Source organism: Leptonychotes weddellii, chromosome 14 (genome assembly GCF_054177405.1).
Source record: "Leptonychotes weddellii isolate Sample4059 chromosome 14, ASM5417740v2, whole genome shotgun sequence".
NCBI lineage: Eukaryota > Metazoa > Chordata > Mammalia > Carnivora > Phocidae > Leptonychotes > Leptonychotes weddellii.
The window spans coordinates 10753070-10864967 of NC_138382.1; the positions used below are offsets into that span (position 1 = coordinate 10753070).

The 111898-nt window shown below is 43.3% G+C and overlaps 1 protein-coding gene and 1 pseudogene across 4 annotated transcripts; both read right to left on the reverse strand.

Moving 5' to 3' along the window:
* Positions 1 to 16637: 16637 nt before the first annotated feature.
* LOC145716983 (Golgi apparatus membrane protein TVP23 homolog B pseudogene) lies at positions 16638 to 41586 on the reverse strand (annotated as a pseudogene). The gene is made up of 2 exons (XR_014139935.1): positions 41564 to 41586; positions 16638 to 41373 (listed from the first exon to the last, which is right to left on the reverse strand). The product of XR_014139935.1 is annotated as a Golgi apparatus membrane protein TVP23 homolog B pseudogene (transcript).
* Positions 41587 to 52488: 10902 nt separating this feature from the next.
* Positions 52489 to 78267, reverse strand: KLF9 (KLF transcription factor 9). 3 transcript variants are annotated; one of them, XM_006729499.3, is made up of 2 exons: positions 76795 to 78263; positions 52489 to 55996 (listed from the first exon to the last, which is right to left on the reverse strand). In XM_006729499.3, the coding sequence occupies exons 1-2, from the start codon at positions 77297 to 77299 to the stop codon at positions 55767 to 55769; spliced, it is 735 nt and encodes a 244-aa protein (XP_006729562.1). In that variant the 5' UTR covers positions 77300 to 78263; the 3' UTR covers positions 52489 to 55766. The 3 variants fall into 3 exon arrangements, 2 of the variants coding, with proteins under 2 accessions (XP_006729562.1, XP_030879805.1); XR_014139934.1 differs by lacking the exon at positions 52489 to 55996 and adding an exon at positions 57043 to 62575 and having other exon boundaries at positions 76795 to 76914; XM_031023945.2 differs by lacking the exon at positions 52489 to 55996 and adding an exon at positions 73769 to 74307 and having other exon boundaries at positions 76795 to 78267.
* Between the last annotated feature and the right edge of the window lie 33631 nt (positions 78268 to 111898).

The window sequence follows — 111898 nt, forward strand, 5'->3', positions numbered from 1 at the left end:
CCTCAAAAAATTAAGAACAGATCTACCCTATGATCCAGCAATTGCACTCCTGGGTATTTACCCCAAAGACACAGATGTAGTGAAAAGAAGGGCCATATGCACCCCAGTGTTCATAGCAGCAATGTCCGCAATAGCCAAACTGAGGAAGGAGCAAAGATGCCCTTCAACAGATGAATGGATAAAGAAGATGTGGTCCATATATACAATGGAATATTACTCAGAAAAGATGAATACCCAACTTTTACATCAACATGGATGGGACTGGAGGAGATTATGCTAAGTGAAATAAGTCAAGCAGAGAAAGTCAATTATCATATGGTTTCATTTATTTGTGGAACATAAGGAATAGCATGGAGGACATTAGGAGGAGGAAGGGAAAAATGAAGGGGGGAGAAATCAGAGGGGGAGACAAACCATGAGAGACCATGGACTCCGAGAAACAAGCTGAGGGTTTTAGAGGGGAGGGGGGTGAGGCGATGGGTTGGCCCAGTGATGGGTATTAAGGAGGGCACGTACTGCATGGAGCACTGGGTGTTATATGAAAACAATGAATCATGGAACACTACATCAACAACTAATGATGTACTGTATGGTGACTAACATAACATAATAAATTAAATTTAAAATAAAGAGACAAAGAAGGACATTACATAATGATGAATCAATCCAAGAGGATGTAAGAATTGTAAGTATCTACATGCCCAACACTATAGTACCTAAATACATAGAGCAAATATTAAATGGACATGAAGACAGAAATTAATGGTAATACAATAATAATAGAGGACTTTAACATCCCCTTTACATCAATGGATAGATCATCCAGGCAGAAAATCAATAAAAAAAACAGTGTCTGAATGACACATTGGACCAGATGGATGTAACAGATATATACAGAACATTCCATCCCAAAACAGAATATACATTCTTTTCAAGTGCACAATGAATATTCTCCAGACAGATCACATGTTAGGCCTCTAAACAAACCTCAATCAATTTAAGAAGAACGAAATCATACCATGCATCTTTTCTGACCACAACCATATGATACTAGAAATCAATCACAAAAAAAAACTGAAAAAAGCCAAATATGTGGAAGTTAACACATTACTAAGTAATCAATGGGCCAATGGATCAATCAAAAAAATAAAAAATAAAAAAATACATGGAGACAAATGAAAATGAAAACACAGGGGTCCCAGATTTTTGGAACATAGCAAAATCAGTTCTAAGAGGGAAAAATATAGCAATATAGGTCTGCAACAAGAAATAAGAAAAAGCTCAAACAATCTAGCCCTACACTTAAAGGAACTAGAAAAAGAATAAGCAAAGCCCAAGGTGAGTAGAAGAAAGGAAATAACAAAGATCAGAGTAGAAATAAATGACAGAGACAAAAAAATCAAAAATCAAAAATCAATTAAAACCAAGAGCTGGTTCTTTGAAAAGATAAATGAAATTGATAAACCCTTAGCCAGACTCATAAAAAAAACTCAAATAAAATCTGAAACAATTGACATAACAGAAATACATAGGATTATAAAAGAATACTATGAAAAATTATAGGCCAACAAACTGGACAACCTAGACAAAATGGATAAAGCCCATAATTTTCCAAAACTAAATCAGGAAGAAATAGAAAGTCCAAACAAACCAATTACTAGTAATGGAATTGAATCAGTAATAAAAAGAAGGACCAGATGGATTCACAGGTGAATTCTACCAAACATCCTATAAACTGTAGTCATCAAAACAGTACTGTCCCGACACAAAAATGACAGATTGATCAATAGAATGGAATAGAGAACCTGGAAGTAAACCCACAATTATATGGTTAATTAATCTACAACAAGGGAGGCAAGAATATACAATGGGGGAAAAGACAGTCTCTTCAATAAATGGTGCTGGGAAAACTGAACAGCCACATCCAAAAGAATGAAACTAGACCACTTACTAACACTCTACACAAAAATATACTAAAAATGCATTTAAGGCCTAAATATGAGACCTGAAACCGTAAAACTCCTTCAAGGTAACACAAGTAGTAATTTCTCTGACTTCAGCTGAGTAGCAACATTTTTCTAGATAAATCTCTTAAGGCAAGGGAAACAAAAGCAAAAATAAACTATTTGGACTACATCAAGATAAAAAGCTTTTGTTAATGGTGAAGAAAACCATTAACAAAACAAAACAAAAACTGAATGGGAAAAAATATTTGCAAGGGCTATATCCAATAAAAGGTTAACATCCAAAATATAGAAAGATCTTATACAACAGCAAACCAACAAACAATCCAATTAAAAAATGGGCAGAAAACCTAGACATTTTTTGGCAAAGAATACATACAGGTGGCCAATACATGAAAAGATGCTCAACCTCACTAATCATCAGAGAAATGCAAATCAAAACCACAATGAGATGTTGCCTTAAACCTGTCAGAATGGTTAACATAAAAAACACAAGAAGTAACAAGTGCTGACGAAGGGAGAAAAAGAAATTGTCATATACTGTTGGTGGGGTTGTACATTGGTACAGCCACTGTGGAAAACAGTATGAAAGTTTCTCAACAAATTAAAAATAGAAATACCATATGATCCAATAATTCCACCATTGGCCACTTACCCAAAGAAAATGAAAACACTAACTCAAAAAGACATCTGCACCCCTATATTTATTGCAGCATTATTTATAAGAGCCAAAATATGGAAGCAACCTAAGTGTCCACTGATAAATGGATAAAAAAGAGATATGATCTATATATACATGTGCACACACACACACACAATGGAATATTGCACAGCTGTAAAAAAGGATGAGATCATGCTATTTGCAACAACATGGATGGATCTAGCAGAGAAATAAGTGAAATAAGTCAGAGATAGATACCATATGGCTTCACTCATCTGTGGAATCTAAAAAACAAAACCAAATGAATAAACAAAGAAAAAGCAAAATCAGGTCTATAAAGACAGAAAACTAATGGTTGCCAGAGGGAAGGGGGTGGGGGGAATGAGCAAAATGGGTGAAGGGGAGTGGGAGGTACAGGCTTCCAGTTATGGAATGAGTAAGTCACGGGAATAAAAGGCACAGAGTCAGGGATCCCGTGATAGCGCCGTATGGGGACAGATGGTAGCTACGCTTGTGGTGACCATAGCACAATGTATAAACTTGTCAAGTCACTATGTTGTACACTTAAAACTAATGTTATGGGCGCCTGGGTGGCTCAGATGGTTAAGCGTCTGCCGTCGGCTCAGGTCATGATCCCAGGGTCCTGGGATCGAGCCCCGCATCGGGCTCCCTGCTCCTTGGGAGCCTACTTCTCTCTCTGCCTCTCTCTCTCTCTCATGAATAAATAAAATCTTAAAAAAAAAACAAATAACACTAATGTTATACTGTATGTCAACTATACTTAAATAAAAAACAGGAAATCAAATAAATAACATCAGAAATGAAAGTGATGTTACAAATGGTACCACAGAAGCACAAAGGACTATAAGGGACTAGTACGAGCAAATGTATGAGAAAACACTGGACAACATAGAAGAAATGTCTAAGTTCCTAGAAAGATATAACCTACTAAGACTGTATTATGAACAAATAGAAAATCTGAACACACCGATTACTAGTAAGGAGATTGAATCAGGAATCAAAAACCTAACACAGGATGAGACAGCTCCCCCAGTGAATTCTATCAAACATTAAAAGAAAAAGTAATACCAATCCTTCTCAAACTCTCCCAAAAACTAGAAGAGGAGGGAATGCTTCCAAACTCATTTTAGGAGGCCAACATTACATGGATACCAATATCAGACAAGGACACCACAAGAAAACTATAAGCCAATATCCCTGTGAACATAGATGCAAAAATCCTCAACAAAATATTATCAAATTCGACAGCAGCATTATTTACAAGCGCCAAGACCAAGTAGGGCTTATTCCAGGGATTAAAGGGTGGTTCAACATCTACAATTACTTGACGTGATAGACTACATTAATAAAATGAAAGATAAAAATCATATGATCATCTGAATAGATTCCGAGAAAGCATTTAACAAAATTCAACATTCATTTATGATTAAAAACCCTCAACCAGGTGGGTATAGAGGGAACGCACCTCAACATAACCCAGGCCGTATATGACCAGCCTATAGCTAATATCATACTCAATGGTGGAAATCTGGAAGTTTTTCCTGTAAAATCAGGAATAAGACTGGGATTGCCTGCTCTAGCCACTTTTATTCAATACGGTACTGGGAGTCCTAACTAGATCAAGTAGGCAAGAAAAATGAAACAGGCATACAAATTGGAAAGGAAGAAGTTAAGCCATTTGCATATGACATGATATTATATACAGAAAACCCTAAAGACTGCATCAGAAGCTGTGAGAATAAACAAATTCAGTAAAGTTGCAGGATATAAAATCAATACACAAAAATCTGTTGCATTTTATACATTAATAATGAACTATCAGAAAGAGAAAGTACGAAAACAATCCCATTCATAATTGCCCCCAAAAGAATAAATTTAGCCCAGGAGGTAAGAGACTGAAAACTATGAGACATTAATGAAAGAAATTGAAGCGCGCACGTGCACACACACACACACACACACGGAAAGATATTCCATGTTCATGTGTTAGAATAATTAACATTGGGCGCCTGGGTGGCTCAGTTGGTTAAGCAACTGCCTTCGGCTCAGGTCATGATCCTGGAGTCCCAGGATTGAGTCCCGCATCGGGCTCCCTGCTCGGCAGGGGGTCTGCTTCTCCCTCTGACCCTCCCCCCACCTCATGCTTTATCTCATTCTCTCTCTCTCAAATAAATAAATAAAATCTTTAAAAAACAAAAAAGAATAATTAACATTGTTAAAATGTCCCTATTACTCAAAACAATGCAATCCCTATCAAAATTCCAATGGCATTTTCTACAAAATTAGAACAAACAATCCTAAAATTTTATGGAACCACAAAAGATGCTCAGTAGCCAGAGCAATCTTGAGAAAGAACAAAGCTGAAGGCATCATGATCCCTAATTTCAAACCATATCACGAAGCTATAGTAATCAAAAACAGTATGATGTTGACATAAAAACACATCAGTGGAACAGAAAAGAGACCTCAGAAATAAACCCACTCATATACGGTCAATTCATTTAAGACAGAGTCAAGAATATACAATGGAGAAAGGAAAGTCTCTTCAATAAATGGTGCCGGGAAGACCAGACCACTTTCTTATACCATACACAAAAACTAACTCAACATGGACTAAAGACTTGAATGAAAGATCTGAAACCATTAAACCCTACCCCTCAAAAGCAACAACAACAACAACAGCAACAGCAGCAGCATACGTGTTGGTGGGTAGATTTTGAATTTGACACCCAAAGTAAAAGCAACAAAAGCAAAACTAATCAAGTAGGGCTAGGTCAAACTAAAAATCTACATAGCAAACCATCAATAAAATGAAAAGGCAGCCTGTCGAATGGGAAGAGATATTCACAAAGCATGTACCTGATTAGGGGTTAATATCCGAAATACGTATAAGAGCTCATACAATTCAACACCAAAAAGAAACAATTGGATTAAAACATGGGCTGAGGGGCGCCTGGGCGGCTCAGTCGTTAAGCGTCTGCCTTCGGCTCAGGTCATGGTCCCAGGGTCCTGGGATCGAGCCCCGCGTCCTGGGATCGAGCCGCGCATCGGGCTCCCTGCTCCATAGGAAGCCTGCTTCTCCCTCTCCCACTCCCCCTGCTTGTGTTCCCTCTCTCACTGTGTCTCTCTCTGTCAAATAAATAAATAAATAAAATCTTAAAAAAAAAAAAAAACTTATCAAACAACACCCAAAGAACAACTAATCCAATCAAGAAACGGGCAGAAGACATGAACAGACATTTCTGCAAAGAAGACATCCAAATGGCCAACAGACACATGAAAAAGTGCTCAACATCACTCGGCATCAGGGAAATACAAATCAAAACCTCAGTGAGGTCGCCTGGGTGGCTCAGTCATTAAGTGTCTGCCTTCAGCTCAGGTCATGGTCCCAGGGTCCTGGGATTGTGCCCCACATCTGGCTCCCCGCTCAGCGGGAAGCCTGCTTCTCCCTCTCCCACTCCTCCTGCTTGTGTTCCCTCTTTCAGTATGTCTCTGTCAAATAAATAAAATCTTTAAAAAAAAAAAAAAAACCATGGGCTGAAGCTGTAAACAGGTATTAGAGACGATATGCAGATGGCCAACAGACACATGAAAATATGCCCAACATCATTAATCATCGGGGAAATGCAAATCAAAACTCCAACGAGAAATCACCTCACACCTGTTAAAATAGCTAGTATCAAAAAGACAAGAAATAAAGTGTTGGAAAGGATAGGGAGGAAACGGAACCCTTTTGCACTGTTGGTGGGAATGTAAAATGGTTCCTCAAAAAAATAAAAATAGAACTACCATATTATCTAGCAATTCCACTTTTGTCTGTAGCCCTATGTTCATTGCAGCATTATTTGCAATAGCCAAGATATTAAAACAACCTAAGTGTCCATCAATAGATGAATGGACAATTATATATATACACAAATGAATATTATTCAGCCTTTAAAAAGAATGAGATCTTGCATTTACGACAACAGGAATGGAACTTGAGGGCACTATGCTAAGTGAAATAAGACCGAGAAAGACAAATACACATGTGGAATCTAAACAAACCAAAAACCAGCCTCATGGATACAGAGAATGGATTGGTAGTAGCTAGAGGTGGGGGGCGGGGGATAGGAGAAACGGGTGAAGGAGGGCTAAAGGTAAAAAATATTAAATAAAAATAAAATAAATATAAATAAATAAAAGTAAAAGAAACTTAGTCTATAAAGATGCTTTAAATTGTACCCCAGGTGCGCCTGGGTGGCTCAGTTGGTTGAGCGTCTGACTCGTGATTTCAGCTCAGGTTGTGGTCTCAGGGACCTGAGATCAAGCCCTGTATCTGATCTGCGCTCCCTGGGGAGTCCTCTTCTCTCCCTCGGCTCCTCCTTCCACTCACACCTGCTCTCGAAAATAAATGGATACATCTTTAAAAATAAAAAAAATAAAATGTACAACAAAGATATTTTGAAGCTCAGTAAATGGCAAGCAGATTGAACACTACTGGAATTGAGAGGGTATGGGATCTGAGAAATGGGAAGGCTTTGTGAAGATAGAGAATTTGGGTATTCATGGGGGGGCCTTCCACAGAGGCAAACAGAACGGGCAGGCAAGCTATCCTAGGCTGTTAGAGACGTGGCAAGATATTCATGTCATTAAAAATATACGTTATTTCCAGCTGATCCAAGACAATTCTGTCACATATAACTCTTAGGAATTTTGATTGGAAAACCCTTAGTTTATCATGGATGAGAGTTAGCTATTCTAGTCCCCCACAACCTTGTTTACAGGATACATGAAAGTAAATCTTAAGTAAGTCTGCCAATCATAGACATTGGTATGATTTTATTATTATTTTGTGATTTCATAGATATTTGTTAAGCATTTGTTACAAGTAAGCATCCAACTGTTCTTGTTTTTTTTTTTTTTTTAAGATTTTATTTTTTTTTGACAGAGAGAGACACAGCGAGAGCAGGAACACAAGCAGGGGGAGTGGGAGAGGGAGAAGCAGGCTTCCCGTAGAGCAGGGAGCCCGATGTGGGACTCGATCCCAGGACCCTGGGATCATGACCTGAGCCGAAGGCAGACGCTTAACGACTGAGCCACCCAGGCGCCCTGTACTGTGTTTTCTAAGTATAGTGAAGTTCTATCTAGCTTTTACCATTTTGGGTGATTTGATCATTCTTTGCATGAAAGGTTCACTTATACCATATGTGATAATATTCCTTTAATGGACAAACAATAAGAAATCCTTACACCAATTTCCAATCAATAGTTTGTTAGGGACTCAAGCTTTGGGAACCATCTCTAAGAGCAAAGCATCTACAACTTGCTGGATTCTTAAACCCAGTTCATGAAATAATAGGGAGTATCTGAGCATTTTAGCTAAGCTATTAATATGTATCTCGAATACCTTTCATTTCTCAGTGAGAGCCCATTTCTAACATTCATCATGTTAATTACAAGCTATCAATTTAATAAAAACCCAATTCTGACACTCTGTGCTAATTAACAAAGCATCTGTCTGGTTTTAATCAATATACAGATAGTAGATGCACTTTTGATAGCCTCTCTGGGGTGGGCTTTCTGTTAGAACGCTCAAGTACACCCTGATTAGGCCAATTGACTGCACTGATAATTAATACACATGGTATCACTGTACCCAGGCAGGAACGTTTGAAAGGAATTTTACATTTACTAGTGGCCCACGGAAGTGGTGGAAAATCGCTTATAAAGGTAGGGTGGGGCTAGATAACACAGAATAAGGCACAGAATTTTCTTAGTTACGTTCTTTTTGTTGTTGTTGTTGTTGTTACAGCAGGAGAATAACACAACCAGAACTTAAATCCAGGATGATTCATTTGACCATCAGTTTCGGGGAAAGGAAACAAGGGCACGCCAGAAAGATACAGGAAGCAGGCAGATGCATAATAAAACCTGAACAGTTGCTGTGCTAAGAATAGAAGTAGAGAAGTAGAGGGAAAGCACAAGAGCTATTTATACAGAGAACCCATGAAAATATTGATTCTGCTTCCCATTTGTGTCATGTTTGGTCTTTCACGTATCTCCTTGAATCTGGATAGAAACTGTAGAAAATGGATATTATCTCCATTGAAGTAGGTGATCCAGAGCCATTAGATGGACTTGTCCACACTCACGAGTCTCATGCAACACTGGAGCTGGGACTCGGAGGCAGGGGTGCGCTGAGGGGTACAGGGAAGGGCGAAACTCGGGAAGCAGGCAAGCCGAGGGGGTAAGAATGCGCATGCGCTGTTGGTGACGGGGCCCAATGGTACTAGCCTCAGTGGTGAGCAATTTAGCAAAATCTATTCAAAGTAAGATCCCTTCCGACGTAGCGAGTCCACCCACTGGAACGCAGCCTACCTATTCTCCCCTCGTATTTCTAAGCATGTGTGACGGTATGAAGCTCAGTATTGTTTGAAATAGCAATCGACGGAGAACAGGTTAATAAATTAGGATGTAAATAACCATTTAAAAGAATATTGTAGGGACTCGTGGGTGGCTCAGTCGGTTAAGTTTCTGCCTTCGCTCAGGTCATGATCCCAGGGTCCTGGGGTCGAGCCCCACATCGGGCTCCTTGCTCGGCAGGGAGTCTGCTTCTCCCTCTGCCTGCAGCTCCCCCTGCTTGTGTTCTATGTCAGATAAATAAATAAAATCTTTAAAAATAAATAAAAGAAACTGGATAGCTTGTTTAAAAAAAAAAAAAAGAATATTGTACAGTTGTTAAAAAGAAAGAGGCTACTCTTTGTGTACCTGATAGGATCAGATCTCCTGGCTGCAGTAAGGGAAACAGTGAGGTCCTGGGGAGAGGGAGGGGGAGAGAACTTACCACGTGCATTTAAAAAGACACACACACACACACAGCTTCATTTTCCAGCTCTTGAAGGGTACAAAGAAACAGTGGTTACCTCTGGGGAAAGCAACAGGGTTGGAAAGAAGATTTATTTTTCACCATATGCCTGTTTGTATCTCTTGAATTATATAACTTACACTGCTTATTTTTTTAAAGCTTTTATCTCAACAACAACAGCAACAAATCAGTATGGGCTTTGGACTCAAAAGAATTTGTTTCCACTACTTTTTTTTTTTTAAAGATTATTTATTTATTTATTTATTTGAGAGAGAGAATGAGATAGAGAGCATGAGAGGAGGGAGGTTCAGAGAGAGAAGCAGACTCCCTGCCAAGCAGGGAGCCCTATGCGGGACTCGATCCTGGCACTCCAGGATCATGACCTGAGCCGAAGGCAGTCGCTTAACCAACTGAGCCACCCAGGCGCCCTTGTTTCCACTACTTAACTAGCTATGAGAGCATGGTCAAGTTTGTTTTGTTTTTTTTTTTTCAACTTAGTGTGACATCATAGAACATATGATAAACAAAGACACAATCATTGTCAAACTTTGATGTTATTCTTCTTAGTCTTTAAAAAGAGAAAACACCACTTTACTTCTTCCTGATTACAGATGCAGTTAAATTTTAAAATGTATATTACAAAATTCATCAACCCATGTAAGGTAGAGCGACTTATGATGAAGATTTAGAATAATGAGAAGTATTTAAATGCTTGTTTATTGTTCAATACGTGCACCCTATTTTCCTGTTGAAGTCCAAAAATCATCTTTATTGTCAAATGCACCCTTCCTGGCTAATAGCATATCCCACCTGGAAAAAGAAGTAGCAACAGTGTTACTACTCTCAATAGGGTAGCTCTTGGGAATTAGTTTGTACCGAAACAATACAGATTATCTTGCCTATGCAGTCCCCTGGTACCGTGTATTTAATGCTGGCCCACTATTACTCCTGAGAGTACATCACTCAGTGACTACCAGTGACTTTAATATTGTTACTGTGTTTTATGGGTGATGAGGACAAATGCACGTCTTAGCCGGAGTACGCAGGAAAATATGAACTATAATTCATTTTCCAGTCATGTGACCGTTACCATTCAGAATTGTATAGCATAAATTAGAACAACAGGCTTTCCCCACGGGGCGTTTGCTTGAGCTCTTTAGGCCGCCGTGCCCCCAAGGGCAGACCGCGGGCTCTTTCTCTGCTGAGCACGCCCTGCCTGCTTCATCCCTGCCAGAGAGAGAAGCCTAAGCGAGGGGCCCATGTGCCAAGTGTGAAGAGCTGCCCTGTCCGCACAAGGAACGTCTGTCCCTGTTAGGTAGGACTTAAGACCAGCCTGGGAGAGCACACTGTGGCCAGCTGACCAGAGGCAAGACAGGACATGACCTGGAAGGGCCCGTTGACACTGAACAAGTCTCAAAAGCCCTCAGAGGAGGGAGGCCATTCCCAGACTACCTGACACAGAGCTCAGAGCCTACGAAGGAGGCCAAGTCCCCGAGCCCGGGGCCAGTGACCCCACTGGCAAAGCCTTCCCAATCGATCTGGACCATTCACAGAGGGAGTGTTAAGTAGAAGAGAAATGAGCATCTTTCTTAAGCCACTTTACTGTTTGATCTCTGGTACAGTAGTCTAGCCTTAGCGTAGTTAATATGCAACCACGTATTAGATACTGCAAACCTGTCACTTCCATAAATCTGAAAAAGTCAAAATAAAATATCTTTTTTTCTTGCCTAATTTGAACTTTTTACTAGTGAGGTTGAGCCTTGCTGCTTCTCAATCATTTGTATCTCTTCTTTGAATTGTCTCTTTTCCGTCTGTGCCCATTACTTTCTATTATGGACTTTTTCATATTGATTTTTATAAATATATTTCATATCTATAAAATATATGAACATATAAATATATTTCATAAAATGAAATAATGAAACTAGCCATTTGCCCATGATATAAGTTGCAAATATTTTCCCTAATCTATTTTTTGACTGTTTATAGTGTGGTTTTGTTGTTGTTGTTGTTGTTATTGTTGTTCTAGGTAAGAATTGCTGTTCCTGTGTTTATTTTTTATTATTTTTTTTAATTTTACTTTAGTCAGATTTTTCATTCTGTGCTTTATGGCATTTTCAGGAAGGCTTTTCCCACTCTTAGATGATAAGAGTAATTTACTCATGTTTTCTTCAGTCTTTTTATAGTTTTTTTTTTTTACATTAAATCTTTGCCTGTAATTGATTTTGACCTAAGAATGAAGCAAGAAACAAGCTCCCACATGTAACAAGTCTATTTCCACATGGTCTTAATTACTCTTTATTCATGGTACATATTTTTACCTTGTGGAAGTAACTAGTCCACTTTTCTTATTGCTCAGAATTACTCTGTTTCCCTATGCTTTATATTTCCAGGTGAACTTTAAAATAATTTTGGCATTCTGAAAAACAAGTCTATTGTGATTTTTTTGTTATTGTATTAGTTTACAAATTAAATAACTGACATTTACATAAGATCGGATCTTCTCATCCAAGAGTAAGATAGGTCTCTATTTAATCACACTTCCTACATTCCACAGAGATTTACAATTTTCTTCACAAAAGTACTGCATAGGTCTTTTTTTTTTTTTAATGTTTTATTTATTTATTCATGAGAGTGAGAGAGAGAGAGAGAGAGGCAGAGGCAGAGGGAGAAGCAGGCTCCCCGCCTAGCAGGGAGCCCGATGCGGGACTCGATCCCAGGACCCTGGGGTCATGACCTGAGCCGAAGGCAGACGCTCAACCATCTGAGCCACCCAGGCACCCAGTACTGCATAGGTCTTATGAAGTGTATTTCTAGGTATCAATTTTGGTGTTACTGCTATTATAAAATAGAAAATATAATGATCTTGATATTTTGCAACTATTAAATAAAATCTATAGGAAAACTTTTGCTTCCTACCCCAAATTATCAGTTGTACATGGGCTTATTTTATTAAACTAATATTGTACACTGGAGCATGCAATTAAAAAATCTCATATGAGCCAGTCTATTCATAAAATTGGCTATGAAGCCATATACTCTAGATTGAAATTATTCACAGCTTTGAAGATACTAAAATATGCATGAGTTAAAAATGTTAAGTAACATATAAAACATTATCTGAATTGCTGGTATATTTTCAGGTTATTGATACTTATTGCCATAAAATACAGAACTCTATTTCAAGGAGGAGTGTGGAAATATTTCTCACTACTAAATATTTGTTACTATTTAAAAACTAAGGATTTCCTCATTTTATGAAGAGTATATATTAAACCCATAGAACCAAGAAGTCTAATGAAACCCAAACACAAGAAACATGACAAAACTATACCAAAGTGTATCATAAGGAAATTGCTAAAAACCAGTAAGAAGGAGAAAAACTTAAAAGCAGCCACAGGATAAGATATTATATGAAATAAGAACAAAGGTAAGGTTGGGACACCTGGGTGGCTCAGGCAGTTAAGAGTTTGCCTTCGGCTCAGGTCATGATCCCAGGGGCCTGGGATCAAGTCCCGCATCGGGATCCTTGCTCAGCAGGGAGCTCCCCCCTCTGCTTGTGCTCTCTCGCTCTCTGACAAAAAAAAAAGAACAAAGGTAAGATTAATAGCAGATTCCTCAATGGATAGACTATAAATGAGAGGTCTGTGGAACAGCACGTACACAGCACTGAAAGAAAAAACTCAACCTAGGATTCTATACACAACAAAAATCTCTTTCTAAAACAAAGTAAAGACACCTTTAATTTTTTAAATAAAATTTATTTATTTATTTTAGCAATCTCTACACTCAATGTGGGGCTTGAACTCACAACCCCAAGATCAAGAGTCTCATGCCCTTCTGACTGAACCAGCCAGGCAGCCCAATAAAGACCAGTGTTAACGGAAGTCCTTCTAGCAGAAAAAAAACTTCAGACAGAAATCTAGATCTAGATCTATGAAAGGAATAAAAAACATGAATGAAAAAAAGAATGAAGTAGTAACTACCTGGGAAGATATATAGATTATATAAATTACATGAATTTTAAATATATAAAATGTATAAATTTTAACATTATCTAAATATCTTTAAAAGATTATTACCATTTAAACAATAATAGTAATAATGTAGTGTTGGGTTTACAACATATGTAAAAAAGTAAATGTAGGACAATAGCATGAAGATCGGAAAGTGAGAAATGGAAGCGTATTATTTTAAGGTTCTAATAATATTATATATACAGAAGTGGTATAATATTATTTGAAGACAGGATACAACAATAACTCATCATAGTCTAAAAGCCCTAAGGCAATTGCTAGAATAACATAGAATTACAGCTAATAAGCCAGGGCTGGGGTATGGACAAAATGGGTGAAGGGGGCCAGAAGGTACAAACTTCCAGTTATAGAATACATAAGTACTGGGAATGTAATGTATAGCATGGTGACTATAGTTAATAACAGTGCTGTGTATTTGAAAGCTGCTAAAAGAGTAGATCTTTTTTGTTTTAAAGATTTTTTAAAATTTATTTTAGAGAGGGAGGGGCGAGAGGGTGGGGGAGAGGGAGGGGCGAGAGGGAGGGGCAGGGACGAGCGGAGGGGGACAAGCGGACTCCACTCCATGCTGAATGTGGAGTCCAAGGTGGGACTAAAAAAACATTTTTACAAATGGAACCCAATATACGTGAAAAGGATACTTAATACATTTTAACCAAGTAAAGTTTATCCCAAGAATGCAAGATTGTTTTGACATTTGAAAATCCATCAGTGTAGGCCAGTGGCACATGGATAATTCATCTGAATATAAAAATCCATCAGTGTAACTTATCATATTAACTAATTTAAAAAATGCATCTATAAATATATAAATTGTATGTGACTATCTCCATAAATGCAGACAATCATAGGAGAACATCTAATATCCATTCTTGACAAAAACTCTCTGGTAATAGAGAACAGAAGGAAAAATTCCCCAACCTGATAGAGGGTATTTACTTAAAATCCTCTAACTAGCATCATACTTAATGGTGTGCAACTAAATGATTTTCCCCTAAGACCAGGAACAAGGCATGGATGCCCACTCTCAATACTGAAGATTCTAGCCAATGTGATAAGGCAAGAGAGAATAAATAAAAAGCATCCATATTGAAAAAGGAAAAAGTAAAACGGTCTTTTTTCAAAAGTTACATGATCCCTTATGTAGAAAATCTCATGAGATCTATAAAAACCCTGAGAGCCAATAAATGAGTTCAGTGAGTTTTCAGGATACAAGATCAATATACAAGAATTGTTTCTCTGTACTAGCAATGAAGATTCGAAAATTAAAAATACCAAATAGTATTGTTTACAATACCAAAAAACATGAAAACTCAGGGAATAAGACTAACAAAAGATATGAAAGGCTCACACACAAAACTATGAACAATGGTGAGAGAAATTAAAGAGGACTTAAAGAAATGGAGATACATCTTGTCCCTAAGTTGGAAACTCAGTCTTGTTTTCGGTTCTCCTGAACTGATCTCTGGCTTCAACACAAACTCTACCAAAATCCTAGCAGGTATTTTTACAGAGATTGTAACAAACTGATTCTAAAATTCACATGAAAATTCAAAAGATTGAGAATAATCAGAACAAGTATGAAGAAGAAAACAAAATTTAAGGTCTAACACTAACATTTCAAGAATTATTATAAACGGAAAGCAATCAAGTCAGTATGCTATTAGCATACATAAATAGATTAAAGGAATAGATTAATGGAATTAAAGGGTCCAGAAACATTTTTCTCAGCAACTACTTTTCAGCGGGAATTTAGTGGAGAAATGATAGCCTTTTCCTCTGGAAGAACTAGAGATCCACACGTTAAAAAAAAAAAAGTAAACAAAACTTTGATCCATATTTTCCAACATATAAAAAAATTAACTTAAAATGGACCATAGGCCTAAATGTAAAACTTAAAACTGTAAAACTCCCATAAGGAAACGGGAAAACTTTTGTGACCTTGGGTTAGGCAAAGATTTCTTATGACACCAAAAGCACAATTTATAAAATAACAAGATTGTTCAAGTTGAGTTCATTAGAATAAAAAAACTTCGGAACATAGGAAGTATACAAGTAAAAAAAAAAAGAATACAAACCACACACTGGTAGAAAATCGTTTCAGAGCATATGTCTGATCAAATGACTTGTATTCAGAATATATAAATACTCTCAAAACTCAGTAATTAGAAAACCAACCAATTTTTTAAAAGCCAAAGTTTCAGCAGTAAATTCACCAAAGAAGATAGGACCAGCACATTAAGTATTCAATATCATTAATAATTAGGGAAATGCCAATTAAAACCATATGCCATACCACTACACACTAAAATGCCTAAAATTAAAAGATACTGAATGAGAAGTGTGACAACCACTTGGAGGAGCAGGAATGCTCCTACAAGGCTCATGGGAATACAGAATGGAACCACCACTTGGAAAAACAGTTGGCCAGTTTCTTAAAAAGTTAAATACACATATAGCAGATGATACAGCTCTTCAACTCCTAAGTATTTAGTCAAGAGGATTGTAAGCATGCGTCCTTGCAAAGATTTTTCTATCAAGGTTTATAAAAGTTCTCCTTAGGATAGCCTCAAACTAGCAACCACCCAAATGTCCAAAAGAGAAATGGGTAAGGAAGCTATAGTATATTCATGCAATGGAATTCTACATGGATAGATCTCCAAATTATACTCAGCAACAGAAGCCGGACACCCCTCCCCCCAAAATAGAACTGTATTATTATTATTATTCTGTATTATTCTACTCATATAAATTCTAGGAAATGCAATTTAATTTATAGTGACAAAACAGATCAGTGGTTGCCTGGAGATGGTAGAAGGGGGTGGAAAGGAATGGGAGAAGCTTGTAAAGGGTCATGGGCAACTTTGGGGTCTGACGGAATGTGCACAATCTTGATTAGAATGCTTTTGTTTTTTTTTTTTACAGGTGTACACATGTTAACATTTACATTCTGCACTTTAAATAGGCATCATTTCTTGTATGTCAATTATAACTCACCAAAGTTGTTAAAATTTTATCAATCTAATGATCCCTGTGAACAGATGGGGGAAAAGGAAGACTTTCATAATAAAGGGACTCTCATTCCAGAACAAATCAGAGCACAAGGACTGTTTCTTTTTTTTTTTTTTCTTTTTAAAGATTTTATTTATTTATTTGACAGAGACAGAGAGAGCAGGAACACAAGCAGGGGGAGTGGGAGAGGGAGAAGCAGGCTTCCTGCTGAGCCGGGAGCCCGATGTGGGACTCGATCCCAGGACCCTGGGATCATGACCTGAGCCAAAGGCAGTTGCTTAACCAGCTGAGCCACCCAGGCGCCCAACAAGGACTGTTTCTTGCAAAGGTTTGCTTGTTTATTATTGTTGGTTGGTTGTCTTGCCTTTCCTCGATACTAGTTCCTGGGAGTCCCCATAAGACTGTTTTGATACAGAGTAAGCAAAATCCCGTACCCAAAAACCCTCTAGAAAATATCCTCTTCTTTAATATTCAAAATGACCCATCTGTCATTAGGGGGAGAACAGTTTCTCAGCTGATTATAACCCAAACTTGTTATGTAGGTATAGCCAATATTCAGTCCTACAAACCATTCCTGAGTATATAAACCAGGGAAGTAGAATGCCCAGCTTAATGAATTGATCACCATGGTGTGCCTGAGGCCTGTGACTTCTTGTCTTTTTTATTCTAATGTGCAAATATAAATTCATTCTGTATAAGGTCGGATTCAGGTTACAAAGCTTAGCAGAAACTCTTCAGAACTCCCAGAGCCCAGGTGGAGAGATTCTATTCCTTATCTGTCCTCCTGACTCAGCTATAGCTTCCAAATGGAAGAAAAGTCTTTGTAGGGAGGCTGGATCCTCCCCTGAGCTCTGCACCTGTTGGATCTTGGTAGAAGGCAAACATAGCAGTGGATCATAGGGAGAGGACAGAGTTATGGGTCAGTGCACATCACAAAAGGCAGATGAAACAGAGGACACGGTGGCGCCTGGGTGGCTCAGTCATTAAGCGTCTGCCTTCGGCTCAGGTCATGATCCCAGGGTCCTGGGATCGAGCCCCGCATCGGGCTCCCTGCTCAGTGGGAAGCCTGCTTCTCCCTCTCCCACTCATCCTGCTTGTGTTCTCGCTCTCGTTGTGTCTCTGTCAAATAAATAAATAAAATCTTAAAAAAAAAAAAAAACCAGAGGACAGGACCCCAAAGGCTTGCTCTCTTGACTTCGCCATCCAACAGTTCTTTACATTATTTTGAAATTATAATACACAACTGCTGTTTTCATTTTGAGAGATTCCCTTCACATTTCCTCTCTGCTCCTCGGTTCCAAACCTTGTGGCTCTTCAGAAACTCAGTGTGGAGAAATTTCAAGTGGGGAAACTCTAGCCACAGGTGAGATGCACAGAATATTATCAACTGCTGGAGAAGTGGCACTGAGATTGGTTTCTCCACCTACATTTTGTACGCTCACCCAAAGAACAATGCCGTCTTTTGAGACTGTCTCGGGACAGTCATTTGAAATGACTGTGAAGGCAAAACGAACAAGAAATCAACAAAACAACAAGACAGTGGCAATGAAGTGACTTTCACGAGGAGTTTTGGGGATTTGGGGCATTTTCCCATTCACTGTGCACCTCCCTCTCCTTCAAACAATAGTTAAAAGATTTTGACCATAAAAACTGCCTTGGTTAGAACATTGTCAAAAACCTTTTCAAGAATACCCCATTTCTATACTATCTTATTGGTGAAGTACTTTTTATTTTGCCCAATTTCCTATCTCTTGCTCACAGGTTTTAATTATAATAGCTATCTTAACCATTTACACATTTACATACACTTTTCCCCATCGCTTAGCCAAGAAATTTCCCACAAACACTGCATATTTTTTTTTAACACAATATACATATGGCCATTATTTTTCCTTTTCGTTTTTTTTTTTTCCTTTTTATCCTCCAATGCTCAAACGTATTTTCTCATTCTGCTTCCATGCTTCTGACGCCTACATGTTTGCAGACTTCTGCATTTCTGTTCTTTCTAGGCCCATTGTTTCCCCACTTAAAAGATATCCGTTCATGAGTAGCAAAAAAAATCATTAGGTACAGGACCATCCAGCATCATAAAGTGCTTCGTAGGGTTGTTGTGGGGATTAAATGAGATGATGTAAGCTCCTAAACACAGCTGCCCCCACTCCTCCCTTTTTCTCCCTGGTTTTGTTTTGTGACCAAATGGTCTCAAAATCTTCTTGTATTAATAAGTAAATACCAACATTAGTTGAACTTCTAGCCCTGTGTACAGTATATACTATCTCATTTAATCGTTAGGCTCACTGGGTCATTCCTGGTCTTACCCCAGCTTGCAGAGGAGGGGACTTAGGCTCACAGAAGTTGTCACTTAGTTACCCAGAGTTACACACAGAGTAAGCCTCAGGACTGAGTTTTGAGCCTCCGCTACCTTGTTTCAGAGCCTGAGCCCTGGCAACCTAACCCCCTTCTTGTTCTGTTCCCTATCAGACCTCCATAACTTTCTTTCGGAGAGACCCTATTTCCCTTCTTGTTCTTTTCTAGATATATCTTCTAACTTTGATATTATATTGGTCCTATCACCCAAACTATTTTGCCAAGCAAAATCGATGTGAAGAAAAAATTTGACACTGCTATTTTTAACGCTGGTATTTTATTTATTTTTGCCTTTCTTATGTAAAACCTCTCCCATGAGTTCCTGTCTTTGTCTTCAACTTCAAATTCTGCCGTTGCTTTCGGACACTGAGCGACCCTGCCTGCAAATCCATGGACTCCTTAGGTCCCCCTTGAGGTTGCTTGGCATTTATAATTCATTCTGTCCTCTTTTTCAGGCCTGGTGCACCCTTCACTTGTATCTGCTGGCTATCTCTTTCTCTCCAGAGCAATAGTCTGGAGACCTACCAGTCTTCAAACTTAGGGCAGTGGGTTTTAGAATTCGCTCTCCAATTCTGTCTTCTTTACATGGAAATGCAAGAATGGAAGAGGGTTGTGCATCCATCAGGCCTTCTGTAACAGTGTGACTCTGTTGATCATATTTGACTTCTGAGGCTTATAAGCCTCCTCCTGTGTCCCACATGTGGGTGGGCTGATCAAGAGCGTGAGGCTCCCTCCTTTGATGGCAGTTCCCTCCTTGTGAGGTTCAAACCTCACAAGCCACTGCCCACCTACAGGAGCCCTCACCCTGGCCTGACCCCCCTGTCCACCTGAGTCTGCTCTCCCTGTCCTCCCAAGCCATTCTGGATCCACCTAGGAGGCCTGCCCTGATCACCCCAAAAAGACTTCTTATGGGAGTAATAAGCCTCTTCATACCTCTGGATGTATGTGTGCGGGATCATTGGTTTTGACGTCTGGACCAAATTTGGGGTGGAGGGTCCATCCTGCTCCTGCAGAGTTCCTGCCCTTGCCATTGAAGGAAGCTTAGCCTCTTTCCTCTCGAGAGGCCTCCTGAGTTGGCTACCTTGTTATATATGGTGCCCAGACATGGCTTGACCCACCTCACCACTGTTCTAATCCTGACTTCTAAATTTCCCCTGAGCTTAGTACCTGTCCCGATTTATTATTTTCCTTGTTTCCTTGGTATAAACCAAGAATTCTCACCAGCCCATTCTGTATTGGTGTTTATTTAATATTATTATACAGTGTCCTGTTTCTCTTGTGTTTAAACTTTCCCATTTTGGGTTGCCTCTTGCTTCCATTTCTATAGCATATTCTTTATTCAATTTAACAAGCATTACTGATCAGTCATGTGTCAGACAAAGGATGGGTTTGTTGGACAAGGAGTATTTCCAGTCATGGTTTTGCAACTTTTCGGCCAGCAAGAACTCCTTGACCTTAACAAACAATGCTTATATATTTACAGTGAAGACTATAAATATTGCCTGTAATTATCAGAATGTTCATTTAAAAAGTAATATATTTTATTTTATTTTTTTTTAAGGTTTTCTTTTTTTTTTTTAAGATTTTATTTATTTATTTGACAGAGACAGAGACAGCGAGAGCAGGAACACAAGCAGGGGGAGTGGGAGAGGGAGAAGCAGGCTTCCTGCTGAGCCGGGAGCCCGATGCGGGACTCGATCCCAGGACCCTGGGATCATGACCTGAGCCGAAGGCAGTCGCTTAACCAACTGAGCCACCCAGGCGCCCTAAAAGTAATATATTTTAAATAGAAAAGGTAATACATGTGTGTGGATACACAAAAGACAGACAAAGCAGTCTCCCTCTTACCTCAGACCCTCCCACCCCCTTTCCAGGGGCAATCACTTTAACATTTTATTAGTTATATACCAGGAACGTGCAAACACACACACATATATGCATACACAAACATACATATATACATATATACACAAATTTTTAAAATTATACCTTCATACATATATGTACACACACAAACACACACACAGTTATTTTAAAAATCCTCACACATAGGGGTGCCTGGCCAGCTCTGTCAGAAGAATGAGTGACTCTTGAGCTCAGGGTTGTGAAATTTAAGCCCCATGTTGGGTGTAGAAATTCCAAAATAAATAAATAAACAAACTAAAAAAGGCCTCACAAATAGAAATACAGTTTATTAAAGTAGGCAGGTGAATCAGAGGCCTTGTCTGCCTTAAGTTCTGCGTCCCCAGTGCTCAGATAGTTCCTGGACTTTAGAAGGCACTCACTCCATAGTTGTTGAATGAATTAATGAATGAATGAATGCTGTTCACAGAATTTATCTTGAGAAGTGTCCCTGGTTGCACAGAGGCTCTACCTCATTCTTTTTAAGAGCAAATGTTAGTCCATGTTCTAGGTTTGTTATTAATTTAGTGAACTGAGACCCTATGATGGACATTGAGTTTGTTTCTGACCTTTTCTGCCTCAAAGATTAACGGGAAATGACCTCACCGAGTTCTCTCACATCCTGCTTTCCCACTCTGCTGTGTATAGAAAGTTCTTTGCTCTTTTCAGGAATAGATCATAACAATGGATCATCCCATTAGAGGTTTCAGGCTTTTCTTTTTGGGAAAAAAAACAAAAAACAAAAACAAAAATACCCTAAACTATGAAAGCTGCCTAAATGTAAGAGAAATATTCGACTGAAAATGTAGAAAGTGTTGACAAACAGACCAAGGGGCATCTCTGCCTGGAAAAAGTATTTAAATAACTTAGAGGAAAAAAAGTGGCTGCTTAAAAAAAAAAAAATACATTTAGAAAATTTGTAAGAGTTCCTGGGGTAAACAGATGTTATCTATCTTCAAATTAATTGTAGCCAACATTGTTTTTACCAGTTTGCTCTTGGGCAATTTACTAGGAATTGGAGATCAAAATTTTTAAACAATGGAAGTATTGCTTAAGTACAGGAGTGTAAACAACTTAAGACAACTCAAATATTTGATTGAGTTGGGACAAGAAATTCTGGGGTGGGGGGAGTCCCTGGTTCATTACAAGTACCCCCTTAAGTTTTCTACCCTCTCTCATTCTGGAAAAAATTGTCCCAGAAGGACAATTGGCCAATGAAACATTGCAATGCTGTTTGACTTCTAGCAGATCAACTAAATGCAGGCATATCTCATTGTATTGCACATTGCTTTATTGTACTTCGCAGACTGTTTTTTTTGTTTTTGTAAGTTGAGAGTTTGTGACAGCAAGTCCATTGGCACCATTTTTCCAACAGTATTTGCTCATTTTGTGTCTCTGTGTATCATTTTGGTGTAATTCTTGGAATATTTCAAACTTTTTCATTATTAGTGTATTTTGGTACGGTGATCTGTGATCAGTGACATTTAATGTCACTACTGTAATTGTTGTGGGGTGCCATGAACCATGCTCATGTAAGATGGAGAACTTAATTGATAATTATGTGTATTTTGACTGCTCTACAGCTGGCCATTCCTGGTCTCTCCCTGTCCTCCCGCACCTCTGGTCCCTGAGAGGCAATGATATTGTAATTAGACCAATTAATAATCCTTCAATGGTCTCTAAGTGTTCCAGTGAAAGGAAGAGTCTTACATCTCTCACTTTAAATCAAAAGCTAGCAATGATTAAGCTTAGAGAGGGGGGCTTGTTGAAGCCTGAGATGGACACAAGAGGCCACACTTTTGGGCTAACAGCCAAGTTGTGAATGCAAAGGAAAAGCTCTTCAAGGAAATTAAAAGTACTACTCCAGTGAACACATGAATGATAAGAAAGCCAAACAGCCTTATTGCTGATATGAAGAAAGTTCTAGTGGTCTGGATAGAAGACCAAACCAGCCACAACATTCCCTTCAGCCCAAGCCTGATCCAGGGCAAGGCCCTAATGCCCTTCAACTCTATGAAGATAGAGAGGGGAGGAAGCTGCAGAAGAAAAGTTTGAAGCTAGCAGGGGTTGGCTCATGAGGTGTAAGACGCCATCACCATGAGGCACCTGGGTGGCTTGGTTGGTTAAGCATGCTCATTTACCACTCCAAAAATGCTAGGGCCCTTAATAATGATGCTAACTCTATTCCACCTGTGCTCTATAAATGGAACAAAACCTAGATGACAGTATATCCATTAATAGCATGGCTTACTGAATATTTTAAGCCCATTATAAGGACCTACTGCTCAGAAAATTTTTTTAAAAATATTACTGCTCATGGACAATGTACCTAGTCACCTGAGACATCGGAGAGAGACATACAAAGAGATTAATGTTGTTTTCATGTCTGCTAACCCAACTTCCTTTCTGCAACCCATGGAACAAGGAGTCATTTTCACTTCCAAGTCTTATGATTTAAGAAATACATTTCATAAGGCTATAGCTGCCCTAGGTAGTGGTTCCTCTGATGGATCAGGGCAAAGTAAATTGAAACCTTCTGGAAAGGATTTGCTATTCTAGATGCCATTAAGAACATTCATGATTCATTGGAAGAGGTCAAAATATCAACATGAGCAAGAGTTTGGGAGAAATTAATTCCAACCTTCATGGAGGACTTTGAGGGGTTCAAGACTTCAGGGGAGGAAGTAACTGCAGATGTGGTAGAAACAGCAAGAGAACTAGACTTAGAAGTGGAGCTTGAGATGGGACTGAATTGCTGCCATCTCATGATAAAGTGTTAATGGATGAGGGGTTGCTTCTTATGGATGAGCAAGGAAAGTGGTCTTTTGAGATGGAATCTACTCTTGGTGAAGATGCTGTGAAGATTGTTGACCTGACAACAAAGAATTTAGAAGATTACATAAACTTAGTTGAAAAGGCAGGGACAGTATAAAGGATTGACTCCAATTTTGAAGGAAGTTCTCCTGTGGGTAAAATGCCAATAAACACCATCGCATGTTAAAGAGAAATCTTTCATGAAATAGAGTGTCCATTGATTTGGCAAAATTCACGGTTGTCTTACTTCAAGGAATCACCACAGCCACGCCAGCCTTCAGAAATCACAACCCTGATCTGTCAGCAGCCATCAAAAAAGAGATTAAGGCTCACTGAAATTTCAGATGATGGTGAGCATTTTTTTTTTTTTTTTAGCAAAAGTATTTTGGGGCACCGGGTGGCTCAGTTAAGCAGCTGCCTTCGGCTCAGGTCATGATCTCAGGGACCTGCCCGGTGTTGGGCTCCCTGCTCAGTGAGGAGTCTGCTTCTCCCTCTCCCTCTGCCCCTCCCCTCTCTTCTCAAAATCTTTTCTTTTTTTAAAGTATTTTAAGATTAAGGTATATACATCTTTTTTTTTTTAAGACATAATGTTACCACATATGTAATAGGAAACAGCGTAAACTTAACTTTTAATATGTTCTGGGAGACCAAATTCATTTGCCTCCCTTTATTGTAATATTCACTTTACTGTGGGGGTCTGGAGATGAACCTCTAATATCTGAGGTATGCCTGTATCACCATCTTTAAAAAAATGTGAAATTAGAGATTAGAAAGAATCTTTTTACTGATTGTTTTGGTGGTTTACAATATTTTTTCCTCAACTTTGTGATAGAAAGTTTGACCAGCTTCATGGAAGAATTCTTGGTTAAATGTCATGAAAGGATCTCCATTCAAAACTGGAACTGGTGAATAGGAAATGGAAATCTCACACATGCACGCTCAGAAGAACAGAACTGAAGAACTGAGAGACTATTTCCTGTAAATGCCTCACTTACTGAAAACCAAGACTTAATCTTCAGACCAATGAACATCCATCAAGAACCTCTCCTCATCCTCAAGCCAATGAGCTTACTGCTTGGACTCTGCCTGGACTTCCCCTCTTTGTACTCCTTGTCCATAAATACAGCTACCCCAAACACTGGAGCCTGCTACAGCATGCATTTCCCTAAACTGTAATTCTTCTGTTAGTCACAAATAAACTCAATTTTTGGGTAATTCAAGTTCTCCTCAGTTGACTTTTTTGAGGTGACATTTTATAGGGGTCAAAAAAGAGGCATCTGAAGAAGACAACTCCTGAAAGGACAGTGACCGTGAATTGGGGTGCACTTGGTTTGGATTTAAACCTATGGATTTTCCTCAGAGCAAAACTCAAACTAAAATGGATAGGCACAGGCTGAGCACCTCAATCCTGCAAAAACACTTGCCACTTTCATGAGACAGACAACAGTCTCTGAAGTACAAGAATCCCACATATGGGTAAGATGGGCATGGACAAGTAAGTGTCACTATTGGTTGCTTGCCACCCACAAGGAAATTCCATGCAATGAAGGATACTTGGTCAAGAGTCAGACAAAGTGGCAGAGTCAGTCATCCAGGAGAAACAAGTATCCCTTGAAAGGCACATTGTTAAACAAAACCTATGTCCCAGCTCTCAGGCTATCTAGGATTTTTCTTTGCTCTTGGGAAAAGTCCAAAAGTGGGGTCCCAGTCATCGAAATGGTCTAAGAGTGACCCCCCTTCAGGAAACCCAGCTGGGTTTATGTTAGACATTATGGTCTCTCCTTATGCACATTTTTTACTAAATGGACCAATCTTACTAAGACAATCTAAAATTACAATGGCCACTATGAGAAACATCCCAGTTAGACAAGATCCTTCCTTTATGAAGTGCACTTGAAAGGGATCCCCCCCAAAAACAGAATGGGATGCCAACTTTAATTGGCACACAGAAGCTACTAGAAGCCTTCAAGATTTCATAATGGCTTCATTAGAAGATTCATTGAAAAAGGCTAATGAAAAGTTATAAGAGGAACCTAAAACAAAGACGTTAAGACTCAAGTGATTCCCACTGCTTTCTCCTATCCGCCTTTGAGTTCTCAGCCCACTAATCCTCTATCTGAATCCTCTTTCCATACTGAACAGACTGTAGGATCATAAACAGAAGTCTGCCAAGTTAGTGGCCTTAAAGGACACCCCCATAACTACCCTCAAAGGAGGGCCCTGAAGGACCTCTCCTAGGGTTGGTGGGACTCTGAGGTGTTCTCCTGTAACTGCTACCAGTTGTTCCCTTAAACAGCCAAGGGGGAAAAATTAATGTAAAATCTTGCCAAATTCTGGTAGATACTGGAGCTGCACGCTGTACTTTGAACCCCATTCACTCCAAAGCCTGTAGATGGGATCCCAAGAAAACCAGAGATGTTGGTGAAAGGTGAGAATTCTTACCAGACTCAGCTTTCTTGAATCTGTCTATAGTGCCCAGTTGGAAGAAAAATAAATTTTCATATTGTCCCTTTCCAAATCCAGACCCTTTTTTTTTATCCTTTATCTCTCAGGGAGATCTGCTGCCATCTTGTTTGCCCCATTTTGGGTCCTGAGAACTCAGCCCGGCAATCATCAGGTTGGGGGTGCCAAAATACTGCCAGACAGACCTAAACCCTCCATGTTTAGGTAGGGTCCTACTGACAACTGCCAGCTTTCAGGAGAATTGTCCAAGTCTTTTTTCTTTTGTCTATCTTTGGAAGTTACTCTGGGTCTTGTGAGTGTGGTATCCTTTGCATCTTCAAGGAGTTTTGCATCGAAGAGGTTGTTCAACACTTTGTCCTGGTTAAACTCTGACAACATATTTGAAAAGATTTTTCTTAAGTAGCTCTATGGTCAGAAGTTGAAATTGAAAGCAGATATTCAGGACCTCACAGAAACACTTTTTTTTTTTTTTTTTTAGACCTTCTCCCCTAACCTAAAATGAAACTATGTACCCAGAAGGAAAGTTAGAAAAAACAAAAAACCAACCACATTCTGAAGACAAACAGCTTGAAATCTAGAACACAGGAATCTTTTGATTTCCATCTTAGTTGGAGATCTTCTCCTTGATCTAAAGAAGCAAACTGAAGATAATGTAGTAGGATGGGTGGGTCAGCCTGTGTTGTCATTCAAGTTCCAACCCAGTTCCTTGAGGAATTTATTTATTTATTTATTTTTAAAGATTTTTATTTATTTGACAGAGCACAAGCAGAGGGAGACAGAGGGAGAAGCAGGCTCCCTGCTGAGCAAGGAGCCCGATGTGGGACTCGATCCCAGGACTCTGGGATCATGACCCGGCCCGAAGGCAGCCACTTAACCAACTGAGCCACCCAGGCGTCCCTCCTTGAGGAATTTAAAGCAATGTTCCTTGTCTTATAAAACTGAATCTTTGTAAGAACAAGAATGCAGCTCTAGAAGCAATTTAAATCCCACTTTTTTTTTTTTTTAACCACCAATCCCCAAACCCTCCCCTATTCATCTCAAAAGGCCTGCAGAGGTTATAAAAGATGTGGTCTTAGGAAACCAGTGTCCTTCTTGGAGGAACTTGCATCCTTTCCATGGGCCTCTGAGATGTCAATATTCTCTCTGGTTGCCCCTAAGAACTCTTAACTAGGCCCATCTCTTTGAAGTGCAAACTTCAGGGAGTTTATTCTCATCAAATGAAAAACTGGGGGGTAGGGAAAAGCCTATTTAGAAGACTGAGATGAATTTTCTCAAGTGTCTTGTCCACAAATATTAGTAAAAAAACTTTTGCCTTCTTAGCAGTTACTTTAACTTATTCCAGCTTCCGGGAACATAATTTGGACTCAACTGTTCTTTCAAAAACTAGTGACTTTTGTATTGTACCTGGCTCATGGCTAAAATTTTACAACAGAAGCTATAAGATCTCTGTTGGGTCTGCCTGTGTTTTTATGTACGCTTGTGTATGTGTGTATGTATGAGATAAATGTGTGACATTTTTCTACCTCTGGATGGTATGGCTAAAATTAATTTGGAAAAGAGCTCCATTTAATTGGCTTCAAGAAAAATAAGCACTTATCAAATTAAGTATTCCTAAAACTCAAGTACAAAAATGAACCCAAATGTTTTTCAAGTTCACATGATCGAAGATAAATCTTTAGTAAATAATAGTTTGTGGGTGTAATTAAAACAAACCGGTCTTTAGAGCTGGCAGCATCAAATATTAAACTTTTGTTCTACCTAGTTGTACTGAAGGTCAAATAAGCTCATGTTATCCCTGTAACAGAATTTTTCAGCAAGAGAGAGAATTTAGGATGATGGTTAACTATTTAATGGCTCATGGAATTTTCATGAGTAATCTAAGCTTAATTACTAAGAAAAAGTGAATAAAGTAGATGTAAATAAAAGTTTATAAATGAACTTTTCTATTATTATTATGTTCAGCTAGCCAACATATAGTACATCATTAGTTTTTGATGTAGCGTTCAATGATTCATTAGTTGCGTGTGACACCCAGTGCTCATCACAACACTTGCCCTCCTTAATACCCATCACCCAGTTACCCCATCCCCCTCCCTTCTGTAACCCTCAGTTTGGTTCCCAGAGTCCAGAGTCTCTCATGGTTTGTCTCCCTCTCTGATTTCTCCCTCTTCAGTCTTCCCTCCCTTCCCCTGTGGTCCTCTGCACTATTCCTTATGTTCCACAAAGGAGTGAAACCATATGATAACGGTCTTTCTCTGCTTGACTTACTTCACTTAGCATAATCCCCTCCAGTTCCATCCATGTCGATGCACATGGTAGGTATTCATCCTTTCTGATGGTTCAGTAATATTCCATTATATATATATACCGCATCTTCTTTATCCATTCATCTCGGCTCCTTCCACAGTTTGGCTATTGTGGATATTACTGCTATGAACACTGGGGTGCATGTGCCCCTTCTTTTCACTACATCTGTATCTTTGGGGTAAACACCTAGTAGTGCAATTGCTGGGTCATAGGGCAGCTCTATTTTTAATTTTTTGAGGAACATCCACAATGTTTTCCAAAGTGGCTGTACCAACTTGCATTTCCACCAACAGTGTAAGAGAGTTCCCCTTTCTCCACAACCTCTCCAACATTTGCTGTCTCTTGCCCTGTCAATTTTTGCCATTCTAACTGGTGTAAGGTGGTATCTCACTGTGGTTTTGATTTGGATTTCCCTGATGGCTAATGATGATGAACATTTTTTCATGTGTCTGTTAGCCATTTGTAGGTCTTCTTTGGAGAACTGTCCATGTCTTCTGCCCATTTTTTGACTTGATTATTTGTTTTTTGGGTGTTGAGTTTGAGAAGTTCTTTATAGATCTTGGATACCAGCTCCTTATCTGTAATGTCATTTGCAAATATCTTCTCCCATTCTGTGGGTTGCCTGTTTCCTTTGCTGTGCAGAAGCTTTTTATCTTGATGAAGTCCCAAAAGTTCATTTTTGCTTTTGTTTCCCTTGCCTTTAGAGATGGGTCTTGAAAGAAGTTGCTGTAATGTACTTTTCAACAATAATTGTGCTTTATGGTAGGTGCTTTTAAAAATGTTTTCTAAACTTGTTGGTTACTTAAAAACTTAAAGTCATACTGAGAGAAGTTAAATGATGGGTATTCATTGAATGTTTACTGCAAACAATTGTTGAACATGGGTTGGTCTACTTCGGGCTTCCAATTTACAGAGGAACTAAAGATATTTGTGCCCATGTTGGTAAACATGCCATACATTTCTAGAAGTGTATACTTCCAGGAATTAGGAAATGTTTTTATAAATTTGCCAGTAACACACAGTTCACAATTATTTACCTAATCCTTACTAGAAATTAGGGTTTTTAAGGGTTAAGAATTCAAATATATGTAAATTAAAACTAGTAGAAATAAGGGAAACACCTCTGTATGCCAGGAAAGTAGAATGTTTTTTTAAGCAAAAAAAGTGAGGGATGGAGGTGCATTTCTGTTCAAAGTAAATTTGTCCCAAAGTAAATTTGGTTATTTCAGAATAGGAAAAAGGCAAATAAAGGGCGAAATGAATGGATTTAGCAAGTTGGGAAGAAAGAGAGGGAAATGGGTGGGGTAGGGAGAGAGAATCATACCTTGCATGGTCAAGCTGGCTCAAATTGAATGAATTAGTTACAAGTTTGTTTTTTGTTTTTTTTTTTTTTAGTAAGCTTTACTATGAATAGTGTACTTATGTAAAACTCAACCTTAAATTTTCTTTCATCCACTGAAAAGAAAACTTTTCTTGGGCTATTGGTCTGCTCCTGGTAAGAGATTGTGAAGAGTTTTTCTTTACCTTTCAGGTTAATTGCCTGGACAGCAAAGATTTTGTGTCTTAACAAAATAAGTGAATGTGCTTTTATGTTGTCCTTACCAGGTCTTTGTTTACTTCAGAAAACCCATTCATCCTCAATATTCAAAGAACCAAGTTTTGTTCACAACCTAGGTAAGCTTCCATGTTTGCCCTTAAGATCTTCTCTTTTACTTTGGTTAAATAATTAGGTATTATTTCATAATAGTCTGTGATCCTATTTAGTCAAATGTTCAAACTCTGACATTTCGACAACTTCCCCAAATCAAATTCTAAGTCTTTTTTTAAACCTCAAAGTAGCTTTGAGATTTCCCACAGGGTCACTAAAAAAAATCTCAAAGGACTTGCCTCTCATTTGGTAAAATGTTAAACTAATTAGGTTTATTTGACATGTTAAGTTACATGGGATGTGTTCTCAAATAAGAAGTGATGCTAAGCCTTCTTAGCTTATATTTGTATAGATGCATGTTCTTAATTCAAGTCTTCTAGAAATTCATGAAATTCCTAGAAATCTGGTATGTTCTGGTATAATTTTATCAGTCATAATTCTAGTTATCTTAAAATGTTGGAAGGGGAGGGGCACCTGGGTGGCTCAGTCGTTAAGCGTCTGCCTTCGGCTCAGGTCATGATCCAAGGGTTCTGAGATCAAGCCCCGCATCAGGCTCCCTGCTCAGCGGGAAGCCTGCTTCTCCCTCTCCCACTCCCCCTGCTTGTGTTCCCTCTCTCACTGTGTCTCTGTCAAATAAATAAAATCTTAAAAAAAAAAAAAATGTTGGAAGGGGAGCAGAAAGTCTTTGGCAAAATATTATTTTAGGCTAATTTTTAAGAAATAGCAGACCTAGAAAAATCTCTGAAAACTGAGTAGAAATTACCCTTTTCTAAGAAACATATACATTTATAGGTAAATCTCTAATTGTAAGAGGGTCTTCCTCTTTGTACCAGAAGAGGAGGTCTTTAAATCTCTGGAAACTCTTATCCATGGAGAAGGGAAAGACTTAAAACTGCGTAACAACCTACCCTTGTTTTCCATGCTCTTCACGGTAACCTCCCATAACTGGCCCTCCCCAACAACATTTTTTTTTTTTTTTGTCTTTAACTGGAGATGCTATTTAAGGTGGTGGGTTGGGCCATTTCAGGGAGCCACTCAGTTTTCCCAAGTATCTCCCATTTATACAGGTGGTATACAAGTTGTTACTAAACTTCTGTTTGTTTCTCTTCTGCCAATCTGTCTCTTACCATAGGGTAGTCTCAGACAAAAACCTAGAAGGAAATGTAGAGGGAAAATTATTTTTCCTCTCACTCAGTGATGTGTCACAGAAACAAAATTTCCTTGTCAATCCCATTATAACAAACTCTCATCAGATTTGTAACCATGGGCATTTTTAAGTCATTTTGGTCATTTACAGATATTCTTGTACTTTTATGGTTTTGCAAAAGTGAGATTCATGGGAAGGACTTGACTAAGTGCCCTTGACCACTGACCCTACTGATAAGTCACAAAGAGTCACATTTGGGTGATTACTTCACAAAAGGCTCCACCTGACATCAGGTCCTGTGCAAAAGCTGGAGACCTCAAAATAAAATTGACTAGTAAAAGAGGATAGCCAACATCAAAGTAGACCACTTCCTTCCAACTCATTGGATCAAGGACATTTCTTTGCCTTCCTTCTTCTCTCTTTGACAGTATTTTCCTAATTTTTATACCATGAAGATCTTTAGGATTCTTTTGTTCATCTTTCATCCTGCTCTGGACTGGAAAGATAATGCCATTGTTCACTAATCTCAGGCCATTGCCAGTGGGGGTAATCCAACCTCCAAATGACTGTTAGATCTGCCACAATGCTGGTGGATCCTGTGGTTCTGTCAGAAACTTCCCCCGATTTCCAATGCCTCAGTTTCTCTAGAACAAACTCAGCCCCCTCTTGATCACATCAGACTCCCTAACACTAGGTGTCCATTTCCCTGTCCCTAGTTAACAACCTCACATCTCAAAAAACTTGCTTCTGGGCTCTGTACTAAGAAAGGTACAAGGCAAGGGTAACAGAAATAAAACCACTTTTTGATCTATAGACCTTTAAATTTTATTGGCCTCCATAGCGGTTAGTTTTCCAGTCCTGAACCATAGACTCAAATGAATTACCAGGAGGCATTCATGATTCAAAATTCACTTCCCTTGGCAGACCCCTACTCCTTTGGCTAGGAGTACGTACAGATGATGCTAGCATTAGGAACCTCTCCTTACCTCTTGAAGATACTGCAGAACCTGCTTCTCAAAAAATAGCTGCCCAACAACAATTCCTAGGCTCTGGCAAAGTTTTTTTTTTTTTTTGCTTTGTAAACAGTACAGTTTTATACAAATATAAAGTTATGCACCTTCAAAAGCTATCACTCCAATAAAGACACTTATTCAATTAAACATCTTTTTAAAATTTTTAATAATGTATAAATACATTCCACAAAATAATCTGCTGGTTAAAAGACACCAACAAAGTTTATAGAACCTACAACAGAATTTATAGACTCCTACAACCGCTTGTAGATTGTGACATATATTAAGAAATACCATTAATACAAAGGCATGATTTATAATATCCCCATTATAGCGAGAAAAAAATAGATTCATACAATAAAATGTCTTTTAGGCATTTATTATGCCAAGTATTTAAATGATTATTCTCACTATGACATAAGAATAATACTCTTTTAGTGATAAAAGATAAATTTCATTAGGCCAAGGCCCACTGAAGAGCTTCCAGGAAGTTTTAAAGTAAAATCTGGCTTTCCCTTCCAAAAAATAAATAGAACAGCAGCAATCTCAAAGGAATCCCCTAACCATAAACTGTGAAAATTCCATTTACATTAATTGGGCCTTAAGGACATGGGTTATTACAAATAAAAATAAAATTTACAAACTAGTTAACCACTGGCCCAAATTTGTTTTTTACCTGCCTTTGAGTGAGTAAGATAAGACGTTTCGTCGCGAAGTATACATTAAGGTGTAAAATTAACAATTATCTCTAACTTACACGTGAGCCAAAGTGCTCACTCTTCCCATGGAAGCAAAACTTTCTTCTGACAATAATCTACAGAAATAATATGTACACACCTAGATTTCTGAGACAGACCGAGATCATCCTCCTATATTCTACGGATCCAAATGCAAAGGTCTCCATTACGTATGTACATGAACGCACTTTCAGTAATTTGGGATATACGGACATTACAGGACTACGTGCATACATGTATAAACCAGGAACCAATTTTGACAATGTTCCTGGCCACACCATACTTTCAAGCCCCAAAATGCCAGAAAGAGAATAAAAACTTGATATGAAAACTAAACTGTCCATTTTTTTTAAAGTAAATTTTAAACCGGAAAAACAAACCCAACACTCCTCTTTGCAATACGCACTGAGTTCCAAAAGCCTCAGAGTCAAGAATCTCTTCAGCTGTTCCCCAGTGCAACAGACACATGAGCTTGCTCTCACTCTCTTCAGGAAGTCTGCTCATCTCCGGTGTTTTGTTTTCAAAACTGCTTTCCGAGATAAGACGTAGCCATGTTGGTTGAATTCTTCCTGCTGCCCACTTTGCACCTGATGTAACCTTACAGGTTGGCACCTTGTAGCGTCACACCCATGATAACCACAACCACTTCGCTCTGAAGGAGAAGAGCGCGCTGAAGGCGAATATCACCCACAGCACTGGACAGGCAGTAAGTCCTAACCAAAAAATCCTTGATTCAGCCTCAGAAACAGGTTTACTCTCTTGAGCGGATGCCTTCCTGGACTCAAACACCCAGTGGCTTTTTCCATCTTCATCTATGTGATTCCACCAACACAGATCAACCATGAGTCTACCTGTGACATTCTTGACAGCCCGAAAGTCACACAACAAGTAATTGTCACCATACAGGCAATAAAGCTGCTGCTGAACAATTCACAAAGAAGATAGACTACAACTGCACTGACTCGAAAGAGTAAATGGAAAAATGATGCCACTGGGTGTCTGATCTTGGATTTTTTTGGTCTGTTAGTGGTCTCCTCTGCCGCATCAAACAGGGAAACATCCTCCGTGTCATTACTATCCTGCTGCAACATGACGGCCCTGCACCAGCCCCACTTCCAGGAGCCACCCAAAGCTGTTCTTGATAATAGGATAGTTTTTGATTATCTCTTAGCAGAGCCAGGAGGAGTCTGTGCTATGGCCAGCACCACTTGATTCACTTAGGTGGACTCTTCCAGCAAAGCCAAAGCTCAGCTATACAAGATCACTGAACCAGCCAGTTGTCTTTAAGGGACTCTCCTTCAACGAAGGTTTCTCTTTCACTTGATTCTGATTGGTTTGGATCTTGGGGACCATGGTCCCAAACTACACTCTAGATCGTGGGGATTATCCTCCTTATAATCTTATAATAATCATAGTAGTCGCCCTGGTGAGCTGTATTAAGAATACTGTCTTTATGCTTATTAATTGACCATGGAAATTGAGCTAGCCAGCCCAGAAGAGCATGGCTGAGAGTCTTCATTTCTTATTCCTTTTGTTGTTCAAATAAGACCAATGATATCCACTTGCCATTTCCCTCCTACATGGGACAAGACACAGGAGATGTTTGTCCTCAGCTCCACAGGATGTGCACTCCATCTAATGATGTTTTTGATTGAGGGGAAAAAAAAAAAAAGAAAATAATGCTTAAGTGACACGGTGGATGAGCAATGCTTTCTGTGGACGATCCTGATTGAGAGAGGTAAAAGTAAAAGGATTTCTATCTAAAATAGAACTGGAGGATATGAAATGGATCATCTCACACATATACCCTCAGAAGTATGAAACTGAAGAACTCAGAGACTGATTCCCTGTAAATTCCTGATTTACAGCAGACCAAGACTTATCTCCTGACCAGTGAACACCACCAAGACTCTCTCCCCATCCTCAAGCCAATGAACTTAGTGCTTAGACTCTGGCTGGACCTCCTCCTCTTTGTACTCCTTGGACATACATATGTCCTGCCCCAAGCCCTCAGTGGACTTGCCCGTAGCTTGCTACAGCATGCATTTCCAAATTGCAATTCCTCTGCTATTCCTGAAAAAAACTCAATTTCTGGTAATTTGAGTTCGCCTCAGTGTACCTATTTAGGGTGACAAAGTTATAGAAGTCAAATTCGAACTAGCTTGAACAAAATACAAAATTCACTTATACACACAACTGGGAAGTACAGGGCTGGAACTAGGATTCAAGTACAGCTGACTGGTTTGAAAATCAGCCCTTTGCAGTGCCAGACTCATGCGGTCCAACTTAGCCAACGTAGCAGACAGTAGCTCTTCTCTTCTCGACATCGGTTTGGCCAATCTGAGTATCTGGGAGAGACAGAGTATAAGAGTCCCCAAAGGATGGGGTGGAGGCATGCTATATCAAGGTAAATAACACAGTCAAAAAACTAAGAGACTACTGGAAAAGTGAAGAGTAAATACATTGCTGTATTTCACAATGTTGTTGCTATGGGAGCCCAGAAGAATGAGGGACCAAATCTTTGTTTTAAAAAGTCAACCTGGGGTGCCTGAGTGGCTCAGTTGGTTAGGCGACTGCCTTCGGCTCAGGTCGTGATCCTGGGGTTCTGGGATCGAGCCCCACATCGGGCTCCCTGCTCCGTGGGAAGCCTGCTTCTCCCTCTCCCACTCCCTCTGCTTGTGTTCCCTCTCTCGCTGTGTCTCTCTCTGTCAAATAAATAAATAAAATCTTAAAAAAAAAAAAAAACCAAAAAACTAACCAACCAAGAGTCAATCTTCCATGATTAATATACGTGTTACATCATCTGAGTAAATCCACAGAATCCTTAGACCTTTATACCTCATTTCTCTTCAGCACAGCATCTCCTCATAAAAACTCTACAGCTTTTTAAAAATTTTTATTTATTTGATAGAGAGAGAGACACAGCGAGAGAGGGAACACAAGCAGGGGGAGCAGGAGAAGGAGAAGCAGGCTTCCTGCCGAGCAGGAAGCTTGATGTGGAGCTCGATCCCAGGACCCTAGGATCATGACCCGAGCCAAAGACAGACACTTAAAGACTGAGCCACCCAGGCGCCCCCAAACTCTACAGTTTATTTGACCTTCTACCTCCCACTTTCACTCCCAATAGCCACTCCTTCATCTTGAGAAGACTTATTCTAACTTTTAAATGAATAGTATTTTCTAGTTAGAATACTTGCCCAAAATAGGTTGAGCTTATTTTTCAATTGTTCCTGCATGCATTATCATCATCAAGATTTCCAATGGGGAGGCAGTGGGACAGGTGAGAAGAAGCAGGAAAATTAAATTCCAGTTTAAAAAGCAAACTTCAGGCATCCTCATTCTGAAATGCCTTTTAAGTACATGCAAAATTTCAGATACTTAAACTGGAGGACACTTAAAAATATTTAAATATTGAGACATTCCTTCATAGAATCCTGAAGAGGAAAAAATACAAGTGAAAAGCCCTGATATTAAAAATAAACATAACTAAACATGCATAAAGGTTGACTCATTCAGGTAAATTCCTCAGAGGCCAACTGGTATTTCCATGGCTGGGGACAACAGAAAAAAACAAAACAAAACTATTTTTGAGGACGCCCAAAGCCGATTACTTATGACCAGCACAGAAACATAAAAGGCGAACATAGGCTTTTAAAAAGGAACTTTGGTTTCCAAAGAAAACATCTTTTTAGGTGTATCAGAAGTATTTAGGAAAAATAGGTTGTACATCAATGCTGATCTCAACTCAGGAAGGGAAACAAGTCATTTAAAATGCACTATTCATGGCTCCCTTAAAAAGGGGGAAAGGATTCAAAAATCCCTTAAAAAGGGAGGGATTCAAGCCCCATATTGGGCACCCACTGCACTGGGGACCCGCACCAGGAAGATGAGCTCTCATCATGTCTGGCTTTGGAAATCAGCAGGACTTCACTTGGAGAGCCAGAAGGCTATAGGAAACGGAGGCATAGAAATTTTCACCAGCAATGGAAGCACTGGCAGGAGCCGTTTTCCCTGTCCTCCTTTAGTGTAACTGGCCTCATGCTGGCAGCTACAGTTCTGACATTCTTTATCTACATTGCTAGCACCACTCACCCAGCTTCAGTGTTCCCCTGCTGACTTGCCACATCCAACCCATCTGCACAGCAAGGGCCCCCCAATGCTGCACCCACCCCACCATGCCCAGCCAACAGCTTCAGCTTGGACCAGTGCCCCTTCAAATTGTCTCCTGCCCCAAGGAGGAAGAGGCCAGCCCCACCACCAGCATGCCCACAACAGCGGCAGCCAAGTTTTGCAGCCAGCCACACCAGGGGCTAACCCCACCCACTAGTCTGCCTGCAGCAGCTGCAGCAAAGCCTCTCAGCCAGCTGCGCTGGGGGCCAGCCCCACCCACCTGTGCACCCACAGCAGTCATGGCCCAGCCACAACAGGAGAGTGCATACAGTCTCCACAGTAGATATCCCTGGAGCACCTTGTCCTGGGGGCTGGGGGATTGCATTTCTGGGACCCATAGGATGCCTTCTACCTAAGACCACTGACTTCAAGACCAGGAGACGTAGTTGATTTACTTAATAGATAGCAACAAACCCAGGGAGTCAGACAAAATAAGGAGATAGGAATATGCTCCAAAAGAAAGAACAAGACAAAAACCTCAGAAAAAGAATGAAATGAAGTGGTGATAAGCAATAAAGAGTTAAAAATAATGGTCATTAAAGATGCTCACTCAACATGGGAGAAGAGTGAATGAACTCAGGGAGAACTTCAATAGAGATAGAAAGTATTAAGAAGAACTAATCAGAACCGAAGAATAACAGCAATGAAGAATAAGCTCAAAGGACTCAACAGTAGACGAAAGGGCTCAGAAGAATGGATCAGAGATCTGGAAGACAGGGTGTGGAAGTCATCCAAACTGAACAGCAATAGGAAAAAAAAAAAATTAAAATGAGGATAGGTTAAGAGAGACCTCAGGGAGAACATCGAGTGTACCAACATTTGCACTATTGCATTATGTAGGGGTCCTGGAAAGAAAGTCAGAAAGGGGAAGAAAACTTGTTTTAAGAAATAGTAGCTGAAAACTTCCCTAACTTTGGGAAGAAACAGGAACAGAGCTCAAGAGAAGATAAATCCAAAAAAGTTCACACCAAGACACATAATAACGATGTCAAAAAATTGATATATAGAGAATCCTAAAAGAAGCAAGAGAAAAGCAAGTAGTTACATATAAGCTAACACCCTAAGACTATGAGCTGATTTTTCAGCAGAAACTCTACAGCTACAAGTGGCAGGATATACTCAAAGTGCTGAAAGAAAACACTTACAACCCAAAATACTCTACCCAGCAAAGTTATCACTTGAAACTGAAGGAGTTTCCTAGACAAACAAAAAACTAAAGAAGTTCATTCACCACTAAACTGGCCCTACAAAAAACGTTAAGAGAACTTCTTTAAGCAAAAAAGAAAAGGCTATAAATAGAAGTGAGAAAATTATGAAAGAATAAATTTCCCTGGTAAAAACAAACATATAGTGAAGGTAGTAGATCAACTGCTTATAAAGCTAGTGAGCAGTAAAGTCAATGATATCTATAATAATTAGGCAGGGGATACACAATATATTTAAAATATGGATGTAAAATAGGACAATAAATACATAAATCATGGAGATGAGGGAGTAAAATTGTAGCGCTTTTAGTATGTTTTGGAATTAAGCAAACTTCAACTTAAAAAAAGACTGCTATATACATAGGGTGTTATCTATGAATCTCATGGTAACCACAAACCAAAAACCTCTAATAGATACCTAAAAAATAAAGAGAAAGGAATCCAAGCATAACACTAAAGGCTATCAATACTTTTATCAGACAAGATGGACTTTAAAACAAAGACCGTATCAAGAAGCAAAGAAGGGTATTACATAATGACAAAGTGATCAATACAACAAGAGGACGCAACAACTGCACATATCTCTGCACCCAACAGAGGAACACCTAAATATATAAAGGAAATATTAACAGACATAAAGGGAGAAAATGCGGGTAATAATAGTAGGGGAGTTCAACATCATTTACATCAATGCACAGATCATCCAGACAGAAAATCAACAAGGAAACAGTGGCTGTTAATGACACACTAGATCAAATGGATTTAACAGAAAATACAGAACATTCCATCCCAAAACAGCACAATACACTTTTCAAGTGCACATGGGGTTCTCCAGGACAGATAACATGTCAGGCCACAAAACAAGTCTCAAAAAATTTAAGATACGGAAATCATATGGAGTCTCTTTTTTAACCACAATGCTCTAAAACTAAAAAAAAAAAAAAAACTAGAAAAAATATTCTAGCATTGTTTAACTTCATGTTAAACAACATGCTACTAAACAACCAATGGGTCAATGAAGAAATCGAAAAGGCAGTATTAAAAACACCTGAAGACAAATGAAAACAGAACACAAAGTTCCAAAATCTTTGGGACAGAGCAAAAACAGTTCAAAGAGGGAAGTTTATAGCAATTTAGGCCTACCTCAACAAACAAGAAAAATCTCGAATAAACCTGATTGTACACATAAAGGAGCTAGAAAAAGCAGCCCAAAATTAGAATGAAATATTACCTATCAAAGCAGAAATAAATGAAACGGAGACTAAAAAACAATGAAATGACCCATGGAACTAAGAGTTGGTTCTTTGAAAAGATAAAATTGATCAAACTTTAGTCAGATGCATCAAAAACACACACACACACACACACACACACACACACACACACACACACACACACCCTTAACAGAACTCAAAATCAGAAATGAAAGTTACAACCTAAGTACAAACAACAGAAATACAAAAGATTGCATGAGACTATGAAAAATTATACATCAACAAATTGGACAACCTAGAAGAAATGGATAAATTCCTAGAGACATACAATCTTTCAAGACTGAATAAGAAATGAAAAATCTGAACAGACCAATTAGTAGTAATGCAACTGAATGCATAATAAAAATCAAAACCAAAATCCAACAAAAAAAAGCCAAAGACCAGAACTGTTCATGGTTGGATTCTACCAAACATTTAAAGAGTTATTATCCAGTCTTCCCAAACTACTCAAAAATAAATAAATAAATAAAAATAAAAGAGGAAGGAACACTTCCAAATTCATTCATTACCGATACCAAAACCAGACAAAAGCACTACAAAAAAAGTTACACACCAACATCCCTGATGAACACAGATGCAAAAATCCTCAACAAAATAATAGCAAACCAAATTCAACATTATACTCAAAGATGCATTCACCACAATCCAGTGGGATTTATTTCAAGGATGCGGGGATGTTTCAGTAGTCGCCAATCAATGTGATACATCGTATTCACAAAATGAAGACTAAAAATCATACAATCATCTCAGTAGCTTCCAAAAAAAAAATCTTTGACAAAATTGAGCATTCATTTATGATTAAAAACAAACAAACTTCTCAACAAAGTGGGTATAGAGGAAACATACCTCAACATACTAAAAGGCTACACATAACCCGTAGCTGATATCATACTCAATGGTGAAAAGCTGAAAGCTTTTCCTCTAAGATCAGGAACAAAACAAGGATGTTCACTCTCATCATTTTTATTCAACATAGTGCTGGAAGTCCTAGTCACCAGCAATCAGTCAACAAAAAGAAATAAAAGGCACAAACTGGTAAGGAAGAAGTAAAACTGTCACTATTTGCATTTAACGTGATACTATACATAGAAAACCCTAAAGATGCCACAAAAAACAAAAACCAAAAACCTATTAGAACTAATAAAAGAATTCAGTAAACTTGCAGAATATAAAATTAACATACAAAGAAATGTGTTGCATTTCTATACACTAATAATCAAAGGGAAATTAAGAAAACAATTCCATTTATAATTGCATCAAAAAGAATAAAATATCTAGGAATAAATTTAACCAAGGAAGTGAAAGACTTGTACTCTGAAAACTCGAAGACAATGATGAAAGAAATTAAAGACATAAACAGAAAGATAGCCCATGCTCGTGGATTGGAAGAATTAATATTATTAAATGTCCATCTTGGGGGCACCTGGGTGGCTCAGTCGTTTAAGCGTCTGCCTTCAGCTCAGATCACAATCTCAGGGTCCTGGGATAGAGATCTTTATCGGGAGTCTGCTTCTCCCTCTCACTCTCCCTTGGTGTTTCTCTCTCTCTCTCTCGCTCTCATTCTCGCTCATTTTCAAATAAATAAATAATAAATAAATTTTAAAAAATGCATCTTACTCAAAGCAATCTACAGATTCAATGCAACCCCTTTGAAACACCAATAGCATTTTTCACAGAACTAGAATAATCCTAAAATTTGTATGGAATCACCTAAAACTCCAATTAGCCAAAGCAATCATAAGAATAACAAAGAGGAAAGCATCACACACCCAGATTTCAAACTATAACTACAAACTGTGGTAATCAAGACAGTCTGGTACTGGCACAAAAACAGGCAACACAGATCAATGGAACAGATTTGTAAGCCCAGAAATAAACCCATGCTTCTATGGTCAATTAATTTACGACAAAAAGAGGCAAGAATATACAATGGGGAAAAGACCATCTTTTCAATAAATGGTGCTGAGATAACTGGACAGCTGAATGCAAAGGAATAAATCTGGACCATACCCAAAAATAAATTCAAAATGGATTAAAGACCTAAATCTAAGACCTGAAACCATACAACTCCTAAAAGAAACCAGGCAGTAAACTCTTAGACAATAGTCTTAGCAATATATCTATTAATCTGCCTCCACAGGCAAGAGCGACAAAAGCAAAAACAACTGGGACTACATCAAACTAAAAAGCTTTTGCACAGTGAAGGAAACCATCAACAACACAAAAAGCGTCTGAATGGGAGAAGGTATTTGCCAATGATATACCTGGTAAGGGTGAATATCCAAAACATGTAAAGAACTCCTACAACTCAAATCACTACAATTTGATTAAAAATGGGCCGAGGACCTGAAAAGAAAAATATTTTCTCAGAGAAGACATATAAGATGGCCACGAGACACATGAAAAGATGCTCAACATCACTGATCATCAGGGAAATGCAAGTCAAAACCACAATGAGAGATCACTTTACATCTATCAGAATGGCCAAAGTGAAAAAGACAAGACGTAACAAGTGTTGGTGAGGATGTGGACAAAAAGGGACCCTCATGTGCAGTTAGTGAGAATGTCAACTGGTGCAGCCAGTATGGAAAACAGTAGGATGTTTTCTCAAAAAATTAAAAATAGAAATACCATATGATCCAGCAACTACAATTCTGCTTACTCAAAGTAGACGAAAACAGACTAATTCAAAAACATATATGCACCCCTATGTTCATGGCAGCATTATTTACAATGGTCAAGGAATGAAAACAACCTAAGTGTCCAGTGACTGATGAATGGATAAAGAAGATGGGTATACATATACAATGCAGTAGTACTCATCAAGAAAAAAGAATGAAATCTTGCCATTTGTGACCACATAGATGGACATAGAGGATATTAGGCTAAGTGAAATAAACAAGATAAATACAAATACCGTAGGAGTTCACTTATATATGGAATCTAAGAAATAAATGAACACAACAAAAAATAAACAGACTCATAAATACAGAGAACAAATTGGAGGTTGCCGGAGGGGATGGTGGTGGGAGAATGGGCCAAGTAGATAAAGGGGATTTAGAAGTGGAAATTTCCAGTTATAAAATAAATAAAGTCATGGGGATGTAAAGTATAGCAGAAGAATATAGTCAATAATATTGTAGTAACTGTGTATGGTGATCAATGGTAACTACACATCGCAGTGAGTATTTTGTAATGTATACAGATGTCCAATCACTATTTGTACAACTGAACAGCATGAAATGTCAACTATTGTTCAATTGAAATAAATATCCCTTAAAAGAATCCATTTAATCATTAGTCTCAGAAAAAAACAACAACAAAAAAAAACGGGGCAAGTTAGCTGGAATCTTGGCTAGCATAAACACAATATGATGAAATTATATAATGAACACATCCTAGAACATAATAAAAGTTTAGAAAAGTTATAAACAACTTAGCACTTCCTCTATGGGAGACCCCTGTCTGGTTTCTTTTGAGTTGTCTTCGTTTGTCAAATATGTATATAATTATTGTGTATTTCAATGCGCAGACGAGTAAAGAGACTGACCGAGGCAGGGATCTAAAATCTGCCAGAAGAGCTAGGGGAAAACTCCAATACAGACAAGGCACAGAAACCTTTGAAGGGACTGAGTGGGGAGGTATTATTATAGGGCTGGTATCCGGCTGCTTGAGGAAAATGGAGAAATCTGCAAACATTTGATGGTTCACAGCTTAAAAATGCAAAGAAGGTATAGGACCCTACGGTTTTTCCTAGGATTAACAGAAAGCAAGCATACTTCCTTGGGTAAATATGGTTGTTTTGAGCTAGTATCGGAAGAAAATCTGCTTGCTAGGAGTCTCCAGGGGGTGTATTGTTTCTGCCTGAGAACAACACAAAGGTGTCTTTTAGAATAAGCAAAACCAGGGGTGCCTGGGTGGCTCAGTCGTTAAGCGTCTGCCTTCGGCTCAGGTCATGATCCCGGGATCCTGGGATCGAGCCCCGCATGGGGCTCCCTGCTCCGCGGGAAGCCTGCTTCTCCCTCTCCCATTCCCCCTGCTTGTGTTCCCTCTCTCGCTGTGTTTCTCTCTGTCAAATAAATAAATAAAATCTTTAAAAAAAAAAAAGAATAAGCAAAACCGAGTTTGGTTTGGCGTGTGTATCATCATTCTAAGGGCTGTGGCCCTTTAAATCCTGCTCTCCTGTGTACAAACTTAGTTTAATGTTAGTTTCACTTAATAAAGATTTTTTACTTTTATAGAAAAACTGTAACAGAATGGATGATGGGCTAGATTCACCCTCCAATTTTTTATGCTCAGTGGAGCCATAATTTAACCCTGCCAGTTCTCGTTGCATATTGAGCATCTCCACCAAAACACCCATTATCCCAGAGGCAAGGAGGGGGGGAAAAAAAAAAACCACAAAACAACTTTCTGCAGAGGCTCTACCCAAGACACGACTGTCCCTGTTGAGGGGACTGCCTTTTGCAGGAGAACACAGAGTATTTACCATTAGTATCTGAACATATCACCTACACAGAAATGAGAAGGTCAAAGTGACCACACTACACAGGAATCTTCCCATTATAAAGGGATTACAGGATCCCTTTGAAGTAGCATCTTCTCAGAAGTTTGTTTATAAATTAAATAACAAAGGAAGCCAATGACAAAGGAAGGCGTTGCTGATCAAATACCCATTAGTATTTTAGGTTTGTGTTTGTCATACATTCTAAGTATTTTAAAATAGATATTTAACCTAAAAGGTTACCCTAAAATCTTGTCTAAACCACTCACCTGGTAGCTCCTAACCAACAGGCTGAGTACCTAGAAAGAAACGCCGCCTTAGCCGTCCCAGGCTGGCAAAGCCCGAATCTATCACATTCACTGGGACTTAAGAATAGGGATGGGCATTTCAAAAACTGAGCCTTCAAAAGACATTTATTTTAATTTTTTAAAAATGCAATCCAGTGAGCAATACCTCTCATATTTAAAGCTTGCCTTCAAGAAATACTTAGATAGGAAAAAGCCTGGAGCAGAGATCAGCAAACATTTTACGTAGAGGGCCAGATCGCAAATATTTTAGGCTTTGCAGGCTGTACGGTCCCTGCCACAAATATTTAACTCTGTCATTGTGTGACAGCAACCACAGACGATATGTAAATGAACGAACGGCTGTGTCCCAATAAAACTTTATTTATAAACAACGGAATGTGAATTTCATGTAAGTTTAAGATGTCTGGTAGCACGTTCTTTTTTATTTGTCCGACCATTTAAAACCGTGGAAATCATTCTTAGCTTGCTGGATTCATAAAAAAGAGGCTGTGGGTCGGGTTTGACCAGGGGCCAGAGTTTGCGCGCACACACACACTTCAGACTCTTTCTATAAACAAAGGCTGACATCAGAAAACTGTACCCACCCACGAGGGAGAAATGGGGTTGTAACTCCTTTTATTAACTGAAGGCTATATTAACTCCAGGGGTGGGGGATGGAAGGAATAAGTATTTGTTGAAAACCTAGCACGGTGACAGGTGCGATCTTTTATCCGAACAACACTAGGAGAGGTTACTTAAACGCGTACGCTTTTCCTAGAGGGGGAAAGAGACTCAGAGAGATGAACTGCTTTGCCTAGACCTGGTTCCCAGGGAGGATTTGAACCTGGGTCTGTCTTCAGAAAACATGTAGTTTTCCAGGGAGGAATGGTGCTGATGGGGAAGATGGGAGGAGAAGAGCTGCCCTGAGAAAACGGGGAAAATAACAAACAAAACAAAACAAAACAAAACCTCAGGAAGCAGGAGCTTTGGGGCTGCCGGGAACAGAGCTGGCCTGGGCTGGAGCATGGATCAGAGAGTGAGCATTCACTGTTCTGCTACGTAGCAGCCCCAGAGACCACCCCCCCAATCAACCCAAACTGACTGGACAGTGTGACCCCAGATGGGCCCATGGTGCTGGGGCCAGCTGTCCTGAAGCGGACCGCTAAAAATGGAATTTAATTAGGGCCCGACCATACAGCAAATCACCCCCCCAGACAAGAGCTACAGCTTTACCACTGCTGTTCCAAGAGACAGTGTTTATATGGACTTCTGGCATTTCTTTTTTTTCCCCCTTTTAACAAATACATAATCCCTGTGTAGACACTTGAGAAAAATCTAAATAAGGACTACGAATTAAAAATTGTCCATCCAAATAATCACAGTTCACATTTTTGGGTAATATCCTTTAAGTTTTTCCAGCCTTTTATCTACAGGTTTTGAAGTGGGGACTACATTATTCACACGACTTTTTGCGCCAAACATATCGCAGACATGTTTCTATGTCATTTCCCAAAGGCCAGTCTACAAGATGCCCAAGATGCCCCCCAAAACAAAGCAGAAGACCGTAATCAAAAAGGCTTGTGCAAATCTTCGCTGTGTTGGCTCCCCACGTGTTAACGATACTTATCAGACCAGAGCGAGGTTTGCAAAGAGCTCCGGTGGAGAAACCTGTTCACGTTGCCAGAGAATCTCAAACTTACATAGTCACGGGATCCTTCTGGAATGTAACATTGGAAAATTGATATTCTACAGAATATCCTTGGTCAAAAGCTGTTCTCCATCATTTGTAATGGTGCCTAATATTCTGTTATTTAAATGATCCATTATGAACTATTATAAACAATACCACCATGTCCAGTTCTGCAACTAAATCTCTGCACACATTCATGGTAATTCCTTGGACATGCAATTGCTTTGTCAAGGATGTGAACATTATAGTTTTCTTTTTTCAGAAATGGGTATTGTCATTAAAATTTTCTTTGGTTCACGTAAGAACTTGAATGCTACCTTTCGCTTTTAACTTTACTTCATTAGTAATTAATACTGAGACACTGAATCAGGCAAGTCTCTACTAGATGCTTAATATTCCATGTCTACACTAAGACCAACATGAAAAAGCAATGGAAACTCTTATATACTCCTGGTGAAAATATAAATTGGTACTTTGTAAAACCGTTGGCACACTTGACGTATTAGTTTTCTAGTGCTGTATAACCAATTACCACAAACTTAGTGGCTTAAAACAAAACCGTTGTTAACTCACAGTTCTGTAGATCCATCTGACACAGGGTGGCTGGGTTATCTGCTCCCGCACAAGGCTGAAATGGAGGTGTTCGGAGGACTGAGTCCTTAGCTGGAGCCCTCGGGGAGAGGTCCACATTCTAGCTCCTTCAGGTTGTTGGCAAAATTCAGGTCCTTGAGGTCCTGTTTCCTTACTGGTGGCCAGTTGAGAGCCACCTTCAGTTCCTAGAGGCCACCCTGCAGGCCTTGTAGTGGACCCCCGGATCATCAAGCCAGGAACAACGCAGCAAGGATCCCTTATGCCTCAAACCTCTCTGACGCGCTCTTCTGCTCCCAGCAGCGGAGGAACTCTCTGCATTTAAAGTGGCTGGTGTGATGAGGCCCACCTGGCTATCTCTCTATCATAAAACCCACCTGGATAATATCCCTGTCATTAGGGCATGGAATCTGGCGGGGGGGAGGGGGGGCACGTTTGGTATTCTGCCTGCCTCCTTCTATGACTGAGTTCCAGTCGCAGATATATACCCAACAGAAATGCATACATAATGTTCTCCAAAATGCATGCACAGAAGGCTAAGAGAAACACAACTCATAGTAGCCAAAATCTGGAGAAATTCTTTAACAACAGTAATGGTGTCTTTTTATAATTGAATAGACAAATGAGCATGAACAAACTGCCACTACTTAGAGTAACCCAAATGAACCTCAGGCACACAGTGTGGAGTAACCAGGTCAGTGTTTATGGGACTAAGTGGAGGCAAACCTAACCCAGCCCAGAAAGTCACAGAAAGCTTCCCCGGGAAGGTACAGCTTTGACCGCAAAGAATTAGAGGGAGTGATGGGGGAAGAGAGGGCAGGACTGGCTCTACAGTTGAAAGAATAATAGGAGCCGAAGTAACATAAAAATTATGAGCAGATGGGTATAATGAACGACAGCAAAGTGGGGGTGGGCGGGAAATGACATGCCTAGAGAAGTGGACAAGCATCAGAACATGGAGCACCTTGCAGGCCACATTAAGAAGACTGACCTCGGGGCGCTGGGTGGCTTAGGTGGTTGAGCATCTGACTCTCGATTTTGGCTCAGGTCATGATCTCAGGGTGTTGAGATCGAGCCCCATGTTGGCTCCATGCTGGGTATGTAGCCTGCTTAATATTCTCTCTCTCCCTCTGCCCCTTCCCCACTCCGTCTCCTGTGCTCACTCTCTCAAAAAACAAAGAAGGAGACTGACCTTAATCCTGTTGCTGATGGCGACACAGGAGGTCCTTACAAAAGGAAGGATATGGACATATTTACAGTTGGGATCGTGACACTGCGAAGTGGAGGGTGAAATTTCAAGAGGAAAATGAGGACACTAGGTTAGTTAGGAGGCTGTTCAAGGAGTACAGGTTAAGAGATGGGAACCTGAGTTGCTGGAGTGAAGAGGGGCAGGGACAATATTAGAAGCGTAGATGCCTTGTATCCACCTCTCTTCCCAAAATCTCTTCTTTAAGCCTTGTGAACGTTTTTGTAGTTTTGAATCCTATTAGCTCTCAGAAGACATATGCCAATCTGAATTCCCACTGGCAATATGCCCATCTCCCTCAATTCTTGACAGAATGGGTGCTTTTAAAAAAATTTCACCACTTGCATAGGCAAATAACTGTACCTCACTATTTTATATTGTATTTTTGATCGAAAGCATTAACATTTTTTAAATGTTCATTGACTGTCATTTTGTAAACTATCCATTCATGTCACTTGTTAGATTTTTCTAAATGTGTTCATTTCTTCATACTGACTTGTAAGAAGTTACACGTTAACGATGCTAACCCTTTTGAAGTCCATTTTTCCATTTTGATTTTGTTTAGGCTAATTTTTCATTTATAATAGTTTCATACGATTAAGTAGTCACATCTATTCATTTTTCTATTATTAGTTTCTACCTTTAGGTTTATGCATTTGAGTTCTTACCCAATCATGATTCGTGAATCTTTACCTATATTTTCTTTAGGGGCTTTAATCATTTTATTTAAATCTTCAATTGATATAGGATTTACTTTGGTATATAGTATACTGTATCTTAATTTTTTTCCAGATAATCATTTGGCTAAGCAAAATGGATAATTCATGCTTTCCCTGTTGATTTGGAATGCCACTCTTATAAAATATATTAAATCCTTGTGTCTTCAAAACTGGCTGTAATTCATGGTAGGCCAAATTCCCCTACATCACTTGTCTTTTACAAAATGTTCTCAACTGTTCTTGCAAGTAAGAGTTAAATTAGCTTCATATAGTGAACTGAAATGTTTCTCATCGTTTTCTATGCTCTGTGTTCTAACAGTGTAAAATCTTAAAGGAGATATTGGTTCCTTAAAGGTTTGAAAGATTTTGCTTATAAGATTTTCCAGGTGCTGAAATTCTCTGACATTTGTCAACTTCTTTTATAGTTTTTGGTCCGTATAATTGTACCACCCATTAAACTGTTCTTTGGGGTGCCTGGCTGGCTCAGTCCATAGAGCATGTGACTCTTGATCTCAGGGTTGAGTCCCACATTGGGTGTAGAGATTACCTAAAAATAACATCTTAAAAAAAAAAACAAAACAGGCAAACCTTCTTTTACTAAAAGAGCCATTTAATCAAAATGTCCAAAAAAATATTAACGTGTTATACCTATAGCTAATTTCTCTTTTCATTCATAATAGGCATTCAGATTTTTTCTTGTTTGGCTTTGTCAAAAGTGTCTATTTTATTGGTCTTTTCAAAGATCCACCTCTGGGGTTAAATATCAATCCCATTTTAATTTTATTCTTTCCTCATGCTTTTCCTAGATTTTTTTTTTTCACTTTTTGGCTTCTGAATTGATTGTTTGGTTTATTTTTATTTTGTTCATGGATTTAAGCATATAAGGCTCTAAGTTTTACTTGAGGTAGCGTTTTGGGGGTTTTTTTTTTTTTGGATATATAATTTCCCCTATTTTTATTGTCTTAAACTGTGATTATAATTTGTATTTTCTCTTTGATCTATGGATTATTTGACAGTATTTTAATTTCCACTATTTAAAAAAAATTATCCTTTTGCTATGAATTGCTCACTTTATTGCCTGGCGGTCAGAAAATGTAGTCTACAATGTATGACTTATAGTCTTATTATCTCCTATATTTTTGTCCAAGTTCCATGGATATTTGAAAAGAATATGCGTATTATAAAAATACTTTTTCTCTTCCTTGGGTAAAACAGCGATTTTCCTGAAATCCTCCTGCTGTATTTTTGCATTTTTTGCTTTGCATATTTTGATGGACTGTTACTAGGCACTGTTACATCTTCAGTAGAGAATGCACCCATACAAAGTAATTTTTTCCTTAAATTCTATTCTTTCCTGATATCATTATGACTACTCTTGAATTGTTTTGTGGACCCTTTGCCTTGTTTGTCTTTACCAATCACTCTGTTTAACCAATGTCGTTTCATTTTCAGGTGAGCGTCTAGTGAAATGCATGGGCGGGCGTGCACACACACACAGGACTTCAGCTTTTGATCCAAATTGAAAATCTAACTTTAAATAAGGACATTTAGGTGACGCGTGGATTCTACTTTTCTTCTTATGTTGTCTGTTTCTTGTGTCTCCCTTCTTTTGCTGTGCATCGATCCAGGCTGCCTTGTTTGTTTTCACTTTCTACAAACTGTGCAAGTCTTGACTATACTTCCCCTTTACGTCTTTCGCTTCCCGATTATTCCTCCCCTTACCCAACCAGATGTCTATCTTCACCATTTGCATGTAACGGCTCTAAAAAGCCACCAATAACTTCAGATTCCTAAACGCAGTGAACACTTCCCTTTTCGCTAGCACTAGTCTTACTACACCCTCCCCGTGACATTCAACACAACTGATTACTCTGCCCTCCCCCTCTGCCCCTTATTCTATGACCCTGCCCTTTTCCAGATTTTGTCTATCTGGATATTGTTGTCTTTCTGTCCTCCCCTCCTCCCTCTTTCTTCTCTCTCCCCCTCCGCCCCCTCCCCACTAGGCGCTAACCCTCCCCTTCCCATCTCTATTCTACCACCGGTGATTTCATCCGCTGTGCCTTCGGTTACTATCAAATATGACTGACTTCCAAATCTCCAGTCCAGATCACTTTTTTGAGCCCTAAACTGATATATACCATCATTCTCTTGACATTTCTGTGCGGTGTCTGATGGACACATCACCCTGACATGTCCAAACATGAGTCCACGACTTTTCCCTCATGCTGACCCTCTCTTTTCCTCCATCTGATCAAATTGCATTAACAGTGACCTGCTTGTTGCTCAGGCCATAAGCTGAGGGCCATTACTGGATCTTTCTATCCTTTACCCCTGACCCCTAACATTACTAAGTCCAAATGATTCTGCCTCTGATGTATTTTTTTGGAATTGGTTGCCTCTTCCCACCACCACAGCTAACAACTTGGTCCAAATGACCATCACCTCCTGCTTGGACAAATACAACATTCTCCTTGCTAGTCTCCCAGCTCCATTCTTGCCTCCCTAAAATCCATTTTCCACCCAGCACCAGAAAGAGCTTGCTGAAATACATATCTGAATATAGCATTCTTCTGCTTTAAACCTTCCCAAAGATTCCTTTGCCTTTAGAATCAAAATCAAAGACCATAAAATAGCCTGAAGTACAAGGCCCCCCGCATAATCTGGCCGCTGCCAAGCACCCCAAGTTCCCATTCCTTTCCTTCTGTTTAATTCCAGCCACCCCACCTTCCTTGGGTTCCTCCAAAGTCCTGGTCACATTCTGCTGAATTCGTCCCACTTGGTCTCCTCATTCCTCCACCTTTGCAGGCTTGGCTCCTCCATGTCATCCAGGTCCCAGCTCAAATGTTTAAGGACCCTCAAGGAGACTCAGTCTAAAGTCGCCTTTCCCCCACACCTAAGTCATGTGACTATTTTCATCATGCTTATCACTATCTGAAATTACATGGAAAATTTGTTTACTTGTTTATGTGTTTCCATCCACTGGCGTATAGACCCCCTGAATGCATAAAGCTTGTCTGTTTTTCTTCAGCTTTGTGTCCTCAGTGACAACCATGGCTGGCATTAATAGGCGCTCAATAAAATGGGTCAAATGAAAATGACTCGATCAATCCTGCTGCCCTGATGCAGGCATAGAATGATGGAGAACTGGATTCAGCAGATCCAATACTGTCTATACCACGTATTAGATGTGTCTTTTAACAAGTTATCTGACCCTCAGTTTCTTCATCTGAAATACGTAGATAACAAAAGCATCTACTGTAAGGGGATGTACAGAGCTGCTGTATGCATTAAATGAGAAGAAAGACCTAAACACTTGGCACTGTGACTGGCATATAGTAAGTGCTTAATAAATTGTAGCTAGCTGGTATATATCTGTATAAATTACTCACACACACACACACACACATACACACGCACACACATGCACACACATTTGGGTGTTCACCTTCATTTGGTTTAATGGTTCTACTGTCCTGTCTTTGAAACCTCAACTTGTGTGTTCTTATCAATATCGTACCTCAGGAGGAGAATCTGAGTCCTTAACATCCTCTGCTCAGTTCCTAGCCCCCACCCCAGCACGGTTATGAGCTTTTATAAACCTCTTTAAATGATTTACCTGAAAATATATTTCTCTCCAGTATCATACAGCGGTTTCAAGCAGCCTACATTCCATCTACTTCCTCAGAGGTCTGTCTGTGAATAGTAAATACACACAGGTCTATATAAATATCGCACGTGTTGAAAGACGTAGACTAAAATCACCTTTGGACTTACCATAAAAAAATCCTGTGAGCCCAGGTTAAAGAAGCAACCCCCATTACAGCAAGATACGCCCCTTTTACAACACATAATGGCAGGGACAATTCAATCTTTGTCATTTATTACTTTTATTTGGACAACATATATACATATGTACAAAATACCTACTGTCAGAATCCTCTTTTATAATTTCATTTGATTTACAAAAACGGGACAGCAAAATAACTTAGGTCACTACTACTGTACAAAAATAAAACTGATTAAACAGTTGTAAAGATCAGTATCTTACAGTGTTACAGATCATTCACCTGTTGTGAAAGAACATCTCAATCTATCCAGAGTGATGAGCGCTGTGCTAAATCTACCTGCAAACTGACAACTAATCAATTTCTGTAATATGGCTACCAAATATAATTCTCAAAAGAAGCATGATGTAGAGCTAGACCTTAAAGCCAGGGCATCATTCCATAGTGGTGAAGGGCTTTCTTCTTCCCTAACCAAGGAGAGGAGTTATCTTAACTCTAAAACTATTAAATTTTCCAGAATATGACAACTACTTACAGTATTAGATAAAACAACTTTTCTTTCTCTTTAAACACCTGCAATAGTCTTTCAAAAAATTCAGTTTGGTTAAAAAAGTAAACAAAAATTACTATCCTGCATTTGGATTTTTATAAGTTAAATCCATGGTCTTTTTAATATAAAAAGTAATTGCTTCATAGTTTTAGTGTTCAATGAACTCTAGTAGTCCTATTTGAACCATATCTTGATAGAGTACATCTAATTAGAATGCTGGTTCCTGTTTTGTGACATTTTAAAACAGGATTCATCACGAAGAATAAAAAGCCTTGAGTTTATACGTTACGTTACTCTAACATATAAGAGAATATCAAATGTGTGTTCAACAACTTGAAAAGGCAAGTAACAACTTTTTGGGGGGAAGTAAATTGTGCACTGTTTTTTTTTTTTTTTTAAACAAGTTGCTGCATTTATATCCATCTAAGTAAGTGCTGAACAAAAGCCACATATAGATTTACTCCTGAAACTACAAAGATTGTCTGTCTTTCACTGACTTTGCTTGGTTTTCCTTCATTTCTTTCTGTGAGGGGAAGATGAGTTTGTCCAAGTTAGTGGGTTGCTAGGCAACCCCAAACTCCTCACTCACTAAAAGGCAGCGTGCAGAGGATCACAAGCAGGACCGTTCCATGAGCTCAGTAAGAAATAGACAGCCTAACCTATTTCGTATGGAAGAACAGATGTCCTTAAAACTTATTTTGGACACAGAAATTAAAATTTGGTTTAAAATAAGCGTTTCAAAAATCTGAAACAGAGGTAGAAAGTGTTCTTTATTTTTCCTGACATGTTTTCCCGTGAGAAAACACTTTCCCTTTTATCTCAATGGACTGTTCCCAGTCCCTAATGTTAAAAGCAGTTCTCTTTATAGAACTACTAATACGACTACGTTGGTTAAACAAACAAAAAAGAAAAACACCGTGCTAGTGATGGCTATCGTATTGGAAGTCGGAGTCAGCCGTGCCCCACGTCTGCTGTGGGAGCCCACACTGGTTCTGAACCTGGCAACGCGCATGTGTCAGGTGAAGTAACGAGTTCACTGACGGGGAGGCACCCTAAGTTTACCCGACACAGCTTACAGCACATGTATAAACGAGAGTGCACCATAGCTCCCTGTTTTAAATAGCAGATAAAATTGCCAGAAAGCATTATTTCTGACAAAAGAAAATGTAAACATTTCTCCCACGATCACTGCTGACTCCCTTTACTTGAGGTTTCTTCTTCGCTATGAAAACAGTTCATTCTTTTCTGACCACGTGAAGGCCAAAATTACGTTTTCAGGTAAATGGCATTTAATGGATGTAGTGGTTTAGGCCACTGTAGACACCTGGATACAAGATATATAGTGGTGAGTCTTCTGATGTCAAAGATAACAGTGATGTGTCTTCATTCACACGCATTCCGTGTGCCTTCGTTCTCCAACAGGGACAATTTCGAAGTCACCTTGGAAATCATCATGGTATTTTCCCTTGGGACTCACTACTTAACAGGGATACATTTTTCTTTTCACGTGTCAGCTTCCTTTTCCTTTTTACATAACTCTTGCACCTGTCAGTGGGAGTTTGGAGGAACACGGGAAGGAGACCAACACACTTTTTCTTCACAAAGTCGGTGTTTCCAGAGAAGTTACTGTTACGCACCCATTCAAATAAAACCCAACGGAGTCAAAACCCTCTCCGTTCGTGGCATTAGAACAGTAAGGTGATGTTAACGAAAAGGATCGGAAAATTTGGAAAAGTTAATAGAGTTAAAATTCTGTTAGCTCTTTTTGAATTTTTTAAAAAAAATACTACCCTCCTTCTCCTTCAGCATCTGTCACATATATTCTGCCCTCCCATCTCTGCCATGATTTCATAGGGAAAAGTGTATACTACATTAAAAAAAAAAAAAAAGCAGATTATAACGTGGTTCCAAACAGAATGTCTGCTTCTATCCTTAAAGCACATATTTAACTTATTCATCCTCTGCATTAGAAAATAAAAGTGCAGCTTATGTTCAAAAAGTACAATTCATACAAAGCAAGGTTTAAAAGTTCTGTACTTAGTGTAACCTTTTAGAGGTTTGTCTTGATTAGTATAAATTCAGACTGCTTACCCATTGACTATAAGTAACTTTTTTTGTTTTCAAGTCTTTAGATGACAGATCATGCTGGAGTAGATGTGCTCTTGCTTGCATAAAGACAGCTGTGCTATGGGGTGTTTTTTGTTGGTTTTTGTGGGTTTTTGTTGTTGTTGTTTTTTTGTTTTTGTTTTTGTTTTTTATCTCAAAGGTTAACGTGATTCAAGAGAGTGGTTTTGCTAAAGAAACCGCAGCACACTCGTCATTTACACCGAAAAGGTAAGAAAAACAATTCTGAGAGACAGCAAGCAGAAAGGGCTCCGAATCACCGTGTGACGCCCCAGGTCCGCTCACCGGGTCAGACGTATGTACACCAGTGTTGAAGCTTTAAAATTCTACGCGCCCCCCTCCCCGCCGCCGCCGCCGCCTTGGCCTTGGCCTTGGCCTTGCCCCCCTCCCCCCACCCCACCCCCAACCCCCCCAAAAATAAAGGAGAGAGAGAGAAAAAGAAAGTATTCGCCTTCCCTCCAACAGGCAGAGACGGTTCCGAGCTGCCTCTGCAAGGGGACCAAGTGTGGACTTTGATCTCAGGCTACGATGTGCTTTTTAGAAAACGCTGCGGGCACAGGAACGCGGCGGCGGCGGCGGCCGGAGGGCAGGGACCCGCGGGCCCGCGGCGCGCCCCCTCGCGGCCGGCCGCGTCCCCGGGCGCCGGGAGCAGTTCGGGCGGGCGGGCGGGCGGGCGCGGCCGGCCCCTCACAAGGGGTGCGCCAGCGCCTTTTTCGAGCGCTTGATCATACTGGGGTGGAACTCGGTGTGGCGCCGGGCGTGCTTGGTGAGGTGGTCGCTCCTCATGAAGCGCTTCTCGCACAGCGGGCAGCGGAACTGCTTCTCGCCCGTGTGCGTCCGGTAGTGGCGCGTCAGCTCGTCCGAGCGCGAGAACTTTTTAAGGCAGTCTGGCCACGTGCAGGGGAAGGGCCGCTCACCTGCGGGGAGGGGGTCGAGACAGGACGCGGGTGAGACAGCAGGGTCGCAGAACGCGCCGACCATCCCCGGGACCCGCACGACACGGCCCGCAGGCGAGGCCCGTGGGCCGAGGGCGTGTCCCCCCCCCCCCAGCACCCCCGCATCCCTGGGCTGGCATCCTGACCCCCGGGACCTCGGGACGGGACTGCATGTGGGGACAGAGTGTTCGCAGAGGACACCGAGGGAGGCCTCGGAGGGAACCAGCGCTGCGGACTCCTTCCTCTTGGACTCTCGCCTCCCATGCTGAGAAACACATTTCGGTCCCCGCCCCCCCCCACCTCCCAGTGGCACCTAACAGACTAACAGATACCATGAGGAAGTTTCCCAGAAGCATGCTCTCCAAGCAAAGGAACTTGCTCTTTTATACCCAGTGGATCGCCGAGAGCCTTGGAAATTATCATCATCACCGTGGGGTGGGGTGGGGGGGATGGGGGGGGTGGGGGGGAGGGGGGTGGTTTTTCTACATGGCGGCTGGTCGCACAGGTTCTCCCAGAGAGTCAGGAACCTCGGCCCTTTGCTGGATTTGCTGGCGCCGCAGGACTGAGGCAGCGAGTCCAACCGACCTCTCACCTGGAGCAGGTGTTTCCCCTGGAGCTCCTGAGTGCTGTGGCCACCGAGCCTCCGTCAGGACCGGTCTGGTGACAGGGAGGCCGGCACCCGACAAGAAAGCCTGCTTGTTCCTGAGCATCTTGGTAACAAACACTTTTAGAGACATGGAATGTGCTTCCCTGTTGAAGGCCATATTTTATAAGTCATATTGTCTTCATTTTTATTATGACTATTACTACTCTTTTGTTTTGTTTTTGTTTTTTGTTTTTAAAGATTTTTATTTATTTATTTGAGACAGAGAGAATGAGAGACAGAGAGCACGAGAGGGAGGAGGGTCAGAGGGAGAAGCAGACTCCCTGCCGAGCAGGGAGCCCGATGCAGGACTCGATCCCGGGACTCCAGGATCATGACCTGAGCCGAAGGCAGTCGCCCAACCAACTGAGCCACCCAGGCGCCCGACTATTACTACTCTTAATCTCTATGCCCAACGCGGGGCTCAAACCCCGAGATCAAGAGTCCCATCCTCTTCCGGCTTAGCCAGTCAGGTGCCCCCAGTCATAGTGTCTTATACTAAAAAATACGTATTTGTTCCCTCTGCCACATAATAATCCTTTAGATATCTGAGGAGAGCTATCCTGTCTTTCTCTAGTCTGTTCACACTAAGCGGTCCCAGCTTCTTCCGTATGTCTCATAAAAGAACTAGCATGATTCTCAAATAGTGAGAGCTAAGGGCTTCACAACGCACTATCCCACCGATTTCTCACAGGACGCCCCATGGAGGTGGCCCATTTCACAGATGAGGAAACAGGCTTAGCACTTCCTGGTGTTTCCAGCAGCCCCTCCTTTGCGGTCGCTCTCCTCAGACTCAGCATATTGTCTCCATGTCCCACTTCATTAAAATGCAGCTACGCCAGAGACTCAAAAGGCTGAGGGCTGTCCAGTGTGGCGCATCTGAGTCATCCAAATATTATTCATCCTTTCCCCCCTGGCTTCTCCTACCCTGTGCCAGAGATGGAGAAATGCTGATAATAACACCACCACCAAGCCCGTGTCATCTCCGTGACAGTCCACACATGGCTAAGGTTTTATCCGCTATTCTCTCAGCAGCGTAACGGTCATCACGCCCTGAACAATCCCCTCCTGGGATGAGGACGGTCTCATGTCTGATTTTCATGCTCCTTATATCGCCAAGCATTTAGTAAATGCCTAAGTGTGTGTGTGCGTGTGCGTGTGCATGTGTGTGTATGTACAGCTGAGTTCACTCACATGACCAAAGCCTGCTCGGAAGTTCCCAGATCACGGGGGAAGGCAACTCCTGCCTCTTCCAGAATTACACTGCAGCCAAAGTCCTCTTAATCCCAGTGAAAGATTTATGGGAGAAATGTTCTCTTAAACATGTGATGTTAAAAAATATAATGAAGGGGGGCGCCTGGGTGGCTCAGTTGGTTAAGCGACTGCCTTCGGCTCAGGTCATGATCCTGGAGTCCCTGGATCGAGTCCCGCATCAGGCTTCCTGCTCGGCAGGGAGTCTGCTTCGTCCTCTGACCCTATCCCCTCTCAGGTGTTCTCTCTCTCTCAAATAAATAAATAAAATCTTTAAAAAATATATATATATAATGAAGGGTTAGAATTCATACAGCGATGAATTATAAAACCAAACCAAACCAAAGCAAGCCAAACAGAACAACCCTCACTGCTCTCTCCGTACTGGAGCTGTCTCTCCACTGCTTTGTGATTTGGTGGTGAGAAAAGTGACGAAAAGGAAAGGCTCAGTGTTTTCTCGGTGCTTGTCAGGACTAAAACTCATCAGAGGGATTTTTCTCGGAGGAGTGGTAATGTCGTTTAGCTTACTCACTGGCACATGTTTCTTTCAAGTGAGTCACGAGAGGAGGTTAATTTATTGGAATGGATCTGTGTCCACTGTGGGAAAAATGGATCAGGAAGACCACTCTGCTATGCTCTGGATTGGAAAAAGAAAGAAGTCACTCCCTCTGTTTTAGGAAGATGCCTTTATGGAAGGGATAGTCAATGGAAAATGAGCACGATGCCTAAATCAGCTGTGCGTACAGAACTATTAAGTATTTATGCTTACGATTCATGTATGTTTCAAGTGAATTCACCTTCAGTCTGGCTTATGGCTATCTTGTCTTCACTGCTTCTCATGCCTGTCACCGTGTGATTGTTCTCTTGCTTCTAACCCAGATGCTGCCATTGACGTCGAATCTTTATCCCTGTTTCAGAGAAGAGCGGGCCACCTACTGAGCCCAGAGCAAATCCGAGCCAACACAGCAGCCTTTGTTAGACTCACATAACTTGTATAATTCCACTTTACAGTTCCTAAGCATTTAAAAAAAGACCTACTTGGAAGTGAATTCTTAGTGTAGAAGCTCCAGGATCATTTTGATTCTTCTTGGATCCTTTGGAAAAACATTAGGAGCTTTGAGTCAGTGATTTAAATCAGGGGTTTAGCAAACTACAGCCCACAGGCCAAATCTGACCTGCCATCTACTTTTGTAAAGTCCGCGAGCTTAAAATGGTATAAACAGCATTCTTACTTTGGTTTTTACCAAACAGTTGGGGGGAGAAAGTTGGCCGACCCATGATCTCGCCCTGAAGATTTGAACTTGTACCTGGTGTACGCCAGAGTTTGCAAATCCAGATGGCTTCAGGAGCCAGACACATAGTGAAAATGGGTGAAATGCCAGGTGCATTTGATCACGGGTTGTAATGGAGTCATGGCCAACCAGATACTGCTTTGCTCCCTCACAGGCATTCAGATTCAACACCTTATAAAGCATTGTGCCGGCCAAACAATGTGTGTGTGCAGGAAGCCTGGATTCTTCTTGGGGACTTAGAATTTGTAGCCCTTTGAGACCACCCACCTCTTTAACCCAGTGAAGAGTCTGCATACAACCTACTTGGGGATACATTTCGGCATGTTCGTTAATAATAGACACATAGTAAGGTATTATCTAAAAAATGATACATGTTTTGTACCTAAGAAAGTATGGAATGGAGAAATCCTACGTAGAGAAGGAACACAATTTAAGGCTGAATGGGACCAGAGATTGTGGGCAGAGGAGGAAAAAAGGGGTCTTGGAGAAGCTGTGGCTGGCCCTTCATCCTACAGCCAAGGGGAAACCAAGTCAGGCCTTTCAGCTCAGGGCTAAAGCCCACAAAAGAACAGTTAACCTTCTTCGCACCGAACAAATCACAGGGCACAGCAACTATCAATTAAAGAATCTTTAAACTTGTCTTTAGTATTAATGAGAGAGTTACCGTCCTCCAGGGGAGGGGGGCGGGGGAAGAACAGGCATGTACTCGTGTTTTATTTCTGGCCTTTACAGGAAAACATAACCCAGAGGCAGTGACACAATAAACTCTTCCTTTACTGGAGCAGAGCTGTTAACCCCACAAGTTCCTCCGCCTTCTTCTTATTTATACACCGCTCCCCTCCCCTTCCGGCAACGAGCTAAGCACCTCTCGCTGACAGCCTCGGCTTCCAGTATAAAATTAACTGGATCAAACCGGCTACTGAATACCGCACCTGGTGTGTAAGAGACTTTCTTTGCAGAGACAGGTCAGGCCACCAGAAGTCTCCTGGGCCTCCGAGGGGTTCAAGAGGAGTGGAGTAGAGCCTGCAGGCTATGCGCTTGCCTACTTAGTACACAGGACAGCTCATTGCTTTCAAGAAGGAGGCTCCACTCTACTCCGTGATTAGCCGACATCGCCAAGTGGTGAGTTCTCCATACAGAGGGAGAAAGAGGACAGTGTGGGCATTGCCAACTGGTGATACTCAACCTTGTCCAAGCTTCCTTGAGTTCAGACAGACTGTCATTGAGATACTGGCCCAGGGTCTGGGAGACCTATGGTCTCAACACACCTGCTTTCCCACCTGGCTTTTCTCCCCTTGCCTTCCACAGTTCCATGGAAGAGCCTAAAATGGGCTAAACTTAATCAAGGTAGGAAGGTTAAAAATACAAACTCTGAACCTCCCATGGCTTCCAGCAAAAGTAACTCCATCTCGTAAAACAGATCTAAGGGTGTGAGGCCTCCTTTGCCGAACAGAACTCCAAAAATGCCAATTAGGAATCACAGCTTCTTGCAGATGGACAAAATCAGGGCCGCTTCGTGAGGATAAAATAGTGGGTTTTGATCGTAAAAAAGCAACTAGTATTCCAGAGATAAAAGGATAATCTGATATTACAAAATCATATTGATATGATTCCCCCTTTTAACAGACTAATATACCCACCCCCCCCACACACATTTTCCCTTGAAAAATGCAAAATAGTGTTTGATAAAACTCAACATCCAGCCCTAATAAAAGCTTTTAGGAAAATAGAAGAAAAATTCCTTAACAGGCTAGAAAAATACAGATCCGAAACCTTTCCCCAGCAAGGTCAATAGTAAAATAAAGATAGCATTCTATTAAAGTCAAGCTCGAGGCATGAATGGACACTGTCCCCATCGCTATCGCTACTTAATGTTGTTCAGGAAATGCTAGTGAGTGCAATTAGATAACAAAATAAGAAGTAAATCACTGGTAGGGGAAGGTGACAAAAGAATTATCTGCAGTTGATACAACTTCCTATCTGGAAAATTGAAGAGAAATACCTAAAAAAACTAATATAATTTTAAAAAATGCATTCTCAGGTATAAATATACAAAAGAGCAATGGTTTTCTTATATGCTAACCACCGCCAGTCAGGGCGAGCCTAGAGATAAAGGTTCAGGACCTGCATGAAGAAAATCATCAGACCCTGATATAAAAGAAAATGAATAAATGGAACACTTCCCATGTTCTTGGATGATAAGACTCAGGGGTGTGAATATGGCAATGCTGTACAAATTTGTCTATGAAATTAACACATACCATAGAAATTCTTTTTTCTTGAACTTGACAAAACTATTCTAAAGTGATTTTGGAAGAATAAATACACTTGACTTGCCAAGAAAATTTTGCAAGAGAACAACAGTAAGTGAACACTTGTGATACCAGTTATTACAATGTATGATTAAAGCTGCAATAATTAAGATAGTGCGAGACCAGCACAGGAAAAGACAACTTGGTGGAACAGAGTCAAGTCTGAAAATAAACCCAAGACTCGATAGGGATGGGGTGTTTCAAATTAGTGAAGAAATGAATGTGTAATTCAGTAAATGGCGTAGACATCTGAAAAATTAAATCTGGATCCTCTACCTTATACCATTCCCTTCAATAAATCCCAGAGGAGCTATATACATAAATGTAAAAAATAAAACCACAGAAGCGAGAGAAAATATAGGTGACTGTTTTTAGAATCCTGGAGTGGGGAGAGACTGTCTAAACATGAAACTAAAGGCAAAATCCTATTGGAAGAATAGTTGTGAAACACATAAAAAAATTTTAAACCTCTGCATAGTAAAAATATACGTAAGTGAAAAAATTTAAGAGTCAGACGGTGGGGGCACCTGGGTGGCTCAGTCGGTTGAGCGACTGCCTTCGGCTCAGGTCATGATCCCAGGGTCCTGGGATCGAGTCCCACATCAGGCTCCCTGCTCTGCGGGGAGCCTGCTTCTCCCTCTCCCACTCCCCCTGCTTGTGTTCCCTCTCTCGCTGTGTCTCTCTCTGTCAAATAAATAAATAAAATCTTTAAAAAAAAAAAAGAGTCAGACGGTGAACTAATAAAGGAAATTGCAGCGTAAGACGAAAGGTTAAAATCTGTAATACAAAAAGGACACTTACAAATCAAAATTAATAACCCAATTTAATAAAATTGGGCAAGGATGCAAATAGATAATTTGTAAAATAAGAAATACTAATGGCCAATAAATAAATACATGAAAATATATTTAGGGCGCCTGGGTGGCTCAGATGGTTGAGCGTCTGCCTTCGGCTCAGGTCATGATCCCAGGGTCCTGGGATCGAGTCCCGCATCGGGCTCTCTGCTCCTTGGGAGCCTGCTTCTCCCTCTGCCTCTCTCTCTCATGAATAAATAAATAAAAATCTTAAAAAAAAAAAGAAAATATATTTAATCTCACAAGTAATCAAAACAGGCCAATTAAGACACTAATGAAATATATATCAGGCTGGTAAAAATATTAAAAAGTATGTGCATATGGGGCACCTGCGTGGCTCAGTCGGTTGAGCATCTGACTCTTGATCTCAGGGTCATGAGTTCAAGGCCCCTGTTGGGCTCCACGCCGGGCGTGGAGCCTACTTAAAAAAGAAAGAAGGAAAAAAGTTTGTACATAGATCCATCATTGGTGGAGGCATGAGGAAACAGACCTCTACTGCATAGGTGGGACGTATAATTGATCAAGGGCTATCTGGCAATATAATCGTCTAGGAATTATTTTTGGTAATAATTAGATAGGAACACAAAAGTGTACAGGGATACCAGCATTGTTCATAAAAGCTAAAATTTGGGGGCGCCTGGGTGGCTCAGTCGGTTAAGCGACTGCCTTCGGCTCAGGTCATGATCCTGGAGTCCTGGGATCGAGTCCCGCATCGGGCTCCCTGCTCAGTGGGGAGTCTGCTTCTCCCTCTGATCCTCCCCTCTCTCATGCTCTCTGTCTCATTCTCTCAAATAAATAAATAAAATCTTTAAAAAAAAAAAGCTAAAATTTGGTAACAACTTAACTAACAATAGAGAACCAGTTTGATACATTGTAGTGTATCCATACAGTGGAATAATGTGTACTTGTTACAAAGGTACTAGATTGTTACAGAATGAAATGGAAAAATGTTAGCAATATGCCACTATGTGAAAAGAGCAGTGTATGATCGACTGTATATGTATGTATGTGCAACATCTATGGAGAGAAAAAATCCTGGAAGAATATATATAAAATATGAACAGTAGCCATCTACAGGTGGGGGTGGGGATAAAGAGTAACGCTTTCTTTCTGTAATTTTCCTATATTTTCTGATTTTTTTTTAAAACAGTTAAGTACAAATTTCTTTTATGAGAAAAAGAGTCTTACACAAAACAAAGGAAACTGATGCATTTGAGTTTAAACTTTTCCACATATGGGTTGATCGTTGATCAAGAATATATTCCAAGTGGAGAATGGGGGGCCAGGTATTTACTTTCTATTGAGAAATAACACTCTGGTGTCCAAGACCAAAGAAAGGAGTATCATTCTGTTTCCTTCTCAAATTGTTAGAAAGTAAGAAACTTTCAGAACATACTTCATCTCTTTCCTCACTCCTCCTTCACCCCTCCCCTCCTACTTCTTCTGTATGTGAAAGGAAAATGGCCCCTACAAGGACAGACAGGAATCTCCCTTCAGAGCTACATAGGCAGTAATGGCAAGGCTGCCCCACCGAGGGGTGAGTTCACCGGCAAGCAGGGAAGTGCGTGCAGAGCTGCAAAGCCCAGGGTGCAATACAGCGTTCATGGATGAGGCTGGTGGGACACATAGCTACACAGACCGGCCCCGACCCTAGGACTTCAGCATCCCTACCCCGTTGTCCATTATCATCGGTCCTTGTTCCTATAGGAGAGCAACGCTGACCTACAGGTACAGAATGTGAGCCTTTGCTCTCTTCTTTTTCACGTCCATGACCCTCATGGAGCACCATGCACTTGACAAAGGAGGTATGCAGGCCACCCTTGGGAGCAGACCATTCTACACTTCCCTGCATAAACCGTTCCAGTTAACTATGACCTCAAAAACCAAGAAATCAAAAGTCTCCTGTTTGCCAGAAATATTGCGACCTGCACATGCAGATGCTCTGAAAAAATAAAAACATTTTATCGGCTCTGGAAGAATCATCCTGCCTCAATGTCATCCCCATTATATTGCCACTTGCTCTTGGCCCCTCTCTGAATCCCTTTTGTGATTTGGTTTCTTTTTATATTTTATTTGTTGATACAACAGAGTCAGTTCAGAGTTGAATGTGTGATTTTCTTTTGTGTGATTTTCTTTTTATATTTTATTTGTTGATACAACAGAGTCAGTTCAGAGTTGAATGTGTGATTTTACTTCCTGGCCCCTGTGTTTATCTGTGGAAGGCAGCTTGTCCCATTCTTTAGGTTCTGAGCGGGGAAGTGGGGGCGTGTCTGTAACATCTGTCACGGAGCACTGGACTAGGAAGCAAGCCTCTCTGAATATTGTTTGTGTGTCCCCGACCTCAGCTGATCTGGGGAGTTAGCTCATGTGCTGGGACCTCAGAAGGAGAGACGGGGGACACCAGATTCTGGACTCTGGGTTCTCAACCTAGCGAGAGAAAAGTCCTGATGTCTCAGTCATATGGCCCCATCGCAGCAACTCTGATTTGGCAGAGGTGGAGTGACCTCTCCACAAGCACACAGCTAGGTCTGGGCTCAGATTAGCTGACTTCCTTGCCCACGCTCTTCCTGTCCATCCCAGACTATGCTGCTTCTGCCCAGTTGTTTGTGGGAAAGAGAAATAATAAATGAACTTGCTAAACATTGAGCAGGATATAAATGTTTAATGGCAAAACTATCCTGAGAACATAGATTCTCTGAATCTTTGCATTTTGGGTGATTTTGATAACCATCAAATTAAAACCTGTCAAGCCTGGCAGATAAAGCCAACTCAGAGGGCAGACGACTTGTCCAAGGACACGCTTGGATGAGAACCGGTTTTCAAATGCCTCCTTCAGCTTGGAGCATGAGACAAGATTAGATGTGAAAGAAGAGCAAAGGCCCTAACTCATTGGGGTTATAGCCTCATAGCCTCCTACCACAGGTTTCTCTCATTCTCTTACTCCCGGGTTCTTCTTCCCAGATGGATTGGCTTCGGGAGGGCATTTACAGTTTAAAACACATTGTGCTGCTGAGCTTTAGAGTTTTAAAAATGGAAAGCAGAGCACGGAAGTCCTTAAACTTGAAGTCTCTTGATTGGCCCGTGCTTCCTACCGAGACCTGAGCTACAGAGAGAGACTGGAGGGGCTGAGTTTAGAGAACACGCGTAGAGGTCCCTAAGAAATGCCCTGCGTTCTGTACTGTCCTGTTAGTAACAGGTGTGGGCAGTGCCAGGGGATGGCCACCGTTGCCTGGCCTAGAGCCTGCACCAGCCCCTCTGGGGAAGTTCCATTCCCTCCCCCACCCCAACACACCAGGGCACCTGACTGACTGAGTCAGGCAGCCACACTGGAGGAGGGTGTCTGAGCATGCCTCGCAGCCTCACCTTTCCAAATGTAGGGTGGGGAAAGGGACTGGGTGCTCCTGAGCCCAGGACCACAAGGCTGGGAGAATGCCCCAGGGGTCCTGAGTCACAGACTGCAAGGTTCTACCACCTGGAGCCACTGTCCAGAGGCCCTCTTGAGCAGAGGATGCCAGCACATGAGGACCAAGACCTAAGCTAGTGCATGACACCCCAGGGGAGACCATCAAGGTCAAAGGATAGTGTGCAACATCAACAGGCTTCCCATAATGCCAAAAAGAAAAGAGGTGGACTTCTTGCCTACCAAATACTAGATCATTCCCAGGAGAAAGAAAGGTAAAGGGAGGGGGAGAGAGAACTCTGATTTTGCAAACATTTACCTAAAGAAGAATACAATTCAATAGAAAAGGGACAGAGAGACCTGAACAGGACTCAAGATAAAACTTCTCCATCAACAGCCCAGAGTGATGGGGGTGGGGGGCGAGGGGGGAGGAACACAGGGCAGTGCTCAAGAACTCAGCTCTGGTTACAGACATTTACATCTTTGCACACCCCAGGCTTGTGGCTGGGAAATTTGTGCCCGAGGCACACGGTTGCTTTACAAGGGCCACTGAGACTTCCGGCCTGCTTTGCAAACACAAGGATCACCTTTCCATTTGCACACTTAGGTACAATTATATGTAGCATCCGCAGCCCCCACTCTGGAGCAACCGTGATCCAGAGGGCTGACGCCTTTGGGTCGGATCAAGCAACGGGCAAAAGACAAAAGTACAGGAAACGAGACTGCTGTCTGGTTAGAAAAATGCCTGCTCTGCCTGCCAGCCGGGCTGTGGCCCTCACAGTGGCTCAGAGTGACTGGTGATGCTTCTCCAGCACGTGGTGTCAGCATTTGCCCTCTGGGCTCAACCTCCTTACACCGCTGGACCCACAGTAAGGTTGTGATGACCACACGCCATGTGGGCCACCGTCAAATAGTTTTTCAAGCTTTAGTGGGATGAGCCATGGATTCCTATGGCCTGGTGTTTGTCACCAAAGACCACAAAGCTTGACAGGGCTGAGCTGTCCGACCTTCCGCAAGCAGCCCCCCGCCTGGCCCCCCCAGCCCTCCTAGGGCAGGCATTCCCGGGCAGAGCTTTGCCATGTGGAAGCCGGCAGGACATAGAGGAGAAATGACTCAGGTTGGAGGGGCAGAGCCCATGTTTCTTTACGCCCGGAACCCCCGCTTCAGAGGGATAATGCTCACTAGACAAGCATTTAGGGGCTGGCCACGGGGACGATTTGTAACACGACCGAGGAAAAGCTGGCTCTTTGGTTGTCATTCTGCTTATTTTCATGAAAACGGCAGTGGTACAAAACTACTGTAGAATTATGGCAGCACAGGAGTTCAAGTCATTTTTATGTGTTTTTGTAAGTTATTTTTAAGAGCTAATTTTTGCCTCACAATTTATTAGGGTGTTGTTGTTGGGCATGACGCACACCGAATGGACTCCGGAATCCCAACGGGAACTGTCCTATAAACAGCCCATCTTTGCAAAGATGAGGCCTTTCTCTGTTCACACCCAGGGTGACAAACATTCATGTAAACACAATTCATTTCTCTGGGCATTAAAATGGACAGACAACTGGAATTAAGACCATGCGAATGGTGCTGCTTATCACACTGTTGTTGTTAACCTCATCCCATGAGAGGCTTTGGGTACTGGCTTCTAGAATGTCCACTGAAGAGGTATGAGGTATGAGCCTGAGCACAAGAAATGCATGTTGAAATCATCTATCTTCTGCCAAGACCATTTAGTACATGCACTGGTGGCCTATCTTTTAGGATGAACTCCAGAGATAGCTCTGAGTCCTTTCTCTTCAAAGAGGAGGGGGGGAATGTCGTCATACTAATCTGTCTCTCATTTTGTCAAACCTCTGCTTTTTGGAACATCTTGTCTATAGTTCTACGTGGGCAGATAGAGGGGGTATCTGCTGGCTTTGCCGGTCTGGCATCCATTGCTTCTTTTGGGTAATAAATAGCACGCCTTGAATTTCCTTGTGGAAATTACCCCTTCCCCACTCTGAGTCTATGTAATTCTCGGGGGGAGAGGTGACCCCAGACCCCAAGCCCAGAGGTTCGATATGACCTAGCCATGCCACAGTGATTGAGTTGTGGGACAGGCACAAACTTCTAATTCAGTTATGAAGACTGAAGCCCGAGACTTTTGCCGGAATCATTAGGAAAGGAGAACTTTCTTTCCTTGCTGAATTGGCAGGCTGGGAGTCGGCCACGGCCGCGGTCACCTTACTACCATCCAGAGACAGCCTGCCCACGAATGAAGCCAAAGCAAAGGACAGCAGAGCCGAGCCAGGGAGAGAGCCAGACACCGAGTCCCCGAATCCAGAGCTACCTCGGATGGGTGGATAATTTGAACCAATAAAGTTCTATTTTTTTACTGAGCCGGTCCAAGTTTGGATTCAGTTGCTTGCAACCAAGAGTCCTGACTAACACAGCTGTGGACCCAAAACTGGCGTCTTTTTCGATGGGAAGGAAGCAGGTTCCGAGTAGCTCTTGGAAAATATAGGATAGGTTTGGTCAGAGTCCAAGATTGCTGTAGATATTCTTTTTTTTTTTTTTTTTAAAGATTTTATTTATTTATTTGACAGAGAGATAGCGAGAGCAGGAACACAAGCAGGGGGAGTGGGAGAGCGAGAAGCAGGCTTCTTGCCGAGCAGGGAGCTCGATGTGGGACTCGATCCCAGGACCCTGGGATCATGACCTGAGCCGAAGGCAGACGCCTAACGACTGAGCCACCCAGGCGCCCTGCTGTAGATATTCTTAACCAAGGTTCATCAAAACCAGCCATGCACCGGAGTTAGAACACAAGAGTAGAGAACAAAGGGCCCGTGGCTTTGGGGCCAAGTCCAGGAGAGGCATGCAAGACAGGGTGTCTTCCCACTGGTGGACCCCAAGGGATCCAGGTCAACAACAATTCATGCATAACTCCAGGTAGTTAGAAACACACTAGGAAAATTCCAGAGTAACCTTGGACTAAGATAACTGACTCCAAGTTAAATTCCTCCCGTAAAATAAGAGTACTTTCCTATCTCATAGGACTTCCATGAGTTTGTATGTGACAATGTACGTAAACTATTTGGCTTAGAAGTTGGCATGTAATAAACGCTGGATGTTATTGCTATTTCTATTATTATTATTACTACTAATATTAATAATTTTCCATCATTACTATTATTCACAATGTTCACAATGCCTGCTTTCAACATCTAGCACAGCCCTCTGCCTATAACAGTCACTCAATAAATATTCTTTCAAAGAATGAGCTGTTGCTGGACTGCTCCATCATTGTAAACAAAAATTCTAGGAACCTCAAGGGCTTCTGGGCAACACCTATAAATTATTTTTAATTATAATTCTTGGTGTATGGGGACACTGTCCGAAATGCTTTAAACGCCTAATCTGAATTAGTCTCAGAACAACTTCAGTTGAGTCACTGAACTCCATTTTACAGATGGGAACACTGAGGCTCAAAGAGTTTTCACCCTAGGAGAGTGGCAGAGGCGGGACTGGAGCCCCACCGAAGCCCATGCTCTGACTGCTCTTGCTACTGAAACCAAGGCCTCCCCTGGAGATGCCCTGCCTGCGAGCTCCTTAGAGTGGGCTGGCCTCCCCATCACACACTCTTCTGACTGCCTCACCAAAGCTGGTCCCCTGCAAGGGAAAGCTGGGGAAACCTTCTTTCCCTCCCTTTGAAACAAGATGATCTATAACATTCTTTCCAGTTCTGAAATGTCTGCAAAGCTTTTGTCAGTTACCTGTCCCGCCGGTTCCCACTTGGGTTCCAGTTGACTCTGGGACGCACTCACTTCCAAAACGACAGAGACTCGCCTTGGAAAAATGTTCACACTTTGTTTGATATAAAATACTGCTGCCTGCATTTCAAATCCTTGTCATTAATTTTGCAGGGCTTAAGCTCCTCTCTCTTTATTTTCATCCATGTAAATAATGTCCTCGATTTTTAAAAAGGCTCAATCAGGGATGAATTCCATTCTCCGGTTCAAATTTGTGATCATTCTCCATTTTATTTATAAAAAAAACAAAAATGCGAACACCCAGTGGCCCCAGGCTTAGCCCGTGAGCTAGCTGGTTCTTGCAGCTCTAGAATCCTTGGATTTCAGATCCAGATGTTCATTCACAGCTCAGGAGTCCAGAGGCTAACATACCTCCGGATGCACCCAGATTCAAAGGGAAGGCTGTGGGTGCACCTTCCTAAACGCGGGTTCGGAGCACAAACAGAGATGAATGCCTTGGAAGATCCCACGCATAAAAAATGGATGCACCTCACTCCCTTGGCGGCGGGGGGGGGGGGGGTGGGGGGGGGTGGGGGGGCATTCTCCATGAATAACAATGTGAGTCCTATTATTTGCTGAGGGGACTGCTTGAGGCCAGGGTAAGACAAATGTTTACTCTTGGCCTTAATGCACCAAAAAGGTATTAAAGTTTCAGGAGGGCTCCAGGAAGGGTGGGGTAGGAAATCTCCCTGGCACTTGGCCTTGGGCTGGTTCACAGTAAGCTGCTCCCATAATAAAAGGGCAGAGGTCCCCGGGATGACTCCACCTCTGCCCTTTTGCTTGGTTAATTTGGTTACTGCGAAGCAGCTCTTTAAACCAGGGTTTTAAAAATGTTAACCACAGATTGGAATTCTCGGGAGACCGTGGGGGTGGGGGGTGGGGAAAGAATTCAGATCAAAGAATCACAAAGAATTCACAATGAGGGAAGGTGTCTACGTGGGCCAAGCTCGGGCCTTTAGCATGTCTTCAACAGCCCTTCAGAGTCCGGGGCGCCCTCTTGTGTTGACCTCCTCTACAGGCAAAATGATGGATGTGATGACCCCTCAAGGTCACTTCCAAGCTCCAAATCTCTTGATACTGACAGCTGCCGCCACCAAGGGCTCAGATCTAGGCCTAGGCCTGTGACTAGCTTCCCAACAAAAAGTGGGGCGGAGCAAAACCCAGGATTGCTCAGAGACCACTGCAGAGGATCCCATTTCTTTCCTTTTAACCATCTGTGGGGTTTTTTTTTCCCTTCCTGTCGCCCCTCCTTTTTGCGTGTTGCATAGAAACAGAAAGTGCCTTTGTACCAATTACTAGGCACTAATTTACGTTCTTCAGTAGGCGCTGGGCTTGCTGGAGAAACATCAGGATAAGGTGGGAGGGTCGGATGTGGGGGAGGCCTGGAGGGCTGCAAGCTTTTTCTCCCAGCCTGAGAACAGCCAAAGGGAGGAGAAAAAAAACAACCCGAAAAATTTGGAAGTCAAGACTAATGAAAACGACAAAGCTGGTTCTGTCTTGTTTGTTTGTTTAAATCAAGAATGCTAGTGACCATAAGGCATTCAGAAATCACATTGATGGCCTAGAAAGCCGACTCTAACCGGCACACACCAGGTTGTTTCAGAGGCTCCTGGAAGAGTGAATACTGGAACCCATCCACCCACTTTTCTTCCCAATGAACTTAAGGAAGACCATTGTCAGCCGCTTTCTCAATAGGTCATATGATAGTTCTCCCTGGGAAGTTCGAGCTGGGAGTTTCCCACAGACATTGCAGAATGACTAGTTCTTGGGATAAGCGTCAACAATTGAGACAAGAATGTAAATCTGACCCTTATGTTCAGAATCCAAGTATTCATTTCCCTCAGGTTACATCTTTGCATCTGAAGGTAATGGGGTGTTGCCATCAAAACAGTTCTACATTTGCTCCGCGACCTCCTCCCCAACCCCAGGCCCCATTTGTCCCCTCCCCTCTCCTCACCACTCTTCCAAGATCCGAGGGGGAAAGAGGGGAATAATGTTTTCATCCCGTAATTCTACTCTGCGTGTATCTTCTGTCGTGAAACAGCCTTGCCAGCAGCAGAAGATTTTCTAAGGCAACCCCACTTTGTCTCTGCGAGAATAGGGGAAGTGAGGAAGAGGAGCCACGAGTCCTACCTCGGAGACTGGCAACAAAGAGCAGCTGGGTCCCCTGAAAGGCCTAATTCCCCAGGGCTGAACCCAGCAGCCAGCTGGGGCTTGGGCAGCCGGGGCCATCATTCTTCGGAGTAGAGGGGGTTTTAGCCTCTTGTCTGTAACCCAGAAGCACTCCCTTCTTCCATCCTTGCGACCTTAGAAACCTCACATCCTCTACAGCTAGAGGCCATTTGCAGCTCTTTGCCTTCTTCTCGAATGCAGATTGTCATTCCCCCTCCCCCACAAGACACCTTGCATGAGGTGGTGTTTAGACAGTCTCACTGGGGAGTGGGGTGGATATTGCCCCAAGGGGGCAAAAATCTGATCTTTGGCAGGTGAAAAAAGTCTTAGCTATCGCCGTGGTTTGTGGTCTTTTAAAGGGGTACATATACAAACAGCTCTACAGTATTCCCGTGGCATTAAAATGTCATGGGAGGGAAGGACAATTATGGGGAAAAAATGTCTGAAGTCTCCTCAGGGGAGAGAAAATGGGGGGGGGGTGTGGAATAAAGTAGAAAAACAATTACTGTGCAAGCAAGCCCCACTCAGGCTAAGCTGTAAATCTATTTTGGATGAACCGTGTCAGGTTATGAAATACAACAATCCACATCACTTGGGGAGCCCTATGGAAAAAAGAACAGGGCAGAGAGAATGTCTCCTCAAGGACCCACACGCAGGGCCTCCCTTCTACTTAGGAAGAGAAGAGAAAGTGGCGGAGACTGGACACCGGCTAATGAATAGCCTGCTTGGAGGCCACTTGTGAGCTGAGGCCCCCAGTCTGGGGCCTGCAGCCAAAGCGAGACCTTGCCCTGTCCCTGAACCCCTGCCTCCCAGGTAACGGAATGGGTCCTCACACCTCTGAGGGCCACTAGACTCTCCTGAATCAAACAGTGGACTCTAAAGCTTTTTGCAGTAATTAAAGGAGAGGAGTACAAGAGGCTCAGGGCAGGCCTGGCACCTGTATTAGCAAAATTTTAAACCTTTGGTCTCAGGGAGGGAACATCCTGGCTGAATGGACATTTCTAAAGAGGCCAGAAAACCTGTTTCCAGGGTTAGAGGAGACCTTCCACGGTGAGGGCCCTCCAGATCCCTTCTGCCACATAGTCTCAAGTATCCCAGGGAAATGTGCAAGCAGGGGAAGAAGAAACAGAAGCAATCACTCTTGGGGGTTTTGCAACCCAGTGTCTCCTTAATTTTACACAAACGTCCTTATGCTCTATTTAAAAAAAAAAAAAAAGTGTTGTTTTTAAAACTTTTTCTGTGGAACTGGAGTGATATAACCAGTGTCTTCAACCTCAACCCTGTTGTCCCCACTTGGGGAGAGCTGACTTGAGTCCTTCTAAAAAGAAAGAAAAATGGCACTTGGCACGGGAGTAAAGCCTAGGGTCTCTATCATTGGGATGTCAGCCTAGCATGAGCCTACACCAGCTGGCTCTGAAGATTTTGATCTGGAATTTGGATGTCGTTGTTTCCTTCCCCCAAAGATACACCCGCCCCCATATATACAAAACTGTGCAAGGTGACCACAGTCAGCAAACAGGAGAAACTTTCTTTTTTTTTTTTAGTGCTCATGGGGGGTTGAGGAGATGTTGGTGTGGCAGGAGGCCTGCAGAGTGAGCACGTATTTGTGGAGCCAGTTTGGGGTACGTGCTCTGAGGTGGGGGAGGAGTGTGTGGGTGTGGATGTGGGGGCTGTGAGGGGACTTCTGTGTGCGCGTGCACACGGGCACGTAGGTGATGGTGGTGATGTGGGTGTGGGTCTGTGGGGGGTGTGACAGGATAAACTTCAAACTGCTTGCATTTAAAATATATATATATATATGTTCCATGTGTTTTCAAGCAAAGTACTGTAATGGGTCTAATTGTTAAGCTGAAACGTTACCATAAATACCCTCTAAAGTGTCCCAAAAGTCTGGAAACGAGAAAGAATGTATGTGCGGCATTTTTCAGATTAACCGTGGATCCGTTGCTTAAAGGTTAGAAGCACATTACTGGGGAAGAATATCTGACCCAGAGGCTGAAGAAAAGCAAATTGAGCATAGTATTATAAAATGCAAACCGACGTACTACTTAAAAATAAGTTTATCCTGGTTCCTGATTTGGAGGAATCCCTCTCTATTACACGCAAACTGTAAGATCCAGAATTTCCTGAGGGCTTTCTGTATGTGGGAATCCTATATTAGGTGCTTTGTCTATGTTATTTAATCTTTGCACAAGAACCTATGAGGAGGTTCAGTGATAATAGCCTACCCAGTGGATTAAGAAACTGAGGGTCAAACGAAGAGGGGGTGGTAAACTTACATGCCAACAGAGATGATGTAAATGATTAAAATAATAAAGGACACTGCCCTGTAAAAAATGATCAGTTCAAGCCAGTTGTTGCTGGGTAGGAATTCAGGCCCAGTACTGCCCAATCGATCGATTTTTCCAGAGAAGCCAGAACTCTGGATTCGTGCCGAATCTTCAGATTTTCAAATGTTGGTAACTAATTACATTTTCTATTAACTCTGTGTTGGCCATGCCAAACAGATTTGTGAAGCCGGCCCAGCGGCAGGCCTCTAGTTTGCAACCTTGGAATTGAAGTAACTTGAAGTTTCTCCCACCTGGGAAACAAGAGGACAAAGGAGAACCCAACTCAAAATCGTTGTTTTCTCTTAGGACACGACAGACAGACATAGCAGCACTGGCTTAAATGCAATTTTGTTTAAATGACTCAACTTCTTAAAGCCTCTCGGTCTACGGAAGTGGGAGCTGGAGGAGGCTCTAGGAGATGAGCAAGCAGCAGGAAGGACTCTTATTGGGCCATACTGAGCAGGGGGGTGTGGCTGGAATTTTAGCTGTTAAAATCTTCACAGAATACAGACATTCCAAAGGCTATCTCAGGTCCACCTTCTGGATTTAATACCAGCAAAAAGAAAAACAACAACAGCAGCAGCAACAACAACAACAAACCCCAGGAAGCTCCTTACCTCATCTCCCCCCCTCCCCAAGACAATCTAACTTGAAGCCGAATCTGCAACTTCCAAATGCACAAGACCTCTCTAAGTCTCTTATTTAAAGAGGATCCTTGACACATACCTTCTTCAGTAGGAGTGTGCTTCCCACAATATTTACAGAGGCCAAGGTTTTTGTTCAACCGTGTCCTGGTGTTACAGAACCCCCAAACATAAACAAGACACCTGCTATCACCCTATCACTAGTTTCAAAAGACTGACTGTAGCATTTAAAATGGGATTAACGTTTCCCTCGGTTTTCCACTCCTGACTGTGTAAAAGGTTCTCCTGGAGCAGCTGAGCCGGCTTGCCTTATGGAGAACTAAAGAGCACCACGCATGCATGCACACATAAGCAGCCATTTCTATAAATGCCCGAGAAAAATCACTCAGCTGAATGGTTCAGAACTCCAGGAATCTTTTTTCTAAGACAGAAAGACTCTGGTAGCTCCCACAGAAACCCTGCAGGCCTCCCGGGCCGCCCGACCAGGCAGCTCCCTGAAGGAGAAAGTGCCTTTGCTCAAGGTGGCAGTGAGTGTCATTGTGAGCCACTGAACTCGGGGAACATGGCTGACAAGGCCAGGCCCGCCCAACAGCCGCGGGTGAGTAACACCCTCGGGTTAATACACCCCGGCTTCACCCCGGGGGAGTCACGCTAAAGGTCAAATCCCCCAATTCGGGCACACATCTGCCTTCCCACGGCCTTACAGATGCAAACTTCCAGCTCTGCTGTTTGAGGGCAGCTTTAGATGACACCCCCAAACAGAACCTGATCGTGCATTAACCACGCAGGAAACTCCATTGCAGTCCTGGGCCAGCAGGCGCCTCCACAAGAAGCACCGTCCAAAGGAAATAAAATCCGAAATGCAGTTACGTGGCCTTGCTTTTCAAAAGCAAAACCAAACCAAACCAACCAATGATCATTTTAAAACCACAGGCCCCGGGCCTCATCTTAAAAGTTCCTACAATCACACCCCAAAAAGACAATACTTGGCTAAGGAACTCCAACGGCCTCTTCAATACGGTGTCAGAGGGTCGAAGGACAGTAAGTTCCATGAAAGGGTCAGGTCCTGCGCTTCTTATCAGAATAGCAGTTGTAGAAGAGCCTTACTAAAGATGGTGAGATAGCAGGGCCCAGCCCTTTCCAACTTTTTCTCAGTTATGTTAAACAGAACCAACAGAATTGGCTGACCAAGGTCTCTGTAAGCCTCCAAAGCCCGTTTTTATACTGCATATGTCTTCCTGGCCACATTCCTTGGGCCAACGCTGGCCTTTTGGTCTCCCTGGGAAAGACCCTTCCAGGAGGTCTCCAGGCCCACGTTCTCTACCGAGCCTTGACCTCAGGCAAGGACCACACCTCCCCGCTAACTATTCAGGGTAGAGGGTGCCACCAATCATGTGTGTGTGTGTGGCGGGGGGGGGGAGGGCGGGGGGAATCAGCCTTGGAATCGCATTAAAAAGGCTAACTAGTCATGAAGTTAACCCACCAACCATCACTTGATCAAATTCCTCTGCCGCCTGAACCAGTGTTATTTTAAACCTCCCTGGGGACTCTTGGCCAAATTTAAAACCACCTTGGCAAGCCCTGAAAAGTAGCAAGCATACAGCTAAATGAGTCCTTAGTCATCCCTAAAAGGTTCCACGTGAAGTGTGCCGCTTCTCCCCAGGTTTTGGCCATTTCGCTGCAATCCCTCAAGAGAATCAGATAAAAGATACGCCATCTGACCTCCCCAATGCAGCACCTGCCCAGGTGGGGTGGCCCCACGGTCGCGGGGTGCGGGAGTCCTGGGGGCGGGGCGGGCCGGGGTGGGGGGGTGCGGCACCACTCCCCGCGCAGCCACGCACAGGGGCTGGCACTCCGCGCTCACTCTGCCTGCCAGGTTCATGCTCTCCATGGCTTCTAGAGACTGGAGACAATTAAGGAGAGAGGGAGCATTCCGTCTCTACACGGCTCAATCATTTAAAGAGTTAAACCAGCATCTTATCCAAAATGTTGGCACCCCTGAGGCCGAGCGTGGTGTCCTTAACGCCCAGAAGGACTGCCCGGCCAAAGGTTAACTAACCCCAGAGCTCGGTGGGAGAGGGAGACGCCGCTAACCTGTATGCACTCTGTAATGGGCTTTGAGATGGGAGGATTTTCCATAGACTTTCCCACAGCCACTGTAGGGGCACTTGTGCCTCTTTTCGGAGGCGTGTTTCCCCTTCGCAGCCACTCCAGGGTGGAGGAGGGAGAGCGGGCTGGGCGCGCTGCCAGGATCCTGTCTCTCCTCCGGGCTGTGAGAAGGACTCGACCCAGATTCGGTGGTCACGTCGCTGTCGGATCCCATATCCTCATCCGGACTCTCCAGACTGTCGCTGCACACCGAGGGGGTCTGGATGGGTCGGTACTTGTTCAGGTCCAACAAGCTCTTGGCGATGGTGACCAGCGTGCAGTAATCCTTCCAGGTGTCCCCCGGGTCACCGTGCTCCTTGGTCACCTCGCGCTCAGGTAGTCGCAGTCGCTCGGTGTCCGGAGCGCCCCCATGCTCCGGCACCGCAGCGCGGTTCGAAATAGAAACCAGACACTGGGCAGCCACGAAGTCCATGTAGGCGGCCGCGGACATGGTGCGGGCGACAGCAGCCCCGGCGGCGCGGCCAAACTTGGCGGTGGCTGCGGAGGTTCGGCTCGCCCTGCCCTGGCCTCGGACGACGAGCGCGGCGCGGCGCGGCGCGGCGGCCAAGGGGGCGGGGGCGCGGGGCGCTTCCGACTCGCAGGAGCGCGAGGCGACCTCAGCCCCTCATCTTTACGTAACCGGCAGCGCCTCCGCACGCAGCATCCACGGCCCCGGGCTCCGCCGCGCTGCCGCCGCTCGCCGCCGCCCGCGCCCCGCGCCCGGCGCGATCCCCCCGACGGGCGCGCCGGCCGCTCCGAGCCGGCTCCCTTGGAAAGACGCCACACGTGGCGGCCGCAAGTTTATTCGCTTGAAAACGCCCCCGAGGCGCTGGGAGAGGAAACTGCAAGAGAGGTACACGCCCTCGGCCGCCTCTCCGTCGAGCCAAAGCCCCAGGACATTCACCCGACCACCCCGACGCGGGTGGCGAGGGCCGGACCGAGCGCCAGGTCTAAGAGACACTTTTCCCCCAGTCCACCGACGCCTTCTGAGCCCCTGCTTTTGCCGGTCCGCACCGTTCCGGCATTCTCTTGCTCAGTAACAATTTCGCAGAATCCCATCACGTCACGATCCAAACCCCCTCCAATTGGCCAGTGGGGAGGGTGATTCAACTCTGTTTACTTTCTCCCCCTGCCAGTCAGAAAGGCCTTTCGGTGGAGAGGTGCGTCTAGAACTGAGGCGTGCGGCCAATCCGACTGTTCCGTTTCGCTGCCTCGTGCTACCCCTACAGCCTCGAACGCTGACATTTAAAAGGGTAACAGCCGGGAGGCTGGAAGGGAGTCGCGGCTCATCCTCGGGAGCGCCTCTCGGTCCGGTAGCCGCTCCGGGCCTCCTGGCTCGCGTTCCCGCCCGCGGAGCCGTGGGGACACACCTTCCCCAGTCACTTGCGTTCGTTCTCGTGACAAAAGAAAACTTCAGGTTCGGTTTTCCAGCTTGCAAACAGTTAAGTGACTTCCTGCAAACGCTAGAGTCCCAGCAACCAGCCTTCCAATCAAAAGTAAGTTGGTTGATGTCACTGACATTGGCCCAGCCAATCAGAAGGGCGTTCCGAAAGCAAGCGCTCCACATTTGTAAACGGCAAGAGCTGTAGTGAAACTGGACACATCCTTGTGTTCTGTGTGGCTGGTAGTAAAAGTGACATATGTATGGAAGGGCAGGGGTGATGAGTAAATAAAATGCGAGTCAATACCTTAAGAAAAAAACAAACCTAAACTGAATATGTCAGGCCAAGTTGCCCAAGAATAAACACAAATGAGAAAAAGCATCATTTCATTTTTTTTCAGTTTGGGGATGCAGCATACTTCGGGGCAAATTTTTAATAATCCTTCTATCTAGTGCATTGACTATGACTAATTCATCAGAAAAATGTAGAGCTGATAAAAGTTCCTATTAAACCAGACTTTTTTAATGGCTCACTATTCCTACAGGGAAACACCCCATCTCTGCTTCTGTGATAACTTTTCATTCCTCTCCTTCCCTAGTGCAATTTATTCTAGGCAAGTTATTTTAGTTCTGTTTTGAAGCTACTGTAACCCACCTTCAATTAAATGGAGACAAAAATTTGTATGCTTTTTTATTTTATTTTTTTACACTTTAACAAACATAATTATTTATTTATTTTTATTTTTTTTTTAAAGATTTTATTTATTTATTTGACACAGAGAGAGACAGCGAGAGAGGGAGCACAAGCAGGGGGAGTGGGAGAAGGAGAAGCAGGCTTCCCGCTGAGCAGGGAGCCCGATGCGGGGCTTGATCCCAGGACCCTGGGATCATGACCTCAGCCGAAGGCAGACGCTTAACCAACGGAGCCACCCAGGCACCCCAACAAACATAATTTTTAAAAAAGAGAGAATGACTGATAAAAGGTTAATTCTTCTGGAAGATGTAACAATTCAGGATAGGCATATGCATATTAATAGGTACAAATATATAAAGCAAACATTCATGAAAATAAAAAGAAAATAAACAAATGCAAAATTTGTATGATTTTTAAAAAGACACCATTTTCTTTCCACTGACCCCCTGGATGGATTTCAGGGCTTGTTTCTCTTCCCTTATTTTACAGATGTGAAGACTGAGACACAGAGACGTGACTTGTCTATCTTATCAGGTAGATAGTGACAGAGCTCAATTCAAACCATAAATCTAATGATTCCAAGCCCTTTGGGCTTTACAACAACCAAACTCTTCGATTTTGTGAAATATTAACTGTGCTAAACAGATTCTTAAGGACTGGAACAAGCCAGAGATCCTTAGCTATTGAATATTGTGGCATTATTTGATCAATGATTAGCATGGGTCTTGGAGTCTGATTAACTCATTTTGTCTCTCCCTCTGAATGAATGATGGGTTGTTTTCCAACATGATAGCTGAGAAAAGAATCTAGGGCTAATGTCTCTTGCGAACAGTGGACACAATTGGTTAAAAATACATTGATTTTCCTAATTGGGTGTGAGAGGTACCTACCTCTATGTGATGCAGACCCGCTGAGGTCCAGCCATGGCCCGCACTGGCTGTTAGCCTTTGGTTAAGGTTTGGGAAAGTTCCACCAATTTCCTGGTCTTTAGAGAGGTCTTTAGAGTTCCAATTGAGCCCTCTCAGTTTGAAGGCCAGTATAGTTTATTTTGACTTTGCCTTTGAAGTGGTACAGGAAGATACAGCAGTAGGTTGACTATATGGAAAAGCGAAGTATGGAAAAGGGGTGGCGGTCAACTGAGAATATTATTATCACCATCACCATCATGGGAAAGTAGGTACATCATGGTATGTAAAAGTGAAGCCGTCTTAAAGTTCTTGTATTCCTTAATTTTAGAAAAGAATTCACTGAAGCACAGGGGAGTTTGCCTACTTCATAATTTTTCTGGGACAAACTCTGTCCCCACGGATACATGATCATTTAGAAATTGCACCTTTGCTTGCTTCTTTAAGGTCCAGCACAAATACCAATGGGATCTCTCCAGGGTCTCTATGATCACCTCCTGCACAGTCTCTTGAACTTGCATTGCAACGGGCATTGCACTGGGCACCTCCAGATTGCCCTAGAGTTAATTAACATTGGGGTATTCTAGAAAAGAAGGGAAGTCTGTATCTTTCCTTGGACATTGTAATCCAGGAACTTGAATGAATCAATCATCATAGGTTTTTTTTAAAAAATATAAACTTTCCCCTCCCTTGCTTCTTGCCCTCTTCTCTTTTATTAATTACCTTTAATTTAATTTTGTTTGGACTGGACATAAAAACCCTGAATTCTTCCAACTCATTCATTTCACAGTTATAGAAGAAAGTAATAAAAGAAAACCGAGATTTCATGCACACGAGTTTCTCTCACATATTTATAAGTGTATCTGCTGCTTGACTTGATTTAGAATAGCTTTTTAAACCCAGAAATTCTAGAACTATAGAATACCTTCCCCTTTATCTCTTTTGCCACTCATTCCTTCTCCAGATACTTATGTTTCAGTCAGGGAGCTAGGCCTGGGGGAGTACAGAAATGAAAAGACAGTCTATCCTCGATGAGACTTATATGTTAAAAACAAATTATATATACCACAAAATAACATATATCACAAGTAATAATTGCTACATCAGGATTTTGTGTGTGTGTAACAACAAGCTCCCCTTGCTCTATTGGGATGTGTGTTATAATAGTTCTTTGATTAAAATCAGCTTACACTGTTTTGCCAGCATGTAGTTGTCCCAATTAAATTCTGGCAACATAAATTATCCCAAATTAATATGAATCATTCCTAATTACAATGAATAATTTACCAGTAAAGTATATATTATGCCACATAAATGTGAGAGGTCTGTTTTCCCCCAGTTTATGTAAATACACATTTCAAATCCACACAAACCAACTGGGAGGAGCATGGGAATTCAGACTGTAACTGTGCTTCTAGATTATGTGTTTTCCTCTCTAAATTCTGTCTAAGGCTTGGCTTTATTATCCAAGTTCTCAGGAACAACCGTTTATGGGCCTGTAGCTAGAAGTCTTATTTTCTGTGCATCCTAAAATAATTATCATTATCACCTCTAGAAGAGGTAGTGCCTACCCTGAGCTGATTCTTTGAGCATGTGTTTAGGCCAGCCTGGGGCAGAGAAGGGGCCTCCTGGGCCTGAGATGAGCAGCATGACCCCAGGCACCCTCTTAGAGTTATTTCCTTATCTGTGAATTAAGGGCATTAGATGAATACATCTCCCTAGTCCCTTACAAACTCCAAATACTCTTGGGATTCCCCCCCACCCCCCCCACCCCCAAAAAAATCATAGGGAAAAAAACTGAGCAAGACTTGGGTTCTTTAAACACCATCTCATCTGCTGTGCATCTACAAACAGGTCTTTATGGCAATGAAGGTCAGAATGTCTTAAATCAATATTTAAGGATAGCAGGCACAATATAAACTTGTCCGGAATCCCTTAAATCCTTTCTTCCTTAATTTCATAGTCTTGCTTTTTCTCTCTTCAAGCTAGCTTGTGCAAATTTTCCACCCTAGCCCCAGCAGAGGTATCTCCAGGCGAATGCAGCCCATTCCCAGTCCCCTTCCCTGGAGATTTTAATCCAAACTGAACCCTGCACAGAGTTTCCCCAACTCTCTGGGTGGAGCTTACCACCTGGGGCTTAATCTAAAAAACTTATTGCCCAATCTCATCTTTGCCCAAGACCCGGAGAGGTTTAGGTTAGAACTCTGGCTTTTCTCACTATTTCCTGCTGGGAGGCGTGGACGGTGCTGGGCAGAGCTGCCAGCCTCCAGGCGGGAAGGAAGGAGGAGAACAGATGGCCCACTGGGGGTAGGGGATCACGTGTCGGACCTCACTCTGGGCTGGATCCAGACTTCTTTCAGGACCCAGGTCCTTCGGCTTCAGCGAGTCCACCTAGGCACACAGCATATATCTGGGGGCAAAGTAGCGTTCACTTTAGTGAAAGCTGGGGAATTAGGGGAAAGTGGTGAGTTTGGGGAGGAGGAGGCGGGCCGAAAGGATCGGGGCTCCCAGCAAAGGCAGTGTTCTGGATTTGAAATACAATCAGGTAAAGACCTATCTGCCAAAACGCCCGTGGCCATAACGTCAGTTAACACGCAGGGCCTGCGGGGGGGGGGGGCCTCCGGCCCGCGCGAAAACTTGCACAACGCCCTACTTTGCTCTCGCTGCACTTAGCAGCCTTCCGCAAAAACTCCAGGCCTCTCCTTTGCCGAGCAGAAAGGCCACACGTTCATGCATATGCAGGAGGATAAGTTTAGCTAGCAGCCCCCCGCGCGCGGAGAGGCCCCGCACGGCGCACCGTGCATCACCCGCGCTCGGGGGCGGGCGCTCAGCTCCCGCCGCCGACTGGCGGGCGGCGCGCCCCGGCCTGGCATCGCCCTTTTAAAAAGTCTTCCGCAGGCGGCCGCCGCAGCAGCAGCCGGAGGAGCCGAGTTCATCTGAGGACAGCCCCAGTTCTCAGAAATCCCTTCCCTGCTGGAACATCAAGCTCCCTTTACTGCAGTTGAACAAACTGCCCTAGATTGGGGGATGAGGAACCCGCCCCAAACTCGTGCAAGGAGCTCCGGGCGCCCGCGTCCACGTGAGCTAACCTTGAAATCAGCCCCCGCACCCCGGCGGGAGGTGGGGAAGGCTGGCGGGGGTGAGAGTGGGCGGGGGCCGGCTGTTGGCCCCTCGAGGCCCGAGCCCCAGGGTTTGCGTCCTCCGCTGGCGTGTACCGCCCCCACCACCCTGTTTCATAACTCTATTGGGTTGCATTTTTTTTTTTCTTTTTAACTCTTCGGAGTCGCATAGGGGTGTGTGCGTGTGCGTGTGTGTTGGCGGGGGTTGGGGAGTGGATAGAGGCACCTTCCCCATCCCCCGCGCCCGCGAAGAGGAGGAAAACCTGCCCTGCGGTCTCCCCTGGGATCACTGCGGAGTAGGGTGTCGGGATGACATCAGCTTCTAAACATAGCCCGCACCGCACCCCAACTCTGAGCGCTGCGAGCAGGGCTGGGGCGGGAGCAAGGGGAGCGCAGGGAGGCGGGTGCTGCTGTCCGCGGGCGGGGCGGGCCGGCCGGCGGGGCTGTGCGGGAGGAGATGACTTTGCAGGAATCCTGCTCGCAGGAGTTTGCAAGCAGTCTCACCCGCGATGGTCGGGCTATGGGGTTAGGAAACATTCCTGCCATTCCGCGCTCTCTCCTGCCCCACAAAAGCCACAGACAACACGTGCGCACGCACGCAGCCCTGGGATCTAAGGTGTCTTTATTTATATAAATCAACCCAACCCCCAGCCGTAGCGCCCCGGGTGGGTCTGCCCGGGGGCCTCCACGCCCTCCAGCCTCGCGCCTGCCTTGGGGTTAAGCCCGCGAGGGGGTCGGCGCGGCCCTCCCGGTGAGTCAGATGGGCTGTGTTTCCTGTGGTTGTTGTGGAACAGTTTGTCCTTTTTACCAACCCCCCCCCCACCCGGTCTCCACCCCCTTGGTAAATATAGCGCTCACGTTTCATCATCTCTTTGTCCAACGAGCGCCAGACACCCCGGCCCGCGGCCCCCGCCGCCTCCCTCCTCCTCCCGGCTCGCGGTTACCTCGCATAACCCCGCGCGGGCAGGCGGCGGGCAGCAGCTTGCCCCGCGGCCCCCGCCAGCCCGGCACCCCATCGCTTCCCGGGGCGGTACACTCCCACCCCCCCTCCTGTCCCCACCCCTGCTGCCAATTCCCGCTCAAGTTGTGCCCCCAAGCCGCCGTCCCACCCCTCTGGCCCGCTGTCCTGGGGACCGGGTCAGGATCTGTGTAGGTGCTGGGAGGTAGACACCCCTTCTTCCTAGCCCCAGGCGTCACCCCGCGCTCTGGCCAGTACTGGGTCCTCCACTTACTCAACCTCCCCTCTCCCAAGGCCGCCCCCTGTTCCCCTCCTGAGCGCAGGTGACGAGCTGCTGAGACAGTCTGATTCACAGACAGCTAAAGCAGCGACGCGTACTTGGGGGTGGGCGCTTCATGAACGTCTCCTTCCCACCCGCTCACCCCAGAGGGGAGTGGGCTGGAGGGGCGCGAAAAGCGAGGTGGGTGGATAACAGCCGAGAAGTGCGTGCTTACCCTTCCCTCTCTCCCTTCCCCTCCCTGTTTCATTTGCACACACACAGCCACCCACCGGGGACCGGAGGCGGCTGGTGTTCTCTGAACGCAGGGAACTGGCTCTCTCTGTGGTCTCCTGTTTACTTCCCTCCTCCTCTTCCCCCCCTTCCTCCTCGCCCCCACCACCCCTCGCTGCCTCCCGCCCCCGAGCAGCTGGGAAACCTGCAGCAAAACACTGCAGTCATGAGATTTCCCTGGACCCGAGCTGTGGCCTGGGTTTGCCTTGCCCTGCCCTGCCCTGCCCTGCCTTGCCCTGCCCTGCCTTGCCCTGCCCTGCCTTGCCCTGCCCTGCCTTGCCCGGTGTCCACTTGGGGCACTTGGTCCTGGAAAGAAAGGCTCTTGGGGCTCCCCATCCAGGAACGTGGGAGAGGTGACAGCCTCCCCCCTCGCTCCCTTTTCCTCTCCCCTCCCCCTGCCTCTGGCACCAGATACCATCCTGTGGGGGCCCTGCCTGGCTGCCTTTTTGGCCAGGGCTCTGGGCCACCCCCATGAGCGGCCACCTGTCCGGGGAGGGGTAGTGAGAGAACCGGCAGTGTGTAAGGACTCTGTATCCAGGATGCTGCGGGGCTGGCTTATTTGCCATCACAGCCTGTCCTGCTCATGCCAGGGTGCCCGAAGTTCCCTGCCGACCAAGGTTTTCAGGCAGAGCCCCCAAAACCTGCTCCCAGGGACACACCCTTTCCTTATGGAGTCTGGCAAAACCTTCCCTTGCAAAGCTTGCTTCCCAGCAGGGAAGAATTCAGCCTCTCTTCCTAAGTAAGCTGAATGAACAAAGAGCTCTGAGGAGGCCTGGAGGGTGAGCTCTGGGGGCCGCCCGCCTGAAGTTCACCCCCATTTAAAAACCACCTCTTCACCATAGCTCTCGGCTCCACTACCATGGTTACCAGCTCCCTGTCCTTCGGCAGCACAAACGTTGCACAGAGGCGGAAACAAACAGGGGCGTTTGAAGTGTTCTTTTAAATCTCCCAAACACAGCCTTGGTGTTTGGGTAGTGGAGAAGAGAGAACGCAAGTCCTGACAGTTCCCTGGTTGCCTTCTGACCCCATGACCCTGAATCAATCCCTCACCCTAATTGGCCTCTCAGCTGTCAGAGGAGGGAAAGGAGCTGATTGAGCTACTAGAGAGTGGAATTCAGAACAGAACAGGTCCACCCACGCTGGTGAATCTTACTCAAGTCAGACTCTTCTCCCCTCTCCACCCAGCCTCAACCCCGCAGCTGCTGGGACTGTACCCCCAGCAGACTACACCAGCCCCTTCTGCAGCATCTCTTGTGGATTCGCTCTCCTTCCAGGAGATTCTAGCACCTGCCTCAGAGTCCTCCACTTCCATCCCACCCCTGTTAATGTTTTCGGGGAATTTAGCAGCCTTGCGGAATAATGACCTATCTGGAACCCCAGTCCCTACGCTGCAACCCTTTCCCCCTCCACCTTGGAACTTTGTCATGTGGATACCCTGGACCTTTTTGACCCTCTAAATAACAGCACCACCTCTGCTCTTTTCATCTCAAGCCAACCTGTGCCTGACCAACACATCTCTCCCTTCCACCTTATTTATTCTAATGACTGCACTTGAACCACCCTTTGACCTTATTTTGACCTTCAACCTACTTTTTCACTGTTCATCGTCGCCCTTATAGTCTCACATCCCTCCTCTGCAGCTTAGATTTCATGGTCTCTGTCTATCACTCTATCATCCATACAGCCCTCACTGTCTTCTTCCTGGGACCACCCACCCGGCAAGACCCTGATTCTGTCCAGCTTCACACACTGGACAGAACCAACAGGGCTGTCGCCACTAATTTTACGATCATAAATCTCAAGTGGGCTCTCAACACTGCCCTTCTGCCTTTCCCTACTCTGTTTACTCTCTCACACTCTGAATGACACTGCACCTTCTGTCCTCAACTGTCCCACACCTCTCCCCTTCCTCGCTCTGAGCTGAAAACCTTGCTGCTTAATCTCTGACAAAATAAAAGCCGCCTCATCTTCCCAGCACCATAGCTTCCATCCCACCCGCCTCTCTGCCCTGACCCTGCCTTCCTTCCTCTCACACGGAGGTAGTATCCCTTATCTAAAGCAGACCCTTCCACTTGGAACCACCGTCCCTCTCTGTCTCGACTATTAATGACTCCTCCTGGAATTATCCCCTCATCTCCTGCTCATCAGTTGTCCCCCTCTCCTAAATAATTCATGTGGACCCAGAAACATGGTGCACTCCCTCCTTTTTTTTAAGAGAGAGAGAGTATCCATGCCCAAGCAGCAGGGGGGTGGGGCAGAGGGAGAGGGAGAGAGAGAATCTTAAAGCAGGCTTCATGCTCAGCACAGAGCCCAACGTGGGGCTCGATCTCATGACCCTGAGACCACGACCTGAGCTGAAATCAGGAGTCCAATGGCTAACCGACTGAGGTTCCCAGGTGCCCCCTTGCTTTCTTATTATGGCTTTGTACGTATCTCCTTAGCCCCAAATTCCCCTCCACTATTGCTCCTTTTGCCACTTTCTCTTGGCTGCAAACATCTCAAAGTTGCCTGCGTGTCTACACCTCCTGTTCTCTCTTGATCTCATGCCAATCTGACTTTCACCATCCTTTCGCCACCAAAACTGCTATTGTCAAGGTCACGAATGAGCTCCATTCTCCCAAATCCATTGGCTAGGCATTTCATTTCCTGCAACTTAAAGCAAAGAAGACTAAGGAGTGGGCAGTAAAGTAAGAGGAAAGTAGAAAAAATATGCCATCTTAGAAGCAAAGGGAAGACATTGTTTCAGGGAAAAGAGTTTAATTCTTCATCTCCTTTGCTGGTTTCAGTTCTCCTGACCTTTGGATCTTTTCTACACCTACACTCGCTCTCTTGGCGATGTAATCCTTACCTTCTACCTGCCAATGACGCTCAATTTTTTTTTAAGATTTTATTTATTGATTTTTGAGAGAGAAAGAGCAAGCACACGAGCTGGGGGGAAGGGGCAGAGGGAGAAGCAGACTCCCCGCTGAGCAGGGAACCTGATGCGGGGACTCAATCCCAGAACCCTGGGATCACGACCTGAGCCGAAGGCAGATGCTTAACCGACTGAGCCACCCAGGCCTTTCAAATTTTTATCTTCAGTCTAGACCTCACTTCTGAATTCCACACTTGACTATCCAACTGTCTATTCATCACTTCCACTTGAATATCTAGCAGGCATCTCAAACTTAACATATTCAAACAGAACTATTGGCTCCCCACAATGGCTCCCTCCCATCTTTGTTAAAGGCATTCCTGTGCTTCTGGTTGCTCAGGCCAGAAACCGAGGAGTTATCCTTCATTCTGCTCTTTAATCTATACCCTACGGCTAAGCCATCAGGAATCCTGTCAGCTGTATTTTCCAAATATATCCAGAACCTGGCACTTGTCACTTTCACGACCACCGTCGTCTCTTGGGTTGCTGCTGTAGCCTTCTAGCTGCTCTCCGAGCTCCCGCCGAGCCCTGGCTTCTTTTTTGCTCAACACAACTGCCAGAGTGCTCTCCTTGACACCCATGTCAGTCACATCACTCCTCTGCTCAGACCTCCGCAGTGCTCCCCATGTCACTTGGAGTAACTATCCAAGTCCTTATCCGTGCTCTTTCTTCTACCTGGAACCTCTTCTCCAAGAGGGTTCTGCATGGGGCACCTGGGTGGCTCAGTCAGTTGAGCGTCTGCCTTTGGCTCAGGTCATGATCCTGGGGTCCTGGGATGGAGCCTCACGTCGGGCTCCCTGCTCAGCGGGGAGCCTGCTTCTCCCTCTCCCTCTACCCCAACCCCACGGCTCGTGCTCTCTCTCTCTCTCTCTCTCTCAAATGAATAAATAAAATCTATAAAAAACAAAAGAGGGTCTGCATGGCTCACTCCCTCACCCCCTTCCAGTCTTTGCTCCCCTGTCCCCTTCTAAAAGTGGTCTACCTACCCTGGCTGTTCTATTTAGAGAACTGTGATTGCTCATTCCCACGTTTTCTTTTTTTCCCGTGGCACTTATATTCTGACATGCTACACAGTCTGCTTACTTATGACCTTTGTCGTTTATTGTCTGTCTCCTGCTAAATACAAACTGGTGTGTTGGCCCTTGTATTTTTTTTTTAAAGGTTTTATTTATTTATTTATTTGAGAGAGAGCATGAGTCGGGGGCAGAGACAGGGAGAGGGAGAAGCAGACTCCCCGCTGAGCAGGGAGCCCAATGCGGGACTCGATCCCGGGACTCCAGGATCATGACCTGAGCTGAAGGCAGTCGCTTAACCAACTGAGCCACCCAGGCACCCCCTTGTATTTTATTTTTATTATTTTTTATTTTTTGGCTGATGTAGTCTTCGTGCCTAGAACAGTGCCTGGCAGATAATAAACTTTCAGTAAAATTTGCTGAGTGTTGAGTAAACAGGGGATCAACAACTATAGTTTTTTTTTGAATGCTGCCTATGTGCCAGGCACTCCAACATGCACTGTGTGGTCTTGGCACTCCTGGATGACAGATGAAGAAATTAAGGTTTAGAGATGGCAAATGACAAAGCCAAGCTCCCACCGTAGCCAAGCTAGGATTTGAGCTCAGGACTCTTGAGTCCAGAGCTCATGTTCCTAAGCTCTCCATTATTGTGCCCTGCAAATAAGCAAGCCGTAAGACCAAGAGTGAGTTCCTTCTGCTGTGGCTGCAGTCCAGCTGTGGACAAGCACATTGGCTTGTGACATCTCCAGAGGTCACCTATGTGTGGGGAAGCAAGATGGGTCCCCCAGGTTCCTTCCCCTACTCCAGACTCATGCTGAAGGAAAGGTGAGGGTGATGGGCAAGGACATGACCCTGTATTTGGCTTGCCCTAGAGTATTTTGGCTACTTGTGAAAACATTGGGCATATTTGTAGAAAAGAGACAGCATGCTGCAATAGATTTGTTTCTTGCTCACAATATATTTTAAACAAGGATTGGTTGGAGTCTCTATTAATTTAAGACCCAGGTTGATGGAACAGCCACCATTTGGAACATTCAAGTCATGATTTCTACTTACATCTCCTATGTCACGTTCCCAGCCATAAGGAGAACAGAAAGCAAAATATTTCTAGGTGCCCAGAAGGCCAAGAGCTAGAAATATTTCTTGGGTCTATGTCCAGTATGACTGAGGAAGCTTTTATTGGACCGATCCTCTTAGAGATGACAGTGATAAACTCTGGACAAAAATGTAAAAAACAATTATGTGAGGTCCCTGGAGAGTGAACAAAAGCAGGCAGATCGTGGAAAGGAGTTGGCATATGGAAGACAATAATGACATGAAAAGAATGTCCTTATTATTACGGCTTTTGAACTGAGGGTAGATCCTAATTTGTACCATTTAAAATGGTTAAAATAGAGGCAGCTGGGTGGCTCAGTGGGTTAAGCCTCTGCCTTCGGTTCAGGTCATGATGGTGGGATCCTGGGAATGAGCCTTGCGTCGGACTCCCTGCTCAGCGGGGAGTTTTCTTCTCCCTCTCCCTCTGCCCCTCCCTCCCACTCAGTCTCTCTCTCTCTCAAATAAATAAATAAAATAAAATCTTTAAAAATAAAATAAGATAAAATATTGATAGAAAGCTAACAGCTTTATTAGCTTGAAGAGCCACAGGATAAGTTTTGGGGTGCTCACATGCTGGAAAGTAAGGGAATAAATTCCCGAAAAGAGCTAGAGAGGAAGGGTTCCAAATTCTTGGCATAATAAACTCTGTCCAAATCTCAGGCTGATCCCATATGGATGCATAAGACGACATAAGTGAACCTAGTCACAAACATCTCTACATTTTTTTTTTAGAGAGAGAGTGCATGCGCACAAGCCTGGAGGGAGGAACAGAGAGAGAGAGAGAGAATCATAAGCAGACTCCATACTTAGCGCAGAGCCCACTGTGGGTCTCGATCTCATGACCCTGAGATCACGACCAGAGCCAAAATCAAGAGTCAGACACTAGACTGAGCCACCCAGGTGTCCTGCCTCTCTACATTTAGGAAAAATAAAAGTGAGATCAGGCTGTACTTTTTATTTTTATTATTATTTTTTTTTTTTTAAGATTTTATTTATTTATTGGAGAGAGAGAATGAGATAGAGAGAGCATGAGAGTGGGGAGGGTCAGAGGGAGAAGCAGACTCCCCGCTGAGCAGGGAGCCCGATGTGGGACTCGATCCCGGGACTCCAGGATCATGACCTGAGCCGAAGGCAGTCGCTTAACCAACTGAGCCACCCAGACGCCCAGGCTGTACTTTTTAAAATCTCATTTTCAGCTAACAATTTTCTGTGAATTTTTTCCATACTCCGCATTACATTCTTCTACCTTATTATTTAAAAAGATAATTTATCTTTTGAATAAGTAAACATTCACATGGTTCAGTTAAAAAAGTATAAAAGGCTATATAAGAAAAATCTCTTTCTCAACCCTGCCCCTTTTGTTTTTACCTTTTTCAGAAGCAACCAAATATTACCCTCCCACGCCCTCCCCTTCCCTTTTTTGGGGGATAAAATCCTTCCTGAGATATTTTGTGTATATCCAAGCAAATACATATCTCTTGCTCACATTATACACAAATGGTTAATATCAAGACAGTGCTCTGTGGCTTACTTTATTTTTTAAAAAGATTCATTTATTTATTTTAGAAAGAGAGAGAGAGCATGAGCAGGAGGGACTGAGGGAGAAAGAGAGAGAATCTCAAGCAGACTCTGCACTGAGCACGGAGCCTGAGGTGGGGCTCCATCTCATGACCCTGAGATCAGGACCTGAGCAGAAACCAAGAGTCTGATGTTCAACTGACTGCGCCATCTAGGCACCCCTGTACCTTACTTTATTAACCTCATAATGTGTTTTGACGATCACTACAGATCAATATATATATATTCCTCATGTTTAAGGGCTGCCATAGAATTCTGATATAAGGGATGCCTGCGTGACTCAGTTGGTTAAGCATCTGCCTTTGGTTCAGGTCATGATCATGATCCCAGGGCACTGAGCCCCGCGGTGAGCTCCTCGTTCAGCAGGGAGCCTGCTTCTCCCTCTGCCTGCCGACCTCTGCTTGTGCTCTTTCTCTCTCTCTCTCTCTCTGACAAATAAAATCTTAAAAAAAAAAAGAATTCTGATATAAATGTACCTTAATTTAACAAGTCCCCTGCTGCTCAGCATTTAGGTTACTGTGAGTCTTTTGGAATTTCAAGAATTATTACCATAAATAACCTTCTTTCACATTGGGACAATGCAGCTGTAGGATAAAGTTCTTGAAACGAAATGCCGGATTAAAAGATACCTGCATTTGTAATTTTGGGAGATGTCAAACAGCTTCCTCCAGACTTTGTACAAGTAAGTGTACAGAAGTGCCTGTTACTCCACATCCTCGTCAACGAGTTGGTTGAAAACATGTTTGATCTTTGCCAATGTGATTGATAAAAATGATATTTCAGGGGGCTTTTAATTTTCAACCTCTCACTATAGGTGGGGTTGAGTATCTTTTCACATGATGGAGAGCTTTTGATATTTCTTTTTTTATCCATAGCTATTACCCCTTTTCTTTAAAACCATAAGCTTTCTCCCTAAAGAGTCTTTCTATATTAGGACATTAGCCTTCTATCTGTGAGTACGGATCACAGATATTTTCCCCAACCTGTCACTTGCTTTTTAACTTTACTTATTGTGTTTGTGCCACGCAGGGGTTTTTATGTTTTTGTTGTTGTATTTTTCAGTTCTCCGTACTTCTAGATGTTATTTCATAATTAGAAAGCCCTTCCATATTATGATGAAATAATTGTCTCATGGCTTCCTCTCATGTGTTTATGATCTTACTGATCTATTAAAAATTTTTTCTGGTGTCATTGGTGAAGCATGTACCCCGTTTTAATTTTTTTCCAAGTGATATTCAGTTGTTCTGGTCCCACGTGTTGATTTTATTTTTTTACATGTACAGTCTTGTCATCTCAAAATACGGTTTTTCTTCTTCTTTTCTGAGCTTTATGCCTTTTCTTCTTCTTCTTCTTCTTTTTTTTTTTTTTACCTCATTGTACTTACCAAAACCTCTAGCAAAATGTTGGCTAAAGTAGGGAGAGTGGCTATCTTTGCCTTGTTCTTGATCTTACATGTGAGCAAATAGGTAAATGATGGGCCGGCTCTGCATTGCCAAATTACTCTCCACAAAGTTGATACCAATTTGAACTGCTCTGCCGTGCTTGGAGTTGCCTAGGAAACCGTAACCATTAAGTATGATGTTAGCTGTAGGTTGAAGATGCCCTTTATCACATTTAGAAAGTACCCTTCTATTCCTAGTTTGCTGAGGGTTTTTATCATAAATTTTGACAAGGGCTTTTTCTATATGTATGGGGATGATCGTATGTTTTGGTTTTTGGGTTTTTTTGGCCTTTATTCTGTTAATGTAGTGAATTACATTAATTTATTTTTGACCCTGAAGTCAACCTTGCATTTCTGGAGTAAACCCTACTTGGTCATGACTTATTATCCTTTTTATATATTGCTTGATTCTATTTGCTAATATCTTGGTTAAGGAATTTTATATTATGTTCATGAGGGATATTGATCTGTAACTGCCTTTCTTGTAGCATCCTTGCTATGTATTGATTTGAGATACCGCTTTAGCCATATACTAAATTTCTGTTCATTTTTGAGTCCGTTTCTGGGTTTTTATATTATATTCTGTTCCATTAGTATTTGCCTTTCTTATCTTATTCTTGTTAATGGGTGCATTGTTGGATATTTAGGAATTGGGTTATTTCCAGTGTCCTGCTATTACAGAAAGCACTGTAACGAAGAGTATTTTGGCTAGATCTTTTCCGACTCCTTGATTATACCCTTAGTGTAAATCCTTAGAAGTTGAATAACTGGGTCAATGGATAGATGGAAGCAGAGAAGTATACAAATGCTTTCTTCCTTCGTGCCTTCCAGTGGCCCCTCCCATCCCACTCATGCCTCCCATTGACTGAACTTAAGCAGAAGCAAGATGGCAAAGAAATCTGGAAAAGTCATTTGCGGGATCCAGCTCCAACTGAGACAGAACAGCAGGGCCAGTATCAAGGACATTGGATCTGTGCAGTTGTAAGGAGCCCAGTCCTTAGAGAAGCCCCCTGCTGTCCCTGTCTTGAAATGTGAAATACTTTCTGAGCAAGGGGTCTTGCATTTTTGTTTTGCACGGGCCTTGCAAATTATGTGATTGGTCCTGCCGAGCAGAGCACGGAGGGACAAGAATGGAGCTGAGAGGAAAATGCCAGGGCTGCTACATTGCCAAATTGCTCTTCACAAAGTTTATGCCAGTTTGAGTTACTTGCCAATGTAGGGAGTTGCCTGGGAAACCACAAATTCGTTATGGTGTTGATAAGGAAGTTCGCAAGAGTTCCCCTCAACAGTCTCTAGCAGTAGCAAAAACAAGAGCAGAGAAGTCAACAAATTGGTCCTCGGCTCTTCCAACTCAGGGAGTCTGATTAGAAACCCTCCCTGTGCTCCAATGTGTCCTTCCCCCCCACCCACCCCTAAAGGAGGAAATGGATCTGACTGGTGAGTATATATATCGGTTGTCACGAAATTCATATATTATTGCTTTGTTTTTGTATATCTGGTCTATCCTTAAATTTATCTTTTATTGTTCTTTCTATAACTTACTGGTGCAGAGGAAATGGTGGGTCACTCAGCAGCACCTGGGGGTCGGGTTTCTAGACCTGCTTGTGGAAGCAGACAGCAGTCCTCACATTGGCTCTGAAGAACCCACCAACAGAAAGGGAATGGGGAAGCTGTTCAGAGAAGGGTCTTGAGATTTGGGGAGGATAGTTACATTACAGCGAGGATCAGAGTGTGGCCCTGTCCCTGGGGAGGTAGGGGGTGACCCTGAGAGGAAGAAGAGGCAAACCATAGGGAGCCCAGACCTGTGTTCCAGCCCTTTAGGGATCAAGAAGAGCCCACTTTGGGGGGGCGCCTGGGTGGCTCAGATGGTTAAGCGGCTGCCTTCGGCTCAGGTCATGATCCCAGAGTCCTGGGATGGAGCCTGCTTCTCCCTCTCTCTCTGCCTCTCACCCTGCTTATGGTCTCTCTCTCTCTGTATCTCTGTGTCTCAAATGAATAAATAAAATCTTTAAAAAAAAAAAAAAAAAGAAGAGCCCACTTTGGGATAAGGCCCTTTCAGATATCCCTACCCTATGCCTACCACCATTGTTGAAAACGTCCTTCTTAACGACCTATTTCCTGAGTTAAAGCTCAGAGGTAACTTGCTGCAGTTACTCATGAAGGAAGCAGTTCATTCATTCATTCATTCTTCAATAGATTGGGCCTCCACTATATGCCAGCACTGGATTGGTAGTAGGGATATAATGCTGACTAGGACACCCAGGACCCCGCCTTCTCAGTCCTACAGCCCACAAGGGGAGGAAACTAATCAGTTGCAATACAGTGTGATTAGCGCTGGGCCAGGGGAATTAAAGGGTGCTATGAAAGAAAATATAACATGGGTCCCTCACCCTGTCAGAGCATCAGGGAGGGACAGAGAACAAAGCTGAGGGGGAGTTAGGCAGGAAGGAGGGTCAATGGCTAAAGGGATGTTCTAGGAAAGGGAATAGCAAGTACAGAGTCCAGAGGTGAGACATTAAGCTCCTATAAGAAACTGAAAGAAGCGGTGGGGGGTGGGAGGGATGGGGTGGCTGGGTGATGGACACTGGGGAGGGTATGTGCTATGGTGAGCACTGTGAATTGTGTAAGACCGATGAATCACAGACCTGTACCCCTGAAACAAATAACACATTATATATTAAAAAAGAAAAAAAAGAAAGAAAAAGAAGATAGTAGGAAGGGAAAAATGAAGGGGGCTGAAATCAGAGGGGGAGACGAACCATGAGAGACTATGGACTCTGAGAAACAAACTGAGGGTTCTGGCGGGGGGGATGGATTAGCCTGGTGATGGGTATTAAAGAGGGCACGTATTGAATGGAACACTGGGTGTCATATGCAAACAATGAATCATGGAACACTACATCAAATAAATAAATAAATAAACAAAAAATAAATAATAAATAAATAAATAAAGTAGGGGGGGAAAAAAGAAACTGAAAGAAGTTCAGCATGGGGAGGCCCCACTGGGAAATAAGGCATGAGTCACTTCTTCACGGGCTTTGAATATCCATAGGGCCTTGATCCTAAGGGCAACAGCAAGCCCTTCAGGTCTTTAGCCTGCAAGGGGACATAGATTTGTACTTTAGGAATACCTCTCTGTCTACAGAGTGAGTCCGAGGTGTCCGTGGAGCTGTCCAGCAGACATCTGGAGGACTCCTCACCTTGAATTACTTCATTACAGATTAACAACCAAGCTTGCAAATTACTAAGGGGATAAGATACAAGTACCTTTGCTTTGCTCAAGGAGGAAGGATGAAGCAAAAGCCTTGAACGGTCTCCAACCTTGAAATCACATGTCAACTGAGAACCCCTCTCCCTGTTGCACCAAACTCCCTGCACCTTCTCTAGAGTGTTCATCTCACTTGCTACTGCTAAGTTGTCCATTTACCCATCAGTGTCTCTCATTGGATTACAAGCTGGAGGCAGGATCGGGGTTCAGTTCATCTTTGGCTTTCTAGTGCCTCCTAGGGTTCCCTGAACAGAGTATACTCATCTCCCACTAAGTGACTTTATTTATTTATTTATTTTTAAGATTTTATTTATTTATTCATGAGAGATGGAGAGGCAGAGGCAGAGGGAGAAGCAGGCTCCCCGTGGAGCAGGGAGCCCGATGCGGGACTCGATCCCAGGACCCTGGGATCATGACCTGAGCTGAAGGCAGACGCTTAACCGACTGAGCCACCCAGGCATCCCTCCCACTAAGTGACTTTAAAATGGACTAAAAATTCTGCTACTAAGTGAAAAGCTGTTATGTGGAAAAACAAACAAACCTCTATTCATTTTAGTGGGAAAAACTGTGTTGTATCCCATCCTGAGATGCCAACAATTTTCACAGGTAGAACAATATATCAATTGAACAATGGCAACAAACTAAAGACTAAGCACAATTTGGGGCACCTGAGGGGCTCAGTCAGTAGAGCACGTGACTCTTGATCTTGGGGTCTTGAGTTTGAGCTCCATGTTGGGTGTCGAGATTACTTAATTAAAAAAAATAAGCACAGGGGCCCATGGGTGGCTCAGTCATTAAGTGTCTGCCTTCGGCTCAGGTCATGGTCCCAGGGTCCTGGGATCGAGCCCCGCGTCCTGGGATCGAGCCCCGCATCGGGCTCCCTGCTCCGCAGGAAGCCTGCTTCTCCCTCTCCCTCTCCCTCTCCCTCTGCTTGTGTTCCCTCTCTCGCTGTGTCTCTCTCTCTGTCAAATAAATAAAATAAAACCTTTTAAAAAATTAAAAAATAAGCACAATTTGGAAGTTTAATCAATACAGTTTCTACAGAAAACCAATGTACTAAAACTTTCTTGTACTTTTTTTTTTTTTAAACTTTTGGTGACTTCTGCATTCACACTGGGTTGAAAATAAAATTACGGCCCAGAAAAATATTTCCAGGGTAACATAAAAGTTAAACATGCGTGTGCTTGGGAATACATGGGAATAGTGTGTGCACACACAGGACACAGAGTCACAGATGCTGCCCTTCCTCAGTCCTCTCATGGGGCATATGTACACACAACAAAATGTTTTGGGTTCATAACAACATGCCTTACAATTCAAATTTGTTCCAAGTAATATGCCCTGCAATAAACTGTTGTGTCAAGAAAATTGGTGCGTGGTCTTTGTCTGAAACCCCGATGAAGAAATAGTACTTGTTCATTCTTTAGTGAGTTTTTGAGTAAAAGAGTTATTATACATATAAATAAGAGAAAGAAGTCACAAGTGGTATGACTTTCAAGAGGTGTTACAGTGAAAAGTTGCTAATGCATAAAAGAAAGATGCGTGAAGGATGAATGAATGGATGGATGGATGCATGGTAAGGCCCTCTGGTAGGGTCAGAAGGAACCCTTATTGTGTGAGACAAGCCTGAGAACACTGGGGAGCACACAATGATAGTGGAGCTGGTGAGAAACCCAAGCAGAAGCCAGTGTAGAAAGCAACATTCTGGAAGAATGCTAGCTACCCTTTATGGATCATTCGGTATATGCTATGTGTAATGACAAAATGATCTCTCCTGGAGACCTTGGCTTTGCAGAGAGCCCAAGCATATGGTCTAATTTTCTCACCCTCAGGACCTCGTTCTGCACGCCAGCCCAGAAGGCCTTCATCTGGTCTGGGTGGCAAACTTGAGTGTGGAGTCCCTTCAAGTTTCCAGTCCACTCTGTGGAAAGATCCTCATTTGTTTCGACCACTGGGAATTCTCTCTTCTTCCGCAAGGTGACACATGGCCTGTACTCTGCGTGGACTTGGAAACCAGCTGTGCCTCCACGTTGATTCTAGTCTGTCAGGTTGGCCTGGATGCTGCAGCTTCCTTGGTCCAGGGCTGCACTGGGCAGTTAGCACATGGCAGGCATGACTTTCCTCCTCCTCACACCCAGCAAAACCATCACCCTTCACCTCTACTCCTACTGCCTCAACTTAAAACAATCTGGAATAGAGAACTGTTTCTTGAATTTACCATCTACCTGGCATATGCATTCCTTGAAATGTAGGTATCTTATTCTCTCCTTTCTTCCCCTTCCTCCTCCTCAGGTTTTGCATTTGCTTCTCTGGTTTCCATACATGACTTTATCGTTTCACGGTGTGTCCATTTCGCGCTCTCTGCCCTGTCCCAGTGCTCCATTTGTTCTGATCTCTCTTTCTTTCCCCTGTATTTCTGCGTATTTATCCTCTCTGTAGCTTCCCACTAATATACGTGAAGATCAGCGAGAGCTTTTCGTCCCACAGACCAATGGAAAAACTGTAGGGAGCTCTGAGCGAGAGCATTATGTGCACAGAAGCGGAAGAACATAATAAATTGCAAAAACAATTTCAGCATTATCAGATCTTAAATCTCAGGAGACGGTGGCCATTGAAATCCCATACATCTAACTTCAGTTTTATTCAAGATTTTCTTAAGCTCTCAGTTCTAAGGCATTCTATTAAACAAGTCTGTGCTTCTGGCAGCTCAGAGATTAGCAGGAGTTGGGGCAAAGACGGTGTAGAAAGCGAACGCAAGTGTTCTCCAAGGGGTCTGCAATGTTATAGGAACCTTCCTCAGTTGTCTTCAGTCAGCTCTTGGTTTCCCGCTTCTTGAGTCTGGTGTTTATAGTTGAAAAGGTTGTGACTTCTCCCATGGAGGCACCTTCCGTGTTGCAAGGTCTATAACAGGGTTTTGGATTTGACTGGAGACTAAGAGAAATCAACGGACCTGAGAAAGTTGTATCTTGGCGTTAGGCTGATTTCAATAAATTATAAATGGAACTGGCCACGCTGAGTGAGGCCACCCATTCAGCCCAAGTTATATGAACAGGGGTTTAAGATGTCAGCGCTCTCATGGTTCACATTACCGTGTGGATCTCGATGGAAATTTTACTCAACACAACCACTTAAAGGGGAATATCATGTCTGAGTTATTTTGAAAAAGGCAACATGTCTTCTCTTAACACTTTTATACTTGCGGTGTTTTCTAAGCAGCTCTGTCACCTGAAATGGAGGCAAACATTATCGCTCTCATGTCATGGGTGAAGAGATGGTGCATAGGCATTAATCGACTTTCACCTTGCAGGGCAATGGCTGAGTCATTCAGGGTCACGGGTCTCCTTTCTGCTGCTTATTCTATAGGACAGCATCACCTCATGGTCAGCAAGTTAAAAGTCCTGGGCTCCCCTATGGATGGAGGCAGTCTGTTGGTGACCTTGAGTGACTTTCACATTCTCTCTGGATGCCTGTTTTCTTGCTGGGAGTCTAGATAACACACCCATACGTCTGATTGTATCTTTTTTTTTTTTTTTTTTTTAATTAGGAATGACGGATTGCCAGTGAATCAGAGGTGAGGGAGTGAAATCCCATACATCTAACTTAAATTTTATTCAAGGCTTTCTTAGGCATTCTATTAAACAAGTCTGTGTTTCCAGCAGCTCAGAGAGTAGCAGGAGTTAGGGTAAAGACAGTGTAGAAAGCAAATATAAGTGTTCTCCTAGGGGTCTGCAATGATTATAGGAATCTTCCTTTGGATCACTGAGCAATTGTCTTCAGCCAGCTCTTGGTTTCCAGCTTCTTGAGTCTGGTGTTTATAGTTGAAAAGTTTTGTGACTTCTCCCATGCACAGAATATCCAGGTTAGGAAGGACCTAGAAAGGGCAGCTGGCTTAATGGTCCTGAGATTTTGCCTTATAGGAGAACTCGTGAAGGAGTTCAAGACTACAGCTTTCTGAGGCCCATCCCCCTGAAATGGAAAACACCAATATGAGGACCAGGATTCTGTATTTAAAAAAATCACTCCAGGTAGTCTGGTGCAGGTTTAGAAACCGTGGCTTACGTGGAACCATTTCCAGTGCCTGGGGCAGGATGCACGCTCTGGAGCTGCTGAGGGGATAGATGAACACTTCAAATAAATAGGCCACGGATGAGAAAAGCAACCCCCTTCAAAGCAATTGAGTGGGGAGGAGGTGCTGGGAACCCCTGGACTCCATTTTTACCAGTCAGTCCTTGAGTTTAAGTATGGAAGCTGGAAAAAGCCCCTTCTGGAGCAGGCTCAGTGTGAGCCAGCTGTGTGACCTGGCCCAACTCCTGGCCTCAGTTTCCTGTCTGTAACATGGGAGTGTGGGCTTGTTGATCTCTAAGTTGCTTCTACGACACCTGGGCACTTATTTACCTATTGCCCTTTTTGATGCGGACATGCTGCAATTCTAAATGTTCTCCATTATTTTAATTTTTCAAGAGAATGCTTTATGGACCCAGCGCTTGTTGCGTTGAACCTGTTTTCAGTCTTCCCTTGCCCCCCAGAGCAGTGCGACTGCCCACAGAACTCAGAGCATTCCAAGATGATTCTTTGCCCTCTTAGGCTGGAAAAGCAAGCCCCAAGAAGGTGAGATCTAGGGGAGAGAGACAGACGTCTAGATTGCAAAGGCATGTGGAAGAAAAGGTGCTTTGGCTGGGAGGGAGGGACGTATCCTACCAGACATCTGTGTTCCAGGGGCGGGTAATTCTACCTGCGGCCTGCTACTTCAGAAGGGGACCAGAGAAGGCTCCATCAACTGGCAAAGACTGAGCGTTTTCCAGTGGTCATGCTCACCTTGCCCTGAGTCTTGGCCGCTGCTGGCAGGGGAGACACGTAACAGTTATTGTAGCTGGGGCGGGTGTTGGCTGCTCAGGCTCCAGCCGGGCCCACAACAGGAGGCTCAGCAAGGCGAGGCTGCATGAGGAGTTGCATCTCGCCGGCCAGAAACGATCAAGTGTTCACCACGACTGGAAAGGAACCAAAAGCGAAGAGTTTTGGTAAGAGAGCCAATGCCGAGGAGCCAAGTAATAAGTTTTATTGGGCTGTTGTTAGGGTCAATTAAATTCAGTGGAGGGACATTTACTGAGTGTCTCCTATGGGTCAGAAACTGACCAAGGCTTTAGGAATTCAAAGATAAACAGGGCATGGTCCCTTCTTTAGGTGTTTATAATCTGGTAAAGAAGTTCTCCAGAGGAAGCGATATCATGTGTCTTTCTAGCAGTGACAACACAGCGGGGGTGGGGGGTGTGTGGGGGGGTGGAGCTTACAGGGTCTCAGGAAACAGGAGAGAAAGGCAGAGGAGGTGACATCTGAGTAGGACTTTGCTAGAAGAAGGGAGTAGACAGGTTTCTTGGCCGAGGAGACAAAATTAGCAAAGACGAGAAGGTGTGTAAGAGCATGATGCCTTTGGGAACGGAGAGCAGGTTGGAGGCGTGAAGGGCAAGAGGTACACACAGGGGAGAGGGGGTTGGAGAGGGACAGTTTCAGATTTCAGACCTACCTAGGGAGCTGGGCTTAGTCTGTGTGTGGATGTGCGAGTGTGTGTGTGTGTGTGTAAGGGCTTTAGCAAGTGGATTTGTGTTTAAGAAATACTGTCCTAGAGGAAACATGGAGCACGAGTGGGCAGAGGGCAGGAATGGAGCCAGGGGACATATTAGGAAGTTAGTGAGGAGAAAGGCAGGGGTAGAGAGGACAGGTCATCTTGTGTCTGGATGTGGCCAGTATGTGAAAGGGAGGTGCGAAGAATCATTCTTGGTTTTCTGGCTTGATCAAGGGACTCCAGAGTTGCCGCTGCCCCCCACCCTGCCTCGGCCCCTCCTCCAAGTCTGTAGCAGTTGGGCTGGTGGCATCCTTTTCTCTGCTTCTCTAACAGTCATTCCAGATAACTTGGAAACTGGTGGCTGAGTGACACACTTTAAGGAACAGGGAGTTCTTAGAGGTGCCCCTCGGAGGAAAGTACTTAAAAATAAACTTTGGCAAAACTCTTTTAAGAACTGTGTATTATTTAGGACTATTAATCTTGAAAACAAATACATTCATATAAAGGTGAACCATTACCCACATACTGAAACGTACAACCAAATTAGAAATGCACAACCCCAGGGCGCCTGGGTGGCTCAGTTGGTTAAGCGACTGCCTTCGGCTCAGGTCATGATCCTGGAGTCCCGGGATCGAGTCCCACGTCGTCGGGCTCTCTGCTCAGCAGGGGGTCTGCCTCTCTCTCTGACCCTCCCCCTTCTCATGCTCTCTATCTCATTCTCTCTCTCAAATAAATAAATAAAGTCTTAAAAAAAAAAGAAAAGAAAAGAAATGCACAACCCTGTGATGGATCCCAGAGCAAACCTCAGTGTGACCATCATGCTGGGCTGGAGATGTGGGCAACGCTACCAGTAGCCCAGAAGGAAGCCCCCTTCACCCCATCAGCCACCTTCGCTTGTTCAGACACCCTCCCCTCTGCCTCCCCCCTCCCACCAAACCCAGGAGAACCACATCCTCATGAAAGCACTAGGAAAGAAACCACACATTTACAAATGAATTAAATAAATAAACAAATAACAAAGCCCATCTTCCTTATTTTCCCTTTTTCAATGTAGCTTAGTTTCTCCTCATCTTAGTCTGGCTGACTGGGGGGAGGGGGGGGAGGGGGGGGTTGGTTCCTGAAATGGTCGTTTGGTTCCGTCCCTACAGTAGTAACAGAACCATGATCTGGGCCGCCCCCTTGTCGGGGTCTGTATAAGCTGAGCTGCCGTCTTCATCAATTAGTCATCTCTGTAACTTTTCCTAGCTTATACAGCTGTGAGTTTACAGAAAGTCCATTCATCTTGACAGAGGCATTCGCTCTTGTGTCAACAATGGTGAGGACAGCCCGGACCATTTTCAGGGAGGGAGGGAGGAGGAGAAAGGATGAATCGTTGTGCCTGGATGCTTCACATTTCCTTATTTCAGGTTCTGGGTGTCTTTATAGGCTTGAGGAGCTATGTATCCATCACCCTTTCTAGAGCGGCTCCTTCTTCAACTGGCCCTTAGGCTCACAGGCTTCAGCCCATTCTGGTAGCCACGCATCCATTCATCACAGGAGGGAGTTGTGTGTGGAAAGAGGGTCTACCTAGAGGAAAAAGTGGATGGCCCAGATGTTTGACCCACTGGGGTGAGCCACCTCAGGAGAAGCGCTCGGGCAACGGAGCCAGGCGTGAGGGGGATTTGGAAAGACCCGCCAATTGGCAAGGATCCATCAGCCTCCTTCTCCCTTTGCCATCCGGAAGGCAGGGTGGGGGCCAACCTCTCCAAGTTCACCTCAAGGTTTACGAGGGTCAGCACGTTTGTGCTGGCCTTGACATTTTCACAAATTGCTCCTGGTTGTTTTTATTAGTTTTAGTCCAGCTGCTTCTCCAAGGCCCTTCTGGCAGCCGGGCCTTCCAGGCCAGCTTGGGCTTGGACTCTTTCCTTAATTGACTCAAGTCATGAAAAGGTGCCATCTGCTTTGAACCCTCTCGCCTGTTCCAATGCCGGACAAATCCCAGGCAGGCACCATAGGAAAAGCAGTAATGAGGCTCACACCTCCAAGTGGACGGCGCCCCTCCGCCCCCCACCCCCCACCCCCCACCTCTATCTGGTCAGGTGTTAAGTGCAGAGGTGAAGTGCAAGCCCAAGGTGGGGGGCAGGGCTGAAAAGTAAACAGGGCCCTAGAATGTCCTTCCTCCTGGGTCCTAAGTGACGCCAGCCTTGGGAAGAGATTTCACAGCAATCCTGTCAAAACCCCGCAGTTAATAGCATCATGATGACCTAAATAAATTCACAGATATCAGTTACTGCCTGTGTTTTCACTTCACACGGACCCTCCCCAGAGGTGCCTCAGCTGGGGAAGTACTTGGGAAAAGGCCTCAGGGAGAATTTTCCTGTGAAGCTATTAGTTTTATCCCACTTCCTAGAGCGAAAATAAGAAAAGAAACAAAAAACAAAACCGAAGGAGGGTTAGGAAGGAGGGCCACGGTCACCATGATGTAGCTGATGTGTAATTGCTGTTGAAACGCTTTCTCGTTTCCTATTTATTATTTAAAAGAGATACCAAGGGCAGTGTCAACGGAGCAAAATATTTATTGACTTTCAAGAACCGTCCCCCAATAGTGACTTTTTTTTTTTTTTTTTTTAAAGATTTTTTATTTATTTATTTGACAGAGAGAGAGATAGCAAGGGCAGGAACACAAGCAGGGGGAGTGGGAGAGGGAGAAGCAGGCTTCCCGCCGAGCAGGGAGCCCGATGCGGGGCTCGATCCCAGGACCCCGGGATCATGACCTGAGCCGAAGGCAGTTGCTTAACCAACTGAGCCACCCAGGCGCCCCCCCCAATAGTGACTTTTTAAAAAACTTATATCAACTGTAGTGTGAAATTGACTTCTCTCTCCTCCAGTACAGTGTGTAATCAGAGTGTCTTTCTTTGATAAATTTTGATACTTGAAAATAGACCCAAGTTCAAGCATACCTCAGAAAGTGATATGTTAAAGAGGGGCTCCAGTAGGCTGCCATTTGTTTATCGGGAGAGACGAGTCACTACCAGAAAGCAGAGAGCAGCATGTTTACTACAGCTTGGAAAGCTGGACTCAAAATGTACCCCTAGTGCAGGGCATGGTAGATGGGGAGTGGTGGGCAGAGGGAGGGAGAAGCCATAAAGCAAAACAGTTTAAGAGCCGTATCAACCAAAAGCTATGTGTAGACCTTGTTTGGATCCTGATTTGGACAAACCCGACTGACTATAAAACAAACAGACAAACAAAACCTGAGACAATTGGGGGAAATAGGACAGTGACTGGATATTTGATGACATTAAGAAATTATTTTTTTAAATGGCATTGCGATGTTTTTTTTTTTTTTAAAGTTATCTTCTTATCTTTTAGAGATATGTACTGAAGTATTTACAGATAATGTCTGAAATTTGTTTCAACATAACCCAAAGGGTCAGGGTGGGGGTTAAGTGTATGGCAAGGGAGGGGAGGCAAGAGATGAAATAAAATTGGCCTTGAACTGGTAACTGTTGAAGATAAGAGATGCTTACAAGAGTTCTGGGTTTATTGTATTATTTTCTCTACTTCTCTATGATGAATATTTCCGTGATGCAAAGTTACAAGTGAAGGACTTCAATGACTCTTGTCTCTGTTAGCTTTTCTTTATAGGGGAAGGAAAAGGTAGTAAGGATCCCCTCTCCAATGGGGCATACAATTTTTACCTTTGTTAAATTTATAATCAAAGAAATCCCAATGGGCTCTTTCTAATCTTCTGAATCTTTGATTATATGATTCTGTAAAACTGTGATGAATTGACGTCCTAGTCACAGTAATCACCAGCGCTGTCCCCACACGGGGGTTGGAGAGAGGCAGAAAAGCAAGGGACTACCTCCCACTGGGAAATAGCTGGTTTTTTACTTGCACAAAGTCAGGGACCTGGTCTGAATGGTTATAATGGGGTGGGCTGATGTGGGACAAGACAATGCTAGGGCTTGGGCACTCCTATAAATGTGGGTGGGGAGAGCAGTTACGGTTTGTGTGATACAGCTCATTTAAATTTAAATTAAATTTTATTTTATTTTATTTTTTAAGATTTTATCTATTTTTTTGAGAGGGAGGAGAGAGCATGAGTGGGGTGGAGGGGCAGAAGCAGAGGGAGAAGCAGACTCCCTGCTGAGCTCGGAGCCCCACTCTGGGCTTGACCCCAGAACCCTGAGATCATGACCTGAGCTGAAGGCAGATGCTTAACCCGACTGAGCCACCCACCCCCTCCTTTTTTTGAAGATCTGATAAAACTCATTTTAAAGAAACTGTATCCTAGACGCAAAAATAACTTATACCTTAGAGTGGATTTCCAAAGCTATCACCACTGTATTTGTTATCTGTGCCGTGTAACGAATTCCCCAATGTTCAGTGGCTGAAAACCACTAACATTTATTATCTTACGGTTTCTCTGTAAGGTGGTTCTGGCTCTGAGTCTCTCTTGAGGCTGCAGTCAGGCATTGTCTGGGGCTGTCCTCATTTGAAGGCTTAAGGGAGGATCTGCTTCTGCTTGCATTCACGAGGCTGTTGGCAGGCCTCAAATCTGTTTCCAAATTCACACCTGTGGGTCTCTCCGCAAGGCTGCCTCATGATGTGGCAGCCAGCTTCTCCTAGAGCAAGTAAACCAAGAGAGCATGAGAGAGAGCATCACGCGGAAGCCACAATCTTTTTGTAACATAATCGTGGAAGTGGTAACTCATCACTTCTGCTGTATTCCATTATTTATAAGTGAGTCACTAAGTCCAGCAAGGGTGACCAGCTCATCCTCATTTTCCTGGGAGCTTTCCTATGTTAACACCGAACGTCCCATATCTTGGGAATCCCCTTGGTGCTGGGCAAACCAGAAGGACTTGTCACCCCGAATCTAGTCTATGCTCAGGGGAGGGAATTCCACAAGGGCATGAAGACCAAAGGGTGGGGATCACTGAGAGTCACCTTGGAGGCTGGCTACCATAGCAACATTTCTAAGATTTACTTCTCTTCATTACTGAAAAGTCAGGCCTATGAGCCACTTTGTGATTTATAAAATAAAAGTCTCAGTTTTTAAATGATAGAATGAGTCATGTTAAAGTGAATGGAATAAATATATAAACCAAATTTAGAAACAGAACTTCATTTGAGGTGGGTTAATGAGATTTATTATATCCATATATACTTTTTTTCCTATCTAGTCATTATTTCAAGGCAAATATTGAAGTGGGTATACCAGTTCCGTCTTTTGCTTTGATTTCTAGGATTTCTGGCTAGATTTATGACCTAATTTTTAAAGAAAAGTTAACTTTTGAACTATAAAAGTATCATGCTTTATTTTAGACTATTCAGAATCTACAGAAGAATGATATGAAGCAGAAAGAAAAACAACTGAAGATTTTTGCTTATTTCTGTATATGTTGGTGCTTTGTGTTTAATCTTGTAGTACATTTTCTATCTTTTCACAAATTCTTGATTCATGTGCTTTTTTTTTAGGGCTACCGTAGTTTTCTAAATAAGGTGATGTACCATGATTTTCTTTACATTTTCTCTATGGCTGGATATTTTAATTATTTTGAATTTTGGAGCATTTTGTAACAATTTTAACCCATGTTTGACCATTTTGACTCTCAGAAGAAAAGTCCATTCATTCATTCATTCATTCATTCAAGTGATCATTATTTATGAAGCACCTACTATGCATCATGGTGAGGACTGGTGACCTAATAGGATGAGGAGTCTGAGAGAGGGGACTGACCTGGCAGCAGATAGCCCCCATTCCCATCTGCTAAGTCATCCTCTATATAGGGCAGACTTTGCCTTTGTTGAGGGCCTTGTCATCATTCAGTCTTGCCCATCACTGGATGGGTAGAGTCTGCCCTATTCTGCAATTCAGTATTACAAAACTCATTATTGCTACACCCCAAAGTTACATCTTCCCACCCAGTCTTTATGACTCATGTCTTAGTCAGTTCAGGCTGCTATAACAAAAATATCATAAACTGGGCAGCTTAAACAACAAACACCTATTTCTTACAGGGCTGGAGGCTGGGAAGCCCAAGAACAGGGTCCAGCATGGTCAGGTTCTGATTAGGGCCCCATCCTGGTTTGCAGATGGCTGACTCTCCCTATGTTCTCACACGGTGGAGAGCAGATTTGCTCTCGTGTCTCTTCTTATAAAGACACCAATCCGTCACGAGGGTGGAGCCCCTCCCAAGGCCTCATCTCCAAATACCATCCCACTGGGGGTTAGAGTTTCAACATGTGAATTTGGGGGACACACATTCAGTCCACTGAACTGTAATAAAGATGGTACTTTCGTCTTTTTCTGCCTGACTCCTGTGATGGTTCCAAACTTGGGTGAGGAAAGGACTTCCTCAAGTATCAGTGGCTAAGGTCCAGTGTTTGGGGGTGGGGGTGGGGCTGATCTGGCCGTAAGGCCGAGGGACAAGCAGATAGTTTCTTTGGTTCAGGCCTTCACCAGTATTCACGGAACAAATCGTTTCCTTTCTTTGTGCACCTGCATCCCAGCCCTGCCTGGCCTTTCCTGTGGGGGATGCGGCTCCCTTCCCTGCGTGAGGTATAATCCTCTGCTGTTTTAGCTGCTGACAGACCCTTTTTTCCAGCCTCCTCCATCTGGTGACTGGCGGGGGAGCAGAACTTTAGGAATGGAGAGCAAGAAGGGAGGGCAGAAGTACTCCAAATAGTAGCCTTCCAGGCGGTACCCAGCCTCATCCTTCTCAAATGCAAACTGACCCTTCTTCAACCAGCAGACGCACTGAGATGCAAGTTTCATTAGGATGAAATCTCTCTCAGGAGGCACCTTGGTTCCTCAGCAAATAAAACTCTTCATGAGCCAACCCCAACAGCTGACCAGGCAAGTCTGAATACATACATACATACATACATTTATATAAAATACATACATGCTAAATAAATGCAATAAAGCTATATATAATATATACGATAACATACAATAATGCTATATTTACACACATCTTAGGATTTAACGCTACAGGTGGATACGTATACGCACAAAGAAGCATGTGAATACACACACACTTGCTGCATATAACAGAACAACATTGCCCCCAAGCCTTTAAGTTCTAAGTCAATGAACACAAGGAAGGGACTGTTTCCATGCTTCTGGAAGAGTATGCAATTGGGAAAGGATGGGGATCCAGACATTTCAGCTGAATGCATTGCGTATCTCATTAACTGTTGCAAGAATGATGTAGATGACTGTAGTCCATTTTTGCACCCTTTAAAAGAAAGGTATTTATAGGTGTCACAGTGCTGGGTACTTTACTGGGGGACGTGAGGACCACAGTGGTGGACCAGCTATTGACCCTTCCCCGTGTCTCGCCAACAACTCTGGCAAGGGAGCTTGCCTGCAGGCTCTGGGGGAACCGCTGCCTGCAAGTGGGACCGGCCAGATGCCATGGCACTTGATAAACTGGAAAACGATATCTCAACCTTTCTATTTAAGTCAAGTATTTACCAGACACATTCTTTCAGGAGAGCCCCCATATGATTCATGTTTGGTTCTCTCCCCTGGCCTCTCCCACAGAAGGTATGGTAAATATTTATTGAATGTATTGGCATATGTTATTTATAAAACCCTTTGCTTGGATTGTGGTTAGGTAGGTAGGGACAAATTTAGAGAAGCTTTTGTGCTCACTACAACTCCGGGCCAGAAAGGCATGGCTCGAGATGCTTAATCTGGGTTTAAGTATTTACCTTGGTCCCCCGTATTTTTTGTCTTCTAGTTCTTCCTCACTCAAGCACTTCCCCTCCCTTCCTCCCACGCCCACCTGCAGGCTGACACCTGCTTTGGAGGCCTCAGATCAGCTCATGAGAGTTTGCCCTGACACACACACACACACACACACAGTGATTTCTGCGCTAGATACTGACTTTTTGGTATTTCCTGCTGGAGCTCTGTCTGGGTGGAGTTCCATCTGGAAGTGCCAGAGTTTTCCTGTTTGTGCAGTTGATTTTCAAAACCTTAAATAAACCCTGTTGTGATGTGTTCAGAATCATAACAACTCAACAGCTATTTATTAAGTACCTACTACGAGGCCGGCGCTGTTCAAGGGGCTGGGTAGACGGTGGTGACCTCAGCAGACACCACGTTCAGAGAGCTTTCGGTCAGGTCCAGGACACTGATTAGTAAACAGGCACTCGCCCTCCACGTGGTGAGGGCCATGAAGGATAAAGTCCAGGGTGCTGGGATGAGAGGTGGGATGCAAATAGCAGGGACAGCGAACCCAGGCTCAGCCTGACAGGGCTGGGGGGGCGCTGTGGGTATGCTAGCAGAGAGCCAAATCCAGCTAAACTGCACCCAAAATATGAGAAACTAAATTTTGTAGAATCTGTTCTCATTTAACTGCAAGTCGATGACTCCCCTTCGTTTGCAAGGAAACGTTCCCGAGCCTTTTTTTTCAATAGCTTGAGGATCTCAACTCCCTCTGCATCTGCTGCAAGTTAACACAGGGGCACCCCGTCTCCTGAAGTCAGAGACAGGGACCCAGACAGCCTGCTGGAGGGGAGGGAAGGCCTGGGGCTGGGTGAAATGTTGCATTTCCTGCTCAGGAGGAACAGGGAGAGGTGGGGTCAGGCGGGGAAAGTGAAGGGCTCCCAAGCTTCCAACAGCTCAGGTCTTTATAGGGAAAAACTTCATTATTTCATGTGAAGTGAATTTTAGGCATGTCCGGCAGGCCCATCTCTAGTCAAACACCAGGGAGGCAACAAAAGTGTATTCCAGAGCCACTGGATGTAAATGACTTGTGTATTTTCTCTTTGTAGAGTTCTCTGGGCCATTGTTCCCCTCCATTCGTGCAAATAATAAAGACCAACTTCTTGCCAAAAGAAAAAAAATAGGGTGTGGGATGGAAAACAATACAAAGGATTCTGTGTGTCTGGCCAGACGGAGTTCCCTGTGATTAGTCTTGGATCTAACTTTTGATCTCTTCGTCAGGCAATAAAATGACCATTTAATTTTAAAAGAACTTTTTAAAGGTGTGATTAACATGCAATAAAACGCAACCATTTTAAGTATAGCGTTCTGCGGGTTCTGACAAATGTGTGCATGAATGCCATGTCTCCACCACCAAGACAGGGACCTTGTGTAACCCCCCAAGTTCCCTTAGGGCTTTCTGCAGTTACCCCGGCCCCAGGCAACCAGTGACCCACTTTCTGTCACCAAAGATTAATTTGGCCTGCTTCAGAATTTCCAATAAATGGAATCACACCGTAGTATTCTTTTGTGTCTAGCTATTTCAACCGGGATCATGTTTTTGAGATTCATTCTTGTTGTTCATATATCCTCAGTTCATTCCTTTTTATTTAAAAGGCTGATGTTTTTGAAGGAGCCAACAAATATTCCATGGACCACTCAGGAAGAAGAGGAGGTCCCTCCGGTCTACAAATTCTATCAACTTGCCCAGGAAGTGTAGACCCGAGGACTGCATCAGGTTGGTCCAGATCACATTTAAGAAGCAGCCAGACGGGGCGCCTGGGTGGCTCAGTTGGTTAAGCGACTGCCTTCGGCTCAGGTCATGATCCTGGAGTCCCTGGATCGAGTCCCGCATCGAGTCCCGCATCGGGCTCCCTGCTCAGCGGGGAGTCTGCTTCTCCTTCTGACCCTCCCCCCCCTCATGTGCTCTCTCTCATTCTCTCTCTCTCAAATAAATAAATAAAATATTTAAAAAAAAAAAAAGGCAGCAGCCAGACACGTGATTTTCTGAGCTGCAGGAGCCCAGGAGGACAGGGAGTGATGAAGCCTCAGTGAATGACAGGACGTATGAGAGAATGACAGGACTCTTTGTTCGGTTCCGTTATGAGCTCAGCAAACTGTGGCAATCCTGGGAAATATAAATATGTATTGCTCTATTTATATGTGCGCTTGTCTCAGGAGAGCCGGCAGGAGTGGTGGGTGGCAGAGTGGGGTCCTGCAGGATGGAGTGGGCAGAGATTACCGGGTAAAGTGTAGGCCATGGCAGTTGGGGAGCCGACACATAAGAATTACAATGAGAGCTAATATTTACTGAGCACTCCCTAGGCACCTGGCACAGTGCACCGCTCCTTATACTCACCGCATCCTATGAGGCCAATGCCTTTGTCTCTGCCCGTGTCCCTTATCATATTCCTTTTTAAAAGGATTTTATTTATTTATTTGATGGGGGGTGGGGGGCGACAAGCAGGGGGAGCAGCAGAGGGAGAGGGAGAAGCAGGCTCCCCGCAGAGCAGGGAGCCCGATGCGGGGCTCGATCCCAGGACCCTGGGATCATGACCTGAGCCGAAGGCAGACGCTTACCGACTGAGCCACCCAGGCACTCCCCCTTCCCATATTCCTGCGAGCTGTGTGCCCCCAGCAGCCAGCGTGGTGGTGGCTCCATGTTGGGGGATAGTCCTTGAGCCACTGGAACTACCTTGCATCCCAGCCTGGAGAGCAGAAGTGCCTGGGACCTACAGGTAACCAAACAGGGCAGGGGACAAGCACCCCAGATCCCCGTGTCACCAACCTTGTCTCTAGTTCTCTGGTCCATGGCATTTTGCTTGACTCAGCATTGCTTGGCCTCCTACCCTTCCCTTTTTCTCAA

Bases quoted from the DNA above. Each gene is read 5' to 3' on its own strand.
- KLF9 (XM_006729499.3), bottom strand. From the start codon at position 77,299: ATGTCCGCGGCCGCCTACATGGACTTCGTGGCTGCCCAGTGTCTGGTT. The intron at 55,997-76,794 runs GTTAGCGGCGTC...CCCTCCCCGCAG, and splicing joins CCATTACAGAGTGCATACAG to GTGAGCGGCCCTTCCCCTGC.